A 141,655-nucleotide genomic window follows, 5' to 3' on the forward strand; every position below is an offset into this window, starting at 1 on the left:
TCTTTCTTTTTCCCCCAAAACAGCATTTTCCACAAACCTAGATAAAGTGCTCGGGTTCCTCCTTCCTAGCAGGGAAGCCCCTTTGATTTATTTAGAAGACATCGTTCTGGGCGTCCCAGGTGGGAAGCAGCCTGTCAGCAGCTCATTTTGTAGCACTTAATACAAATCTACACAGCAAAGAGCTCTGCGTGGTAAAGTGACATACAGCTGCCTGGAGAAATGCTTAGTGATCCTCAGACTGAATGTGGCACCAATTAATTATAGCAGCGCTACACCTGCACCCCCTCAGTGCACACCCTTCTATACTAATGCAAAAGCACAGCATTGTTAAAGCAGAAATCAGCAAAGTTCAGGGAGGGCCGGTAAAGCAAATTAAAAAACATGGCAATCTGTGTTAAACTCCAGTAAATCCTGTGACGCAGTCATGCAGCCTTTACAATAGCTGTTCTGTGTCAAATCAATTAGTCTAAACATATCCTCTCCGCTGCAGAGGGGATTGTAACGGTGCCCAGCGCTGTGAGCTTAATAGCCAGTACAGAAAGGCAAGGGCGTGCAAGGTAATGAACTCAACCACTGTTTCTATCTTTATGAAACGCGACATTCATGGGCAGTTAATCTGGTGCTGCACCTCCATCCGAAAAAACAGAAATACCGACCCCCTCCCCCCCGGTGGTTGTGCTGGGATGAAATAGAATAAAATAAAATAAATACATCCGCAACCATTGGGCAATTAGGGCATTCCCAGCAATGACAACACTGTGGTTTTGAAATGGTAGCCCGCTGCCTGTCTGGCACTGCAGTGTGTATTAGTTCATGCCATTGTGACACCAAAATGTTCTCATTCTACCAATGGCAGCCCCACCCTATTGCAGCTGCCGAGTCATCATTGCTCCTCCGTACAGAACCAGCGCAGTGATAGAGCAGCTCCTTTGGGGTGGCATTCTTCACATGCTGGCTGCATCGCGCTGATTTCATGCTGCGTTCGGGAGCCAGAAATACCATGGGACTTTGGAATCTGGTTTCCAGGTTCAAATCTATGCTGGAGGATTGGGTGGGGCAGGATTCAGAATCCAAGGAATGGTGATATGTTTGGAATTTCTCATAAAAAGCATTAGAGGCGTTCCATGAAAGGAATCTGACAAAGCCATTTCAGATGGCTGTATCACATCAATATCAGGCTCTGCTACACTGTATATTAGAGGAGCTTATGCAAGGCAAGAGGCAACGTCATTCGAAGGTTCAGAAAGCATCCCTCCCGCACAGCCCGACCAGAGAGGCTAATGGTGCGTCTGTAATGATGTAGCAGCACTAACGAGGCATTGTTTAAAGGCTCGGTCGATGTTCATGATTTTACCAGGTCAGTGCGCTGTATTGTTATAATGTGGAGGCACAGATGTTCACAGAGGAGGCTGTGCACCCAAGCAAAGGGATCAGACAGATTCGTTTAGGAGTCAAAGAGCTAATGAGATTAGGGCTGCATGTATAGAAGGAACCCCACTTCCCCTTTACATGTCCTTCTTCCCGCTGCTGCTGCTCGTCCATGCAGGGCGAGAAATTGGGTTAATAAAATAATTAGCTTGTTCGCTTTGTGTGTGTGTGTGTGTGTGTGTGTGTGTGTGTGTGTGTGTGTGTGATTGGAGAGGGCTCAGGTGGCTGATGAATAATAATATTAGTGCAGACTCCCTGGTTGATCGCACATGTGTTTTATTCAAAAGGGCTCTTACAATAAAATAAGAAACAAAACTAACAGAAATATCCCAATCCAGATTTTGACCTACCTTAAATATAATGTTTCTCTACACACGCTGTCTTTATACAGTTTCTTGAATGGATGGATGTTTGTCTGTTTCTAATAAAGCCTGTGACTCTTAGAACTTGTGAACGACCTGTTAGTTTGATATGAAAATCTGTACACACCTTAATTTATATAAGCACAACAGCAGACTGTTCCAGCAAAGCGTTCCCCCCAAAACACAGAAGGTTTCCCCAAAAGTGTACAGTTAACAGCTTTTAAAAATGGAAATCAAAATACATCAGTAAATGTATTTTGGACTGAAACAGCAGGGATGCAAATAGTGAGACTCTCCTTGCAGAGCAGTTTGAGCCACTCCTGGTTTTACAAGCAGACACATGATAGAAATCACATGGCTCAAGCGTGTCACATTTAGGACTGGTCAAAGCTACTATGCTAAGCCTAACCAGACCAGAATATAATCAAACTGCTATGCACATGAAGTACTACTAGAATAGCAAGTCCCTGGTACTGTCTATTTCGTATCTAGAGAACGTTATGGCGAGCTAGTCTAGACCACATCCTCACAGTGCTCAAGTAAAGGATGTGGTCTAGTTACCCTAAATATCCAGCCCTGCTCCTACGTGAAGATTACTCCCCTACGATGTGGCTTGCTGTCACCTCTTCTTGCAGCTACAGAAGGTGAAGTATGAGAAACGCGGCCCTGCAGTTTGTGGTGCAAGGCCTCTTCCTGCTCCACGCGGCCGCTGGCTGTCATCTCTCCCTGCGCACGATGTGCAGTATGCGAATGTCCTCGCTGCGGTACTCCTCGTCCTGCTTCTCAAGTGGGATCTCTGCAACGGCAAAGTCCCTCTGCAGCAGCTGTGCAGGGAGGAAACAGCGGGGGGCGTCAGGAGAGGCAATCCGCAGAAAAAATAAAATAGAAACAAAACAGACTCTTTTTTCACTTTTTTGTGAAAGGTAGATTAGTGGGTGTATTAGATTGCCAACCTGAAGCCTTTACCTAGATGCACATGCTGGCAAATGTATCTACATCCCTATCTATTGACATACAGTGCTGTTTAACCTGACAATACGAAAGCAAACTTTAGATTATCATGCAGGTCCAGTTCACTATTTGAAATGTTCCACGATACCTTCACACTTGATGTCAGAACCTGGGAACCTATCTAGGGTGTCTTGCTGGATCACGCACAGGGTGGGTTCCAATCTGGTGAGCTCAAGATAAATTCTCAATATCTAGACCAGTTTGAAATGTCAAAATCCTGAGATAACCTTGTGATCTTGAAAAAAACACAATCCCCCACCCCCACCACTGAACTATAAATGGCCCAGCCTGAGAATTATCTGCCTTGCCTGTCCAGAAGAGGGCGCTGAACTCTGATGAGGTGAACAATGCCCAGGCCCACTCGGCACATCCAGGATTGAAACTAGTGAGCTGACTGTCTGGAAAGCCTTCGACTCATTGAGTCAATCCATGATTCCTCAGTGCAAAAACAACGCACCAGGGGCGGGACTCACCTCAAAGAACAGCTGCTCCACCTGGGGGTTGTTGCCCATGGTCCTCTGCTCGTAGCAGCAGATAATGCAGGTCTCCGCACTGGCCAGCTCTCTCAGGGTCTTCACAAGAGGATCCAGAGACTGAGGAGACAGGGAAAGGCAAGCTCAGCTACAGCTCCACACGGCAGCCCTGCTCACTGCTGCTCGGGCTGCAGTTTCAAAAAATAAGTCAGCAACATACACCCCCACCCCCAATTCCCACTGTTGTGAATACAAACTCAGGGCCAGCAGTATGAAGAAAGAGTAGATTTCTACATTACTATGACCCACGGTATGTACATGTAAAAATATGGACGGATAAAAGTACGGGTTCCTCCATATATCCCAACACTCTGGTACGCACAGTCGTGTGCTGCTGAGGAATGCGCTTCCCAAGTTACCTCACAATCCCATAAGCAGTTCTCTAGATATGTGTACATCTTTAAAGTGTTGCATTCATATGTACGGGCGCAGTGATAAAAAACAAACAAACAAGGGTAACACTTTAAAACAAGTGTCTGTTCGTGATTATTTCAGGGTATTAAGGGAAATGTTATGAAGTCATGCTTGCGACTTTTGAATTCAATACGAATTGGTGTGTCTGTAATGATGTAAGGAAATCATGTGTTAGTTACTTTGGAATTACAGACACTTATTTTAAAGTGTTACCAAAACAAGCAAAGACAAGTCAGAGCAGTGAAAAAAAAAAAACACAACAAATCGACTCTTTGTAATGCATGTTGTCTATGAATCTGGCCTCTAGCCATTGCACAGAGGAGGAATAATGGCTGTTTGTAAGACTGGGATGCTTCCAGTGAGATACAGTACCACGCTCAAAACACTGGGGCACACATTGAGAACAAAGCCACAGGGCCAGTCTGTGAAAATGCAGCATTTGTTACACTGATAATAAATCAGATATCAAGCTAAGCCTTTCATAGCCCTTGACTTCCACAGCAATGGAGAGCTCCAATTCACACAACTTCCAGCATCAAACAATCTTGAGCTTGCCATTGCCTCCATACTGGGACATCTTATCCAATTGTAACCTGTTAATTGTGTTTCTGAAGCACAGTGTATCCAGAGGGTTCTGGTGTTATGCATGCTAGCATCCCAGTACGCTCAAACTGCTTGTCTTGCTGCGAAGGAAGATCCAGGGGTTCCAGGAGAAGCACAAGCATACAGACAACTCTATTTCATTTTTCTAATTCATTTTTATTTTAACACTTTCTTGGTCCAACACTGTTTTTACCCTTGAATATCTACATGTATATTGATAGTATAGTCATATGTTTTACTGGGGCTGAGTGACAGTCTACTAAAGTCACATGTGGAGTCCCTTTAGAAAGGTTTACCATGGCAGGCAGTTGTTTTATTAAATGGTTGTTTTTCCAATCACAAGAGAGAAAACACATCTTTACCTGCTCGTAGTAAATGCAATCTGCCATGAGAATGTAATCAGGTGAAGGCAGAAACTCACTCCCGTCTTCCCCCCTTCGTGCAAAGGAACAGAGAGAGAAGCATTTCAGGATTGTTTTATTTCGCTACCTTCTACAATTAGACAGACGTTCCAAGACATCTCTGCACGTTAGATTGAACTTGTAGCCGTCATACTGGAAGAGGAGCTGTCTTCAGTTCCTGTGAGGCACAGGGGCTATTTTAATGATTTAAACACTAGCTGACTTAAATACCACCGCTTTTTAATTCTCTAGCACCTGCTGGAGTGATCACTGACTCACTTATTAGCGAGTTGCACACAATAAAAATACAGTGGAACAAGATTCACAATATTCCTTCCTCTGAACTCACAGCTGTGGATATTGCTTCTTATCTATACTGTGTTCTGGTATTTCAGACAACACCATTTTAGATAACCTGTTGCTTTTACAGTATGCATGGATTTGTCAAGAGAAAGAGATCAAATAAAACAAACAAGCAAGCAAACAAAATGAGTTTAAGTGCTGTACAAACCATTTTAGTACCTTGGCTTGGATCGACCCAGTGACCAGGTGCTGATTCTCTTTAATATTCACTTCCATTAAACTCTGCAGGTCCTCCAAATCAGTCACTGTGACACAGGCCCTGGGGGAAGAAAAAAAGGCCAAGCCTTTATCAAAAATCATTGGATTACATTACAGATCGCGCTCTCCTGGTTAACTGCAGATTTGCTGTTCAGTAAAGTTTGCAGTCCCCGCTCGCTGGCTAGTTTGCGAGACCTTGTGATTTTAACCAGCCAAGAAAGCCGAAACATCCGATCACCTCATCCCCTACTGGAAGCGCGTTTTAATCAATATTGTGCACCTTCTGCAACGAATTACATTTTTTAATGGGAGGTTATAGCACCACCCAGTGGCCACCAACAGTGTTGTAGTAGAACGTTTTCATTTTTACTGTCATGATGATACATTCAATTGTGTTTTGCAATTATTCTGAGTGGTTCTTAGAGGCATTTTCAAAATATTGTTTTATATTTTCAGTAACGTTAATGCAATTTTACCCGAGTTCAGGATCGCTTCCTCCGATTCTCTTTCACCACACTAACACGTCTTGTGATGTCGAATCGAATGCTTGTTTGCACTGCTGGCATTCCGCAGTGCCTGTCAAATCTACGATCTAGCCCGCGTTACACGTGTCTATGGTGAAACTATACACAACCTGGGCATGTTGCACATGATTCAGTGCGTTTCTCGAAACTTCAATGAGACACTATATTTGAGAGTACAGTAACTGCAGTAGAACAATATTTTATTTTCACATGCTTTTTCTTTTTATGATCGTTTTATATGAATGTGAAAATGTTACAATGTATATATATATACAGAAATTTCTTGGGATTAATTTAGCCCGTTGACTGAGTCTCACCCTAATGTCGCTGCCATGAGACCCACCACTCCCGTCCCCGAGCCCAATTCCCAAACTCTCTTGTTCACCCATTTATAAACTCCGGTGCTGTGCTCGACAAACTGCTCCGTTTCCAGGTATTTTGACAACACGATGGCCGCGTCCCACACCACGCAGCCCACGTCGCCTTTGCTGCATTGCTTGATGCGCAGCGGGGAGCCCGCTCGCCTCTCCACTTCTCGGGTGAAATATTCACCTCCCGACTCTCCCACTACCGGCGCCTCCATCTTGAGTCTAACAAAACACAAGTACTGAGGAGGGAGGACAGCAGCTCTGCAGAAACGTGATGTCAATTATGGAGACTATTTGCCAGTAGGCGGCGCTGTGTACTGCCTGTTCCTTTCAGAGAAACAAAAATTATCGCGCCGTTCTGTTGTTAGCATTATGAACACATATATAAATAATTTTAAAAAAAAAACCAAACAGAGAAAGCAAAATAAACAATTTAACTTACTTATTAAATGTGATATCTGCTGTGTTTACTTCTGTTTTTTTTTAACTTTATCAAAAGGAGAAACACACCTGTTATCAGGCCCGCTAGGCAGACCATATCAACTACAGTATTTTACATCTTTTTTTCTATTCTTACCTTCTGGTAACATTATTTTCATTTTGAAGTAGCTCCGCAGCTGAAAGCATACCGGTAATTAATATATATGGTTGTTTTTTTGTTTTTTTTTAAATTATGAACGCTCTCGTGAGTGTAACGGTTTTTTTGAAGTATCTCCCATGCTCGCGCCGCGGAGGCGGGGTGTTGCTCGCGCCGCGGAGGCGGGGTGTTGCGCGCGTCTTTGTCGGGTGAGGTTGAACGGATCACTCTTCTGCAGATCTTCATTCTTCTCTTTTTTCACTCACTCTCTCACTCACATTCTCGCTGTAAAGATGTTTCGTAGCGCTACTGAGGAGACGACAGGTGGCAGCTCAGTGTCCGGCCGCTGCTCCCCGTCTCCGGTAACGCCTGCCCCGGTTGCTCTGCCACAGACGCCGCGGACTGGGTCCTGGAGCTCCGGCTCCGGCTCCGGATCCGGCTCTTTCCGAGCCGCAAGCACTGGCAGCGGTCCGGCCACCTCCTCAGGGGCCCGCACATCAGGGGCCGCCGTCGGCAGAGCTAGCGCCAAAGCAGGGTCCAGAGGCGGTGAGTATAATTGATATTGTTATATTGACATTACATCAGGGGAGCCTACATTAATACCGTGGTGAAGAGATTATTATTATTATTATTATTATTATTATTATTATTAATAAGGCCTATATTAACATAAAAAGTACAGTCATCATACTATTATTTACGGTACATTATATTATTATTATTATTATTATTATTATTATTATTATTATTATTATTATGTGGATGCAGTTGCCACAGCGGTACCAGAATTTGCCTTTATTGGCAGCGACCAAAAAACCTGGTGATACCCAGATTCATAGTTGGTAAATTAGTGGTGTACAAACAATATATGCACAAACTATAAACTATGACACTTAAAAAATAAAAAAGTATCTCTTACAAAAGTATATTTTTGGTTTAAAAAACATATAGTTGAATGTTTGTCATTTAATTTATAAAGTTTCAGTTAGTATATGAAGACTACCCTGGGGCTGCTGTGTGTTTGTGTTCAGATAGTTTCAGTTAGTATATGAAGACTACCCTGGGGCTGCTGTGTGTTTGTATTCAGATTCCTGCCATGGAGACCGGAGCTCCAATACGGGATGGGCGAGTGTGCCGAGTTTCACCCCGGGCACCAGCAGCTCCTCAGTGTGGGGCTGCGGGACCCCTCGACTCAAGAGGACCCCTGTCTCAGCCGGCCATGGGGTGACAGCCACCTACCGAGCACGCACACCCCAGACTGAGCACACAGGTACAAAACACAGAGGCCTTCAACTAGCTAAATATGTGTTCTTAACCCAAGCTAGGGCTCTCTCGCGGACTGAACAAGGGAAGGGTAGGGTACTGGTGAAACAGGGTGGAGGCTGGGTGCGAACCTGCAAGAGAGCGTCCTGATCACTGTGCAAAAGAGCCGGGTTCGACAGGCCATCACACGACACTGCCAGCTTCAACCTGCCCACTCCTCCAGTCACTGCCTCTCTCTCTGCCCTGCAGTTGTGAGTAGGGTTTCCCTTTCCAGTGATCAGCTCAAGCTGCTCTTATGTGTGCCGTTCCCCAGGTATACAGAGACCTTTGCCCAGCTGCAGCTGCCTTGCAGCATTTACTACTGACTGAGCTGTTATCAGTTATTATGTGGAATAACTTTCTGTGTATCTTGAGAACACTTCATTTGCTTCCCTAATAAGGTCTTAAATACCACTTATCCAATTTCCATTAAACCATTCGTTGCCATTTCTGCTTCTGTACTATTCAGTGCATACTGTACTGTTGAGAAAAGTCATGGTTGTCACCTTTTTTGCCAACTGCTAGGTGGCGGGGGTATGTGTTACTGACACACAGTTTAGAATGGCAGTTTCAAGCTGCTTGTTGTGTGGTGTCTCCTGTGCAGTGACCACCTCCTCCTCTGTGTCATCGGCCACGGTTGCCTCGGTAATTGTGGCGGTGGTGGAGGGCCGTGGCCTGGCCCGGGGTGAGATCGGCATTGCCAGCATTGACCTCAGGTGTCCCGAGTTAATACTGTCCCAGTTCCCAGACACAGGAACATACGCCAAGGTAAAACAAACAAACAAACAAACATTTTACTAACATAGTCTTTTTTCAGCACTGTCAAAGTAACCAGCGCCGTACAGCTGAGTCTGATAGATTAAACTTTTAACCCTTTTGTGTAAACTGTCGTTTACATTTTAAACTCTCGTACCTGTTTGCAATGGGAAAGTAGACTTGATTTAATATAGTATAGTCCTTATAGTTTATATTTTGTGTTTATATTTTACTGTTGCATTTATTTCAAATTTCAAATAGATTTTCACATACAGTCGATATATGATCACATTCTATTGCCAAGACGCTATAAATGGTTAAACAAGGCAAGATCATCATATAACAGTACTTTTTAGATAAATAGTTTGCAAACTACTAACCCATACGAATTTGTATTTCTGTTTATCTTTTAAACCTTTACAACCTTGCCAGTGATGTCTGTGTTTGTGCAGGTTGTGACGAAGCTCCACATCCTAACCCCTTTGGAAATATTAATGCCGGACACAGCCAGCGATAAGGGCAAAGGGACGAAGCTGTTCGGTCTGATTACAGAGAACTTCAGGGTAAGAAAACGGAAACTGGAGTGAGAAATCTCAGAGTGGTCTTTACAGACAGGTGCTCCTTCTGTGCAGTCTTTACTACAGGTTTGACAATGTCCCCTTCAGTCACGGTGTGTATCATTGTGCCACATTAAGTTTCCTATCTGTGTATCTATTTTATAACGCATATACCGGTATGTTTTTTTTCAAGGTTTTGGCAGGGCAACTTCTTGAACTCCATCGAGTTCACACAAACTGTTATAAAATCTCAAATAAAAACATTTAAAAATCGCACCCGAAGGGGATATAAAAGCACTGCACAGGCGAGTTCATGTCCGTGGCTGCTCAAGTTTATCTGTGTCATGCTTCAGGAGCAATCTATGTTTATCACTATCTTAAAAACACGCAATTACACATTCTAAGCCAATCATAAGAAATTAAGTCGAGTAGACAAATGTTTTGGCTCCTGCCTTGATCAATGTTAGGGTGCTGTAGTGTGCTGTTCATAGTGAGCTGTTCATTGTTGTCCTGTAAGGGAGCTGAAAATGTTTTCATGCAACTGCATGAATATACAGAAAGCCTGTGTATCTGTTGTATTTTTTTTGTATCTCTTTTTTCTCAGAACGTGGCTTTCACTGCAGTACAGAGAAAGTACTTCAATGAGCGAAAGGGGCTGGAATACATTCAGCAGCTGTGCGCTCCAGAGTTCAGCACTGTGCTCATGGAGGTCCAGGCTAAGTATGTATCGCTGTACGCTGACAGAGTGCCAGGGGCTCCTACAAAGCCTGTTTAAAGAGTCGTCCCGTTTCGGTGGATTCACCCGTTGGTGCAGAATCTTTGATAACTACTGTATTCACTTTTTATTTTTTTAGATACTATTGTCTGGCTGCTGCGGCAGCTCTGCTGAAGTACTTTGAGTTTATCCAAAACTCTGTTTACGCCCCCAAATCCCTGAAAGTGAGTTTCCGAGGCAGCGAGCAGACAGCCATGATAGACTCCACCTCCGCCAAGAACCTGGAGCTGGTGCTGAACAACAGAGACCCCAGGTAACAAAACTCCTGGGGGGATAATTTAATGGTGCAGACAGTGGCTGATCTAAATACTGTCGTTCTTTAACTCTATATTGATACAGCTGTGTCCCCACCCCACTCCCCCAGCTTAATTTATTGGTCTTATTAACATTGCTACATGCTAAAAATGCAGTGAGGTTCACTGGAGAAAAAAAAAAAGAGTTTTATACTGTAGATTGTAGGGTGACTGTATAAAGATTCGCCACTGTTAAGACTATTAAAATACAGCAAACACTTTTTTTCTCATTAGTTATTTAAAGATTTTTTTTTTTTAAAATCAAATAAACACTTACTGTACCCAGCCCAATTTAGTAAACGCTTAACCAATGTCAAGAAAAAAACGTGTAATATACAGCATACAGTATGACTGCCAGTGTACATCAGTGTAACAGGCGTGGATGCTTCCTTGCAGGAGCGACCACACGCTGCTGGGTGTGCTGAACTACACCAAGACCCCCGGAGGCAGCCGCAGACTGCGCTCCAACGTGCTGGAGCCACTGCTGGACACCGACACCATCAACACGCGGCTGGACTCCGTGCAGGAGCTGCTGCAGGACGAGGAGCTGTTCTTCGGCTTAAAGGGGGGTGAGGAGGGGACAGGGCAGGGGTCTGTATAGGGTCCTTGTTCAAAATACTGACCCTAATGCATTGATTGTTTCCCTCTGTCTGTCATGTCTGTCTGTCATCGCATTAACTGCGTTGAATTTGTATCTGCTAGCCTTCTAATACGTTTGCATTTGAGTCTAATGTGATTCATTTCGGTTCCTAATAGCGAGATTATGAGAACCCACTGGGTCAATGATCTATTCTGTCCCAATGGTTCTTAATTGTTTCCTTCCTAGCTGGGCCTCCCTTTATAATAATGTGTCCTAATAAGCCTGGTCTACCAAGAGATAGGATGTAGTCTCTTGAGCTGGACTGAGTAATGACAATGTCTTGCCCTTGGATATGGTATAGCTGCTAAGTTTGCTTTTCTTTACCTGTTTGAATGTGATTGTAGCGACATCTGCTGGAAGCCTGTGTGTTGAGCTTTACTGTTCTGGCAACTGATATTGCAATTTCATCAAAAAAAAAAAAAAAAAAAAAGTTTTTTGGTTACTTCCTTTTTCTTATTTTTGTGAAATATTTCAGATCTCTTGTTAGTCCTTTGAACAGAACATTTGCTCCTGCTCTATCTGAGGTTTAAAAAAAAACAACATGAGAAGATTTACCGATTATATCTCCTGGACAAGGTGCCTGAACGCAGATGTATAAAACAGACATGTGCTGACTGGCGAGTAGGAGCAGAGCAGACTCTTTTTATGCTGGCTGCCTGTGTGTTAACAGTGTTCTCTCTGTTCTTTTTTAGCAATTGCACGCTTTCTGGATATTGACCAGCTGCTCTCAGTCCTGGTACAGATCCCCAAGCAGGAAACGGTACCCACACCCATCTCCCATATCTGTTTATCAATCGTCCCCATACTTTTTTGTCTACATATACTACAATATCAGTCTGCAGTTTCGAGTGGAGTTATCCTAAGAGTTAAAGTTCTGATTACCACTCCTTTGAGTTTGTCCCTCATAACTGAGTAGGGTGGACAGAGGAAGAGAGAGAGGGGGTGTGAATGAATTTGTTGCGCTTACAGTTTTTTTTTTTTTGTCTTTCTATTGAAGGTTCAGTTGGCTGAAGCAAAGATAATGCACGTGATTAACCTGAAACACACTCTGGAGCTGGTGGCGCCTTTAAAGGTCTGTAATCTCTTCCAGAGTGGTCTCTCTCCTGAGTCATTATCGGATTAATGGGCCCCCCGAGTGACTCACCTGGTACAGGCATGACTGCGTGCTGTGCAGGGTGAACTGCACGGTTTCTGACCTTCATTGGCTCTTGCGCTGCCATTGGTTAGGGAGGCAACATCTCTATGGACTGTTTCTCCACATCTTGCTACAGCAGACCCTGCTGGCCTTTTCCTTTGTCCTCCAGGTGCAGATGCTAGCTGACACCCGCCGTCGAGCTCTTGGGTGTAAAGAGGCTTGGTTGTAGGATAGGATGACGCCCACTGACCTTCAGATCTCCTCAGCTTTTGTGGAAAGACATTTTTTCTTACTTATGTATTTCATACCAGGCATTTACTATATTAATGTGAAGGCCGTGTGCGTGTGGGTAAATGTGAAGCAGACAGTACCACTGCGGATAGGGAGGTAGGGTTGTGTGTGTGAGAGTATATCACTGTCAGGACTAATAGTCACATGTTTTTGATTGTTAGGCTGTGCTGAAGAACTGTCAGACTCCTCTGCTGAAAGCGTACTGCAGCTCCCTAGAAGATAACAGGTAATTCAGTGCAGCAACAACACTGACAGGCAGGAATTAAAGCATAGTGTCAAAAAAAAAAGATCTCTGGTTGAGTGTAGTGTGGCACCCCCTGCATTAAAACAAAAAGATTTGTATTATTATTGTGCAATTTCAACCTAAAATATCATGCAACAGTTTACAAGAAAAGCAATGGCATTTCTGCTCTATTAATGGATTTTATCATTTATAGTACAGAGGCATCCTCCTCATACCCTTTATTGATTTTAATGCAACTTGATATCATCATTTATAAATCACTCTGGTGCATGCAATAACTTACCGTTCATGATTTGTATTGGAAATCCCACTCTCCCTGTAAATGGCTTGCGGTACTGATGAGGATAAATGCAATTCCCTTTAAAACCCACCAGGAGACAGACTTGTCAGCAGTGAGACTATCGTCCAGCGGTTTAATAAAAAAGGAAGGTCTGGTTCACCACTGTCATCCCTGTCTTCTGCACGTTTATTCAGGTTTGATATCATCCTAGAGCAGATAAAAACCGTGATCAACGATGACACCAGCTACACAAAGGGGAGCCTGAACATGCGGACGCAGAAATGTTACGCAGTGCGGCCCAACATCAACGAGTTCCTGGACATTGCTCGCCGCGCCTACACTGAGATTGTAGATGACATTGCGGGTGCGTTCTGCTGTATTGTTACATCTTCACACACACACACAGCATACTGCGTCTGGGGTCTGTTCAATTGATCTCAACAGCACCTGATATACAGAAATGCTGTCATTGTTTGGCAAATGAAAACAGAACAACTTTGTGTGTGCCATGATTGTGAAAACCACACATTTTACAATGCATGCAAGTCTATTTGGAAGTGTATTTTTTGCCTGTAAAAAGTATTTAATGATTAAACTATGGTGGTATTTGGATCAGCTGCAGCTTGGATCGCTTTGCATGTTAGTTTGTTGTTAAGGTTCAGGACGATGTTTAACGATGCTTATTTACCATCAATTAATCGCTGGCATCATCATCGCTGAAAATGCCGATCTTGGGATTGTAAAACTACTGTATTAAATAAACTCCAAGCCAACCAGATTTAGCAATGAGCGTGTGAAGCAGAGAGTTGTATGAATGAATGCAGACAATGCAGACTGAATATTGACAGGGATGGTCACACAGTTGGGAGAGAAGTTTGACCTGCCTCTGCGGACCAGTTTCAGCACAGCTCGCGGGTTCTTTATCCAGATGAAGACGGATGGGGTGGTCTTACCTGACGGGCAGCTTCCATCGGATTTCATGAAGGTAACCCCACTCTCCTCCTCAGGTGTGTCCTGCAGTGGAAATGCTTTATTCACAAAGCTTTAACCCTCCAGAACATGGGGGAAGTCGCTGAGCCATCAACTCCACAGTGGTCATTGTAATCAGTTTGTAACCCCCCCACACACATTATGTCCCCTTTTGGTCTCTTTTTGTTTAAAAGAGTCACGTCCCGCCACCTCCCCCAATCACCACCAAGTGGGTCTGAGGCTAACTGTTTTTAAACTTTTTCCATACTGTGTAATCAAGTGTTTCATCTGTAGCATACTTCATATTTATCAAATTAATACCATACATTACAAAGTCTGTGTCGTGGGTGTTTGTCCTGAACTGGTGAATTACTCAAAGGAGAAAAACACCCAATTTACAAAACATGAAATAAGCAAGGGCTTGTTAATATACAGTATAGAGATAGATAGATGGATAGATGGATAGATAGATAGATAGATAGATAGATAGATATGTTAAGTTGTTTATTTGTTTTGTAACATTGAAGGGTATTGTTGTTCTCTCTTGGATGGAAGTCTTGAAGCACAGTGAGTGGGTAACTTCCCTTTCTGCCTGGGCCTGCTGTCTTTGTTTATTGGGCTGCTGTTCAGACTGTTGGTGCAGAATGCGGATACCTGTGGGGCTGGCTCAGCTCCCTCTTTCCAGTGCTTCCCTTTAGGAGATACAAACTAGAAACAAGCACATCATCCCAATCATGCACGCATGCATTCATTCATGCTCAGTTTGAACACCGTACACGTTCAGTACTCACAACCTGTCTCCCCATTGCAGGTCACCAAATGCAGGAATAACTACAGCTTCACTACCGCGGACATGATTAAAATGAACGACAGATGTGAAGAGGCTTTGAGTGAGATTTTCCACATGTCCTACGTGTAAGGGTTGTCCTGTGATGACACGAGTCAATACCACACAGCTGTATTATGTGAAATCAATTGCACTCTTCCAGTGGCCACAGGCATTTACAGCAGAATTCTGCAGGATCCACACACTGAAAAAAATGCTTTTTTTTTTTTTTTGTTATGTCTTGGTAATAAAAATCAAGTCACTTATTACAGCAGTAACTTTTTTTAGCAGTAAAAAAAAATTTAATTACATTTTCAGAAAACACAGCATGAGTAAGCAGTGCAGGAGCAATAATAATTTAGATGATGATGTGTTATTAGAATCAAACACAATGCGCCGTATTCATTCATCTTAATTAAACTGGAGCACTAAGAGGCGCATTTATACTGTTGCTTTTTTTGTACTGTAAAATAATGCAAAACTGTGTTAATGGTTTACTTACTGTCCTGTCCTGTCTGTACGCTTAGCCTGGTCATGATGACGGGAAGCCTTGACATGAAGGTTCAGCGTCATGCGAAATGGCCAGGTAGAAAGCCCTGGCCACCCCTTTAATGAGCCTGTGTGTTGGGCTTGCTGCTTCCTGCTCCTGAAGTGCCTCCCCTCTGTTCACAGGGTGGTGTGTCAGCTGCTCAGCTCCATCCACGAGCACGTGCACTGCCTGTACAAGCTGTCCGACGCTGTGTCCATGCTAGACATGCTGCTCTCCCTGGCAAACGCCTGCACCGTCTCCGATTACGGCAAGTACAGCACAGGGGCAGGCAAGATCAGAACTGCCCCGGGACTAATTACAGCCCTAGAACTGTAGTTAGAACTACACAAGTGAACATTGTATTATGTGTATTCTGAGATCTGTAGCCGTTACATTCATAGCAAAGCATCTGCTCTGGGCTGGTGGGCTGTTTTTAACAGATTTCCTCGAAAATTAATGCCTGACTGAAATGTTATCCAAGTTAGAACACTGCACAAATGGATTTAATCATTGTTTTCTTATGTCTTTTAATAATAATAATAATAATAATAATAATAATAATAATCATCATCATCACAGTAGTAACACTCAGTTCAATTAGCTTTTTATCAGGAAGGAAATGATGAGTTCAGTTAAAGGTTCATAAAAGTAAGAATGAACAATGCTGAAATAACACTTCTCTCTACAGGTTTCCTTGGAAATGAATTTCACTAGAAGTATTTGTTTTTAGGCAGATGAGACAGAGTTGTGATGTTGGTGTTCATGGCAGATTGGGGGAGGTATTCTGCAGAGCTAACTGTAAACTGTAATTGACTGGAAGGCTGACAACAGTATTTAAGAGTTGTCTTGGGAACCGCCTAATTCACTGCCTGGGAAATGTGCTTTTGTTTTAGGAGTCTGATAATAGTGCAGACATGTTGAGGTCTTTTTCTCCACCAGAATGAGACTGGAAACAGGTCTAACACCCAGAGACGTCGACTTCTTTTAAACCATATAGTAAAAAATGGTCAGGTTTAGTTTTTCAGTCCTTGAGGGTCATTCTACTGCAGGTTCTATAATGAAATAATTGCATATAGTAAAAATCAAGTTACTTTGTAAAGTAGTAACTTTTTAACAGTAAGGAAGAGTTCAGTTAAATTAAATGTTCAGAAAATACAGTGTTAGTAACAAATGCAGGACGTGTCTTTCTGTGACAGAGGGTAAATGGGAATGCCTTACAAGGTGTGTTTGATGTTTGATCATTTCTCTTTGGAACACCGACACACAGAGGAAAAGTTTCCAAGCAAGTTTTTAAGTTTCAGGAGACCGGTATTATTAAAACCCAACCCTGTGCATATTACTGCAACAGACCCCAGTGTCGTCTTGTTTTGTTCATGATCTGCCTGTGTGTACTTCGGTTTTAATGCGAGCTGTGCTGTTTTTTTGTTTTTTTTTCCAGTTCGCCCCGAATTCACTGACACGTTGGCCATCAAGCAGGGCAGACACCCCATCCTGGAGAGGATCTCGGGGCAGCAGCCCATCTCCAACAGCAGCTACATCTCCGAGGGGAGCAACTTCATCCTCATCACAGGGCCCAACATGAGTGGCAAGTCCACCTACCTCAAACAGGTGGCGCTGTGTCAGGTCATGGCTCAGATAGGTAGGCAGCATTCGCACTGAATTTGAGCAATCAGACACCCTCCCCTGCGAAATCAGCTCTGAACTGATCCCACTTCTCATCACAGCATGGATAAGGCTTGCCCGAGCCTGTGGGTTTGCTATTTAGGAGTTGTTCATGCATATGCTATAGGGGAGGGACAGTTTATTGAACGGGGGCCTGATTGCTCAAACTCTTGGCTCCTGATCAATTGAATGGGTGCAGGGTTTGTGTGAGTTTCTAACTCTTATGCCATTGCATTCAAGGTAACTTTTACACTTTCCCCTGAAAGACTGTCCTCTCCTTTCCTAGGGTCTTTTGTACCTGCAGAGTACGCCTCTTTTCGAATCGCAGACCAGATTTTCACCAGGATTGGGGTGGATGATGACTTTGAAACAAACTCCTCGACTTTCATGGTGGAAATGAAAGAGGTATACTGTGTTTCTCTGTCAAATATATTACCTTTTAAAAAAAATCACGTGGCATGGAGACTGTATTAGGACAGGCAGTCTAGCCCCATTTGCTGAAAATGCCTGGCAGAGTTCAGAACCTCACAAGATTCTCACTGAAATCTTGTGTTCATATTCATCAGTCCTAGTTGTTGCATAGGTGGGTGTTTAGTGGAGACTGTAAAATTTGCACCACATTTTCTGTTAAGAAACCATTTGGGTGCAAGCATTAGCCACATTCTTAGTCGTTTAATTATTATTTTGTTAAGTAAACAGGTCTTTATTTCATTCTGATTTTTTTTTTTTTCTTCAGCAAAACTTTTTTTTCTTTGCCTTTGTCTTTTGTCCTCTCCTAGATAAGCTACATCATCCACAACGCGAGTGACCGGTCTCTCATCATTATAGACGAGCTGGGGAGAGGCACCAGCGCTGAGGAGGGGATTGGCATTTGTCATGCAGTCTGTGAATTTCTGCTCAATTTCAGGGTATAGTCTGCACCTACATTTACAGACTGAGCTAGGGGCTTATGAAATTGTGAACAGTCATTGTTCAGTTTTCCTTGTTTTTACCATTGTTAATTTATACGGTACGTTTACCATGCTTTTATTTAACCATGCATTCTTATCCATGCTTGCCTAAGCTTCACTGCATGTGGAATGCAGTAAAATCTTTAACAAATATCCACACTAACTGACCCAGCTCGTAAACTGCAGTTAAGCAATTCTAAATGATGGTTGTAAATAGAAATATAGCTGGGATGGTGATGGGGGTTCGGGAGGATAGATAGATTGCCTGCAGTCACCAGCACACTGGCTCCCAGGAACCTGTGAACGCTCTGAGCTGTTGGCTCTTTGCCCACAGGCCTTCACGCTGTTTGCCACACACTTCCTGGAGCTGTGCCAGCTGGAGGCACTGTACCCCAACGTGGAGAACCACCACATGGGGGTGACGCTGACGCGCAGCGCCAGCAGCAACGCGGAGAAGGTCACCTACACATACCTGCTGAGCAGAGGCCGCTCCGAGGAGAAGAACTACGGTGAGATCAGGCAACATCTACCTGTCTGTCTGTCTGTGTGCCTTATCTATTGGTCTGGCAGTCTTATATTGTATATACATGTCTATTTATTTGTCTGCCTGTCAATCTGTATGTTCTGTATGTTTACCTCAATCTAGCCATCTGTCAGTGAGTGACTCTTATCTGTCTACAGTCTCTATCTATATCCCCCTGTCTGTATCTAATTCTGTAACCTCTTTTTATGGTCGTGCTGTGTTTTGTGGGAGACTGATTTACTGGTCTGTTTGAATGGCAGGGCTGAGGGCTGCAGAGATTACTTCCCTTCCACCTTCTATAATACAGGAAGCAAAGGAAATCACCTCTCAGATCAACAAGCAGCTCTGGGTAGGTGCAGCCTTGATAACCCACTGACAGGAGTTCCTGAGAATCATTCTGCTTTCTGTACTTTTCCTATCCTGCTAATTTACCGGCAACTACCAATTCCACTGTTTCCAGCAAGTTACTGCAGGAGCCCTGTTCTCATCACGCTTCCTCTCTCCCTCTTATTCCCTCCCTCTTTACCATTTCACCACATTCTTTCTCTCTGATTCAACCCCACCCTGACTTTCACTTCTCTTTCTCTACTACTTACCTCCCTCCCATCTCCCCTCTCCCTCTCATCCACTCTCTGTGTCTGTAAGAGAATCTAACAATTGAACCACAGAGGTATCACCTCTCCACTTAACCCTTCGTTCTTCCCTCTTTCTCTATGTTCCTCTCTCCCTCGCTCTTATCTCCCCTCTCTGTCTGCAGGAAAAGCAGCAAAGCGACCTGGAGATTCTGCATCACAGGGCAGTGTAACACCGGTCCTCCTGATCTCTCCCTTCCCATTCTCTCTCTCCCTCCCTCCCTCCCTCCCTCCCTCATTCTCTCTCTGTTCCACTCTCCTTCCCTTCTTCCCTCTCTACCTCACTCTCATCCCCTCTCTGTGTCTCTGCAGGAGAAGCAGCAGAGTGACCCCGAGGCTCTGAAGCACAGGGCTGTGTACCACCTGGCCACGCGGCTCCTTCAGGCAGCCAGGAACTCGCGGCTGGACCCCGACAGCCTGCGCATCTACCTGAAGGGGCTTAAGAAGCGCTACCAGGCCGAGCTGCGGGCTGCCGAGGGCCCCGTGCCCACGAACACGGAGGACTGAACTGCTGCTCAGCATCGCCTCTCTAAAACTATAACCTCCGATAGCGCAGGCCGTCAGGGGGCAGTAATGTGGAACCACAGGCACTGACCTACTTCCACCACACCAGAAATAACTTACCTGTTTTTGCAAAGTTCCGTCCCGTTTCGAACATACCAAAAAAAAGTTATTGGTCTGTGTTTTTACGTACACTTTATTTGTGTTTTTATTTTTCCAGTCTGAGTTTATTATTGTCTTTGTATGATTCTTTTTTTTTGGGGTGTGATAATAAAAGCAGTTTGAGAGTTTAATATTGAAAAGACTCGCATAGCCTCACATTTCAGGAAAGAAGGCTTTCGGGTGTTGGTGACAGATCAGCTAATTGGCAACCTAGTAATGAATGAATGTAAGTATTAATACATCTCTCAATAGTGTGACCGCCCCCCTTAATAAGACTACGCTAACCCGCGCGTTATTTGCATAGCCCCGCCCACCGTTTAACGAGCCCCTCCTTTCATAGCGCCGCCCCGCCCCCGTGAAGCCGAATGAGAGAGTAGAGCAGAAACAGCGATAGAGACAGGCCGGGAGCGGCTGGCAGGAATCGCAGTCATATCGACGCTGATAGAAACAGGGACGCACCGCTCCACTAGCACAGTCACACTCTCAGGTACGTGCCGTCGCAGCTTTTTTGGCTTTAGCGGGTTTGTTAAAAGGGGAGGAAAGTCGGCGCTAAAGCCGCAGTGCCCGTCCCATCGGCCTTGCCCAGAGATCTGTCCGTGTCACAGCGGGGTTGTGATTTCAGAAGAGGCAGCGGCTTGGCCTCTTCCCGAGTAACAGGCCTAGGGTCGCTGTGGGTTTGCTGGGCGTATTCGACACCGGGGCTTTGCGGCTTTGTGTTCGGTGAAATAAGTAGGTGTGCTAGTAGTACAGCCTGGCGGTAGGCAGGCTGAGGTTGTGCTTCGTGTATTTAGCCTTTATTTCATTGTCACAACAGTGCCAGTCCGGGCAAAGTGCATTGCCGGGTCAGTCCCGTTGTGGATGTGGGTTTTAACCCCGGCAGCCTCTGTGTACGTGACCTGCCGCAGCACTGCTGGGCTCTGGGGTCGTGTTGTCACGCTAGGTCCGGTCTGGGGAGGGGGGGGGCCTTGTTTTATTTTGGGGAATGGGAGGGTACACGTATTTACATCGCAGCTTCTGCTACCCTGAACATTGTAATTCCCACGTTGGGATAAGTACGTAGTTGTGTCATTTGGGTGTAACACACACAACAGTTAAAGGACAGTTAGATGCAAGCGGGGGTTTCTCTTTTGTGCTGGCGCTGTTGGTATAGCTCCAGTAATGGTACTGATTCTCAGTCTTGGTTATAATAATATCCAGGAGTTTTTAATGTCACGATTAGTAATCTTGCGCGATCTATATATAGAACACCATGATGCAATGGCTTCAGCGTCAAGTGAAATATCATTTTTTCCCTCCTCCCATCTCGTTCTTGCTGTCTTGGGCTACGACTGTGTATTTAAAACAAATACAAATAAATTAATGAAGACTCCAAAAACGTAATTTCAGAATCTTTTTCACAAAGCTCATGCCCAGCACTGTGGCCCTGTCGTACCGGGAAAGGGAGCACTTGGTTCCGAGCTTTTGTAGGAATGAGCTTGGAGGAGGAGGAGGGCGTTTCTTCTGCATACTGCCGGGTGACACACGTTAGTTATTATGGAGGTTATCCTTTAGTTCCCTATGCATACACATGTAGTGTGTTACACAGCGTGCCATGTGCCGGCAGCAGATCAGGAATCTCCATCCTGTATAAATAGCGTGTTACTTGGGAGGGCCTCTCGTCCCACACCGGAGGAGACATGGCAAGCGCTAATGCTGTATCTACAGTTGGAACAAGCGCATTCCTTGTATTTATTTTCTTGTGAATCGGTAAATGTTTGCTGTACTGTGTAGTTAAGTGAAGTTACTGTGCTGTGCAGGTTCACAAGGAGATGCGTGGCAGATTAGTGGAGAGTAAACTATTGAGCTTCAGTGAAAGCTAGAATTTAAAAGCTATTAAATATGCTTTTTTTTGCATCATTTTAACAATCTAAAGAAAAACACGTCATGCCTTATAAAGAGTTAACAAAATGCCTTGTTCTGGCATGTTCGGAGTCCCCTCTCTGATATAATATCCAGTGTGGATCCCCAGTTCTTGTAATACCTACAGCCTGCAGCTCAGTTTTGTTTTGCTTCACAAGGATTCTGCAGATTACCTTTTATTTCGGGTGGAATTGAAGCAGTGAAAATAACATGGAGACGCAGATCTGCAGCAGCACACAGCTACACTTGCAGGCAGTGGTATTTGGAGAAACTTACCCTGCCTCTCGCCTTCCTGGTTAGTGAATCACAGAGACTAAATGAATGACAGACAGGCTCTCCTGGTGGAACCTCTCCAGAGTCGAGCAGTTGCATGCAAATTCCAGGCGTTGAAATAAGACTTCTATTGCATAACAGTTTCAGCCATGCCAGGTTTTACTATGACCTTGATTAGCCACAGTGTAGAAGTAGCAAGCTCAAGTTTGTCTTATTATTAAACTCATAGTAAAACAAGGAATGGATCAAACTGCTATGGTAACGGGAGTCTTTATTTCCATCCCTGAAATCTAAAACGTATTTAAACATAGTTGATTTAGATTATTGGTATTATTTAAGTGATGCAATTGCTCATATTTCCTTTCATTCTTGTCTTGTGCAAGTCTGTGGGAAGCAGTGCCTTCATGCCTGTGTACGTGTTGATTAGGAACAAGTAAAGGGGAAGGAAAGATCTCCACCCCCCTATTCATAATTCTGCGAATACAGAGTGGCCTGGATGAGCACTTGTGAAAAAGAAAATGTGGGTTTTACTTTCGTGTATAGAAGTGTAAATCCATGAGAGTAACGGGTCTCGTTGTAAAGGCGTGTGAGCCTGAAGGGGATCAGATACTGCCCCTTGTGTCAAACCGTGAGTGGTGCTGGGGCATCCCGGGAGAGGCAGTAAATCTGTATTAAACAGGCTGAGCATTACAATCTTCTACTGCGTGAACTACCGTTAAGGTTTTCAGTATGAAAGTACACAGCAGCTCATTGTAGAGCTTCCCTGGCTTGGTAGCACTATTCTTAGTCTGCCTTGCAGTACATAAGGGATTATTGATAATCAGGGTGTGGCCACTTATATTTTACTATATTTACCATCCCTGTAAAATGAACTCTGATACAAACTCCTGGCAGGAGATCAACGACTAAGCTCACAATTGGCAATAGAGATCTGTGACGCCTGGAAATCGAAGAAAACACATTATATTGTGAATTTCTAACAATCCGTTTTCAATGGGAACACCCTCAGGTTAACTACCCTGGTGGCAGTGCAGTGCTGCTGCTCTGTAATGGCCTGGTTCATAGCACATTCGCCAGGCACTCGGGCACACACAGACGGGGGTTAGGGATGTCGGGGCAGATCAAGCCCAGCTCACTGTCTGGCATGTGAATTGTGTAATAAAACCCCCATTGTGTTGAGATCCCGTATTGGAGACTCCTGCAGCTATAGCAGTAGTGCCACGACTCGCTCTGTGAGCTCCACCCTTCCTTCAGTATTGTAACTGGCCTGCCCTCAGCCAATATCTCTTGTCATACACATTCTTTATCGTGGGAGTATCCCAAGTAAACAGTGGGTGAAATACAATGGATTACACCCTTTTGCTCCAGTGGATGTGATTGCAGGCTCTTTTAAAGACAGATTGCTTCCTCTCGCTAATGGTGCTGCCCACACTGTACAGGGCTTTACCATGCGCATGGTTGCATGGAACAGGCTGACATACTGTATTGAGGGTAACTGAGACTTGTGGTGTTAAAGACTGAATAGTTCATATTTGGTACACAGCTTAATTATACAATTTGCTCATTTGGGTTCCTTTTATTATCTGTGTCAGCTAGTAAAAATTAATTTTTACCAGCACCTTGTTTTAACCTCTGGCCATATCAATGAAACAGACCACACGCACGCTTCGAGATGGTCTTTACAGTTAGTACACAGCTGCTTTCTATTCTTTACAGTTGGTACACAGCTGCTTTCTATTCTTTACAGTTGGTACACAGCTGCTTTCTATTCTTTACAGTTGGTACACAGCTGCTTTCTCTTTACAGTTGGTACACAGCTGCTTTCTATTCTTTACAGTTGGTACACAGCTGCTTTCTATTCTTTACAGTTGGTACACAGCTGCTTTCTCTTTACAGTTGGTACACAGCTGCTTTCTATTCTTTACAGTTGGTACACAGCTGCTTTCTCTTTACAGTTGGTACACAGCTGCTTTCTCTTTACAGTTGGTACACAGCTGCTTTCTCTTTACAGTTCCATTCAGTGTTTTCCAGGGACAATTGATAAGTCAACCACATTGTTTTAATCACTGGCCATTTCATGATTGCATATTATTTCATCAGACATGACAAATCAGTACAACTATTACATACCTTTCTATATTATAGCATAGATTCAGTACAATGCTGAAAATACCAGAGAGCGTGCTAAGGGGACATTTCCAGACAATCCTAGGGTACCTGTTGCCAGTGGTGTAGATTTATAGGAGCAGCACCATGGATGGAACTCAGACTCCTATTGCACAGCAGTTTCACCCATTCCACGTTTTACTACGAGTTTGATTAGCCACAGTGTGTATAGGTAACAAGTGCAGGTATTTCTTATTATACTCCCTAGTAAAACCAGCAATGGATCAGACTGCTGTGGGAGTCGTATTTCCATCTTTGGCATTGTTGATGTGGCGGCACAGTACTGCAACCAAATAATTATACATTTATAATGAACAAAAGATGAAAGTTATAGGTCAAGGTTAATATCTGTGTCTGACTTTGAATCTGATTAGAGATTGGATTAGCTGTGTGTTTGCTGAGAAAATTGCTAAGGTAGCAGCAGCTTATTGCTGAAGAGAACGTTCCTGTCGGCTGCAAAGAATTACAGCTAAAAGAAAATCTCCAGGTCCTGACCAAATCCAATCTAAATTTCAGCATCATCAGATTTCTACTCCTGCTTTTGGCCTGTGTCTGTGACAAATTCCTCTGGTCCACCGGGCCAGCAGACAGCAGATCCCTGTTGCGTCGCTGGCCTCACTGTTTACTCTGCGAAGCGCCTGTTGCTACAGTATGTCAAACTCTCTGTAAACTTCTGGAATTACCTTTTTTGGCGTCAGATATTTAACATTATGATGCAACGCCCGCTGCTCAAGCCATTGGTGGCTTTGCTGTTGTGTTTCAATGCCAGCAGCACTGCCGTCGTTCACACATGGAAGTGGAGGGCTTTTAAATACTATTTGAATGTTGTTACGAACAGGCGTTCATTTGGTAACAAGTAGTGGATTGAACGTTTGACCTTCCTTTTCTTTGAAAACAACAGTGACCAATATTCAATTATTTTCACTTTCCTAACTTTGTGCCTTTCCGCCTGACCCTGTCCGGTGATTTCTGTTCACATAAATGTGAAAATGTGAATGCATGTTGTTCCCCCTGGCTACGGCAGTCCAAGAGGAGAACCTGCTGTGTTGCAAAGTTGATCCTTTTGAACCCGGGTCAAAGTCAGCGTTGCGACATCACAACAGTGCAAAGGCCAAGTGTTGCTGTCTGGAAAACAAAGTTGAATTTAACAACTCCAACGTTAACCACAAATTAATGCTAGACGGTCGGCCAGATGGCGTAAATGAATAAAAATAATCTTGGTAACTTTGTTTCAGTTTGAATCTTGTGGGGTTGCCTTGTCGAGACAACTCTGTTTCCCAACCCGATGGGAAAGACTTCAATGTCACAATGTTTCATGTGGAGGAATATTTTCAGTAGCAGTAGTCATTTTCAGTAGCATACAAAGGCTGTAAAGAGAGTGCTTTTCATTGCCAGTATTTGGCCTCTGTACGCCAGTGTGCAGTAAAAATGCCCCGAGTGACCAGAACATAATCTTCCAATCAGCTTTACAAACACTCCAATGCAGACGGTAGTTGCCTCTGACTGGTATTCGGATGTAAACGTGAGGGAAGGACCGCCTTTTCTTTTTTGAAATCAACACGTTAATGAATGGGTTTTATTGAATGCCTGCCTTTTCTTTCTTTTTTTTAAAAATACTTCTTAAAGGCAATTCAGAGCACGAGTTTCTGCACACCCCTAAACCACTATACAGACATCAGTAGAATAAATAACATGCTGCTGATGTCTTTGCTGAACTCAGTCAGACCTGAAGTAATGCGAGTTCAGACATAATGAAGTAAAACAGGACTTCAAAAACCCTGATGCTGTTGAAAGCTGACGCAGCGTAAAACTATTCCCAGATGTATTATTAGGGTAATCTTTCTAATCTCCAGCTCTTTCAGGGGCAGTAGCAGCTCGCTTGTGACCCAGGAAAGGATTTCAGGTCAGATCTACGAGCAGGTGGCAGAAAGTCCTTGGTCCTTTTCCACTTGCAGGATTAATTGGTATACACCGTAACCAGCTGCTTAATAATTCGGAACATGCCTGGAATGACGTCCTGGGCTGGAATTCAGTGCTTTAATGGCCACTGCTCTTCAGTGCTGGAAAGTGAGCTGGAAAGTTTATAGGCAAGCCAGCAAACAAACAAGCGAGTGAGATGGATCAGCAGAAGAATGTGCCCAGCCAGACCCCGTCCCCAACACCTGTGTGAACGACGCATGTTGTGAACAAGCAGTCAGCGAGCGGCAAAGAGTTTGCAGGAGCGTGTCCTGTTCGGTATGGAAGGTATTTTAGCTGCAGGGCAGAGGTGGCAAGCTGAGATTGCTGTGTTCAGCAGATAGCCTAATTGGTTCAGTGCACTGAGGTGTGGAAAGGGAGAGGGAGGGAGGGAGGACCCTGCTCTAATGCCACTGCATGCTTTCTCTATAGGCACCACTCTTGTATTTAAAAATCACTGGAATAGCCACCCCTTTATTTATTTTTTCATATGGTAAGATCCTGATGTTAAATTAACAGTAGTACGCATTTGTAATGCAATTCACTGGATTGGTTCTTCACATAGTGGTCTGCTGCTTGCAGTGGCAAATCTGTATAACAGCAGCGTCTGGCTGTCTATGGTAGTTTAAATGTGTACGCATTCAGGACCTGGACTGATCCGACACCTGGTTTTAGGGTCCTCTCTTCAGAGTGAACATGAACCTTGAATTTTTACCAAGATCTGAAACTGTTCTCATGGATGATGACTCCTAGCCTCCTATCATTCTTTCAGATCGTGAACTGGATTTTACTGCATTACCTATTTAATTACAGGGATGGAAATAAGACTCCCATTGCATAGCCGTTTGTTCCATTCCTGGTTTTATTATAACACACCTGAGCTTGTTACTGTACCTGTACACTGGCTAATCAAGCAAGTATTAAAACCTGGACTGGGTAATCCTGCTGTGCAATAGGAGTCTTAATTTCCATCCTTGAAGCAGTATACTGTCCGTCTTGGAGAAAGGTGACTTCAAGAGAAGGAAAAAAGTATCTGGAAGCCCTTAGCTGTGTTGCATTTTGCCAAGAAGCTGTGATTTGTCAGCATGTGTAACTACTGGTGAGAGAAACTGGCATTATCACTGTAACTGGTTAAACATGTATTTACACTTTCAAGGGAACAAACACAAAATATACTAACTAGGGCAGAGGTTGTCGACTCTTGTCCTCGAATACGTACCCCTGCAGCCCAGGTGTGTTTTCTTGGGAGCAGTTCCTTCCAGCCCTGCCTGAAGAGGCTTAGCATAGCTGTTGGATTGGGACCCCCTCAAGCCAACTGTGTAAGACTGGATGATCCGGGATTGTGCCAGTAAAGCATTCAGAGCAGTCTTGCTAAGTCTGCTCCTTGCAGCACCGAGTCCATATACACTAGAGTGTATGCCGTGACCTTTATCACCTAGGAGACTTCCCCTGCCCTCTCTCCAGTTATTCTGTCCACGCTAACTCAGATAACAGTGTAGTGTTGGGAAGGCTGTATCTGATTGGTCGCAGCAGTGCCACTTAGGAATTTTAGTTTATAGTTTAAATGTTTGAACCTTTACAACCCAGTGTGCTGATTCAGACCCCCTTTAAAGACTGGCTTGCTGGGAGGGAGGGAGCAGAGAGGTTGGGTGTGCCTCACATCTTGTTTTCAGCTGGCAGCTGTCTGGGCTAATTGGTGTGCTTCAGTCAGTCCAGGCGAGGAGGCAGCCAGCGGGCTGTTTTTTGGGATGATGCACAATTATCTGAGGCACTGGTGTGAGGAAGCCTGCAGGGCCAGAGCTGATCAGACAGCATGTTCTCTCACCTTCTTCTCTCCCACACAGCTGTGTGGAGTGAGCTCAGATCCTGAAAGAAGAGCTTAGAAGAACAACACTGCTTTAGTATGCAAGTACAGTTAAACCTGTATTAAAGACCACTGAAGGATCTTACAGTGTCCACTAGGGTGAACCCGAGCGTATGCAGCCAACACAGACCATAGCAGAAATGTGCTTATAATCTCGCAGTGGGGTGCTGAAAGAATCTCTTATAAGAATGCAGCTTCCGTATGAAAGTGCAGTCATTGCGTGTGTGGAGTCATACGCGAGTCGTCTGCACTTCATTGCAGGCAGTCTTTAATACAAGCCTGCATTAAACCCTGCCTGCTGTGAAGGACTCTGCAGTGATCACTTGAGGAATCCCAGGGTATCGTCTACAACAGGGCTGATCTAATCCGGTCCTCAAGGTCCGGAGTCCTCCAGCTTTTATAGGTGTCATTAAGTAATTGACTGGAAGCAGATTAAACTGGTTCAGTGAAGTCTGCTTCCAGAGTGCCAGCGGAACAAAGAACCGGGGGGCTCTGGACCACGAGGACTGGAGTTGCGCACCCCTCGTCTGCAGCCTGAACCTCAGTGCGACCATTGCAGGAGTGTCCTTATGACTGTTTGTGGGCTGGTTTGCATGTTAAATAACCTATTTTATGCTGTGTTTATTAGAAGTTTGGATTTGTACATTTATTTGATTAATCTCCTGAAAAAACCCCACTTCTCCAGTTTGGTTCTGTTTTGTGTGGTGGTCCATTGTCACAAAATTCGAGTCGATTCGTGTGTTGTGCAGTAAGAAGTGGCTTTCTGTTGCTTCCTCCTCGCAGGGCGGTTCATTGCATAAGTCTTGCATAAACAGGAAGACACACAGGTAAGGCGGAGTTTTTCCATTCCCTGGGCAGTAGGATTATCCAAGACTCTGTGACAGGAAGGGCAGACTTGAAAACAAGGCAGACATTTAGTGACACCCAGTCTTCCTTGAAGAGTCGGAAAGGCACTTTTGTATTTAGGCTTAGTTATTATAAACGTGCAGTTATGGGAAAAGTTTATTATTTTGTGCGATATCCCATAGTTATGTTCAGTAAACAAAATGATTATGCATTGTGTTAGTTATTTTTAGTGTTTGCACAAATGTGCCTGGGTCCTATAGGAATCTGTAGTCTTCCACACACCCAGACCTAGAGGGGCATTAGTATATGTGACCTGAAGAGCAGTTCAACAAGGGGGTCTTTTTCAAATCGATCCACACGTATTTAGTACACATCCACTTTGAACATCTAAACCTCTTGAGCTTAACATTTGCATTTCTCAAAAAATGAATATTTGACGTATTTCTTGCGACTGTCCCGTCCTGTGTCTCTGTGAGGTTCCGGGTGGACCTGTATAGCTGACCTCTCTTTGGCTTCTGTCCCCTGCCCAGATCATGATGGAGCTGTATGATTCTCAGTACCTGCTCATCCTGGCCCCCTCCCTGGTCATCGTGATCATGTTCCTCTTCTTCTGGCTCTTCATGAAGGAGACCTCCTACGACGAGGTGCTGGCGCGGCAGAAACGCGACCACAAGCCTCAACCGGTGCGCCCCGAGAGCCGCAAGAAGAACGAGAAAAAGAAAAGCAAGAAGAAGGAGAGCGGGGGGGGCGTGCTGGGCGATGTGGCCAACGGGCAGGAGTCTGACTCGGAGCACCGGGACTTCGATTTGAATGACGGCGTGCCAGAGGAAGAGGACCAGGCCAGCTCCATCGTTATCGCCCCTGCCAGCAACGAAGCACCCGCGGGGCTCCGCGACAGGAAGAGGCGGGACAGGAAGCAGCAGCAGCAGCAGCAGCAGCAGCAGTCCAGGGCGGGCCAGGATGAGTCTGCCAGGGAGGTGAACGGGTCGAAACCGGCGCCCAAGAAGGAGACAATCCCTTTGAGCAAGCAACCCACCCCGCCCTCCGACGCTGCCTCAGGGAAGAAGAAATCCATGCAGAAGAAACAGAAGATCGAAGGAGGTAAGGCAGTGCAGAGCAGTAAGAACAAATTCACTCATTTTGTTAAATATAGGACTTTTGCAGTAACCTATCTAATTTAAGAGCGGGGCAAACCTCTGATTTGTATATCGCTGGACTAGTAATAGGAATAGCTATAGAAATTTAAACAAATGCAAAAATATTTTCATTTACCTGATGAACAAACCTGTTATTGAAGTCTATTAATTGAGTTGGGTAGCTTGGTTAAAGTGCTCTCTGTCTCTCTGTATCTGTGTTGCAGATGATTTCCTTACAGAAACCAAACCGGAGTCGGTCTGTGTGCCCACTAGGAAGGAGGTCCCGCTTCTGTCTCTTGATGCCAAACTGCTGGAGAGCTCCGCTGCCAGGAAGAAGTCGGCACCAAAGAAACAGAAACCCGAGCCAGGTACTCTCTGAACAGAACCACGCGCTGCACTGAGCTAAACTCTCAAACAGAAACCCGAGCCAGGTACTCTCTGAACAGAACCACGCGCTGCACTGAGCTAAACTCTCAAACAGAAACCCGAGCCAGGTACTCTCTGAACAGAACCACGCACTGCACTGAGCTAAACTCTCAAACAGAAACCCGAGCCAGGTACTCTCTGAACAGAACCACGCGCTGCACTGAGCTAAACTCTCAAACAGAAACCCGAGCCAGGTACTCTCTGAACAGAACCACGCGCTCAACTGAGCTAAACTCTCAAACAGAAACCCGAGCCAGGTACTCTCTGAACAGAACCACGCGCTCAACTGAGCTAAACTCTCAAACAGAAACCCGAGCCAGGTACTCTCTGAACAGAACCACGCGCTGCACTGAGCTAAACTCTCAAACAGAAACCCGAGCCAGGTACTCTCTGAACAGAACCACGCGCTGCACTGAGCTAAACTCTCAAACAGAAACCCGAGCCAGGTACTCTCTGAACAGAACCACGCGCTGCACTGAGCTAAACTCTCAAAGCTAAAGTACAAAGTACAATATTATTCCACCCTACTCTGATTAGAAATAGTGCAGGGAATTGTGTTCAGTAAGTGCAGCATTCATAACTTCACTGCATCAGACAAAAAAATGTTGTTTATATTACTCAAAGGTGATAAAAACCAGTCCCTTATTTTTCTGTGTTGGACAGCGTGCTGTATTCAGAAGAGCTTGTTGCACAGGGTAGCACTTTCCTGAAAGCCACTGCGGTCACTAAACCTGTGAAGTGGAACCCGTGCCGAGCCCTGAGCTGACAGTCTGTGTGTGTGTGTCGTGTTTCTCGCAGGTCTGGGGCATGAACCGCTGACCCAGGCCCCGGTTTACATCCCACCGATGGACAACGACCCTGCCACGGCCGTCCCAGAGAAGAAGAGCGTGGACACAGCCACGAAAACCAACGCAAAGAAGCTCAAGAACGAGACTGACAAAGGTGAGGAAGGTCCAGCGGTCCACCAGGGTTATTTTTGAATATCGCAGTTGTCTTGCAGGAATTATAAACATGACGAGTTTCAAGCTCAGATATTTTTTTTTTAATAACGCTCCCAGGGTGCTGAGCCAAGCCCCCCCGGTGACGTGTTTGACTTGTTTTGTGTTTCCAGAAAACTCGGAGGTGAAGTTCAAAGAATACCTGTCGATCTTGAAGAGCCTGACTCGGGAGGAGACTGTCAACGTGGCTGCCGTGCTGATAGAGAGGAACCCGGCCGTGCTGGACAGCTGGCAGAGAGTGAGTTACAAAAACTTGAGGGTTAGTGGTGCTGGCAGAGAGTGAGTTACACAAACTTGGGGGGGAGAAGAAGCTAGGTTAGCAAGCTCAGGCGTGTCTCATTATAGTAAAACCAGGAACGGATCAAACTGCTAAACAATGGGAGCCTTATTTCCATCCCTTCGGTGGCTGCTGTCCTGTGATTTTGGTCATACAGGAGACTAGTTATTGTCATCGGTGTGATACAGAAGGATGCAAGACGCTGCGAGAACCTCTAGCAGTTGAGATTGAAACATGAATGGCTACAAATGTGGATTCTTTTCACGATTAAGCATCTCTCCTATTGAAACCCTGCCCTTGCCTGTGTTCTTGCAGCAGAGCGGAAAGGCAGACACCACTATGCAGCAGCTCCAGGAACGAGAGCGACTCCTCTGTACCATCAAAGAGGAGGCCTCCATCGCCAAGGAGAAGGTCAAGCAGCTCTCCCAGGTACCTTACAACCCTGGAAACGCCAGCACTACCCCCCTAATTATCTTAATACAATTCCAGCCTCTAATACACTAGTACACCCTGACCCCTAGCCTCAATACAGTACCAGCATTTCACTTTCCAGTAAACCCTAACTCTTAACCTCAATACAGTACCACCCTCCTTTTATATTCATTCCAGTGCAAGGCACTGCATATTGTAGCTATTGCAGTGCGGCTTGCTGTTTCAGCCTGGTAATGCCCCCTGTGCTGCAGTGAGTTTAACCTGAAATGCAGGTCTAGCAGGTTTTATTATTATTATTATTATTATTAGAATTTATTATTATTATTATTATTATTATTATTATTATTATTATTATTATTATTATTATTATTAGAATTATTATTATTATTAATGTGTAATGGGGTGTCTGTTGATTGCTCTAAGCTGCCATGATCAGGTTCAGGGAGACTCCTGGATCTCTCTCTAATCTCTATGATGACTTGGGTGAGGGAATGTAATGCCTGGTATTCCTCCTGCCTGTTGTTTCTGATCCGTCTCCACTCTGTTAAGCAGAATGCCAGGGTTTGGAGTGGCTGGGTGGGGCTCAGGCTGGGGAGTCCAGGAATGCCATTGAATGCCATAGGGGTTGAGTTGATTGACGTTTACAATATTTTGTATGTAACTTGTGATCCTAGTTGAAGATGACGGGGAAACTGCACTCTTCATGGTATTCACTCTGACCCATTGTCAGCCATGGTTTGTGAGCCTGCAGGGAGCTGTAAACCTCTGCACACATCGGGTACCTTCCAGCTTCACCTGTGTGCCTCTCTAGTTCCCATAGAGGTGGAAGTGTTGGCTGTGGGAGGGTTTTTAATCTGGGGCTTTTTTCCCTTAACGGTTTCTTTATCGTTCGCAGGAGCTGCTGGTTGAGAAGCAGAAAGGGAGCTTGGCAGAGTCCCTGTTAAGGGAGCAGCTAGGAGCCATGGAAAAGGAGCTGAGTGTCCTGCAGGGCAAAGCCCAGGGCAACTACCAGGAGAACCAGGCTGTGCAGATCAAGGTACGAGGTTCAGTTTGGGTAAGGATTCTTCAATTCCATGAATGCACGCATTGGCTGTGACCCCCACTCTGCTCGGGGTGTCTCACGTTTTTCTGTGCTCAGTTTCAGCAGCTGGAGGGTCAGATTGCACGGTTGCAGCAGGAGAACGGGATCCTGAGGGACGCAGTGAGTTCCGCCACCAACCAGATGGAGAGCAAGTGAGTCCATTCTCCCTCTGCAGTAATAAGAGACTAGATTACAGAGAGAAAATTTGTTGGCTTCCTTGGTGGAGGCAGCCGTAGAGACGTGCATGAGTTTTGTGTGTATCTAGGCTATGTGTGTCATGACTGGTACAATAGAGGAGGGAGAGGGATCGGTGAGGTCATACCCAACATGGCTTTCACTACACTGACATCCTCGTGTTTTCAGGCAGTCCTCGGAGCTCAACAAGCTGCGCTCGGATTACGGGAGAGTAATGGCGGAGCTGGCTGAGAAGAGCAGCAAGCTGCAGCAGGAAGACGCGCTGAGGAAGAACGTGGAGGTCACCTACAAACAGACTGTCAGCCAGCTCGAGGTACAGGAGGGGTGGAGAGCAGAGAGCGGTGTTAGGGGCTGCAGAGGGGTTCAAGCTCAGAGGAAGAACGTGGAGGTCACCTACAGACGCAACGGGAGGGGGAGTATATGTGGATTATAATTGGAAGGATTAAGAGTAAAAGCTGGTTCATGCTTCAAATGTACGACCATGGCTTAGGGCGGTTTTTCTAGTCTATAGTGACTGTCTGTCGGTTCAAGGGAAACTGGTTGAATTTTTCTCAACTCCAGCTAGCCGGTCACATCTCACGACCGTCTCCTGGTGGTTGCAAAACTGAACTATGAACCGGCCTTCACTATGATGGGAATGTGTTAGAGGCTGCAGCAAGGCTGCTTTTCAGATTGTGTTACTGGCTGCAGCTTGACGATGTGCAAACAAAGTAATGGAGTGCTGAGTCTGACTGTGTGACGGGGAAACAGGTGCTGGGGGCAGGACTTTGTTTTTTGTATGGGTTCTGTGACTAAGATGGAAGAATGTCATGGTACCCTGATTGAACCAATCGTTCCCCTCTCCCTGGCAGGGTCAGCTTCAGCAGGCAGAGCGAAGGTGGGAAGATCTCCAGGGATTCCTGCGCAGTGTGACGGCTGAACACGAGAAACTGCAGGCCTCCAATCAGGGTGCTTTTAAATATGTATTACACCTGCGACATGGCTCCAAACAAGCAAGGGGTGCTCAGAGATGTGTGTGAAATCTGGTCTTGTGACCACAGGGAGACTACCTTGCGACGTGATCGACTAGAGTTGAGAATAATTCAGCTCTGGCTAACAGTCTCCCTTGGGTCACCGTTGGCGCACAGTCGAACGACTTGAATGTGTTATGCATTCAGGGATGGAAATAAGACTCCCATTGCATAGCAGTTTGATCCATTCCCTGTTTTACTATGAGTTTAATAAGACACACCTGGGCTTGCTACCTATACACTGTGGCTAATCAAGCTCGTAGTAAATGGGTGAAACTGCTCTGCAATAAGAGTCTTATTTCAGTCCCTGTTACTGTACATCCCAAAACCCTGTAATAACAATTCCTGACAACTCTGAAAACTCTAATTGTATATTATTACTACTTCTATAGTGATGCGGTATTATTATTATTATTATTATTATTATTATTATTATTATTATTATTATTATTATTATTATTATTATTATTATTATTATTATTCTTTATCAAATGGGAGGGGGTGTACTGTAGCCCAGGCTGTCCTGGTAGGAGGCTATAGTCACTGCAGGCTGTATAACACCCTGTCTGGGGAGGCTGGGGCTGCAGTGTGGAATAAACTTGCTCGGGTTCCCTTGCAGAGCTGCAGAACAAGCTGCTTGCGGTGGAGTCTGAGCTGGGCAGCAAGAACAAGGAGGTCCAGACCCTGCACAGCAGCCTGACCGACACCATGGTGTCCAAGGAGCAGGTGGAGCAGAAGATGATGCAGCTCCTGGAGGCTTCCCAGCACAGCCGGGTCGATGACACGGTGCAGGTATGAGAGCTCGCCACAGACCAGACCCTCCCAGGCTGTTTGAGAGCTCGCTAGAGACCAGACCCTCCCAGGCTGTTTGAGAGCTCGCTAGAGACCAGACCCTCCCAGGCTGTTTGAGAGCTTGCCACAGACCAGACCCTCCCAAGCTGTTTGAAGTTGACAGGGCCTTTGTTTGATTTTAAAATGTAGTACGATAAGACGAATTGCTCTCTTTTAGATCATCATTCAGCTTATCAGTTTGACTTCGGCATTTTTAGATGTACTTTAACATGTAGTAGTTCTTCCAGCGTTTCACTTTTTATTTATTTATTTTTTTCTCTTCAGGACCTGTTGAATAAGAACACATCTTTGACTGATCATATTGAAACACTGCAGGCACAGATGGCCTCTCAGGTACAGCCATGGCAGACATTTACACCTACCGTTTCACAGGTGGTTTTGTTGTTTACGTTGTGGGATCGTGATCTCTTCCAGACCGTGCAAGTTGTAATGACATATTTACATATTTTCCATTTAAAAGAACATGAATGTGTTTAGAGAATATCGTGTAACGGTCTGATCTCCAACCCACGGGCGGTCAGAGCAGCAGCCCACGGGTGGTTTATTAAAACAATTTAACCCTGAAGTGAACCTTAGTGTGTCTGATGCAAAGAAATATCCGATGCATCGATTACAGCAGTATCTGGGTCGGCTGTATAGATTTTAAATGTGTAACACAAAGGTGGTATTAGAGTTCTGTGACAGGTTAAGGATTGTAGACTGCAGATGAAATCAACAGCATTCCTTATTGGCACAAGACAAGGTCTTGAGCTTTCCAGATTCGGGCTGGCTGTGGGAATGTGGTGAAAGACATGACCGTGCAGCTTGCATGGCTGAGCTCATCTCAGAGTCACTGGAGCAGTTTAGACTTGAGTGTGTCTGCAGCTGGACGCGAGGGATAGACTGCTGGCAGAAAACCAGACTTTATACGAGCTGTGTGTTTACAGAGCCAAGTGAAAGTTACCTGCAATTTCCTCATACTTAAGAAGGGTTAGGCAAATTAAAATGAAATATTTCCATGTTCCTTTGACGTGTTTTTTTTGTTGTAATTACAGTTTAAGTGATTTGATTGTTTGTTTGCGTGACCATAGGGAGATTGAACTCCTGTTTTGTTTTATTGTTCCAGTATGAGGCTGCTCTGTCACCACGTCACACTAAACCTGGGGAATGCGACTCTGTTTGTGTCACAGTAATAATCAGATGTGTTGAATTAAAGAAATAAAAACCTGTTCTGTAGTGTGGAAGGTGATTTACTGTGTTCAGACGTCTGCATATCCCCATCATGACCCAGCGTGGTCATGTTATCTGTACTTGCTGCTCGCCCAACTCCGTTCCCTGTAATCACACCCACAATGCATCTCCTCTGGTGGGAGGTGGGGTTAGATGTCCGTCTCCAAAAGCCCAAACCTGAAAGGTGCAGAGCTGGAATATACATACAAGGGATCATCCCAGTGTGCAAGGAGTCTCGTTGCTCTGTGTTGAGCTGCTTCTCTGTTTCTTTCAGACTTCGACGGCATCGCTAGTGGAGGAGCTCCAGAAAAGGTGGGTTTCAGGTTCTCTTAATAAGCCCTTTAGTTGGGGGTGTAACCATTCACTGCGTATCGCTGAATCGTGATCCTCTCTTTACATGATGTATCGTTATAGAGGTACAGTATGCATTGGGATACAAGAACAAAAGCACAACGTAGCTCAGTTAGTGGTTCTTGAATGAAGAATAAGTGTGTTTTTTATAATTGGTACCCTCCAAAATAGTCATGCGATAAGTGATCATTTGATCTTCTAATGCACCATACAAGTAGCCAGTCTGCACTGTCACATGTATCATGAAACATATCCTGTCATATCATGCATGTCGCAATATGTACCGTGTCCTGACATTAGTCTATTACACCCCCTGACTATTAAAAAATGAGAGAGAACCTGTAGGGACTGGTTATAAAAAAAAAAAAAAAAAAAACTTTGTAAATGAAGTGTCCTACATGTTTTTGTAATTTAAGAAAATAAAAGATGACATTGGATAATTGTACATAGAAGGATAAAATATATTGAATGGATGAATAGTAGGCTAGATGCCTATTGCAGGATGCCATCAGTTAAGGAATTCAACATGCTCTTTATAGGAAGACGGAGCGTCTGGGTGCTGGGGTTAAACCTTACAAGAAGCAGAACAAATAGAAGTAGATTAGTGAGCCCCACAAATCAGTTTTGAGAAGGAAAGAAAAGTATGCAGCGAATATGATGTAGGGGGTATGATTCGGGTTCAGACAGCCCTGGGTTGCAGTAAAGCACGGTGCATTGCACAGTGTGACACTGCAGCAGATTGTGGGTAACTGCTCTCTGCTGGTAGGACAGTGCACTGCACAGTGTGACACTGCAGCAGATTGTGGGTAACTGCTCTCTGCTGGTAGGACAGTGCATTGCACAGTGTGGCACTGCAGCAGATTGTGGGTAACTGCTCTCTGCTGGTAGGACAGTGCACTGCGGTGCTGAAGACTAATGCTGTGCTCTTGTTCCCACCAGGCTGGCAGAGAAGGAGGCTCAGAGGAATGCGCTGGAGGAATGTCTGAAAGTGGAGAGGAGTAGCTGGGCCAGCCGCGAGGCACAACTGCAGGTACAGCCCCTTTGTCTGACTCTGGTACAGCGACACATTGAGAGACGTGGGGAAGAAACATACTGAGAGTGCCTCTTGAAGCAGAAATCAGTCTGCGTGACACACCCATTCAGGGCAGAGAATAGCTCACAGGAGAGCTCTCTGTCTGTGTCTCTCTCTCTCTCTCTCTCTGACTCTGTCTCTCTCTCACTCTGATCTTTTATGGGGATGTATAATTACAGCATCATTTGCTGGTTCACAACTTCACTGATGAAATGTGTTCATTGTATTAAAGCTCGGATCAGTTTGCAGGCTGTGCCACTCCTATTTCCCCTTTTCATTCGGGGTCTCATTATAGCTGTGTGTTTCCAGGCGCTGCACAGCGAGAGCATGACACTAAAGGCTGAGGTTCAGAAACTGCAGGCTCAGAACTCTGAACAGGTCAGATTCATTCATGCATTCGTTGGTTAATGCATTTTACATATTCTTAATATTGCCGGTTTGCTATTTCCACTCTCACTTGACTGACGATCTGTTTCCTGTATTCATTCCAGCAGGCAGCCTCACAGCTCATCTTGGAGCAGATGCACAAAAGGTAACCATTGTCCTTGTGTCTGTTTACTGTGCAGCTGATACCATGCAGTGCAATAGCAAGAGCACCCCAACGCCCTTATTTTGCAGTCTATTAGGCATGATCTTATCCTGCAGACATTGAATACAAGGGCATCTGGTTGAAAGGTTTTGTCTAGTGGTGTTACCAAAGTTCATCATGGCAGGACTGCATGTCTTCTGATTGAGGGCTTCTCTAATCCTGCACACTCCCCATCAAACCAACCAATTGAAGTGCATGTAAACACACCTAAAAAAAACATGCATTAATTGTGTCGGTGTGTGCTGGTTTAAATAAAAGCACGTTTCATTATTCTGAATTTTTGATTTTGTGTGATGGCTGTGAAGCCTCTAATGCTGGAAGGCCTGTTTGGGTAGTTGAGCAGGTCTTTCATTTGAGTCTTCATTCCAGTTAAAGTTCACATGTAGGGTGGTGGTGAGGGGGATGCTCGCATGCATTCACAAAACAAAACTGGAGTGGGTGAAACTGCTGTGCAGAATGAGTCTTATTCCCATCGCTGTAGATGAAGCACGGTGCTTTAGCATTGGATCCCCACATGCTGTAGTCGCAGTGAAAACGGTTTCTTTCACCCCTCACAGCAGCTGTTTTTTTGTTTTTTTTTTTGCAGTGCACAGGAAAAGGAGGAGAAGATTGTAACCGTGGAGAGTCTTCTGGAAGCTGGACTCATCGAGGTAGCCAATAAAGAGGACCAGCTGAAGGTACTGACACTGCCTTCAGATAGGGAGTGCTGTAGACTAGAATCTGGAGTGGGACGCTTGGAAACTGGAAGCTATGAACTTCTCCCAACCCCGGTTGGAACAGTTTTCAGAAATGCTAGCTTCTTAGTCAAAGTTTTGTTCATAGACCCAAACTTTAAATGTACAGAAAAATCTGTATTTTAATTTTTCACTTTTTATAGTGAATGCTGCCTTAAGGAATCAACTGTTTTAGTTTTAGTTTTGTTTTTATCTTAGTTTTGCTGTCATTCTGTGTGATTTTCATATTTAATAACACAGTTTACAGGTACAAAAAGCAGCCACAGGCTTTAATTAAAACCTGTAATCACACCCCCGGGTCTGCCTCAGTATTGCAACACAGGCTTCTGTAACATGAACCCCTCCCTCTGCTCCTTCTCACCCAGGCCCTAAGGGTGGAGAACGAAGCTCTGAGACAGGAAGTGCACTGTTTGCAGCTCCAAAACGCAGAACAGGTAACTCCCTCCTCCTCTTCATTCTCGCTATAGAGGGTTACAAAGCAAAGTGCCTTCAGGCCTTTTCTAATCTTCTTTATTTTTCTAGACTTCTTCAGAGGCAACTGTAGAAGAACTACAGAGAGAGTAAGTGTTTTTTCAATCTTTTTTTTTCTTCCATACTTTTTACAAGGTCCTATGTGTGTGTGTGTCTGTGTGCGTGTGTACCCAGTAAGTTATACAGCAAGCAGGACTCCAGGGATGGAAATAAGACTCCTATTCTATAACTATTGTATTGTTTGATCCATTCCAGATTTCAATACAAGCTTGATTATCCACAATCTCAGGTGTGTCTTATTAAACTCGCAGTAAAACCAGGAATGAATCAAACTGATATTCCGAGGGAGTCTCATTTCCATCCCTGAGACCTCGTTGCTTATTTACCTTGCAAGTCCTCTGCGTGTGCACAGCCGCATGTAATCTCTCGCTCACTCACTCCTGCACAGGTTGTGTGTATACCCACTGTATTACAGGCAGGCCACTAGAAGGATGATGATAGCACTGCTGGCAGTCTGTTATTATCTTGTCTCATGTATCTCTAAAGATCCACAGCAGCGTGAGCCCCTTCTGCACGCACACATGCCAGTGAACTGGCTGATTTGGGTATTTTTTTATTTCTCTCTCCCAATTAGGATTTTAGAAAAGGATGGGAGATTGAAGTTCTTGGAGGATATGCTGCAGGCAGAGCTGGAGAAAGTATCAGGCAAAGAGAAGATGATCCAGGTACTGAACCCCAGTGACAGGGTCCCAGACAGGGGCTCCCCCTCCAGTCCTGCATCCAGATGCTGCTGCAGCTCAGCCTGAACGTGCTTCGCTGCTCTGCTCTGCTCTGCTCGGGCACGGAAGTTGCCAACAGGCAGTGTTGATTTTGTCCAGATTTGTTCATTGGTTTCTTCGCTGTTTTTTGCAAGTACTATTTAACCCCCAAAAACCAGACTAGGGCATTTTATATTACGATATCTATTTGTATAGTGGCTGTAATGCAGTTTATTTGCACATGGGGGGTGCAGTGGTTCCCTCCAGTGTACTGAAGAATCGTGACAATCGTTAACCCCCCCAAAAAATGAAAATCCATTAAGTACAGTTACCACGGGGACAGATGAACAAATCCGACTTGCTGAACACAACAGAGCTCTGCAGCAGTCCTAGGCCTACCACTCCCCTGACTCCAGGAAAAGGAAGTGTTGTACTTTCACTTCTTGATTCTAACAGCTTCATACCAGCACTGTGTGGCAGTAATGGAAGGTGTGTGTGTGTGTGTGTTCACTATAGTCTTTAGGTCCGTGGCCACGGCAGGACTGGAATGAAACAGCAGGTGGAGCACTCTTTCCTTGCATGGAGTCTAGGGGAGAACCCTGCAGTGCTATGCTTCTTTTGCCTCAACACCTCCCTGCTTTTCCTTCCTTGCTCAGAACTGTCTCCCAGCCTCCCCCCGCCCCCCCTGTTTCCATGGTCAGTCACTTGTGTTATATTATTGTATTGTCACGATGTTGCCATACACTATACCTGTCAGTGTTTAATACACGGCCAGCTTGCCGTTACTTTCCTTTGCCTTGTCTGTCTGTCATTGCGAATTCCTCTCCAACGCATGTCTTTCTGTCTGAAGGCTCTGGAGCTGCAGAGTGAGTCTCTGAAGGAGGAGGTGGAGGCAGCCAGACATCGTGAAGCTGAGCAGGTAAAGAGAAGGCTGTTGGGCTAATCCTGGTCTACGGATCCATTGCTTGCGTTTGTTTTACCCCTGAGAGCGCTCTTCTCCAATATAACACACCTGTTTGTGTTTGCAGGTTTCCACAAGAAGCCAGTTTCAGGAACTCCAGATACTGTGAGTACACACTGCTACTGACTGGAGCCAGTGTACAGCAGGGGCTTGAGTGTTCAAGCCCACTGGACCATAATAACCAGAGTACTTTCTGTGCTGCAGTCCCCCTTTCCCATTGCATGTAGGTTTGCGACGCCCCCACACACAGTATTATCAGACTGTCGAGCTGCAGTGCAATGTGGCACAGCTACTGGCTGCAGTGATTACTTCTTTTATTACCTTGATATTGGTAGGGTTCAGGGCAGTGCTTGTAGTTTCTGTTCATAAAGTTGGTAGCTGTTTTTTAAATTGCTTCTGCACTGCTGAATGTAACGTTTCTGAATCTAGAATAGGTGCCTTTCTTTGCGATCTACACGTTTCACTACTGTGTGATAAATCATAATCCAAGACTACCTAGCTGTATTTCATTTGAAGTATGCAATCATTTTTTTTGGGCTGTTTTGCAGGCTGCAGGCAAAGGGTGAGCAGGTGCAGGCGCTGGAGCGAGCTGCAGAGGAGAGAGGCAGAGAGGCTGCAGACAGAGAGCAGCAGCTGCAGGTAGGCACCCTGTCCACCGTGATCAATATGTGTGTGTGTACATCCATCCATCCATCCATCCATCCATCCATCTCTGTGTACATATGACCTCTCTTCTCCCCTCTCCTTTGCCGTATTGCTCAGGTGCTGAGGGAGGAAAGCTCATCGCTTCGGGTGCAGCTGCTGGAGGAACAGCAGAGGGTGCAGGAGCAGCAGGTATGTTTTTTGTTGCTTTGTTTTTTCCACACAGAAAACCCCTTTTTCCGTTTATTTTGAAAGAGTAGGGTTGCCTGTTAAACAATGCATTAAAGGATCATTTCTTGAGCTTGGATGCAGCTTGGCTCGTTACCCTTCCGGCTGGTTTCACAGACTCTGTTTGGACTCATCTTGGATTACCTTGGCTGATGAGCTAGTCCAAGATGAGTGCTGATCAAAGAGCCTGTGAAACCAGACACATGTGGCTAATCCAAGTTAGTAGTAAAACCTGGAATGGGTGAAGCTGCTGTGCGATCATTAAGGTTCTGTTATAATCTTGGTTTCATTTCTCTGGTAGAATCAGGTCCAGATGGCGGCTCCAAGCCAGGAACTGTTATCTTCGTGAGTATCATGTTCTAGTGTATTCATGACCTACACTACTTCAATGCACTGTCAAATGTTTTACATTTCTTAAAAAGCAAACAAATGCCCCCTTTATTTATTTATTTATTTATTTATTTATTTATTTATTTATTTATATTTAAAGCCATGTTTAAATCTCCACCAGCAGTGTATGCTTTTATTCATTTTTTCATCTAATATTTAATAACCGTGTTGTGCAGCTCAGCTGCTTCTCCCTGTGTTGCTCTGTAATGAGACTTGAGAAGGGGTTGGTCTTGGTCTGTGTCTCCCAGCTCTTGTTGTTTAAGTGCCCTGTTTCTCTGCTTCTTGCTCCTCCAGGCTGATGGAGAAGGAGAAGCAGGTCGCTGAGTTGCAGAGTGAGCTGGGGGCGCTGAGGGAGGCAGTGGAGCTGCACAGGAAGAAAAACAATGTGAGTGAGATGGAGAGGGGAAGCACCTGACAGCACCGTGCTGCTCGCGAGCCGTTTAAACACAGGCCAGGAGAACGGGACCCGGGCTACAGCAGGGTGGGAGTAAGACTCCCATTGCACAGCGCTTTGATCCACTCCTGGCTTCATAAAACACACCTGCGCTTGTTACCTGTACACTGGGGTTGATCAAGCTCGTAGTAAAACCTGGATTGGGTGAAACTGCTCTGCAATAGGAGTCGACTTTCCATTCCTGATGCAGGGTGCTGTGTTTCCACTGGACCGGCGATGCTGTGCTCTAACCAGCTCTCGCAGGGCAGTCCACAGTTAAATTGCAACTTGGTTTTTATGTGATCTTCCCAGGAGGTTTCATTTTTAAAAGACTTAAAACTGTTAAATGATTGTACTTGTATTTGATTTAAAATACATGTGTTAATATTACACATTTAAATGATATTACGAAAGCAGCTTTTTTTTTTACATAAACACGTTAATTTTGAAATTGGAGACATTGTGCTTCAGGCGTTTTATTACAGCTTGATTTCATTTCTGGAACGATTTACAGTGAAAACGTGTTCACTTTCAGAAGATGTGTTATTTGGAAGGGTGTGGTGGATTTTATTTATTTATTTTTAAAAGCCAGAAAATATGATACATCAAAGAGTGTTCTCATGTACTGCTTTTTGAGAAGATTTTAAAAGACAGCGTCCGAGCTCAAACTTGCTCAAAGTGAGCAGCATGGAGACTGGGGCATCCTGCTTGTTTTTATGACGCGTGTTCCAGGGCAGGTTTAGTGCCAACTGGTTTAAAAAAAGACTGCCTGTTACTTACAATTGTAAGTGTAGCAAGCGAGCTATCCTCTTCACATGTGATTGATGTTGGCTGCTGTAAGAGGTGGCCTTACTACACTTTATACGTTAAGTTTTGTTCGTCATAATTAAAAGTATAATACATAGCATACGGTTTTATGAAAATGCACACACTCTTTCCCCACCTCCACCCCTCTCCCATGTGGCTCCCTTGTCTTGTACATTGTGGAAGTTTGTTCGTCTTCAGGCCTGCATGCTGCTTTTTTCAACATTTCTTTCATTTATAAAAGTGTACATGAGGTCATGCTGACACATGTATCGGGACAGACCCGTGTGGGAATGTAGCCCCTCTAGAAACTGAGAAGGGGCTTTTTTAAAAGTGGGGTTCCTGTGGTCCTGAGAGGGGATCAGGGAGGGAGCGGGTAAGCGCTGCACAAACTGATTATTCCGATTTAAGGTCTCCACAGAAATCAGGTGCTGACAATCAGGCGAGGGTCATTGGTGTTGGTTTGAGCTCATTTACCATTCAACGTGAAACAGAACAAAAGGCTTGTGTGGATCGCTGTTCTGCACAGAGTCCTTAAAGCAGCAATCCTCTCAATCCCAAGCAGCTGTTTCTTCACTCGTTTCACGTGGAATGGTGAATTGGCCCGATCCATGCCAGTGACCCTCACCTGATTTCTGTGGAGAGCTCAGTCCCAATAATCGGTTTGTGTGGCACTAGAGGGGTTGTGTGCGTGTTTTTCTTATTTTTTTTTTTTTTCTGGCTGAACTGAATTGATATCTCTCTAAAACTGACTAGGAGCTTCGTGAGAAAAACTGGAGCGCAATGGAAGCTCTTTCAGCCACCGAGTCTGTGCTGCAGGGGAAACTCAACAAGACAGCCAAGGTTCGAACCCCACATTCAGTCTCTGTGTTACATTAGAGTGAAATCTGCAGCTTTTAAGTAAAAAATGAAAAAAGCACCTCCTACTAAACACTGCATCCTCATTTCTGTTTGATATCCTGTAAACTAACACAGCATAAAACCCTGACTGAGGATCTAGTCAGCAGTAGCTCTGCTGATTTTAACCCTGATAAATCTCATAAGTTTTATGTAAAAGCAATACAGTGCACTGCAAGAAGGGTACTGCTGCACTCTGACTATAAACACCTTCCAGACACAGTATTATTTTGTTTGTCTGAAGCAGCAGCAGCAGTTTGTGTTCCTTCAGGTCCACGCATTGCAGTCCACTCTGCATCTCTTAATGTGTCCTCTGTGGGGAGGACAGGTGAAAAACATTTTAGCAATTAACTCACACACTCCTGTAATATGAGAAAGTAGCTGGCTAAGTGACCAGAGCAATGGCATAGCTGTAGTTTCATTACAAATTAGACTCTTCCATTTTAAAAATGACACTTGCTAGCTAATCTGTTTCACAATCTCATTCCTTCGTTCTCGGGGGTTGGGTGGGGCTGCGCCTGTTCAGAGTTGCATCAAACATGTAATCTCTTGTAAACAAAAGGAGAGATTCTATGCAGATTTTTTTTCTCTCTTTTTAAAATGTTTGGGGATGTCAGCCAGAAATGTGTGTGCGGTTAGTGACTTGCCCCTGATTTCACTTTAGGTTTCATTAGACGGACCACGCCATGTAATTCCTCCTGCTCCCCCTCCACTCTTCCCCTCTCACCCCCTCCTCAATCCGCATGCTCCTTTGTTGCGTCTGCATCTTGTTTTGTGATGTCCGTTTGATTTTGTCTTCCAAGGTGTTTATTTTTTTTGTCCTACAATCTGAAGTTTGTACATCAATACTCTATATAATAAATAGTTGAGGGTCATTGGTGTTGATCGGGCTGATTTTACCATTCAAAGCGAAACAGGTGAAGAAACAGCTGCTTGGGATTGCTTTTCTTATGACTGTGGAGAACAGCGATCCACACAAACCCCAGCAGCTGTTTCTTCTCTTGTTTCACTCGGAATGGTAAATCAGCCCGATCGACACCGGTGACTCTCATCTGTGGAGCGCTTATCCAAATAATTGTTTTGTGCATTTGTTTATATATATATATATATATATATATATATATATATATATCTCTATCCTCCCAACTTTACTGTTCCCACTGGATTAAAACGCATCTCCTCCTATTCCTTTGCAAAACAATCTAATCCTCTTAGCTTTTTTTTGTGATTTTTAGAAGATTTCCTGCACCCTTCAGCACTACTTAGAAAGTGATGCATGCAACACAGCCAGCAGAGGGTTACTGAGCAGAGTGGCTGCACCTTGTTCCAATAATCTCTTGATTTGCTCAGAAGCTGCAGCGCATGTAAAACTGGTCTCTTCAGTAGAGGCTGTTATACTTGTTTCATTTGTGTGTATTACAGGTACCCAAGAAGTTCATCCATAACTTAAAAAAAAAAAAAACATTTTACAGCACTTGGGAATAACCCCGGTTTGCATCAAATGCATCTGTGGTTTTCCGAAGATTACTCCTAGAAATACGTTGTCGATGCACTCGCCAGTGCTGGGAAATGCTCTAAAATCTCCAGTGCTGGGAAATGCTCCAAGATGTCCAGTGCTGGGAAATGCTCTAAGATATGCAATGTAGATTATCCCGTGATTTGCAGTGTGCTCTGTGTGCCTGATGAGAGGCTGTCCTGTTTCCACAGGAGGGTCAGAAGGCGCTGGCCTCGATGGAGATGCAGACACGAGAGGCACTTCACAGACTGTTCCCCAGCCTGCCCCTGCCACACAAACAGGTGACTGGCACCTCCCTTCCCTCACGCACGTGGACTGCAGTGCCTGTGAAGAGAGCGATGTCAAATACAAAATCAGAACCAAACTTGTTCTCAACCTTATGAACACAGAGACCACGTAGTTCTGCATGCATGATAGCCTCATATGGGGACGGAAACAAAACCCTCTTCTGGTCTTTAATGGGGGAAAAATGGAAGATGCAAATGCATCATAGCCTGTATGAGGATGCCATGTTTCCCCACGTAAAAACGTGGAAGAATTTTGTGACCAGACCAGTTTATTTTTTAAAGCTATTTTCAATATCTCATGTGTAAAAGGGTTAAAAAATAAAGTAGTATTGATTGGATTATTATTATTATTATTTATTATTATTATTTTTTTTTTCTGCAGAACCATCAGGAGTGGCTGCAGGAGTTTGAAACAGCTGCGAAGGAGACTCTGGCATCAAAACCTGAAGACTCAAAGGTATGCAGTCCAGCAGTATTCTCGTTTTGTCATGGAGCTGGTGTTGGTGGTGGTGGTTTTATTTAGTGTGTCTTATTAATGATGTTGTTACCCAGCTGCTGGAGGAGAAGCTGAGGGAATCGGAGGAGCTCCACAGGATTATGCAGAAGGACTGCGAGACGTACAAGAAAGTGCTGGCAGAGACGGTAAGGGCAGCGTTTAAATACGGATTCAGACGCTACAAGGTGGTACAAACAGCGGTGGGTTTGTTAATCAGCAGGTTCACTAATTAAAGCAGTCTTAAGATCTGCTGCTGTTGAGTTCAGTGGCTCACCTAGTGAAGTGACCACGGTGTGGAGAGCAGGGTTAGCCACACAGTCGGGAGCTTGCCGATTTGAATCGTGGTTGCGCCACGTTGCTCCGCTAGGGGCCGCGCAGGCAGTGCTGTTGTGGACTTTGTGCTCTCATCCCGAGGGTTAGTGAGTGATATCGTCTTTGGGGGTGGGGGGAGAGTTTGCCTCATCGTGCTGCAGAGACTCTCCATCAGAGTTCGGACGCCCTCGTATCTGGTGCTGTTCAGGGTCTTGGGGTGCAAAGAGATAACCAGGTGTGTGACTGTGTGCTGTCCCGTGTCCACAGGAGGGGATCCTGCAGAGACTGCAGAGCAGCGTGGAGCAGGAGGAGTCCCGCTGGAGAGTGAAGCTGGAGGTGTCGCAGAGCGAGCTGAGACAGGTGAGAGCAGTTCATTGGATGTGCTTGCTTTGGATTTTTTTAGTTCTGCTTCTATCTTGTCAGGATCCCCTTTTACAACAAGATGCGTATCCAGAGTGTGGTTCTGTATCCTGGTTAGGGTTGGGGTTCTGTATCCTGGTTAGGGTTGGGGTTCTGTATCCTGGTTAGGGTTGGGGTTCTGTATCCTGGTTAGGGATAGGGTTCTGTATCCTGGTTAGGGTTGGGGTTCTGTATCCTGGTTAGGGTTGGGGTTCTGTATCCTGGTTAAGGTTCTGTATTCTGGTTAGGGTTCTGAATCCTGTTTAGGGTTGGGGTTCTGTATCCTGGTTAGGGTATTTACATGTGAAACCTGCACCTCTTGTTTCAGATGCATTTGAAGGTGACGGGGCTGGAGAAGGAGGTGGAGAGGCTGTGTGCAGACAGCAGGGAGCTGGAGATTGTGAGTGGAGCAGACTCGCCGCTGCAGGTTTTATTTCTGAGGGGAAGGGGATGTTCCCAGGTCTCGAGTCCCCCTGTAATGTGGGCCTGTTTCTGGTTTTTTTCAGCTGAGGCAGGAGAGGCAGCATCTTGAGTTTCAGTTGGAGAAGGCAGAACAAGAGAGTGCCACCTATGTTTCGGAGGTCAGAGAGGTGAGTTTCCAAGCTGCTCCCGTCTGTTTTAGGTGTGTTGGTAATTGCCCTCACAGAATTTTTTCTTCTTTACTGCAAAGACCAAAAGCGTTTCTTTTATAACTGTGTGTGTGTGTTTTTTTAATTGAACAATTCCATTCAAACTAAGTTTTTTTCGTACCCCTGTTCTCTTACTGCAGCACAGAGGCGGGCGCCTCCCTGAGCTGGCATCTAAACCCAGGTTTTAAACTTTATTTCAGCTGAAAGATCTGTTGACTGAATTGCAGAGCAAACTTGATGGTTCTTACTCTGAAGCAGTCAGACAGAATGAAGAGCTGAACTTGGTAAGACTGCTGTGCTGTAGACACCCTGGGGACCCCGCGCTAGGTAGAGGAGCCACACTACACTCTCACTAACGCAGCGCACAGAGTCACAGCAGGGCTGGCCAGACAGTACTTGTACCATTTGGGGGAGTTCCAGCCCGGTCTTAAATATTGAGTTTCGGTCTGCGTTGCTTTGCCGTGCACGTTGTGCTCACGTCCAGTCTGTAGTATGCTGGGTAGGCTGTGCAAATAAAGGGGAAAAAATAATATGGCACAGATTGATGTCCTGATTTTAGCACACTCTGGGTACCTGATATGGCCAGCCCTGACAAAGTACTCACACCAGAACTAACAGCCGCATTGAATTTACTTTCCCTTTTTTTAATAACGCTGTCTGCCTGCAAAGTGATACTGATTTCATAGATCCATCAGCACTGCTTTCCAGTCACGACACACATGTTGGGATCAGTATCTCAATAGCGATTATTCTTCCTAACCAACCAGGTCCACCTGCGCTAAAGCTTGCATCCCAGACAGAAAAACGTTAGCATTAGACTGTTTTATCCTTGTGTATTAGCTTCTAGGTAGATTGGACAGTGGATTCATTAGTCACGTGCTGTATTTGTAAGACAGCAGGTTTAAATCCTGCACTCTGATACGCTGGCTCCACCCCTCTGCCCTCAGTAGAACAGCTGTGCAGCTTGCAGCTCACGCTTCCCTGCTCTGTTACTGGAGCTCGGTGTAATGCTGCGTTCCTGTCTGCTTGAACTGCAGGTGTGTACAGCCCTGTCTGCAGGTGTGACCCCTTTAAGGTAATAAGACTGAGCTCTGCAGCCTCTAGTTAAACACAAAACATCTCCAACATGCGAAAACCGATTTCAAACTGTTGATATTTGAGGTAGCTTGTGATTTGTACAAGTCACCAAAAACTCTTAAAGGAATTGCAGCCTTATGTACAGGTGTCCATTATTACTAATATTGTGTACCTCCGCACAGCCACACTCTATTAATCAAGCCCATGTCTATTGTTATTACCGTTACTGTAGTTAGTTGAATCAATTGCATTGTATTCATAAAATATATTTAAAACCATAGTTTTTGCAATAAGAACCACTCTGGGTGATTTGCAAACGCCATAAAGAAAAGAAAAAAACAAACTGCAATGGCATTTGAAGCTGTAATTTGCACTGCATTCCTATCCCTTGCTGTTCAGCTTTATTGAATCAGCCTCTTTCTGTGATCAAGCTGAACACGCTCACATTCCAAGGTTTTCACAGCCTTTCAGATCCGCAGTGCACAGTCACTGCCCGATCCTGAAAGAAAAGCCCAGGGTTTGCAGCAGTGGGAAGCTGTTGCACAAACACTTTTAATTACAAGAATAAAAAAGGTCACTTGCCTTCCCTTTTAGTCTTCAGTCCTAAATCTGTGTTGAATTGGAATGAAGCCCCAGGCTGAATTTCTCACACGATTGCCCTCGGGCAGCGTAGAGAGCCTCCGTGCTGCTCAGCGCTTCATTTACTCCAGCCTTTGAGAAATGGATCTCGTGGTGCAGCAGCAGAGAGACGGCTTCGTTTCTGGGGTCCTGGGGGATTCATTGCAGCCTGCTAATGCTGTGCTGAGGTGTGTGCTGCTTCACAGTCCAAACTGGGTGTTAATTTGGGGGCGCTGGCTTTTACCCCTTTAATCCCCAGTTTTTGGTTGTGGGTCGAGTCAAGTATTCTCAGTGATTCCCATTGCATAGCAGGTTGATCCATTCCTGGTTTTACTATGAGTTTAACAAGACACAACTGAGCTTGTTACCTGTACACACTGTGGCGCATAAAGCTGCTAGTAAAACCTGGAATGGGTGAAAATGCTGTGCAGTAGGAGTCTTGTTTCCATCCCTTTGTTCACCCTCGCTACTAACCCGGCTACACTTTGTCTTCCTGCTCTGTGGTTCCTGTGTTTATTCCCTGTGCTCTTTCATATCCCTCCCAGTGGTTGCTGTAGTATGTTAATTGCCGTGACTTCTCGTCTGTTTGTTTCAGTTGAAAACCCAGCTGAAAGAGACGCTTTCCAAGCTGGAAGCGGAGGAGAGGGAGCGGCACAAAGTGGCAGGTGATCTGCACAAGGTGAGCACCTTCTTCAAACCTGGACCCTAACCCCACCAACCCCTACCCCACCCCTTCAAACGTGGACTCTAACCCCACCAACCCCTACCCCACCCCTTCAAACGTGGACCCTAACCCCACCAACCCCTACCCCACCCCTTCAAACGTGGACCCTAACCCCACCCCTACCCTACCCCTTCAAACCTGGACCCTACCCTACCCCACCCCTTCTTCAAACGTGGACCCTAACCCCACCCCTTCAAACCTGGACCCTAACCCCACCCCTGCCCCACCCCTTCAAACCTGGAGAGAACACAAGGACTTGTTTTTTTGTTTCATCCCGCTTGCCCTGGAGCCTTACTGAACACGAGGGCTGCTTTAATAGTTCAGAATTTTAAACAAGTGTTAAATGTTTGCATAACAGGAAGCGTACTGTGTAAGCCAATTTTTTTCATTCAATGTGTGTCCGTGCCATATACAATTTAAAGGCTATAAACAGTCACCATATACAAAAAAAAGTGACAGAGGGCTTTTTATGATGTAACAAACATTCTCAATATGTTAATGTAAACGTCTAAACCTGTTTTAGTTTAAACTGAATTGGAAACTAACACCCCTTGTATAGAATCTGTTCCAGGGGTGGAAGTAAGACTCCTATTGCATGGTAGTTTCATTCATCCCAGGTGTTAATACAACCACAGTGGGAACAAGCTCAGGGGAGTAGTCTTAAACGCACAGTAAAACCAGGAGGGGATCAAACTGCTATGCAATGGGAGTCGTATTTGCATCCCTGTGTTAGATCGGGTTCGTATTAATAAATGCACATGTATATGAACACTGGGCTCCCTTATCACAGGCACAGCAGGGTCTGGACCTGATCCAGGCAGAGATCCTCAAAGAGACGGGCCAGGCGAGCCTGATTGAGAACAGCACCCTCGCCACGGAGAGGGTAAGTGCCCAGCGCACCCCGGCACGCTCTCGCTCACACCACTCTGCTGCTGCAATCCCAGATACAGAGCGTCAGACAGACAGGCACCCCGGCACGCTCTCGCTCACACCACTCTGCTGCTGCAATCCCAGATACAGAGCGTCAGACAGACAGGCACCCCGGCACGCTCTCGCTCACACCACTCTGCTGCTGCAATCCCAGATACAGAGCGTCAGACAGACAGGCACCCCGGCACGCTCTCGCTCACACCACTCTGCTGCTGCAATCCCAGATACAGAGCGTCAGACAGACAGGCACCCCGGCACGCTCTCGCTCACACCACTCTGCTGCTGCAATCCCAGATACAGAGCGTCAGACAGACAGGCACCCCGGCACGCTCTCGCTCACACCACTCTGCTGCTGCAATCCCAGATACAGAGCGTCAGACAGACAGGCACCCCGGCACGCTCTCGCTCACACCACTCTGCTGCTGCAATCCCAGATACAGAGCGTCAGACAGACAGGCACCCCGGCACGCTCTCGCTCACACCACTCTGCTGCTGCAATCCCAGATACAGAGCGTCAGACAGACAGGCACCCCGGCACGCTCTCGCTCACACCACTCTGCTGCTGCAATCCCAGATACAGAGCGTCAGACAGACAGGCACCCCGGCACGCTCTCGCTCACACCACTCTGCTGCTGCAATCCCAGATACAGAGCGTCAGACAGACAGGCACCCCGGCACGCTCTCGCTCACACCACTCTGCTGCTGCAATCCCAGATACAGAGCGTCAGACTGGGGGGTCTGTCTAGTCTCATTCTGAGAGCTACTGCCTTACGTGTGTGTTGGGAATGGTGTCTCAAACATTTATTATTAAAAAGATCTGTTTTAAAAACACACCCTGATGATTAGTATCAATCCCAGACTACCTTACCTAAAGTAAAATTAGGTAGTCCAAGGTTAGTGCTAATCTGGGGCTGTGAAACCAGCCATACGTGGGGTTTTACTTATCTAAAGAGTGGGCTCGGGAGGGCTATTGGAGCTCTCTCCAGGGTTAACGTGTTGGAGTCTGATGATTCGAGGATGAGTGATGCTCAGATCTCCCTTTCCCTCTCCCTCTCCCTCTCTCTCTCTGATATAGGAGGAGACGGACCGCAAGATGATGATGGCAGCCGGGCTCAACCAGACAGTGATGGAGCTGCAGCAGCTCCTGCAGAGTGTCAAGCAGCAGCTCAGCAAGGGGCACGAGGGGGTGAGAGAGGGGGTACGAGAGGGTAGGAGACGAGAGAGAGTGGGGTACGAGAGGGTAGGAGACGAGAGAGAGGGGGGTACGAGAGGGTAGGAGACGAGAGAGAGGGGGGTACGAGAGGGTAGGAGACGAGAGAGAGGGGGGTACGAGAGGGTAGGAGACGAGAGAGAGGGGGGTACGAGAGGGTAGGAGACGAGAGAGGGGTACGAGAGGGTAGGAGACGAGAGAGGGGTACGAGAGGGTAGGAGACGAGAGAGGGTACAAGAGGGTAGGAGACGAGAGAGAGGGGGGTACGAGCGGGTAAGATGAAAGGGAGGGAAACAAGGGAGGACAAGAAGAGAGTGGTGCAAGGGGTCAGGGACAGGACTAGAAAGGGGAAAGAGTGGACTAGTGTTGAGTGGACAAGAAGGATGCTCTCCAATCTAGCAGGAAAAAGCGTGTCTTGCAACCAAAACTGCAATCCAGCGTTGGCTCACATGCTCAGCATGAAAATTGAGACTTGAAATTGAGACTTAAACCACCTGCAAGAAAGGGTTTAAGGTGGATGTACATCCAGGACCGTGGGAAGGAAATGGTGATCGCGTAGACTTGCACCTCACTCTGTCAAACTCTTTGTAGGTCAGGGCAGCTGTACAAAATGGTCTCTTGCTTTTTTTTTTTTTTTTTATAAAGCTGATTTTGTTTCAATTCTCTTTCAGAACGACGACAAACCCAACACAGCAGACATATAAACAGCCATTGACACAACCACCTGCCGAATTGAGCCTTACTTCAGTGTCACCTTCCTCTCTCTGTCGCCTTCCTCCTCCTCCTCCCTGATTTTAGTCATGAACACTGAACAGATTGTTCCGTCTCCACACCCCTCTCTCCTTCTCTCTGTCTCCAGGGCTCAGCTACTGATACACACAAGGCGGCTTCAGAGTTTAGTTTTATAGCAATCAGCTGTTTCCTTTTTTAAAACGACCTCTTTGGGTTTATACACTATTTTTTGCACCCTTTTTCTGAACAGAATGGGTCTGTGGGTCTGTCTGTCGGGTCCCCTGGGTTCTGAAAGCCCGGCTCTGCTGGGTTTTATGCAGAGACGGTTTCAGGATTTTTCTTGTGCTGGCAGTTTGGTCCCACCTTGACCAGGAGCTCTGATAGCGAGGCAGTGGCACTGGAATCCAACGCAGTCCAGGCACACAGTCATGAGGTGCCTGAAGGTACACAGGCAGAGGAGTGTTTGATTATTGGGGTGTGTGGGGCTGGGGGTGGAGAAGGGTCAGTCTTTACTCTCCAGTCAACACTCTGTTTTATTGTTGCTAATTTAATGAATACTGATCAATTTTAATAAAAGGGATGCTTGGTAATCTGGTCGTCTTGTGGTTCTGTGTGTGTGGTGTTTTTGTTTGTTTGTTTGTTTGTTTTTGTTAAATGTATTTATTTATTCACTACACTGAAAATGGAACAGGAGCAGAAGAGCAGGGCTGGTCTTTCCTGTCTTTTGTGAATGCTAAAGTCCCTCCCAAAGCCACAAGGGGGAGCCTGTGGTCTCTCTTAGATTGTAAAAAGATGCAGAATACAATACGAGTGATCTCTATTATTTTAGTGAAGCCGAGAGAGAGAGAGAAGGCGCTTGACGCTGTTAATCTCTCTGCGAGTGTGCGGAGGTGGATGAATGGATAAGCGACAACCTGTTGCGTTAGTTCAATTTGTCCCGGTACGAGGAAATTCAATCCTCGATTTACAAGCAATTAATTTCCTCCAAATCACGAAAAATGGGGCCTAAGTGGTGCGCACAGGAAACTGTTATAGTCCAGTGGTTAAAGAAAAGGGCTTGTAACCAGGAGGTCCCCGGTTCAAATCCCACCTCACCACTGACTCATTGTGTGACCCTGAGCAAGTCACTTAACCTCCTTGTGCTCCGTCTTTCGGGTGAGACGTAGTTGTAAGTGACTCTGCAGCTGATGCATAGTTCACGCACCCTAGTCTCTGTAAGCCGACTTGGATAAATGCGTCTGCTAAATAAACAAATAATAATAATAATAATAATATTGCAGGAAGAGAGATTTGAGACGAAGGCCCGCTGAACAGCAGCTGTGTTCCAGTGTGATTATGGTTGCAACAATGAAATCCCTGCTGAATTTAAACCGTTCCGAGTGTGATTCAGCGCAGATCCTGAGTGACTGAATGCGTTAAATACTCTTGCACAGCCTAATCATCCTCGCGTGGAGGTATAGCGAATCTCACCGCAGCGCCTTAATGGGAGGAAAGTGGAACCAGTTACTGGCATGACGGGTTTGCAGATCTTTTTTTTAACGGTATAAAATTCCAGCTGCTGACAGAGCCCACAATACCAGCCCCCGCTGACCCTCGCATTTAGAAACGTCCTGCTGCCCGTGCTGCAGAACACGGCTTTCCTTTCTTGCAATGAAGTTGCGAGATCAGCGGAAAGTCGGACCGCCACCAGCTCAGCACATTCCTGACGCTCACAGCCACGACACGAGGCTTTTTCGTTTCCACGAATTGTCCCGACGCCACGCTGATATTTGATCTGCACGGTATCCGCGTCGCTGTCTGCTATTACACGCTGGAGAGCTGTTGCTGCTGCATCCATTGTTTGTTTGCTAACAGTCGATCCTTGTATCACGCGCTTTCTATTCGAGACAAATTGCAGTTTTATACGTTTTAAGAATTCTGTATTTTCTGTCTGCCGTGTTACTGCAATGGGAACTGTAATGTCCCTCCATGTTTTAGGATGGGGGTAGCTTTTTCATCCTAGATATTAAAATACTGATGCCTAGGAATGCGTGTTGTGGTCGATGCAGCTCGCTTAATCACTGCGTGATTTTTTTTTTTATTATTATTTTGGTTTAGGTCAGTATTCAAATGGGAGGTTCCATTGAAATGTATTATTATTTTTTTCCCGTGGAGAATGATCTGAATCTTGAAAGTACAGTAAATTAAAACCCGTTAATTTCTCAGAATGATGACGTGTGCGCTCGGGTTTCTGTCCATTGCTGTTGGTTAGCTTGATTTTTTTAAAGCTTTTTTTTTTTTTTTTTTTTTTTTTTTTGTGAAGTTGTGTGCAGTATCCTCCACTCCTGTAACAGGAATTGAACTGGAGCTCTCTTCTCCTCCTCCCAGGAGCTCACTTCTCCTCTTCTCCCTGGAGCTCACTTCTTCTCCTCCTCCCAGGAGCTCACTTCTCCTCTTCTCCCTGGAGCTCACTTCTTCTCTTCTCCCTGGAGCTCTCTTCTTCTCTTCTCCCTGGAACTCACTTCTCTCCTCCCTGGAGCTCTCTTCTCATCTCCACCCTGGAGCTGTCTCCTTCTCTTCTCCCTGGAGCTCACTTCTCAGTTTCTTAACAGATGCAGTTGAAACGCTGACATCTCCCACCTGGTGAGCTTGAGGCAGTCCACCAGGGAGCAGTAGACTGTCGACATGCACTGCGGAGCACCTGGCCAGAAAAAAATAAGTTGGTTGGGTGGTGGTATTGGAGGGTGCCCAGAGAGAGAAAGAATTTCAGCGTGCTGTCGCAGGTCAGGATGGACCCTACAGTAAGAAGTGAAGGGGGAGTGTTCTGACCACCACCAGGCCTGACTCCTCTTCCGTGCCCGGCTTCACTCGGCACTGCACGCAGTCTGGTGGGTTTATATTTTGCTGGCTTGTCCCAGATCCCAGACCCCTGGTGTTCTCCGTTCCCATGGCAGCGTGGGGAGTCACGCGGCCGGATCGCTGACATTCCTGGGACTGGTTCAATGAGGACGATTGTTCGGCGGACTCTGTTTAATCTCGGAGCGTGTGACCAGCCTGGGGGGGGAATTAAAATAGGCTCTGCCCAGCAACACAGTGGGGAATTAAGAAGAGGGTTGTGTCATTGGCCTCCAATGTTAAACTGGAAGGCTGCTGTTCTGTCTGTTCTGGTATTCATCATCACTGCTGAGTGAATACCATACCAGTCTGTTGAAATGAGAGGTTTGACTTGATGATAACTGGTCCCCTTCTCAAACTCAAAATAACCCTGAGCAGACCAGGGCAAGGTTATATTAAACTGGAATTAATTCAAAGGAATCTGTTGGGAATTGAAGGAACTAAGAGGCTGATTTGCAACACCTTAACTGTAGACCTACCTGGCAAAGGAGGGAGGGGGGGAGGGGGCTGCCCTATAGTGCCACACTCCAACCCTCTGTGCATTGGGGCTCACAGAGAGCTCAGAGGTGGCGTGCTTTAGAAAGGAAACTACACGATGAGGAGGAGAGCAGTGAAAATGTAAGTGACGCTAACAGAAGAGCAGGAGGTCTGGATTTTTAAAATGTTTGAAAGCACTCAATACTGAGCCCCAAACCAGGGTAGTGCTTTTACTGGTCTCTTTCTCTCTCTCCGCAGCGTGCACAGCTCCTGTACCTCTCATGCACACACAGAGAGGCTCGCAGTGTGCACAGCTCCTGTACCCCTCATGCACACACAGAGAGGCCCGCAGTGTGCTCAGCTCCTGTACCCCTCATGCACACACACAGGCCCGCAGTGTGCACAGCTCCTGTACCCCTCATGCACACACAGAGAGGCTCGCAGTGTGCACAGCTCCTGTACCCCTCATGCACACACAGAGGCTCGCAGCGTGCACAGCTCCTGTACCCCTCATGCACACACAGAGAGGCTTGCAGTGTGCACAGCTCCTGTACCCCTCACACACACACACACAGAGAGGCTCGCAGTGTGCACAGCTCCTGTACCCCTCACACACACACAGAGAGGCTCGCAGTGTGCACAGCTCCTGTACCTCTCATGCACACACAGAGAGAGGCTCGCAGTGTGCACAGCTCCTGTACCCCTCATGCACACACAGAGAGGCTCGCAGTGTGCACAGCTCCTGTACCCCTCATGCACACACAGAGAGGCTCGCAGTGTGCACAGCTCCTGTACCCCTCATGCACACACAGAGAGGCTCGCAGTGTGCACAGCTCCTGTACCCCTCATGCACACGCAGAGAGGCTCGCAGTGTGCACAGCTCCTGTACCCCTCACGCACACACAGAGACCTGCAGCATGCACAGCTCCTGTACTCCTGTCCCTCACGCACACACAGAGGGGCCCGCACTGTGCACTGCGCAGCTGCAATGTGTCAGTGTGCCAGGCAGCACCGGCTCCACAATGGACAGTTATATCGGCAGCAAGAAAACTCTATTGTTCTCATTGAGAGGGCAGCAGTACAGAGAATCAAAGACCCCTGTGTGTGTGTGTGTGTGTGTGCGTGTGCGTGCGTGCGTGAGCGTCTCTGTGTGTGCGTCTGTGTGTGTGTGTGCGTGCGTGTGTGTGTGTGTGCGTGCGTGCGTGCGTGCGTGCGTCTCTGTGTGTGTGTGTGCGTGCGTGTGTGTGCGCACAATCTTGTAATCATGTTACTTGCCATCAGCATCTGTCTTGTCTGTCTCACACATAAGAAGCAAACGGAGGTGTTGATTACATGGCTGTAGTTTTGTAGAGCCTCCTTGCTGGCTTTCGCGTTGTTTTAAAGCACTTTCAATTTTTAACAGCGTTGTAATAGACGCTCTCTATTAGATCATTGGGGGGGGGGGGGGTAACTTCAGTAAAATCGGAGCAAAACTATTGAGGGGTTTTTCAAATACACTAGCGCCTTGCAGGAGGAGATTCAAAGAAAGGAGATTAAGAGAATATAAGAGCCTTCCTATCATACTGTACCAGCACAGAGCAGAGGGAGGCTGTCCAGAGAGTATAAGAGCCTCCCTATCTCTCTATACCAGCACAGCGGGAGGCTGTCCAGAGAGTATAAGAGCTTCCCTATCTCTCTCTATACCAGCACAGAGCAGAGGGAGGCTGTTCAGAGAGTATAAGAGCTTCCCTATCTCTCTATACCAGCACAGAGCAGAGGGAGGCTGTCCAGAGAGTATAAGAGCCTCCCTATCTCTCTATACCAGCACAGAGCAGAGGGAGGCTGTTCAGAGAGTATAAGAGCCTCCCTATCTCTCTCTATACCAGCACAGAGCAGAGGGAGGCTGTTCAGAGAGTATAAGAGCCTCCCTATCTCTATATCAGCACAGAGCAGAGGGAGGCTGTTCAGAGAGTATAAGAGCCTTCCTATCTCTATATCAGCACAGAGCAGAGGGAGGCTGTTCAGAGAGTATAAGAGCCTCCCTATCTCTCTATACCAGCACAGAGCAGAGGGAGGCTGTTCAGAGAGTATAAGATTATTCTCGAGGTGGAGGAATGGCATTCTTTGTATTTCTAATATAACCCAGTTAATAAAAGGATTATTGCACTGATATCCAAGTAATACCTGTTGATCTTTTTTTTTTTTATAATACAACTCTGAGCCATAGCAGTTCTGGAATTATGATACTGTCTCCTTGACAACCGGCTGAATCACCATAGCAACCAGCTGGGTGGATCTCCTGGAATGAGTTTGCGGGCTCTCTCTCTCTCTTCTTGTAAAGCCTCTTTCTTGATGAGTCGAGAGAGGGTTATGGAGCAAGGGAGGTGATGAGTCTCTCTCCCCCACATCCATCCTGCTAACTTCACAGGCTTGCTGCATCAGCAATTAACTTAGAGAGCGTGCTCTAGAACAGACCCATGTGGTACTATACAAACCTAGCGGACTCGCTGCCTAACTCATTTATTAATGAACAGTAATGTTAATATTAATGCTGTTGTCAATACTGCCTCTATTACTACTAATACCAATGTTTAAGAATGTGCCAGGGTAGTGTCCAGCAGGCTGTGGCTGTGCGGGGAGCCTCGGTGTTGGGGGGAGCAGTCAGTGAGCACGGGGAGGGCAGGATGTGTCGTTCTGTTCACTTTTGAACTGCAGTGCTCGCTAATGAAAAGCAACACTGTTCATTACTGTTCATTGTTCCGAACTGTGGCCACAGAGACAATGCAGCTCTGAGGGCGAGGGGACAGGCTGTGACACAGAGAGGGAGAGGGAGCACTGGAAAGTGTGTGTGTGGGGGAGGGGGGCGCACATTCTATACTGTACACACCAGAGCCCCAGTGTCAGACTGATCTACACTGCACACACCAGAGCCCCAGTGTCAGACTGATCTACACTGCACACACCAGAGCCCCAGTGTCAGACTGATCTACACTGCACACACCAGAGCCCCAGTGTCAGACTGATCTACACTATATGCATTTGACCCTCCCTCAGCTCCCAGTAGCTTGCCCCCTGTCATTCCCAGCGCCTCCAGTCCTGTGTGTTTGTGTCTCCTGCCCAGCTCAGCCCTGTAATTAGCCTCATTTACTGCGCTCTGCTAATCAATTAGACAGCCTCAGTGCTAATTAAATTAGATTACTGAGGCTCTGCGCTTCACTCTGAACTGGGAATCTGCGAGTCAGACGGAGGAAAATACAAACCAATCACATGCATGCGCGCACACACACACACACACACAGATGGATACAGACACATAGACAGGCCCACACACAGATATAGAGAGAGAGGGGGAAAGAGAGAAGGGACAGGAAGGAACTGTGAGAGTGGGCTGGAGGGCGGGAGGGACAGGCACTTAAAAGAGATCACTCTCTGTTGCACACACTTCATGTTTACATTCCTACAGAAGCAAACCGCTGGCGATGCAAGCAGAGCCGATGACTCGGTTTGCTGTCAGTAGCGGAGTGGTTTGTTTGCCTGGGAGATATGCAGCTGTAAAACACGCAGAGACACACAAGGCTGGGCTCCCCTGCGCTTCGGACAAACTTCTGTTCCAGTGTTTGTTTAAGGCTTGATTTAGGTTCTTCCCATGCAGCTCCTGAGAAGCAGCACCTGCACTCAATTAGGATGTTCTGGATACAGGACTGGCGCTGATCCCCTTCCTGGGCTGGGCGTGCTCTTCAAGAGAAAGGATGAAGACATTCAACAGAGGAATCCTTTCAACAGACACACCCAGTGCTGGAGGAGCGGTGCTGGTTCAGAGCAGGCAGGGCAGAGTTAAACCTGAGAAAAGTACCATTGCAAAAGCGTAGCAAAGTGTAGTACAGCATAGCAAATGCATGATAAAGCATAGGGAGAGTTTTATATATAAAACATGGCAAACTGTGGTAAACTTGTAAATGCATAATATAACCATGGGAAAAGCATGGGAACACTGCAAAAACACAGAGTGCACATTTAGTATGGTGAACTTTTATAAGGAAAGCGGCGCTCTGTGTTCATTTGTCGAAAACCTCACAGAACCCTAATCATGTTCAGGCATATATCATGACATTTATTCATTTAATAACCCTCACAGCACCGCAGCTGAACCCCAAACCCTCACAGCACTGCAGCTGAACCCCTAACCCTCACAGCACCCACTAGACCACACTGCCTCCCTCCCCCTCCCAGTCCCTCTGCTCTCATCACTAGACCACACTGCCTCCTTCCTCCCTCTCTCTCTTGTGCGCTCCCCATGCCTCTCTGCCACTCCTCTCCCTTCATCTCTTCTCCCTCTCTGCCGCTCCTCTCCCTTCATCTCTTCTCCCTCTCTCTCTCGCTCCCCATGCCTCTGTCCCGCTCCTCTCCCTTCATCTCTTCTCCTCTCTCTCTCGCTCCCCATGCCTCTGTCCCGCTCCTCTCCCTTCATCTCTTCTCCTCTCACTCTTGCTCCCCATGACTCTCTCCCACTCCTCTCCCTTCATCTCTTCTCCCTCTCTCTCGCTCCCCATGACTATCTCCCACTCCTCTCCCTTAATCTCTTCTCCCTCTCTCTCTCGCTCCCCATGCCTCTCTCCCGCTCCTCTCCCTTCATCTCTTCTCCTCTCTCTCTCTCGCTCCCCATGCCTCTCTCCTGCTCCTCTCCCTTCATCTCTTCTCCTCTCTCTTCCCCGGTGGTGTTTGAGTCTGCAGTATGCTTAGCTGGCATTCCACAGACATGTGTCTGCCCCCTCTCTTGGATTAGTGTTTAATGTGTTGCTGCTTTCATCCTTCCTAATGGTATCAATAATAATACATCCCACATGAGTCTGAGGCCACATGTGTCTCGGGGGCAGGGGGATCACATTCCACATTCAACAAGTTGCCAACAGATTAGCAGAGAAGTACAGAGCTGTGTAGTGAGAAGTACAGAGCTGTGCAGTGAGAAGTACAGAGCTGTGTAGTGAGAAGTACAGAGCTGTGTAGTGAGAAGTACAGAGCTGTGCAGTGAGAAGTACAGAGCTGTGCAGTGAGAAGTACAGAGCTGTGCAGTGAGAAGTACAGAGCTGTGCAGTGAGAAGTACAGAGCTGTGCAGTGAGAAGTACAGAGCTGCTGTGAGAAGTACAGAGCTGTGTAGTGAGAAGTACAGAGCTGTGTAGTGAGAAGTACAGAGCTGTGTAGTGAGAAGTACAGAGCTGTGTAGTGAGAAGTACAGAGCTGTGTAGTGAGAAGTACAGAGCTGTGCAGTGAGAAGTACAGAGCTGTGTAGTGAGAAGTACAGAGCTGTGTAGTGAGAAGTACAGAGCTGTGTAGTGAGAAGTACAGAGCTGCTGTGAGAAGTACAGAGCTGTGCAGTGAGAAGTACAGAGGTCTGTAGTGAGAAGTACAGAGCTGTGCAGTGAGAAGTACAGAGCTGTGCAGTGAGAAGTACAGAGCTGTGCAGTGAGAAGTACAGAGCTGCTGTGAGAAGTACAGAGCTGTGTAGTGAGAAGTACAGAGCTGTGTAGTGAGAAGTACAGAGCTGTGTAGTGAGAAGTACAGAGCTGCTGTGAGAAGTACAGAGCTGTGCAGTGAGAAGTACAGAGGTCTGTAGTGAGAAGTACAGAGCTGTGTAGTGAGAAGTACAGAGCTGCTGTGAGAAGTACAGAGGTCTGTAGTGAGAAGTACAGAGCTGTGTAGTGAGAAGTACAGAGCTGTGCAGTGAGAAGTACAGAGCTGTGTAGTGAGAAGTACAGAGCTGTGCAGTGAGAAGTACAGAGCTGTGTAGTGAGAAGTACAGAGCTGTGCAGTGAGAAGTACAGAGCTGTGCAGTGAGAAGTACAGAGCTCTGTAGTGAGAAGTACAGAGCTGCTGTGAGAAGTACAGAGCTGTGCAGTGAGGAGTACAGAGCTGTGCAGTGAGAAGTACAGAGCTGTGTAAGTTGTCTTGTGTTTTAGAATGGCTACCTGGATTGTGATCCCAGCATGCAGCACTAATCTATGTAATCATGAAAAGGGAAAATGCTTTTTCTTTGAGTAATTAAATCCTTTACTCCAGTCTTTAATACACTCCTATTTTTAAAGTCTCAACACAGCCCCAGTACTTTGTGTTCTGATTCCCCTCCCAGCAGTTTCGTGGGTCTGGTATGTGTGACCTGTGTTTGCCCGGGACACCCCGCTGTTATCTCTGGGAGGGGGCTCCCCCGGGTCCCCTTTGCTGAATGTTTGGTATTTACAAATGAAATCTCCATGGAAACCAGACAGGAGTGCTCCCAACATCCCAGCAACGGAACTCAACAAACCCCAGAGTACTGCAGCCGCCCCCCCAGCATGAACCTTCACCCCAATAAACTGAGAGGACAGGGGACACAGAGCAGCTAACCAGCTCCAGCACTGAAGATAGCTGAGGAGAGTGAGTGTGAGTGTAAGGGAATGGGAGAGAGGCAGTGTGGGCTACAGCTCAGAGCTGGGGGGCAGTGTAGAGTCTGGCTACCTGTCTTTCATTAGTTGTGCTTTTCTTGAGTTTGTGTTTGCAGAGCTGTGATCTCCCCGCCTCCCCCTCCAGCTGGCTCACACAGTTGCTTTACATTAGACACAGAGGCCCCAGAGGTTTTATAACAGTGTTGAGAAGCATTCCACACAGCCTAGAGGAAACCTGCACACCTCGCTGTGAAGAGAATGCAGTTGCTTTTGTCGAGAGGCTGGGTGTTTACAGCATTCACTTTCACTTTGTAACTCTAGAGCCATTACCACACAGCATGGTTGCAGGAGATCTGTATTTGTTGTGTTAATCAAGGTACTAATGATAAAAGATGTGAAGATTACATGCTGTTTATTTGACATTATCACCAGAGTCTTAAAAACTCATGTCCCAAACTGCATGTAGGATCCTACTTGTAACACAAGTCAGTTTAACAGGGCGGAGGCTGGGCTCGAACCGGCGACCCCACACACTGCGAGTGAGCACCTTAACCACTGTGCAAAAGAGCCGGGCTCGTTTGCATTTGTGGTGTTAGAGCTTTGAGCTTCATGTAACGTCCCTGACAGGGAACAGAATCTGTACTGGAAGCGCATCACACAACACTGCAGTTACATCTGTCTTACCTGAGGTATCGCCAGGGAGCCCAAGGTTAGTGCTAATCGGACGACAGTGTTCGGGCTTCTCCAAGTCAAAGGGAAAACAAAGTCAACAAAAAGAACAACGGTTCAATGGGGCCGGGGGCTGGCGAGAATGCTCTTGTGATAATGAGAGGTAAGACAGTGTGGCTGCTAGACCCGTACCCATCAACAGCATTTCAGAGGAGTGTGGAGCAGATCTCACAGCTCTGTGCAGTGATTGTGTCTCCCGCTGCTCTCCGCTCGCAGTGTAAATATCATTCTATTGAGAGCAGCCAGTCTGGGATCACAGGAACACGCTCAGGTGACGAGGTGCTATTAGGGGGAGCAGCGAAGTGATAAATGATCTGATGTAACACAATCCGTGGGAATAGGGGAAGAGACTGTGTGTGTAACACACTTCTTCCTGTGAGACTGGAGACCAAAGTGTGTGTGTGTGTGAGCGCGTGTGTTTGTTTCTGTGTTTGAGTCAGTGTCTATCTGTGTATGTCTGTGTGTGTATAGTGTCTGTGCTTGTTTGTCTGTCTGAGTGTGTGTGTGTGTTTGTGTGTGTACTGTTCCTCACTTTCCTAGAAAATCTGCTTTGATAAAGAACAAAACTAAAAGTGCTAACGAGTTATGTTTTCCTCCACTTAGAGCTGTGTGTGTGTGTGTGTGTGTGTGTGTGTGTGTGTGTGTGTGTGTGTGTGTGGCGGGTTTGTGTGCCAATGGGGGTCAATGCACTGTCTTCAGAAAGCAAGCAAGATGTTTGTGTGTCTGCAAACCCAGAGATGAATTTCCCTTTAAGAACCGTGCTAGCATCACAGTTACAACACAAAATCAAAATCCCACACAGAGAAAATGCAACTTCAGCAACCGGGATAAAATCCCAGGTTCTCCGTTACCACCATACCCCTCAGCCATGCAATGAAGCACGGTGGCACTGCTGAGTGGGACAGTGTGACGAGGGCTTGCACAGGCTGTGGCTGTGGGGCTCTGCCCTCTGGGACAGTGCGATGCACGGTCAGGCAGTGGTTAAGCATGGGGAATCAGGAGTCAGTGACCTTGCTGACAGCTCACAGCTTAACAGTGAAAACACTGTGCTGCAGCTTGGTGTGAACAGGATCTGTACATCAGGGCAATGCTGCTTTGAGAGCCTCTACAAATCATTGCATTCAGACTCTGTCAGACTGCGTCGGTGAGGTCAGTGCCGGACGGACAGTAGTCTTTAACAATGAATCTACCCTAACCCTAATCTAGTTCTCCCTGCCTGTGTCCCTGGGCTCCCTGTCACTGAACACACGGTTCCCTTGAGAGAGGCCGTGATGATCACACTCACACAGGCAGCCAGGGTCACCGCTTGGGGCACGTCACCCTCATTGCTTCACAGGCAATCAGCTCTGGAGATTGAAATTGACTGGCTGATAAATTAGCAGCCAGGGGCTGCTTCTGGGATGAATGTCAAACCAGGGATAATCGGAGAGTGTGTGCGTGAGAGAGATGGGGAGAGAGAAAGAGAGAGAGAGAGGGGGGAAGGGAGGATAGAGGGAGAGGGGGGAAGGGATGATAGAGAAGGAGAGAGAGAGAGAGGGGAAGGGATGATAGAGAAGGAGAGAGAGAGAGAGGGGAAGGGATGATAGAGAGGGAGAGAGAGAGAGGGGGGAGGGAGGATAGAGAGGCAGAGACAGAGAGAGAGGGACATGCCAAGGAAGGTTCTACAGTAATGATGTAAACTGGTGATATTTAGATGCACAGCTGTTTACATCAATTGAATAAACCCTTCTAACTCAGGAATGCATATACATAAATACAGCTCTATACAGTATAGAAGCTGTGTCTGGGCTCCCTGGTTATATATAGCCCTGTCACAGAGCTGCGGCCCGTGCCAGCCGCCCCGAGGTTTATTCGGGGGTGTTGTTTGGTGGAGCTGGGACAGCCGGCAGCTTTGTGCCTCCACATCAAGTCTGCCCAGAGAGAGAGAGAGAGAGAGAGGGAGAGAGAGGCTTGTTGCTACAGTGATCAGCACTAACTGTCCTACTCAGCACTAACAGCAGCAATTCACAGCATTGTCTGTGTGGGTGTGGGTTTTAAACTTAGTTCTATTTAAAGGGGTACGCACAGTGCTTGCTCCTTCAGTCTCTGATCTGCTTTTACTCATCTCCAGTTAAATCAGAGAGTATTAGTGATATTAAAAAGCTGTTTGATTTGAGTTTGTGTCTGTTTAAATATTTTCAATAAGTTTTCAGATATAGTGAATCTGGTAATGATTCAGCAGCGTGGTTGTGCAGAATGTCAATAGCAGTCCCACACTGCCATGGCACTGCATGTGACTGCCTGGGACACCCGATTAAACAGAGGTGCGAGAAACGCGATTCAATCATACTGATGCAATGAGGATTGGAGGTGATTTTCCTAAAGGAACCACTTTATTCTTTGGATTTGCATAACGTTTTATTATTTGTCTGTGTTTCTTATCCCATGCTAAGCGTTTGTATGTTCCTGTCAGTTGTTCATGTTGTAACAACAGGCAGGCTGGTTTGAGATCAGTTCATTGCGGCTACAAGCCTTGTGCCAAAGGTGCCCCGTCTGACCCTTTTTACTTGCAGTTTAGAAGATGTTTTACAGGAAAAACATGTCTGGTGATAGAATACATTGAAAACAGGTAATCTGTCAACAAATCTGTACGGAAACTTTCGTCATGTTTTCTTTTTTTTTTTTTAATATTTAAAAACTGTACAAGATTAGCCCCAGAATGGAGACTGGACTTCAGCATGACTAGCTGTCTTGTGAGGCACTTCCCACAGAACACAGGAGCAGAACGGCCCAATGACAGCCAAGGTAATGAAAACTCCCCTCCAGCCACACCCACATGGTCAGACCCTCCTCAGGGCTGAGGGAGGGTGGGGCCTCGTCTTCAAAGGCCCCACCCCTCATGCTGTGGTTTGTGAGTTGCACAGCTGCTGCCACACCCCTCTATGGAACCCCAGTTTGAGAAGTTTAGTATAGTGTATGACAGTACCTAGGACTTCTGTTCATCTGTGTTTTAAAAAGTACACTCCTAGGGTTTTGATGTGTGGAGGCACCCATAGAACTGCATCTTAGTCACAAGTCAGCACTAACCACAAGCCCTCACTGCATCCCAGTCCATCTGCTTAAATCACTTGGCCACACTGCCTCCCAGTCTCTCTTCCTTGCCACTAGATCACATGTAAAATATAACACTGCCCCTTTAAGAATCTCCACTCACTCTCTGTTTACATAACAGTGGGGGGCCATCCCAATACCGCGGAGGAGACACAGTAGGTAATTCCCAAAATTCACACTCTCGGTTGTATTGTAAGCCTACACATACACTCAAATGCATATTATATATAGCTTAATTGTATAATAACCTGATTGTGGTATTTATTTTATTTTTATTAGAAAGGTGTGTTTTGGAGTCTGCTTGTGGTCCCCCCCCCCGCCTCACGGCGTGTGAGCAGTTGGTACAGTCCGCCCCCGACTTCGTATTGTTTGTGTGTCTCGCGGCTCCAGAGCTGACTGAACCGCCGACGGGAGCGGAGCTCGTGCGTGGCGCGATTGTCTGCTTAAAACAAAGTGAGAAAAAGAGACGTAAGAAAGTAAACGAACAAATAATAAATTAAAAAAAAGAAAGAACTAGCGGATACCACGTCGAAAAAGAGCAGTCTGGATGGGGTTTACCGTCTCCCCCGTTTGAAGGGTTTCCTCGCCGAGTTTCCAGAGCACGGAAGGTGGCTGCGTTGTGATCGCGTTGTTGACCGGACTCGCGAATGTTTTCTCCCAGTCAGGAGGAGCACTGTGCCCCGAACAAGGACCCTGTGACCTACGGGCAGCTCGTCGTGCTGGGGTGAGTAGCGAATGCGGGTCAGGCTGATCACACGCCAGCCGGACCCTGTGTGACCTACGGGCAGCTCGTCGTGCTGGGGTGAGTAGCGAATGCGGGTCAGGCTGATCACACGCCAGCCGGACCCTGTGTGACCTACGGGCAGCTCGTCGTGCTGGGGTGAGTAGCGAATGCGGGTCAGGCTGATCACACGCCAGCCGGACCCTGTGTGACCTACGGGCAGCTCGTCGTGCTGGGGTGAGTAGCGAATGCGGGTCAGGCTGATCACACGCCAGCCGGACCCTGTGTGACCTACGGGCAGCTCGTCGTGCTGGGGTGAGTAGCGAATGCGGGTCAGGCTGATCACACGCCAGCCGGACCCTGGACCTGTGGCCGCGACTCAACAGGAATTATTAACTCGCTATCAAAACGATCGGAACTGTATTTCTTATTTATTTATTTTTTGGAATGTTTACCCCCAACAACTTTATAAAACTACTTGGCGTCTAAGCGTTTGAGTTTGTTTTGCGTTTAGTTAAACAGAATTGTTTTTGTTTACAAGTCGAATGCAGATATCCCTGTAGCGTGTGTGTGTGTTTTAAGTGATCGCTATAACGAGGTTTAAATCTAACAAAGGAGTGGGTCTCGGGGGGTGTTTCATAAACTACATGTACATGTACGATACAGCAGTTAGCATTGAGAATTGCCGTGTTTGTGAGCTGATATAGCGGGGCACGCATCGTGGGTCGAGTCGAGTTTCGGCCCACCAGCGAGGGGAATGCGATTGGGGGATGGGGGGTCTGTCTGCCCGGGTTAGGAGAGAGAGAGAGATGCAGAGGCCGAGGGAAACGGGGATGGCGAAGTCTCCGCGGCTGTAATGTGTTTTAGTCGCGGATGGCGTGTCTGCGTTTGCTTTGTTTGTTTTTTTTACTATCACGGCGTTGGTAAATCGGATCGCTGTTTATGTATCTGCACTGTGTTCGTTATTTTACATCTTGTTTTGCAACTTCCGCTGGAACGTGGCGACGGGTTAAATGGAAACATTCTCTGGCTGGAGTTCAGATAAACTGATATGAAGCGACGTGTGGAAGGATTGCAATTACATTGAAGCGATGTTTCCCTCTCCCCGTGATGCACGATCAGCGTTGCCAGACTATCACCGTCCACAGCACAAACATCCTGTATTTACCAATTCATTACAGCGAATTGCGCCCCGGTTTAGCGACTACGCTCACTTTCTGCTGGTTAAGCTTCAGAAGCGTGCGATCTCTCCATTGTTACTCGTTCCCAGTATTAACACGCTATGCATACACACAACTCGTTAGGTGAGCATTTTCTAATAAAACAGCACACCTCTGTATAGTGATATTCCACTCAACCTAAGAAGGGATTATGTTTAGTGACTCATTTTTAATAAATATTTCACATTCTCCACTCAGCGACACGGATAGGTAAAAGAAACGCCTGTGATTTTGATTTGTCAGATTTCCAGTTTCGGCAAGACCCGGTCGGTTTCTGAAGTTGTGGTGTATTTCATTTCCGCCCAAATTGTAAGAGTTTTTCCTGTCTTGAAATGATTACATGCATTCTACATAAACAATATAACATGTAACCTGGTCTTATGCTCGGCGCACATATATATATATATATATATATATATATATATATATATAATTAATTAATTAATTTAATAAATAAATAAGGAACTCGGCGTTTTGTTGTTAACGTAGTCTTCTTGCATAATCCGGAGGAAATGCTCGGTCTCCATGTCTAGATTTTCGGATGCTGGGGGTGTTCTATTCAGTAAATACTCACTTGAGGTATTCGGATAACAGATTCCGCTCCGAAGGGTGATGATTCACGTCACAGTCCGGACCGTGGCGTACACGGTGATTCAGGGACTGCGCAGGCTGTCGTCGCTGCGCTGCAGTCTTTACAGTGTACCGTGTAGGACGCTAACGAGGCTGTGTGGAGCAAGTGTCATTGTCAAACTGCTTCAGAAAGCTTCATTTCTAATAGAATTAGGCGTGTATTCAACACAGCATTGCTAAACTGTGTGTGTGAGGAACACCTACTAAAAAAATAAATACAGCAAGTGAAGCCATTCTACAAGCGAGGGGTCAGCGCTGCTGTGTTGTGCTGTATTGTAATATAGCAGGCAGTGTTACAGGATGGAAATAGACTCCCATTGAATTGCAGCTTGATCCAGTCCTGCTTTTACTATAGGTTTAATACCCCAGCTTGTAACTATACACTGGGGCTAATCAAGCGCATAGTAAAATCTGGAATGGGTGAAATTGCTGTGCAATTGGAGTCTTATTTCCATTTTTTTGTTTGTTTTGTAAAAGCAACTAATAGGCTAATTTTAAAGTAGCTTGAATAAAAAAAAAAATCTGTTATTGGGCAGTTTGAGCTGAGCATGTTTTTGAATTGAGTGGAAAAGAATAAGAAAGCTGGATCTGGATTATTTCTGAAATGAAGGAAGGTATTGACTAGCGGAGGTGCTGGATCTCAGCCTCTGTCCATTGTCCTTTTCACTGCAGTCTGGATCTCGGCCTCTGTCCATTGTCCTTTTCACCACAGCCTGGATCTCAGCCTCTGTCCATTGTCCTTTTCACCGCAGCCTGTCAAAAACCTATTCATTGTTCATTGTTGGTCATTTCACAACGGGCTCCCTGTGCGGCCAGTGGGTTTGTCAAACGTTGCGTTGCTCGTTTTTAATTTCATTGCTCTCTGCACGTTTTTTTAATTAAAAGCAGCATTTTAACCAAGTGCAGCTCTAGTGCCTGGACTGCGAGTTGAATGTGGATGCTCCTGGCTCTTGTACAGTATATGAATCTCGTGTCTGTGTTCTGGAAGCGAGTTTGATGTGGGAAAGCGTTTCACTGCTGCGTTGGTCTTAACCCAGCTGAGGTAGAAGTGCAGACCTGAAGCCACTTCTAATTGTAATGACCGTTACAGCAGAATTGTTTACTGACCTGTACTTGGTTACAATGCTCTATTGTTCAGTTAGTTACAATTATGCTGCAGTAATTACAATTATATTTACATTACACTAAAAACTACCCACATAAACATGTTCACTGTGTTTATTCTGAATAACCAAGCAGTCATCCCAGGTACAAATGCAGACCCGTGCTAACGTGCTATAGGGAGTATTAGAGTGGCTGGTCGGCTCTCCACTGTGGCTGCAGCGTTCTCTATTCACTAGAGTCTGTTAGTCACACCTCTTGAGTGGCTGTGATGGAGAGTCTGGGCTCTGCTATTCTACAAGTTATTTTAACGAGGAGGGGAAGCTGTCCAGTTCAACAGTGTCACCAATAGCTGTTAAACACTAGTGCTGAATCGAGAAATGCTGTGTAGTGTTGGATATGATTCAGATTGGGATCCTGCTCCAAGGGTATTGCTTCATTCGGTGCCTCAGTGTGTGTTGCTTTGCGCGCACCGCTGCAGTGATGTCATCGCCGCTGCAGTGACGTCATCACCGCCCTGTGCCGTCTGGCAGACTCAGGTGAAGGAGTCCAGAGCTGGATTGCTGGATTGAAACCTTATGCTTCTGGCTCCTGTTCTAGGGAGGAGAGTAAGACTCCTGTTGCACAGCAGTTTCACCCATTCCAGGTTTTGCTATGAGTTTGATTAGCCACAGTGTCTAAGTAACAAGCTTAGTTGTGTCTTAATAAACTTATAGTAAAACCAGGAATGGATCAAACTGCTTTTACAATGGGTGTCTTATTTCCATCCCAGCATTCCCACCTGGACCCAGGCAGGGAGTGTTCTGGCTGGCTGGGGTACAGCACAGGCATTGTAAAGATGGTTAAAAACTGAAATGTTAAAAGCTCCCTCAGGTAGGTAGAGCGGTGTAGCAGGCAGATAACTGATGAGAGGTGTGCTTCTCTACCGCAGATGAACCGCATCAGCCTCAGGGAAGAGCAGCCGGCACCTGTGGTTTAAATGACATGACAGGAGCGCCACAGACTCTGTGAACACCTTTCCTGGCAGGGAACATACAAATACCGTGCAACCTCTTTATTTCACAATCCGACTTGCGCACACACAAAAAAACTAATTACGAGGCTATTTAAACAGAGAATTGCAGTCATGAAGGGCCCTCAGACAGGGAAACCTAGCCGATGTACAGTTTACATGACTTCTTGAATTTCACCTTTTTCCTTCTGTATTCTTTTTGTTGAGCTGAACAATGCACAGTTCAGTTTTCTAATTAAAAAGAGAACTCTTTTTACCTGTATTTGTGAGTATACATGAGACCAGGACCGCAAAGTATTTCCTGTGAGGCTCCAGCGTGATTTTCATACAGCATGTGTTAACATGATGGCAAATGCAGGGTGATTCTGAAAGAAATCCTGTCTGAGTTTCACAGGCAGACAGCCATGTGGAACAGGAATGCAGCCTCACAAAGTGCTTCGGTCTACCTGGATACTCTTCATAGAGGATCTCTGTGTCTCTCTCTCTCTCGCCTCTGTCTCGCTCTCTCTCTCCACCAACACTGCCCATGAACTGCGTTTGTGAACACCAAGTCCTCATGTTCGTCAACACTGCAGTGTATGCGTGCCTGTGTGCAACGACCATCTCAGTGTAAAAACGGAAACATACTAATTCATGTTCAGTGATGCGCAGTGCTCCCGTTTGATATTTAGCAGTTCAGTGTGATTTACGAGTTGGGTTGATTCGAGGTGGGCAGTGCTGACAGTAAAAGTCCTTTTATTTTCCTGTAGGAGGACCCTTTACTAATGTCTTCAGTGTTTCACTTTGATGTGCAAGTCAGATAGAGAAAGAAAGCTGGAGCTCTGTATTCCTGTGATGAGTTGTTTGTGACTCTCCCTGTGTGTGTAATTCTGTATATCTGTACACAGACAGCGTGCCATACAGCCAGCGCTGGAAGTCCTGATAATGATGGATATTGTGACATTAACATATGAATACTTACCCAGCTACACGGGGAATGGGCTCCAATATCAAATCTCGCTAATGGAGATTAGTCAATGATCGCAATTTCCCTAAAGTCTTCTCATCTTCTTTTATAATGCCTGGTAATGAGACTAAAAGAGAATCTATTGGCACTATGTTCCAGACAGAAGGGAGCATTAACCCTTTCTTCTGTCATCAGAGAGACTCCCAGCTTCTGACAGTGGTCTGCTTTAACGTCCTTGCTGACTGCGTTCTTGTTAATTGCAGTGAGCCGCTGTTGTAAATTGGATTTGTTTAACTAGCTGTCTTGCCAGGACTTGCTTGTTTGTGAAGGGGGTGTGCTTGTCTCAACAGTGTTCATTTTCCTTGAATAATGAAAGCTGTAATGGAAACCAGTCTCCCGTAACCAGACTATGAAGTGTCTCTGAACACAGCAAGAAAAGTAATTAAAGACCTGCCAGAATAGATCGATCCGTCGCATCCATGATCCAGTATTCATCATTAAAAGGTTAACGTGTTATCGCAGCCAGATGTCTTCCCTGTGGTGTTGTCGCCTGTTCATTACATTGCTATTTTCCCTGTAGCTGCATGAACTCCCTAATATAAAGACTGCACACTCATTTCATGCTACGAGGCAGAGTAAGCAGATTTAGCAAGGGCCTGATGGACTATACCTAAACAAGGGGAGTGCTGAGCCCCAGGACCGGGTGCATTGTGAGGCTGGTGCGAGTTTCGAACCCTGGCTGAGCACTTCAAGGTGGCTGCTGTGTCCCTGCTTTTCTCCCCTCCTGCAGTTTCCCTGGCTGGAATACTGAAAACAACACGGAATCAGACAGAGTAAAATATAATACGCATGCATGTTGCTGTCAAGGTGGACTGTACGTGACTTAACCAAATTAATGAATTCTCAAATGGGCAAGATATCATGACGAGCACGGTGTACTAGAATATTCGGAGCAGTGCGTCTCCTCTCCTCTCGCGCTCTCTCTCTCTCTGGCTCTATTTCTTTTCCCTCGACAGTGACAACATAAGCTGCAGTAGATGAGTTGTGTAGATTACTAGCCTGGTGGTGTCTGAAACAGCGAGACTCTCCTGCACTGTGGCTTTCTGCAGGAGCCTGGCTGAAGCAATAGCTAGCTAGCTAGCTAGGTGTCTGTCTCTGTCTGCCTGACTGAGCCGACGTCTCTCACGTGTTTGTTTTTAACCCCTTTGTATGTGAAACCCCTCCTCTGCCTGATACCTGCAGCACCCTCCCCCCAAAATGATTTCAGTAATGCGTTACACTGGTCCACTAATGCATAGCGCCATTAATCTATTTGCAGTGAAAGAAAGCAGCAGTAGGCATGTTCAGTTCTGGCCACACAACTGGAGATGAATGGGCTGACAGAGTGCTTACCACCAGCATTCATCATGAACAATTCATCTGGGTCAATCTGACCCAAGTGCCCTAAACTCAGGGAGGAGGGTAATGATGCTGCTACTGCTCAAATAAACCACATGAGCTGGAGAGAGGAAGGAGCTGTGTGTGCATCGCAAAGAGATGTGGAGCTTCACGTGGTGAACGTGTCTGACGTTCTCTTCTGCTGTGGGGAATGAGCTACACAAAAAAGTAATAAAATTGAGTGTCATTTTGAAGACTGAATTATTTAAGCCATCGATGCCGGTTGAGCAAGCCTCCCTCCGTGGTCCTCTTGAGCAGGTTGTAAAATGACCTGCTCGTCTGTAGCTGAAATAGCTGAAACTTGTTATGTAATGGGAGGCTTGACTATTATCCCACATGGCTTTTGAACTAAGCGGCTTTGTAAGCACACAATAGCAATGCATTCATGGGGGAAAATAAAGTTTAAAAACCAAACTAACAATAAGCGCTTTGTGCAGGGTTTTGAGTGGCAGCTGTGAAGCTCCTCTGTAGAGAGCTGAGACTCCCACACCCTGCTTCAAGGGTGTTCCACTGAAAGGAACACGATGAGTGGCACTGCGGTGCAGCAGGGCTCAGCCAGTCCACCTGTTAGGAAGGGAGCAGGCAGTCTGACACTGAGACGCCTTTAAAGTGCTGCTGACTGCCAGCACAAAGCTGTCGCATCCCAAGCTGGAGAGAGAGGTTCGCAGTATGCTGGCTATGATTGGAATGTGCTGTAAACCTCTGTTCCCTCAGTTTAAGAGAGAGAATGCATGTGACGTGTGCCCCTTGCGTTGCAGAAGTGAGGTTCTGCGCTGGATTGCAGGGGTCTGTCTGTGGCTGGTAGGTCTGCCCTCCCTGTTTGTATATACTGTACATACAAGCTGCGGCTGCTGCTCAAAATAGCAAAGCCTTTCTCTTGTGTTCAGATTAGCCGGGGTAATGGAGATGCGAATCCTGGTATTTTTACCTGATTAACAGAATGGAAAAGCTGATCCTGGTATTCCACTATCCAGTGAACTCAGCCCTGCGTGTGAGCAGAGCAGCAGGCTCTGATCCACATGCATGTGTACTGGAACGTGTGTGTCGAACCCGGGTCGCAGTCTACATATCTATCAATGTATTGATGTGTGTGTGTGTGTCTCTATCTCTATCTCTATCACAAACAAAAAAAACTAAAGCACTGCCTGTTTAAACAGACGCTCTAATTGCCACTCGAGGCTGTTTTATAATAAAAAGATGTGCTTTTAACAGAACATCAAGAGGCACTTTAATCCCAGTGATCAGGGCCTGTTTGCATTTCAAAGAGTGTTCATCATCGAGATTCGTCCCCAGAGTCACTTAAACATTCATCAGCCTGGGCTGCCAGCGAGAGAGATGGGGGAGCGAGGGGGCTTGGGAGCCTTCTGTGTGCAGTGAATGGTGCTTCTAGGATTCGGGCTTCCCCATTTAAAACGTTTGTAAATGCGTACGCTCTCTTTAGTGACTGCACAGTCTCTATTGCTTGAATACCTGGCACCTGGAAACTCGTTTTCAATACTGTACCTAAACAAGGGGAGTGCTGAGCCCCAGGACTGGGTGCATCGTGACGCTGGTGTGAGTTTCGAACCCTGTCTGAGCACTTAACGGTGGCGTCTGTGTCCCTGCTTTTCTCCTCTCCTGTGCTAATAAGTAATACGCCAGTATGTAGGTAGGCTCGTCTGCAGTGAAGTTCAAGTGTGACGGCCACTGCGTTACTCACGTACTGATTTCCACTTCCTGCTGTGTGCCGATTTCTCAAAGAAGCACAACCCAGGGGCCAACATGCGCTTTGAAAAAGCGAAACTATCTTACAAAAATGTGTTAACTGTACCCCCCATTTAATGAGCAATACAGAATGTATAAAATAGTCAACTATTTCTCAGGGAGTTCAACAGCGTATTATTATGGTTATGATTAGCAGTAGCATTATTATTTGTAGTGTTATTGTTACAAAGCTCTCTGTGTGTCCTCGCTGGTAGCATGGTGTTTTTTCGTTGACTGTTCCAGCTAGACTCTGCTATTCCTCGAGCCTGTTCGCAGGGTCTGGGCGCCAGCTGATGGAGAGGGTGTGTGGGTTGATCCCAGTCCCCTCCTAACGGGAGGCACTCTGCAGAGTTTGTGTAGCTGGAGCTCCAGATTCCTGAGCAGGTGTGCTGTGGGGTCCAGTTTCAGTGCAGCTGCATCTCACTCTGCACCTGTTGAAACATTCGGATCGAGTGATCCTCAGAATTCAGGGGCCTGGTGTTGATCGGGCTAAATCGCCATTCCAAGTGAAACGAGCGAAGAAACAGCTGCTTGGGTTTGTGAGGAGTGCTGCTTTTCAGCCTCTGTGGTGATCAGCAATCCACGCTAACCCCAGCAGCTGTTTCTTCAGTGGTCTCTCTCGGAATGGTAAATTAGCCCAGTCAGCCCCAATGGCCCTCGTCTGTGGAGAGCTCGATCCCATTGATTGAATGAGGGGTTTGTGACGCTCTATTGGTGGGTAAACCAGTCAGCACCACACGTGTGTAAAATAAACAAGAGCGCCGCTCACACTGTGGGGTAATGCAGGATAACAAGAGCGCCGCTCACACTGCGGGGTAATGCAGGATAACAAGAGCGCCGCTCACACTGTGGGGTAATGCAGGATAACAAGAGCGCCGCTCACACTGTGGGGTAATGCAGGATAACAAGAGCGCCGCTCACACTGTGGGGTAATGCAGGATAACAAGAGCGCCGCTCACACTGTGGGGTAATGCAGGATAACAAGAGCGCCGCTCACACTGTGGGGTAATGCAGGATAACAAGAGCGCCGCTCACACTGTGGGGTAATGCAGGATAACAAGAGCGCCGCTCACACTGTGGGGTAATGCAGGATAACAAGAGCGCCGCTCACACTGTGGGGTAATGCAGGATAACAAGAGCGCCGCTCACACTGTGGGGTAATGCAGGATAACAAGAGCGCCGCTCACACTGTGGGGTAATGCAGCAGTGCAGGATATCGTTGTCCGTTGCCGATTTTGCAAGATCTTGTATTGTTTTCAGAAAGCACAAGGCTCTGTTTAATAAACCTCCCCCAACGCCGCCTCCTCTTCCTCTGTTGCATTGTGGTTCTCCACTCGCCAGCTTTACTACCTACTGGGAATGTGCAAGAATGACGAGGATCCAGGCAAACAAGATGTACGAAGTCCTGACCTCCCAAGCCGCTGCTCACTCCTTTAATACTGCAATGCGTTGCTGTGTGTGTGTGTTGGGTTTGGGTGATGGGGACAGGTGACCTCTTTCTCGGTCATTACCTCCGTCTTTTCGCTTTGATCCCTCTGTGTGTGTGTGTTTTTTTTTTTGTTTGTTTTACTCCTGTTCCTATTCCCTCCTCTCCGCCTCTCATGATCTCGTTCTCCTGATTGTTTTTCCAGCTGCTTTCTCTCATTGTCTGCCTGTTTTTTTTTCTGTTCCACGTTCCCCAGTTGTCTTCCCACTCTCTTCCTGTATTCCTCCACTCCTGATTCCCTCTCTTCATGGCTTCTTTCCCTTTGTCTTAACCCACGTTTCTCCCCCTGCCTCTCCCATTGATTGCCTCTCTTCTCCTAACCCCTCTACTCCTGTCTTTCTCTGTGTGGCTTCAGTTTGTTTTCCTCCTATCTCATCCCATCTATTTCCTTTTCTCCAATGTCTTTTACCCTCTTCCTCAGCCTGTCCCCCCCCCCTGCAAAGCGTCTCTCCCCCTCTTATTTCCCTCTTTCCTTTGTTGCTACATTCTTTCCTATCTCCCCACCCCCAGGTTTATCATTTCTCATTCTTTATTTCTGTCGCCTGTACGTTTCTCTTTCCTATCCTCTCAATCCCTTTGTTTCCCTATGCTAGCCCCAGAGGTCGGGATGTCAGATGGGATGGATGGATGGATGGAGGGAGGGGGGTGGCTTTGAATCCCAGCTGTGCAGGACAGCTGGTGAGTTTGGATTTATGGTCCACAGCCCCGGGACCTTAATTGCCCAATCAGGCTGGTCTGTTTCACGAAGGATGAAATAGAATTAAGATGACAAAAGAATAATTGGGAGCTCATCAACAAATATTTCTTCATTTAAATGTTAGTCTGTGAAACTGTTTGAAGAGGCAAAATAACCCTGTCTCTATTTGCCATAAGTCTTCTGCTTTTCATTTGCACACAGACATATACATTGAACACGCCTCAAACACGAGCTACAGTAATGCTGTGTGTAGCAGGTAAAGACACAGCTAGTGGCTGCTATTAAAATGATGACTCGGTGAGTGTTTCTATAATCGCTTTTAACATTCACAGAGTAGAGGGACCGCACTCCGAGTCCAGAAATGAGTTTGATCATTTCAGCTTTAAAAAAACAAGACCGCGCCCGTCCAAACGAAAACATTTTTATTTTGACTACGCACTTCCAATTGTTGAGGAGCGCTCTGCCTTTTTGTGATTTCAGAAATCGTTTCAGAGGGTGAGCACCACCGTGTTATTTGTTAAATGCAAAGTTGCTGCTGAGTGATGATTTGATTGTGTGTTTTTGTTGCTCCCTCGTTGTGTTTTGTTTGTTGCTGCTGAGTTATGATTTGATTGTGTGTTTTTGTTGCTCCCTCGTTGTGTTTTGTTTGTTGCTGCTGAGTTATGATTTGATTGTGTGTTTTTGTTGCTCCCTCGTTGTGTTTTGTTTGTTGCTGCTGAGTTATGATTTGATTGTGTGTTTTTGTTGCTCCCTCGTTGTGTTTTGTTTGTTGCTGCTGAGTTATGATTTGATTGTGTGTTTTTGTTGCTCCCTCGCTGTGTTTTGTTTGTTGCTGCTGAGTTATGATTTGATTGTGTGTTTTTGTTGCTCCCTCGTTGTGTTTTGTTTGTTGCTGCTGAGTTATGATTTGATTGTGTGTTTTTGTTGCTCCCTCGTTGTGTTTTGTTTGTTGCTGCTGAGTTATGATTTGATTGTGTGTTTTGTTGTTCCTCCCTCGTTGTGTTTTGTTTGTTGCTGCTGAGTTATGATTTGATTGTGTGTTTTTGTTGCTCCCTCGTTGTGTTTTGTTTGTTGCTGCTGAGTTATGATTTGATTGTGTGTTTCTGTTCCTCCCTCGTTTTGTTTGTTGCTGCTGAGTTATGATTTGATTGTGTGTTTTGTTGTTCCTCCCTCGTTGTGTTTTGTTTGTTGCTGCTGAGTTATGATTTGATTGTGTGTTTTTGTTGTTCCTCCCTCGTTGTGTTTTGTTTGTTGCTGCTGAGTTATGATTTGATTGTGTGTTTTTGTTGCTCCCTCGTTGTGTTTTGTTTGTTGCTGCTGAGTTATGATTTGATTGTGTGTTTTTGTTGCTCCCTCGTTGTGTTTTGTTTGTTGCTGCTGAGTTATGATTTGATTGTGTGTTTTTGTTGCTCCCTCGTTGTGTTTTGTTTGTTGCTGCTGAGTTATGATTTGATTGTGTGTTTTTGTTGCTCCCTCGTTGTGTTTTGTTTGTTGCTGCTGAGTTATGATTTGATTGTGTGTTTTTGTTGCTCCCTCGTTGTGTTTTGTTTGTTGCTGCTGAGTTATGATTTGATTGTGTGTTTTTGTTCCTCCCTCGTTGTGTTTTGTTTGTTGCTGCTGAGTTATGATTTGATTGTGTGTTTTTGTTGCTCCCTCGTTGTGTTTTGTTTGTTGCTGCGGAGTTATGATTTGATTGTGTGTTTTTGTTGTTCCTCCCTCGTTGTGTTTTGTTTGTTGCTGCTGAGTTATGATTTGATTGTGTGTTTTTGTTGCTCCCTCGTTGTGTTTTGTTTGTTGCTGCTGAGTTATGATTTGATTGTGTGTTTTTGTTGCTCCCTCGTTGTGTTTTGTTTGTTGCTGCTGAGTTATGATTTGATTGTGTGTTTTTGTTGTTCCTCCCTCGTTGTGTTTTGTTTGTTGCTGCTGAGTTATGATTTGATTGTGTGTTTTTGTTGTTCCTCCCTCGTTGTGTTTTGTTTGTTGCTGCTGAGTTATGATTTGATTGTGTGTTTTTGTTGCTCCCTCGTTGTGTTTTGTTTGTTGCTGCTGAGTTATGATTTGATTGTGTGTTTTTGTTGTTCCTCCCTCGTTGTGTTTTGTTTGTTGCTGCTGAGTTATGATTTGATTGTGTGTTTTTGTTGCTCCCTCGTTGTGTTTTGTTTGTTGCTGCTGAGTTATGATTTGATTGTGTGTTTTGTTGTTCCTCCCTCGTTGTGTTTTGTTTGCTGTGGTGGTGTGAGCCTCTTGCCAGGTCGACGTTGGAAATGAGAATTTGTTCTCCTCTGGATAAAGGTTTTTGTTTGATTGATACTAGAGGTTCCTCCTGAGAGCAGTTTTCATTGAAGTTAGCATGCAAGGTACTTGTTATAAGAGACGTGGTTGGGCAGCCCGAGCCTCGTCCACACTGCACAGGATGAGCGCTCTTGTACAACACTGGAATATATTAAACCTCTAACAGCAGACCTTTCATCTGTTCTGTTGGTGGCTCTGCGTACAGAAGAGTCTCTATCTATCCCTGTTAAAGTGTGTAAATCCTTGCCTCTCTATTTCACTGACACACGCAGCCTCACTAAAAAAAAAACAAAAAAAAAAAAACCTGTGGGTGAGGAGGCTGTTGTGCAGCAGGGGGCGCCCATGGACCGCTGCTGGGAAGTGGGGGGGTGTGGGTAGCATGGGACAGATGGCAGGACAGACACAGGACACCAGCTGAGCTACACACGGAGCACAGCGGGGACACTCGCTCTCACAGAGCTGCACAGACAAAAGGAAAGACACGGCGATCAGTGATGTGAACTGCCAGCGTAACTCAATAGAGACGGGGCTGAGTTGGATTAGGACTTGTTTCTCACATTTTTTTAGAATAAATTTAAGTGGAAATAACCCATCGCAAAGTGTTTTTATAAGATGATCGATATTTGAGTTGTATTGCTTGTTGCAGCAGGGCCATAACTATTATAAACATGAATTAAACGTGATTTACTGTACAGACCTCAAGGGAGCTGAATCTGCAAAAAAAAAAAAGTGAAATATTACTATAGTCCTGTAACCCTGCCCCCCTCTCTCTCTCGCAGGTACAGTGGGTCAGCGCAGTGCAGCTCCGCTCCAGTGTGTGATTGTGTTACTGCAGTGATCATCCTGTAACCCTGCCTGTCTCGCTCTCTCTCGCAGGTACAACGGGTCCCTCCCGAATGGAGACCGCGGCCGCAGGAAGAGTCGGTTCTCGCTCTACAAGAGAGCCAAGGCCAACGGGGTGAAACCCAGCACTGTGCACGTCATCAACACACCCCAGGCCAGCAAGGTAACCCTCCCAGCACTGTGCACGTCCTCAACATACCCCAGACCAGCAAGGTAACCCTCCCAGCACTGTGCACGTCCTCAACATACCCCAGACCAGCAAGGCAACCCTCCCAGCACTGTGCACGTCCTCAACACACCCCAGGCCAGCAAGGTAACCCTCCCAGCACTGTGCACATCCTCAACACACCCCAGACCAGCAAGGTAACCCTCCCAGCACTGTGCACTTCCTCAACATACCCCAGACCAGCAAGGTAACCCTCCCAGCACTGTGCACGTCATCAACACACCCCAGACCCCAGGCCAGCAAGGTAACCCTCCCAGCACTGTGCACGTCCTCAACACACCCCAGGCCAGCAAGGTAACCCTCCCAGCACTGTGCATGTCCTCAACACACCCCAGACCCCAGACCAGCAAGGTAACCCTCCCAGCACTGTGCGGGCATATAGGACCATTTCATCCACACAAAGAAACCCCTAACTGATTTTAAACTACTTTTGGGTTATTTTTTTTTTAATGCAGATGTATTTTCTTCATCCCCTATTGTAATTGTAAGTGTACACTTCATTAGAGTCAATGCAAGGTCTCTATAAAGATGCAAGACTGTGTGTGTGTGTGTGTGTGTGTGTGTGTGTGTTCAGCTCTGGGTAGCAGTACCTGGTTCAGTCCAGGCTTCCCTCGCTCCCAGATCCTCCTCTTCTCCTGTGTGTGTGTGTGTGTGTGTGTGTGTTCAGCTCTGGGTAGCAGTACCTGGTTCAGTCCAGGCTTCCCTCGCTCCCAGATCCTCCTCTTCTCCTGTGTGTGCTGTGGATTGCCAGTCCGCTGCGCTCCCTGTTGGTGAGTGTGTGTTCAGGATTAGTGCCAGGTGCACATGGTTCAAGGCAGCTCCCTGTCCGTCTCTGGGATTTCCTAAAAGAAAGGAGAGAGATTCACTCGCTATCTAGCTTGCAGGCAAATGCAGGATTATTATTATTATGATTATTATTTCAGATATATTCATTTACACAGATTCTTACAACTGGAAGACATTAGGCTTATGTTCTTAACCCAGTAAAGACTGTATTCTGGTCAATTGTTGCCTTCGCTGTTTGTTTCTTACTTTTTTTATTTTTTTTAATCCCAAACATGTGCAAACTCTGTGCTCTGGAATCTCTAATAGCCTTATTATTCTATTTTTGTTTGTGGGTGGTGGTTTTGTGATATGTTGTGTGTTTCATAATAAGCCGGACTCACATTTTTTCGCCTCACGCATGTGCTTCTCATCCTTCTTGCTTTCTTGACCCGATTTGGACAGTTTTCTTGTACTGTTTGTTTCTGTGCTGGAATGTATTTGGTCACGTTGCCTGCCAGCAGACAGCCCTTTACAGCAAGATGTTTTATATCAAGTAGTCTGCTACTCTGAGTAGCTTGGCAATCCTGCAAACAAACATCATGCTGTTTACTTCAAAGAAAGAGGTGCTGGTGAAGCTTGCTTTAAAAAAAAAAAAAAAAATCCTCTTCCCTCTCTCGATCCATACTGTCGCTCTCCCCCCCCGTCCCTCGGCTCTAATCACTACCCTGTGATTAGTGTGTGCCTGGTCTCTGTGTAGGAGGTGGCTGTGAGTTAGTGCTGTGTGTTGAAGGGTGCCACGCTGTTGGAAGAGGAGGAGGAGGAGGAGGACGTGGGTAATTGCTGAGTGAGAAAGGAGATGCCAGCCCCCTCACTCACTCCTCTACTGCCAGCCAAGCCATTTGTATGTGTTTTGGTCTGGATTGGTGATCACAAAGGGTAACGCGTGTCTCTGGGATCTCTTGATGTGTGCAGAGTAGACCGGACCTTGATTACCCGTCTCCTCTGAAAGACAGCTGCTCCTACTGCTCTGTGAACACCGTGTTTGTGCTGCTGCTTCGTACCGAGTGTGTGATTTTTAGAAGAGGACACACAGAGAAGATCACATTCGAGTACAGGGTAGAGGAAATCCATCGTGAAACTAGCTGAGCATCACCATTAGGGGCTGGGGGTATATGCAGCCTGTCTGTCTGTGTGCATCAGTCGGTCTCTGTCTTTGACACTTTCACATGTTTCTAGAGAGCTGCTTATCTGGTTTTGTGTTGAAACTCAGCTCTAACCACTAGACCACACTGCCTCTGCCCCCACATTTTCTTCTTTTTTTCTGTGAAATGATTGTTTTGTTTTGATACAGCAGTTGAAGTTGTTGTAACTGGTTTGCTGTCTCTCTCTGTGTTGAAGCGAGGGGCTGGCTGTCTGGCTGCTCCCTCATGTCTCCTCACCGCTCTGTGCCGCACTGTAGCCCCCTCTTGCTGAAGGGCTGTAATTAGAGTGAAAGGCTGATAGTAGAGGATCTCTGGCAAGCTGGTGAACCTCTCTGTCTGTCTCTGTCTCTGTCTCTCCCACTCTGTCTCCCTGGACTGTGTGTGTGGGGGGGGGGGTATTTAATGATTCACTGCACATTGATGAATCGTGATACTTTCTTTACATGAATATCGTGTCGTGATAGAGGTGTGTAATCGATTTGTCTCGTGATACAAGAACAAAATAATTGATCCATTCCTGGTTTTACTGTGAGCTTAATGACACACCTGAGCTTGTTACCTATACATTTTGGCTAATCATGCTTGTAGTAAAAGCTGGAATGGGTGAAACTGCTGTGCAACAGGAGTCTTATTTCCATCCCTAGATACTGCTTCTGTGTACCAGTCCTATAACTTAATTTGTCCCCACAAATTGTCAAAAGTACGATTTTTGCGATTCCCAACTACACCCTACCCAGAAATTTGTATAAATTTCATTTATTCTATTTTAAACATGATAGATTGTCAGAGTGAGGGTGTGAACTGACAGCCTGGATAGACCGAGGCTCTGAGCTTGGAGGAGCGGTCTGGGTTACTGATGAGCGGTGTGATCCGTGGCTCCGACTGTTCCACCTCGCGGGCTGCGCTGCCTGGAAGATGAAGTTTGTTTGCAAACGCCTGTCTGCTTTGATGTGTACCTGTCAACCCCCCCCTGTGTGGGGGACAAACGGCTTCACAGCGGGGGGAGGATGGAGTGAGTGTGTGAGATCACGAGGCAGCCAGCCTGTCAGGCAGTGTGAAGGGAAGCTGTGCTTGAGGCTGCTTGCTTGTTTAGTTTTGTCAGTTGGAGCAGCACCCCTCCTCCTCCTCTCTGACTCTGGCACTGTGAATGTGCGCTAGTCTCAGGGAGGTCTTGGATGTGTTTGACAGCGTCGCCAGTCCTGAAGCAGCAGAAATCCATTAAAGACAAGCGGACGGTACCGACGCTGTGCGAGTGACAAATCGGACTGATGCATGATAGTCTTTCTCCAGATGGTTCCGCGAGGTCTGACCCAGCATCGGATTACTAAACCTGCATTAAACGAGGTTTCCCAGCAACAGTATAGTCTACCAGCGCTGTGAATCAAACAGAATTGCTCTCAGCCCTGGAGTGTTGAATAAGGGTTTCTGATTTCAATCCCACAACCCTGCTGAATCGTGACAGTACTGACCGTGTGGAAGACACAGGGTACGGGTTCACTGGGGGAGGAAAAAAAAACAAAAAAACCTTTGATTTTTTTTCCGTTGCTCCGCTGTGTCTTGTTTGCAATGTTGCTGATTGAATACTGAAGAGCCCCCCCCCCCTCCGCACCGCCCTCGCTGCTTGCTGCTTGCTGCTTGCTTCCACGGCTCCCTTTCATCTCTCTAATAGAGGCAGGCGACCTGCAATTCTGCTTCCTGTTCTCTCTTTAATCTTTCGCTTGATCCTGTTTAGAGGGAGTCTACCTGTGATCCTGATAGAGAGAGAACGAGACGTGAAACTGAGCGATGCTGAGCTCTCGTGTGTGTGTGTGTGTGTGTGTGTGTGAACCTGAGGTGTGTTGTGGTGTATCATATTTAATTACAAATCTGTTTATCACCAGTGTAGAACTCATTTAAACACCTCCCCCCTGAATCTCAGTAGGGGGTTTCTGGCAAAATGGCAACGAACACGTTACAACTCACAGCCCACATCAGCACCACTACAGAGAGTCCTGTCTTTATGTAACTACAGCGTGCGTCTCTGCTTCCCACACACTCGGCACGGCACAACCATCTGCTCAGGAACCAGTAACTGCAGGCCCTGTAAGAGAGAGAGACTCCTTTGTGTCTCTGTCTCAATTGCAAAGTCATCTGTCAAACAATGAATTCATCAGGTTTTAAAATGATGTGTGCTCACCTGGACGTCTCTCCGATGTGGTGTGTGTGTGTGTGGGGCTTTTTTTTTCTTTCAATTTATTTAAGAGTTAACACTTTTTAATTAATTGATCTTACGGTTTTATTTTAATAGTACATTGTTAAACTATATATAATATGTAACATCCGTCATGTTTTACGCACACCGCTGTTTTATACAGTTTGTAAGTGTGAATTATATACAGCAGGGAATATCAGCAGGATACTAAAAGTGAGTTTGTACATTTGAGTCCTGAAATAAAATAAATAATACCTTGGTAGGACTGGATTTACTGTGTTAATACCCAGGCGGGACTGGATTTACTGTGTTAATACCCAGGCAGGACTGGATTTACTGTGTTAATACCCAGGCGGGACTGGATTTACTGTGTTAATACCCAGGCAGGACTGGATTTACTGTGTTAATACCCAGGCGGGACTGGATTTGCTAGAAGCACGTTCAGCTGTGCAACCCCCTCCCCCCCCCCCCCCCCTTAGAAATAAATAAATACTAACAATGAGCTCAGAGTGTCAGTGTTACATTGATGTGTTTGTCTGTGGTCTCTGGTGGGGAGTCTGTATTGGAGACTGGAGCATGCTGTATGACAGTGTGAGGGTGCATCATCATTAACACAGAGACTCTGCGAGGACAGCTGGGCCCAACTGTGACCCCCGCCCCCCCCCCCCCCCTCCAGCAAACAAACACACAACCATCTGCCACTATTACCCCCATCCCCCAAATACCCTGCCCCCAAACTGTAGATCTGTACCCTAATTACACTGCGCTGCACTGGGATCCCAACACGCTACTGCCCGTCCATCTTCCATCGCAAGCCAGAGAAGGGGGAGAGTGCGTGTGATTTTTTTATTTATTTATTTTTTAAATGTATTTTTCTTCACACCCATTGGCTGTTCCCCGGCCCCTCCTGCTGCTGTGCTTTTACATTGTTGCACACAGCAGGGCTCTAAACTCTTCACAGCCAGTCCAGAGGAGCTACCTCACCTGCTTATGGTCTTGTGTGGTTATTTCCTTTGACACAGGTTTGAAGGGCAAGCATATAGGAACGAGACTCCTTCGGTCTATATGAGACCTGTGTATACCAGACACTTTGACTCCTCTCTGTAAGCATATAGGAATGAGACCTGTGTATACCAGACGCTTTGACTCCTCTCTGTAAGCATATAGGAATGAGACCTGTGTATACCAGACGCTTTGACTCCTCACTGTAAGCATATAGGACCTGTGTATACCAGACGCTTTGACTCCTCTCTGTAAGCACGTAGAAACGAGATGTTGTTTTGACTCCTCCCTTCTCTTGTGTTTCAGGCGGTGAACTGCAAGGGGCAGCACAGCGTCTCGTACACGCTGTCTCGCAATCAGACGGTGGTGGTGGAGTACTGTCACGACAAGGAGACGGACATGTTCCAGGTACGGGGGCCGGGGGGCAGCGTCCGCAGGAACGGGTCAAGGCTGTCGCAGTGTTGGTGCTTTGTGAAGTTTAGTGTAACCTGCTTTTTTATCAAAGTCATGGTAGTTTTATTGTAATTTTCTCTTCTTCCTGCAAAGTGTTTGAATCCTTCACAGCCACTAGAACGCCGACGGGCCCGTCTGCTTTCCTTCTCAAAGTCTTCTTATTGTAGCTATTATTAAACCATCAGCAGGCACAGCGTCTCTGTCAGAGACAGGGAGAGGAATCTGTAAGGCAGGTGCCCACAGGCAGTCTGTTATTGTAGCTATTATTAAACCATCGGCAGGCACAGCGTCTCTGTCAGAGACAGGGAGAGGAATCTGTAAGGCAGGTGCCCACAGGCAGTCTGTTAGCAGACTCGTGAACAGGTTCTAGGAATCTAATAAATGCTTTGGGGATCTGTAAAGTGAGCTACAAAGTGAGAAATGATGCGAATGAAGCAAGGTGGTAGAACACGGTACCTTCTCAAGCTGAAGCATACCAGCGACACTGCATACCACTCGCACTGGGGTGTGAAGCAGTAGCATACCTAATGTGACATACTGTTAGTTTGCTACCAGGGATGGAGATAAGACTCCTATTGCATTGCACGTCTTTGCTGGAGAAGCTACCCTTCACTATCACCCACAGTAATAAACTCAACTATTAATAATAAACTATTTTTTTCTCCTCTCTCTCTCTCTCTCTCTCTCTCTCTCTCTCTCTCTCTCTCTCTCTCTCTCTCTCTCTCTCTCTCTCTCTCTCTCTCTCTCTCTCTCTCTCTCTCTCTCTCTCTCTCTCTCTCTCTCTCTCAGATTGGCAGGTCGACTGAGAGCCCGATTGACTTTGTTGTGACAGACACGGTGTCGGGGGGGGCGGGGGGCGAGGAGACCCCCGTCACTCAGAGCACAATCTCGCGGTTCGCGTGCCGTGTGGTGTGTGAGCGCAGCCCCCCCTACACTGCCAGGATCTACGCAGCGGGGTTCGACACGTCCAGGAACATCTTCCTCGGGGTGAGTGTGATTGTGTGGAGAGGATAGAGTGAGGGGGATCAGCAGACAGGAACATCTTCTTCCTCGGGGTCTGTGTGATTGTGTGGAGAGGATAGAGTGAGGGGGATCAGCAGACAGGAACATCTTCCTCGGGGTGAGTGCGATTGTGTGGAGAGGATAGAGTGAGGGGGATCAGCAGACAGGAACATCTTCCTCGGGGTGAGTGCGATTGTGTGGAGAGCTTGTTAACTAAACTCTGTGGCTAATCAAGCTCATAGTAAAACCTGGACTGGGTGAAAGTGCTGTGCAATAGGATTCCCATCCCTGTTGAGTGTTCCTGTGTGTACAGGGTGGGTTTGTTTGCTTGCTTTTGATGCTGACCTCTGTTTGACCCCTCGCAGGAGAAGGCTGCCAAGTGGAAGAATCCGGACGGTCACATGGACGGGTTGACTACCAATGGGGTGCTGGTGATGCACCCGAGGGGCGGGTTCACTGAGGAGTCCAAGCCGGGGGTGTGGCGAGAGATCTCTGTGTGTGGAGACGTGCACACCCTGCGAGAGACGCGGTCCGCACAGACACGGGGCAAACTGGTGAGACTGGGAGGGGGATGTGTACACCCTGCGAGAGACGCGGTCCGCACAGACACGGGGCAAACTGAGACTGGGAGGGGGATGTGTATTCACTTCTAGAGACTGGGGTCTGGAACTCCCCAGTTAAACCAGTAACCTGCATTGGAACCACAAGCTAAGAATATAGCTGAGAACTGGGCTTTGTTTTACAACAAAACCAAACCTTATAACACTCAATAAAAAAGCAGACAAACGTTTTGACCAGAGCTTTATTGTGCTGCAGTGTCCTCCATATACACTGATAAAGCATCTAGCCCAAACGTTTGTCAATGTGGCTTGCTTTCTTACAGATTTGATCCTTCTAAAACCCAGAGGACAGGATTGTGCACCCCAGCTGAGCTGTATATCCACTGCGTCTCCTCCTATCCCTCTCTGAGCTGTATATCCACTGCGTCTCCTCCTATCCCTCTCCGAGCTGTATATCCACTGCGTCTCCTCCTATCCCTCTCCGAGCTGTATATCCACTGCGTCTCCTCCTATCCCTCTCTGAGCTGTGTAGCCACTGCGTCTCCTCCTATCCCTCTCTGAGCTGTGTAGCCACTGCGTCTCCTCCTATCCCTCTCTGAGCTGTGTAGCCACTGCGTCTCCTCCTATCCCTCTCTGAGCTGTGTAGCCACTGCGTCTCCTCCTATCCCTCTCTGAGCTGTGTAGCCACTGCGTCTCCTCCTATCCCTCTCTGAGCTGTGTAGCCACTGCGTCTCCTCCTATCCCTCTCTGAGCTGTGTAGCCACTGCGTCTCCTCCTATCCCTCTCTGAGCTGTGTAGCCACTGCGTCTCCTCCTATCCCTCTCTGAGCTGTGTAGCCACTGCGTCTCCTCCTATCCCTCTCTGAGCTGTGTAGCCACTGCGTCTCCTCCTATCCCTCTCTGAGCTGTGTAGCCACTGCGTCTCCTCCTATCCCTCTCTGAGCTGTGTAGCCACTGCGTCTCCTCCTATCCCTCTCTGAGCTGTGTAGCCACTGCGTCTCCTCCTAACCCTCTCTGAGCTGTGTAGCCACTGCGTCTCCTCCTAACCCTCTCTGTGCTGCTGCCCCCTGCAGGTGGAGAGCGAGAGCAATGTGCTGCAGGACGGCTCGCTGGTGGACCTCTGTGGGGCCACGCTGCTGTGGCGCACGGCGGACGGGCTCTTCCACACGCCCACGCTGAAGCACATCGAGGCTCTGCGGCAGGAGATGAACGCGGCCCGGCCGCAGTGCCCCGTGGGGCTCAACACCCTGGCCTTCCCCAGCATGCAGCGCAGCCGCGACCTGACCGCGCTCGAGGACAAGCAGCCCTGGGTCTACCTCTCCTGCGGCCACGTGCACGGCTACCACAACTGGGGCCACCGCTCCGAGAGGGAGCCCAACGCCCTGCGGGAGTGCCCCATGTGCCGGACTGTGGGCCCCTACGTGCCGCTGTGGCTCGGCTCTGAGCCTGCCTTCTACGTGGACTCTGGGGCCCCGACCCACGTCTTCGTGCCCTGCGGCCACGTGTGCTCGGAGAAGTCCGCCAAGTACTGGTCCGAAATCCCCCTGCCCCACGGCACGCACGCCTTCCACGCAGCTTGCCCCTTCTGCGCCACACAGCTGGGGACCACGCAGGGCTGCGCGAAGCTCATCTTCCAGGGACCCATTGACTGAGGAGGGGGGGAGCAGTACTGTGATGCTCCAGCTCCTCCGGATCATGTTTATACTGGTGCGGTGCGGTGCGGGGAGGGGGGGGGGAGCAGTACTGTGACGCTCCAGCTCCTCCTGATCTTGTTTATATTGTGGGAGGAGGGATTGATCAGGGTGACGTCAGTTGCTGCAGTGCTGGTTACGAAGCAACCCTTCACACAGCCTGACCCACTTTTTTTTTTTTTTGCTGTTATTATCCTGGATGTAGCCGGTCAGAGTTGTTTTTTTAAATTATTTTGTATTATCCTGGATGAACTTGCGGCAGATCTGAGTTGTTGATGCAACTAGGTAGCAAATAGGATCTTCAAATTGTTTTGTCTTTTAATCTGTTTGAGATTTGCTATCCACCCCTTGTGTATCTCCACTGAAGCCACTGGGGGTGAATGAGTGGGGCGGGGCGGGGCGGGTGGATGATGCCTAAATGGCAAAAACAAAATTGTGGTCCTTGTAGCCAGTGTGTCCAACTGTAATGAGCAACGTGGCGTCACCTCTGATTGAGTGAGTTTTTTCAAGTTTGGGTTTGGAGGGGTGGGGGGGCGGGAAGCTGGGACAGACTAAACCCACCCGGGACCTGGAAACTGATTTGAATGAGAGAAGCGTCTCCTGTTTTTACTGTATAAACTGTAACCCAACACCCCTGAGCTGCTTCTGTGTGGAGTTTCTTAAAATAAGACTCCCGCTGCAGAGCAGTTTGATCCACTTCTGGATTAAGAAGCCATCAGGACCAGTGTTGGGCACCAGCCTATAGTCACATCTAGAGCACTGTGCCATCTACTGGACATGCAGGGTACTTCAGTGTCTGGAATTGCATTATTTATGAAAAGCAGGTTCCTTGACCTGTGGCTTCAGTCTGTCCCTGGGAACGAGGGTCATTTTTACAGGAGCACATTCATATTTAACGGAGGAAGGGGGCAGGGCACGGGAGTGGGATGGGGAGGGTTTACAAACAAGAAATTTCTTAATTGTTTAAAAATTTCACTGGACTGATTCTTCTAATGAGTATTTTACTACACTGAGGCCCTTGTACAGTTTTATAATTTAAATGAAGTTTAATATATTATCTCGTGTACGCCTGGGTGGGTGTGTGTGGGTGTGTATATGGATAGATGGCTTGTGTACAGGGTGGCTGTGAAGTCACTAAGACTGCTTTGCTCTGCTGCTGTGGGAAACCCTTCACTCCAGAGGAACCTGAGGGTCAGTAGACCAGTACTGGACTCTCCATGCCTGCTTGGGAATCTCCTTCTCAATGCTCCTCCTGATTCCGATCTTACAATACAGGCGCGTGGAGGCGAGGCATTACATAAGCACAGAGCTTGTGACGTCTTGACTGGATCCAATCTTTAGAAGCTGGAATGATGATGCATGCCATTGCAGGAGCGGTGCAGAGCAGGGCAGTGTCTCTCAGAGCCTCCCCTGAGCTGGAGCTGCAGACACACACATGCGCTGGGTGATCGTACTCGAGGTGCAGAGCAGGACAGTGTCTCTCAGAGCCTCCCCTGAGCTGGAGCTGCAGACACACACACGCTCAGGCTAGCCTGTTAAACTCTCACTGCTGATTTTCATTTCTGGCTTCCATCTGCAAGCTGTTGGGGTGTTTTTGTTTTTTGTTTTTTTCTTTAACGCTCCGTCTCCCTTCAGGGACAAAAGAAAGGCTTGTGGCTAAATCGCGTCTCTTATTTTTTTAAATTTGTGGGATAGTGCTGAGCTGTTTTGACCTTTTTTTATGAGCATGGAAAACATGAACAGCCTGGCTCTCCTCGGAGTCTCTTCTCGATCTAATCAGACCAGTTGCTTTTCAGATTTGACTGTGAGCGAAACGTGGCTGTCCTGGTGTGGGTGTCAGGGACTGACTGGTTCAGCTCACAGTGAGACCTGCGCTTCCAGGGGGAGCCTTAGTTCCATGGTGGTAGATAATTGTGGTGGGGCACTTAGCCTGGGGCAATGCTTGAGGACCAGGGGCAGCGGTATTTCCAGAAGTACGTTAAAAGTAAAAAAAATATATATATATATAAAAATTCTGTTCATGCACGAGACCCATGAAACTGACCAGACTTGGTTAGTTCTGAGAATGAACTGGAAAGTGTGTAATCTGCAGCGCCCCTGTGCTTGTGTCCCCTTTTAAGTTTATTTTAAGTGGCCCTTTTTTATTTAATTTGAATTTTTTTTTTTTTTTTTTTTAAAAGCATAGTTTATCATAAAAAGGAGTCCTTCGTAACATAAATGATCACTGGTGCTAAATTTAGAAGTACTGATTTATACTGAAACTTTTATAGCGGCTCCCTGGTCTGCTTCAGAAGAGCTTTGCTCTGGTTCGAGGGCTCTGCTCCGGCGTGCTTGCTCTGGTTCGAGGGCTCTGCTCCGGCGTGCTTGCTCTGGTTCGAGGGCTCTGCTCCGGCGTGCTTGCTCTGGTTCGAGGGCTCTGCTCCGGCGTGCTTGCTCTGGTTCGAGGGCTCTGCTCCGGCGTGCTTGCTCTGGTTCGAGGGCTCTGCTCCGGCGTGCTTGCTCTGGTTCGAGGGCTCTGCTCCGGCGTGCTTGCTCTGGTTCGAGGGCTCTGCTCCGGCGTGCTTGCTCTGGTTCGAGGGCTCTGCTCCGGCGTGCTTGCTCTGGTTCGAGGGCTCTGCTCCGGCGTGCTTGCTCTGGTTCGAGGGCTCTGCTCCGGCGTGCTTGCTCTGGTTCGAGGGCTCTGCTCCGGCGTGCTTGCTCTGGTTCGAGGGCTCTGCTCCGGCGTGCTTGCTCTGGTTCGAGGGCTCTGCTTTTTTTTTTTTTCTGTCCTGAACACTCCTCTGTCCAGGAGCTCTGAAGCTGGTTTGTACTTTAACCTTTGTACGAGTGCTGGTGCACTCCAGAAAGCTTACTTTACTAAATAAAAACAACCAAATCAAACCTGCATTCATGTGTAGCTACTGAGAGAGAGTGAGAGAGTGAGTGAGTGGGTGCTGGAGCTCGGAATGAGACACACAGACAGACAGGGCTGGGGCGCCCCTCTGTGACACTGAGAGGTACTGAATGAGCCTCCTGTGGTAATCGGCAGTACTGCAGATTAGATTTCCTTGCTCGTTCTGTGAAACAAATGGGGCTGGGTGTGTCTCCAGGTATGTACATCTGTGAGACTGACAGAGCTATAGTGCCTTCCTGTGGTATTGTACAGTACTGCAATGCTTCAGCTCAATGGGTTCTGTACTGGGATCTTCTGTGGAACAGACTTTGGCTCCCTCTCGTGACAGTGAGCGGTACTACCGTCTGGAGACTGAATAATAAAGCCCGTAGTCTCTCATTTTTATATTATTTTTTTTTTCTAAAGACAATTTAATCACACTACAGCTTCATTTTTTTTTATAAAACATCTGAAAACCGGACTCACCGTACCAAAATCATCCCTAGGCTTTCTAAATGCCCCTGTAACCGTGTTCTGCCAAATATTTCGTGTTACTGTTATCATAACTCCTTTATAAATCCCTTCTCATTCGGCTTGTAGCGGAAGAGGTTGTTTTTTAATGGTGGGAGGTCCTGTAAACTGTACATGCATTTGGGTGCACATTTGCAGGTAAAGCAGTTTTTAATGTTGGACTGAAAAGTCGTTCTGCTTTTCACGTTGTCTCAGTGTGGAAACCTGTGAGTCTGCGTCGTTGTTGTTCTGCTTGATAACCACAAGAGGGAGCCCGCGCACCACATCTCAATTATGACTTTAGAAGAGGAGGAAACAGTTTTGCAAGCAGCGAACACAGAAGCAATCTATTCAATTTATTTTATTTTTTTATTTTTATTTTTTTATATAAAAAAAAAAGCTTTATAAACTTTATAAATGGCTATAATGAAATTGCTTACTGGTTCAAGCGTAAGCCATGAGGCATTCCATGAAAATACAACGCTGACGTGTGAAAAATAAACCAAAACGAAATCTGACCCAAAATGAGGTAGAAATAATAATTAATGAAGTGGACATAAACGAGGATATATGATTCTGTAAACGTAATATTATTATTAAGCTCCAAACACTGGTCCTGCGCGAGATGGCACGATTTCGCTTCTGTGAAGGTTTATTGCAGCGAGCCTCGAACGTGTCAAGATCACGCCACGTCACTCGTGAACTCAAGCAGTCGTTCAAGAGCGACTGGAGTACGGAGGTGTTCGGGGGAAGCACTAACGTTGCCCTAATAAATAGCATGCTGTGTTTGAACTGCATTCCCGACTAGCCTCATATATATATCCTACATATACACGAACTACCTCAGCTGCAGGCCCGCTGCATTTCCATATTCAACACCGTGGAGAGAGCGCGGGGTGTTAGTGCAGCGAGGCGCGTCTCTGCAGAGTCCAGGCAGCGTTGCTAGTGGTTCGGCGTCTTGTCTGCCCCTGGCAGGGGCGCAGCGGAGAGCCAGCGCAGTAATTAAACCCCGATGATGGCTGTTTTGCTATCGATTAACTTCTCAATGTGACCCCTGTGAACAGGGCTGGGGGCCCCGCTGGCGCGATGCCACAGGTGTCTGCGGGCTGCGAGCCGCGCTATCAATGGGACACCTCAGCAGACGCGCTATAATCGCGCTAATTTCCTCGGTCACACTGCAAGCTTCTGAGGGAAATGATATGCAGATCACAGTCTGTAAATAAGAGATAGTTGCATTTTTTCCTTAAATATAAGAAAACAAATCTTAAAAATAGAAAACGCACATACACAACAATCGCATGCGTGTCCTCGTTTTTATTTTAATTCAGTCAATTTGGCAGTAATTTTAATCTTCCGGCAAATTAAACTGGCGGGGGATCGTGGCGAGCGTTGGATGCCTGTTATGAATTCACAGACATATCTATCTTGTACAATTAGTCACTGTTTGCCGCCTGAAAATGTCTCATTCATTATCCCCAGTCGTTACTGAAGTTTCGCTTGCCTCCGTTTTAGTTTGAAATGCTTTGTGTCAGAGGTCGCCGGTTTTTTTGGTCCGATATCAAACCGAGCTCCGCCAGCGACATTAAAGGTTTCTCGGAGTCTGTTTGAATTCCTCCCTCCTTCTCCCCTCTCCTTGATTTCAACAGCAGCGGGGTCCTCCGCAGTTTATAATGCCTTTCATGGTGTAATTGATCATTTTTCAAGCAGTTATAGAAACACGCTCTGCACACAGCGCTATGAATATTAAATGCTGCATTTGATTTCATGCTCTGTGTTAAATTGAACGCGTCTTTCACTGTAGGCCCCTATAGCCTTCTCGTGCAGGCAGCTGCTTTCCACATGTAATCAAATTAAAAACGCATTTGTATTTGGTTTATTAGTTTACCCCGAATCATCAAAGCTCAGGACCGGCTTGCTTTATTTAAATGACACATTCCACATAGTTCTGGTTTGTGTTGTTCAAATGTTTTTTTTTTTCTTTTATTTCTGTATCTTTCAACCCTGCTGTTCAGCATCACTCCTATATCATCACGATGTTGCTAATATGTAAGCTTCTCTTTTTCATGTGCTATTAGATGTGTTCAGAACCATTCTCTGCTGTTGGTTCAGCTCAGATCATTCCTAAACCATCACATTATATCAGTGTTACTTTACTTGTAATAAGCTTTGCGTTGAACTCTTCCACGTACTGTATGTACAGGGCATAAGGGCGTCCCACCAAGGGGGGGTCTCGCCCCTCTCTCGCTCCGTTCACGTGCTTCAAACTGGGCTCCAAAACTTTTTGTTTCCCAGCTTGTCATCTTAATCCTGCTCCGTGTTCCTGGGAGCGAAGATCTCCTCTGATAGGAGCAGGCGGGCTGAGTCCTGTTCACAGTAAATACCCCCGGACAGTGTTCACTGAGCTGGGCTGCTGTTTGTTTTTCTTGAGAAAGGTAGTGCATTGTGAGCGGCTGGTGATACGTGTCTGCAGACGTCTTACCACAGCCCAGCTTCATCTGGGAATGAATAACAACAACAGTACAAAAAACACACTCTCTTACTCAGAGCCTATACCATCACTACCTCTCTCTCTTCCTCTCCCTCACTCCCTCCCTCTCTTCCTCTCCCTCACTCTCTCTTCCTCCCCTCACTCCCTCCCTCTCTCTCTCTCTCTTCCTCCCCTCACTCCCTCCGTCTCTCTCTCTTCCTCCCCTCTCTCTCTTCCTCTCCCTCCCTCCCTCCCTCTCTCTCTTCCTCTCCCTCACTCTCTCTTCCTCCCCTCACTCCCTCCCTCTCTCTCTTCCTCTCCCTCCCTCCCTCTCTCTTCCTCTCCCTCCCTCCCTCTCCCTCCCTCCCTCTCTCTTCCTCTCCCTCCCTCTATCTTTGTCTCTCTCTCATCTCTATTTCTCTTTCTTTCCCATATCCCCCTCCTCTTTGCTCATCCTCCTGTTCCTCACCCTCCTTATCTCCCTCTATCTGCCCCCCTCTGCAGTGACATTCTCAGCGCGACCAGGAGCCACATTACTTTAATTATGGAGTAATTGCAGAGTGTTGTGTTAATTCAATCTTGATCAGTTTAAGTGAGTGAATTGATTGCTCCCATTTGTAAGGCAGGCTGCTGCAATGGAAGCAATGAGGCTCTTTCTCTTGTGTGTGCTTGCATGCACATGCATGTGTGATCTTGTGTGTGCTTGCATGCACATGCATGTGTGATCTTGTGTGTGCTTGCATGCACATGCATGTGTGATCTTGTGTGTGCTTGCATGCATGTGCACGTGTGATTGAGTCTGAATCCCTATAGACTACCATTGAGTCTGAATCCCTATAGACTACCATTGAGTCTGAATCTGCATAGACTACCATTGAGTCTGAATCTGCATAGACTACCATTGAGTCTGGATCCCTATAGACTACCATTGAGCCTGAATCCCTATAGACTACCATTGAGCCTGAATCCCTATAGACTACCATTGAGTCTGAATCCCTATAGACTGCCATTGAGTCTGAATCCCTATAGACTACCATTGAGTCTGAATCTGCATAGACCACCATTGAGTCTGAATCCCTATAGACTGCCATTGAGTCTGAATGAAGCCTCTGTGCGATCACTCTTTTGCGAGTCATACTGCAGTTTATTCCCACATTGACACACACTCACAGACACACACACACACACGCACACCTTCTCTCCCCTCAGTTCAGAGTTAGTGGTTCCCCATCCTCTCCCTTTCCCTGTGCGGGCTGTCAGTCAGTCTGGATAATGAATGTAATGCCACAGCACTTACAGCACTCTGTTTGCTAACAGCCCCTGCGCCATATGGAAACCACGGCTTTGGTCCATTTGGGTAAGGCCCGTCCTTGGACAAGCCCCAGCTCTAAAATAAAAACTCTCTCTTAATTTGCTGAGCGCCGAGGGTCCTGTAATCCGCATCAGCGGGAGGGATTGAGAGACCGCTAATGCAGACCTGGCGCATATAAACCCCCTCGCTGTGCATTAACTGGGGAAGCTGCTGGATCACTTCCAGAACGTGACTCCCACACCCTCTGCTCGCACAGGGCCCCTCCCAGCAGGGGTGGGTCAGACAGGACGCTTCCACGCCTGCTCTCTGTTCCAGCCCAGAAACACAATCATTCCTGCTGAAAACAACGGACCAGCATTGAATCCTTTAAAAACAGTTAGAAAAGGTTTTTCAGAGTCATTTGTATTGGTTACAGTGTTGTTTGAAATGTGTGCCTTCACCTTTAAATGGCAGCTTTTAATTCGTGCACGTTTGGGTTTCGACGGTTAGGGTTAGGATCCCCTATATTGACACGGGGGTTGAGCTTCATGTAGGGGATACAGGGAGTGAGAATGAGCGCAAGACTAAACAGCTGCACTTTTAAAGATGTCACAGCACTAACGACTGCAGAGCAAGACCAGCTTTTACCTTTTTGCTTGTGTTGAAGTGGCAATCCGGGGAGCATCACCGCTAGCAGACTGGCGGCAGCACTGAGCCGAGAGCGCCTCTATTCAGAAAGCGGTTTCAAACCCATGGGATATACCATGTGCGATCCAACCCGGGGGGGGGGGAGGGGGACAGGCACACTATATCCAAACGCACATTACAACTAAGAGCATTCACCAAAAACGTTATCTCAAACAGAGTGATTAATATAAAGAACACCCTCTATCCTTTATTTACATATCGCATTTTCTCGAGACGACATAACAGTAAACATTTTGACATCCACTCCCTGAAACGTGAATGGAAGAGTCAGTCCAGGAAGTGGAACTGATATATTTTCTCGCCGTGTTTATTTTAGCAGTTATCCGCTGAACTTTAATCAACGCTTTCAATTTAATTGTGCATCGGTATAACCGTGTTTCAGATCTTAAACGCTAATACCTTTATCTTACTGCTCGGGGCGTGTATCCCTACTGAGAGCTTCTAGCTGTGCCAGTAGTAACACTGAAATGTGAATATTTCATACTTTTATTACAAAATGCAATGTAATTATATTAAAGGTTGCGAGTTACACAGCGGTACTGTCCCAGCATTACCTCTATAGCTCTCACTCTGCATAGCATTAGCACTTGGTACTGCGCTCTTCGTTATTTCCATGCGCAGTAGCACAGCGGTTGCGGCTGGTGGCACGGTGTCGGCGCGGAGCTCGCGGGATGCTTGGCTGCTCACCTGCGCTTCTTTCGCCTGCGTCACGGCGCTTTACCTGCCCGGGGTGCAGCGGTCCGTGGCGGGCGGAGACTCAGGTACCGGTACACGGTTACTCACCTCTCTTACATTATTTACAAACGCGTACTTCTTTCCGTCACAGTGTGATAAAAACAAAGGCAGAATCGTTTTTAAGGGTTCCGCGGTCATTTTACAACAAGAGGGCGAATCACGGACCGGGCGCTTTGTATGAGTAAGGCTTACATATTAGTGAACCCTGTTTACTGATATAGTCACGTTAATGAGTAGGACATATGCTTTTGTCCCTCTAAACGTCACAGGGAGTATGAATGAACCCTTAGGGACCCGAGGTACTTTCAAATGTGTGTGTGTTTAAAAAGTTTCGTTTGTGTAACCAGGAGGACCCCCCCCCCCCCCCCGTGCTGGAGATCGCTTCGGTTTGAGGCGGAGCGTGTCTCTCCGGTCCCTCTCCACTCTCCTGTGTTTGAAGTGCTGTGTGATTAGCATACACGAAGCAGCGCTATACCGACACGTTGAAGCAACTTTGACAACGCGCAGATAAAGCTGACACAAAGCCAAGATTATGCTAATAGGGATTCTTCAAACTGAGAAGGAAGTGGCGGAGACATCGCTGTGAATGATCACATTCAGCACTGAGAAAAAAAAAATATATATATATATATATATATAGCCAGCTTCCCCGCTGAAAGAAAGGATTAAATATGTCATTAACCTTTTTCCTGTTTAACGAAAGGAAGTCTTTGTTGTAGCAGCTCCTCGGTGAAGCATTGAGCATCGCAGCCTGTGCAACACTGATAAGCTTCCCCACAGTCGGCCTTGGGGAGTCTTTCCAGAAGCAGTTTTTTGCTGGAATAGTCAGTAACCATGGGAAATACGAATCTAAGCAGATGCAGCACTATAGACCTGTACAGAGCAAGCACAGTGTGTTATTGAGGGGCAGCAGTGTGGAGTAGTGGTTAGGGCTCTGGACTCTTGACCGGAGGGTTGTTGGTTCAATCCCCAGTGGGGGACACTGCTGCTGTACCCTTGAGCAAGGTACTTTACCTAGATTGCTCCAGTAAAAACCCAACTGTATAAATGGGTAATTGTATGTAAACATAATGTGATATCTTGTAACAATTGTAAGTCGCCCTGGATAAGGGCGTCTGCTAAGAAATAAATAATAATAATAATAAAGTAAGAAATCCAATACCAGGACATGAGGACAGCAAGGAGACTCAAATACAATACCAGGACATGAGGACAGCAAGGAGACGCGAATACAATACCAGGACATGAGGACAGCAAGGAGACTCGAATCCAATACCAGGACATGAGGACAGCAAGGAGACTCGAATACAATACCAGGATATGACATCTCTTCTCATCCCTGTCTCTCTCTATCTCTCTCTCTCTCTCTCTCTCTCTCTCTCTCTCTCTCTCTCTCTCTCTCTCTCTCTCTTCATGCCTCTCCGGTGTCCTTGCTGCAGTTCTGGGACTCTGGGAGAGTGGGTGTGTTTCGGGGGGAGGGGTCCGCACTGAGGGGATCTGGGGAGTGAGGAGAGATGAAGGCGGCGAGCGAGGCTCTTAGGATGTGTCACGCTGGGAAGATTTGCAGGTTTTGATCCAGGCAAATTAATGCAAAATCCCAGAGCAAGTATTTGGATTGGGAAAACTTTAGAGGGGCCTCATCTCTTAACAGTAATTATTGGGTTTACATTCATTTCACTCTCTTCTTTTTTATTTTTCCACAGGAGAGCTGATCACTGCTGCCTGCGAGCTTGGGGTGAGAATTAGCCGTATTGTTTAATAAATTCACTCATTAACTGTTATAAGCATTAAGGAAGTTTAATTAACCATGGGCTGAAAGCAGATTAATTTACTTTCTGTTTTTTTTTCTTTTTTCCCATACACTTATTTTATTAAGTTGCAAGTGCAGAATGCTATAATTTGCAACACGTTTTTTTAAATCCAATTAAAGTCAATGGTAAGGCGATGGCTTTTGTAGGCTTTGCCTTATGTACGCTATAGGCTTATTTTAACACCCCTCCCTCCCACTCTCCCTCCCCCTCCCTTTGTGTGTGTGTGTGTGTGTGTGTGTGTGTGTGTGCGTGCGCGCGCCTGTGTGTAAGCCAGGAAGAATTAACTAAATCGGGTTAACAGTTCTAATAAGTTTTATTATTTAATAAAGTTTATTACGCCTCTGTGATCCATTTAGGGAGGCTGTGCCGATGTCAGTGTGCCAGTAATCCAGTAGTTAGTGAAGCAGTCTGTGTGGCCTGCCTGCCTCCCTCCCTGCCTGCCTCCCTGCCTCCCTCCCTCCCTGCCTGCCTGCCTCCCTCCCTCCCTGCTTGCCTGCCTGCCTCCCTCCCTCCCTGCCTGCCTGCCTCCATCCCTCCCTCCCTGCCTGTCTCCCTCCCTCCCTGCCTGCCTGTCTGTCTCCCTGCCTGCCTGCCTCCCTCCCTCCCTCCCTGCCTGCCTAACTCCCTCCCTGCCAGCTTCCCTCCCTCCCTCCCTCCCTCCATCCCTGCCTGCCTGCCTGCCTAACTCCCTCCCTCCCTGCCTCCCTCTCCCTGCCTGCCTGTCTGCCTCCCTGCCTGCCTGCCTCCCTTGTTACCTCTACACACACCGTGGCTAATCAAGCTCCTAGTAAATCCTGGAGTGGTTGGACCTGCTATGCAGTAGGAGTCTTATTTCCATCCCAGTGGTTGAGTTGACAGTCCTGGATGTCCCTCCCTTTACCCCTCTCCAGGTTGCTCACCCCCCCGGGTACCCCCTCTTCACTCTCCTCGCTCGTCTGGCTCTGGATCTGCTTCCCTTCGGACTGCCAGCCTACCGCGTCAACCTTCTGAACGGGCTGCTGGGGGCGATAGCGAGCGCCTCGCTGTGCTTCACTGTCTGCAGGTAGGAGCTTCCTCGACCCTCCCTCCTCGCTGCCTCAGCTGCATCGTCTGTAGTCGAGGTATTCAAATAATCCATTGTGTGGCCAGCATCGTGGAGTCACCATGTAGGTACAGCTACAGGCCTCTGGTTAATCTTTGCAACCTAATCGTCCAAACTCCTCGTTCACCGAGTCATACAGAACTCTCCAACCCAGACTGCTTCCCCTTTGCGTGAGCCTCGTGCCCGCTCCTCACTGGAAGTGAGAATTTGTTCTCAATGGACTCCGCTCCCAGCTCCCCTCGGGTAGGAGGTGTTTAATAATGGGTGCGTTCGGAGAGGCCGGGTGGTGACTGCTGATTCGGAATCCCTGCTAACCTGGAAGTTCTTTATCCTGTTAGCTTTGCGGTGACCCTGGTTTAGCTGGGGGGCAAAGGGGGCACTCTGTGGTTTGCGTGTGTGTTTTGAGGGGAGGGGGAAGCAAGCGCTGGAATTGAAATTGAGGGATTATTATTGTGGGTTGTGGGATAGATTGAAGGTGTTTCAGAGAGAGAATAAATTTTTTTCTGTAAGAAAACAGCTGTGGAATTAAAATGCAGTGGAGTCAAAACAGCATTATTGACGTGTTTGTTTATTTGTTCATTTATTTATTTAACTAGTCAGCTGGGAGGGATTTGAAAAGAGTTTGATATGAATGATATATTGTCTGCTAACGTAACCACTCTCTGGAAAAGTTTCATTTAAATACAGTTCTTTAAAGAATGCAAGCCTTGTGAAATGTACTCCAGTAGTTTCGGTGTTTTCAAAGCTGGCTGCCTTTGCCACTTGCATGCTGTGTTCTCTCTGCACTCCCCCCAGCTCCTGGTGTTTCCCTGGGCTGGGATTGTGTATTTGTCGAGGGTCCTGACAGGAAGCTCTTGTAAATAAATTGTTGTATCTTGGTGGTGCACTCGGAGTGTGCTCCCTGTATTAACAATTTGAATTAACGAGTAACATATAGGCTTGGTTCAGTGTTTCTCAGCTGAAGGAGAATTGAATTGCAGTATGGCTGGCTTTCACTTTCACAGTTTCCATGTTCCAAGCTGCATGCCAAGTTACTGGCAGGGAAAGTCAAGCTCAGATCCTAGCTCTTCATAATCGCATGTGTGCCAGTGAGAATCAGGTTGAGAATGCATGGTGTGTGTGTGTGTGTGTGTGTGTGTGTGTGTGTGTGTGTTTGCCTGCCTGTGTGTGCGTTTGCCTGCCTGTGTGTGCGTGTGTCCGCTTTCCCAGCTGCTCCTCACGCTGACCTCTGCACCTTGACCTTCACTCTGCGCGCGACGGCCCGTATCCTGTTAACCTCTGAGTGACCCTGATTTAAAGGGATTACCGCAAGAGATACAAGAACCGGCCTGAGACTCAATTTCCATGAACTATCAGACACATGGATCCGTTTTATTACAATAACCTGGTGAGTAAGCCAGGTTAACCCTGTGTGCGTGTGTGTGCCTGTGTGAGGGGGTCCGGGCTGGATTGGCTACAGAGCACTAAATCCCTGAGCATCAAGCGTTTGTGTGTGCTGTAAAATACCTGCAGTAAGTGGACGTCACGCAGGCGATACCCCTTCTGGAGGTTTTTGTGCTTGCTAGTGTCAGTGTTGAGGAGGTCTGCTTGTTTGTCTTTGACGTCCGTTGTTCTTTCTCTGTCTGTCTGTCTGTCTGTCTTTCCACGTGGCTGAATCAGACGATTATTTCGGGGTGATCGTGCTTGCGTAGTTTTGCCCCTCCATTCTTTAGCACAAGTTATTGAATAATAAAAGAACAGTGCTGTCTGTTTGTCTTCCATTTCTACATGCGCGTCGGGTTGATGTAGGGTTGATATTGGGTTAGCAGCGTGGCAGAGGGTTCAAGTCACTGACATGACCACAGCCTGATGTAAGAATTGAACAGCAACAAGACGGCTAAGCTCTGCAGCTCACAGGGAAATAAGTGAGCACTAATGCATGGGATACATGGTACAAGTGGACAGTGTGCATACAGTGTAGGGGATTAAAATAACTGGGAAAAACACCTCCTGAAATACGGAGAAATCTGAAGTTTATTCAACAACAACAACAACTGTCCACTTTAATCTAAACATGTACTTTTCCATTCAATCCAAGGAAAGGCGTTTTTTTTTTTTTTTTTTTTTTTAAAGTACTGGAGTGCCCCTTTTAGTGTCAGCAGGAGGCTGCATGTTAGCCGGCCGGACAGTCACACCCTCAAAGCTGTTAAGTACAGGTTTACACAGGGTTTCGTTTTTTAATCTAGGTTTTCCAAATTAAAAAAACAAGCACACACACAGTATAAATTGAAGATTTATGTCGTTATCCCGCTGAGACTGAGATCCGGGGCCAGCAGTTGAGTGCGAGGCGAGGCTGAGAGTCGGGTTCAAATCCCAAATGAGTTCAACTCTGTCCAGCAGAGCAACAGACACCTTCACTGTGTAAAAGTGAACCCATGTCTATCCTGGAAGCTCACAAAGAAAACTGAGACTGCAAAAGACTTTGTGTTCCTACTTTCAGACGAAACTCCTTTGTAGTTTTATGAATGGTTTCACAGACCCCCGTTGGCACTAATCTTGGACTATCTAATGTAGACGAGTGCTAACCAAGGGTCTGTGAAACCAACCCATCATTTCTTTTTTTTTAACTCTTAATCAGAACTGTGACTCTCTTTCCTAACTCGCCTCTCCCCCTCTCCCATCTCTCTCTCTGCAGTGCAGTCAGTGTGCCGTGGCAGCGTTAGGGATGAGGCATTGCATTGCTATTTTATTATTATTATTATTATTATTATTATTATTATTATTGGTAGTACTGTAACTTGCATGTGTAAGTTGTAGCTTATGACGGTGAAACTAAATAAATGAATATATGTATTTTTTTTCTGAAATGCCTCTTGTCAATATAGGGTTTAAATATCTTTCCTACATGGAACAGTGTACAGGATTCAGAGCTGGTGACCTTGAGAGATCCATTTAAATCATTAAATATCTGTGTGTGTTTGGTTAGTAGTGAGTGAATGGGTGTGCAAGCCTGATCACACACACGGACACGCACACACACACATACACACACACACACACACACACACACACACACACACACACACACACACACACACACACTCTCTGCTTGACTGAAACCAAAAAGACTACGCGCCCAACATGCAGTATGACCAATGCTAGCCTTAGGAGAAATCCTTCTAATGCCTTGTAACAGACGCTTAATTAAAATGTTATTTGCTCATTACTGGATCAGAAAGTGTCAGAGTACTGTCAGAGTTAACATGCTCCTGCCCGGAGGGCGTTCACTTGTCTCCCCACAGTGGCGACTGCGAGTACTGCATCTGCTTTTAGTTATCTCAGCCGTTTTCAGCCAGTTTTGCCATCATGCTGTACCTGGCTGAGGTGTGTCAGCGTTTACTCTGTGTGTTGCAATTCGATGTATCGAACGAGCGACAGTGAGAAGTAACCATGTATTTCAACGCACTTCCTGAATGTGTCTCTTGCTGCGCTAAATTTAAAAACAATTTAAAAAATCAATATTAAAACGCAACATTTATCTCGTGACTGTAAATGTAGAACAGTTATGTGACCTGTTTTTTTTATTGTTTGTTTATTGATTAAATTCGTACCTGCAACTTAGCCAGAGCCCTGCCTCTTCATTCCCCTCATTCCCCTAATCCCCTCCCTCGGCAAATTGAGGGTTAAATAAACACTTTCACTTTACAAACTGAACAAAACGCCCGCCCGCACGAGACAAGCACACAGGTAAAAACAGACAACGCGAGACAAGCACACAGGTAAAAACAGACAACACGAGACAAGCACACAGGTAAAAACAGACCACACGAGACAAGCACACAGGTAAAAACAGACCGCACGAGACAAGCACACAGGTAAAAACAGACAACACGAGACAAGCACACAGGTAAAAACAGACAACACGAGACAAGCACACAGGTAAAAACAGACAACGCGAGACAAGCACACAGGTAAAAACAGACCGCACGAGACAAGCACGCAGGTAAAAACAGACAACACGAGACAAGCACACAGGTAAAAACAGACCACACGAGACAAGCACACAGGTAAAAACAGACCACACGAGACAAGCACACAGGTAAAAACAGACCGCACGAGACAAGCACACAGGTAAAAACAGACAACACGAGACAAGCACACAGGTAAAAACAGACAACACGAGACAAGCACACAGGTAAAAACAGACAACACGAGACAAGCACACAGGTAAAAACAGACCGCACAAGAGACAAGCACACAGGTAAAAACAGACCGCACAAGAGACAAGCACACAGGTAAAAACAGACCGCACGAGACAAGCACACAGGTAAAAACAGACCGCACGAGACAAGCACACAGGTAAAAACAGACCGCACGAGACAAGCACACAGGTAAAAACAGACCGCACGAGACAAGCACACAGGTAAAAACAGACCGCACGAGACAAGCACACAGGTAAAAACAGACCGCACGAGACAAGCACACAGGTAAAAACAGACCGCACGAGACAAGCACACAGGTAAAAACAGACCGCACGAGACAAGCACACAGGTAAAAACAGACCGCACGAGACAAGCACACAGGTAAAAACAGACAACACGAGACAAGCACACAGGTAAAAACAGACAGCACGAGACAAGCACACAGGTACCTCTCTGTGCAAAAAGCGGAGAGCACTTATTTAAAAGGGATACGGTGCTAATGTTGCTGGCGCTAATAAGATTAGATAGGAAAATGTATTTGAAATTCTTGGTTTGCATTTCTTTATAGTGGGGCCAGTGATGTTGTTTCTAAGGCACGAGACTGCATTGGAAACGCTGGCTGCTCATTTAAGGGGGGTGGGGGGGTGGTGTAGCTCATCTTTTTCAGTGTTGCTGATGGTAAGAGAATGCATTGGAAACGCTGGCTGCTCTCTGGTGGGTCAGCGCAGTGCTGGCATGTCTGTTCTAAGGTATTCTCTGGAGTCTCTCTTGATTGATTGGTAGTGTTTCTGCAGCAGTGTGTAAGGGCTGGAGACGCAGTGTCTATTAATCTGCGTGGTGTCAGGGCCGGCTCTCCTTATTGAAATGTGTATCTGTCTGCTATTGTGAGATGAGTAAACTGTGTCGCGCAGATCATTGGGATTTGTCATGTCCCTGTCAGTCTGTCAAGATAGTGCAGATAGGAGGGCTGCAGATTAGACTGGGAGACCGCCAGCAATTCATTCATAACAGGGAGCCCTTTACACTGGACAATCAATGAAGTGGTCCAGACACTGCATTGTTAGATCTCTATATATGTTTATTTCAGAGCAAGTTTTAGTATAGAATATTATATAGGGTGCTGTAGACTCTGACCTTGAGTGGGTGAAGCTTGTATCTTATAGTTAAATGAGAACAATTAAACAGTTTAGCTCATTCTAATGTGACGTCATTTCCATCTGATGCAAAGAAAGTTCAGACGGCTGCATCACACCTGCATTAGGGTCTTCTATAGACCATCGAAAACCAAGCAAGCAAACAGCTAGAGTGGTTTTAAATCTGTGGTGGATTCGAGCTGTCAGAGCTTGTGGAGCTTCGGGTTAATCACAGTGCGGCGGGGATGAGGGGCTACGAATCGGGGGGCTCACCTGTCCTGCACCCCTACACCCAACCCCCTGACTGACAACTAAATCTGAGAGGACATTTCTATAAACCCGTACAGCCCTCCCTCGCTCCCTCGCTCACTCGCTGTTCCTCTCCAAGAAAAGAAGAAGAAGAAATAAAGTCAGGTCTTTTTTTTTATCTTTTTCCTCTTTTTCCTGATTTCATGCGCTTTCCCCAGAAAGCTCCATTGTTCCCTTTCCCTAAGTCTCATCAGGCCCTTTGTGGTGGAATATCACAGCGGCAGCCAGGGAGCTGGGAACGTATAAATGGTATCATGCCTGTGATTAATAGCGGTGCTTATGAGTCAGGTCTGATAACAGCCTCTGCTCTCCACTCAATTTCAGATACCGCTAATGGAATCTGTCTTCTGCAATTGTAATGTGAGAGCGCCTAATTTGCTATGGAGCTTGGAGCTGTCACCAGCAGGGGATTGCAGGGTCATAAGGGACCTGGCAGCCGTTTGGCCTGCAGCTTGTATCTGCAGCTTTGAATAGAGCAGCTCTCTGCCTGTCAGGTAGCTGATAGGCTGATGAAGACTCTAAGCCACTTTGCACAATGGTGTGCAGGACCGTGCAGGCTGACTTTTCTAATTGTGTCGGCTGCTCAGATTTCAGAGCCAGTGCGCTGGTGTGCCAGGAGTTTATTTCTTTTTTTTTTCTTCTTCATACTCCTCTCCTCGCTTCTTACTCTCTCTCTTTCTTTTCTCTGTGTCTTTTTTTCTTTTCTCCCCCTCCCTTTCCTCTCTCTCTCTCTCCCTCTCTCTATCTCTCCGGTTCTATATTAAGTATAATAAGCAGGCTGGGGTTTTAAGCCTCAATTACAGAAACGATAGCGTAATAAAAAAATGATGAAAAAAATTAAACCTTGGTGGAAACGTTTCCATTCCTCAATGTGTTTCTCTGTGATTTTAATGCGGTACGGTGATGCCTTGAAGTATCGCCAATCTAGGGGCTATTTTTGTGATCTTAATACCGCCCTAAAATTTCTAAAGCTGAACTGTCGTGGACTTCATCTTGCTGTTTTTATGTACTGTATGTGTGTCATGTCTGTCTGTTTCTGTGTCAGTTTCTGTGTGTCATGTCGTGTTGTCGTGTCTGTCTATCTGTCCGTCTGTTTCTATGTCAGTTTCTGTGTGTCTGTCTGTCTGTCTGTCTGTCTCTCCTCTTTTTCCCTGCACTCTTCAGCTCTCCTGCAGTGCTGGAGATGGTCTTGATGTTTGATCACCCTTGTTGATTACATGTAATCAGAATCCATGTGTATCCCTTGGAGGGTTCGAGTTTCCTCGCTCCCTCTCCCCCTCTCTCTCTGCAGGCTCTCAGGCAATGCAGTGGCCTCACTCCCTCTCCCTCTCCCCCTCTCTCTCTGCAGGCTCTCAGGCAGTGCAGTAGCCTCACTCCCTCTCCCTCTCCCCCTCTCTCTCTGCAGGCTCTCAGGCAGTGCAGTAGCCTCACTCCCTCTCCCTCTCCCCCTCTCTCTCTGCAGGCTCTCAGGCAGTGCAGTAGCCTCACTCCCTCTCCCTCTCCCCCTCTCTCTCTGCAGGCTCTCAGGCAGTGCAGTAGCCTCACTCCCTCTCCCTCTCCCCCTCTCTCTCTGCAGGCTCTCAGGCAGTGCAGTAGCCTCACTCCCTCTCCCTCTCCCCCTCTCTCTCTGCAGGCTCTCAGGCAGTGCAGTAGCCTCACTCCCTCTCCCTCTCCCCCTCTCTCTCTGCAGGCTCTCAGGCAGTGCAGTAGCCTCACTCCCTCTCCCTCTCCCCCTCTCTCTCTGCAGGCTCTCAGGCAGTGCAGTAGCCTCACTCCCTCTCCCTCTCCCCCTCTCTCTCTGCAGGCTCTCTGGCAGTGCAGTAGCCTCACTCCCTCTCCCTCTCCCCCCTCTCTCTCTGCAGGCTCTCAGGCAGTGCAGTAGCCTCACTCCCTCTCCCTCTCCCCCTCTCTCTCTGCAGGCTCTCAGGCAGTGCAGTAGCTGGTGTCTTTGCTGCTGGTAGTTTTGCAGTGTCTCGGCTGGCTTGGCACTGGTCGATGGCTGCTGAGGTTTTCTCTCTGAACAACGTGTTCATCGGGCTGCTCCTGTGCCTCAGCGCCTGCTTCCACACCGCGGGTTCAGCCCAGCAGAGAGACAAGGTACTGTCCACCCGCTCCCACCTCCCACCTCCCCTCTCCACGCTCTCTCTCCCTCCCTCCCTCCCTCCTTTCTCACTCACCCTGTTTCCCTCTTTCTGTCTCTCCTGTCAGTTTGGTTGCTGGGGAGCGCTGTGCTGTGGTCTCAGTCTGTGTAATCAGCACACCGTGGTCCTGTACGTGCTCTGCATCGCCCCCTGGGTGCTGGGAGGACTCAGGACTCACAAGGTAAACGATACAACAGTATCATTGCAGAGAGGCTACACCGTGGCAGAAAGAGAGGGGAGACAGATACACACAGGGGCGAGTTATTGGTGTGTGTGCTCATAAATTCAGGGAAAGAAATGAGACTCCCATTGCACAGCAGTTTGATCCATTCCTGCTTTTACTATGAGTTTAATAAGACACACCTGTGCTTGTCACCAATACACTATGGCTAATCAAGCTGGTAGTAAAACCTGGAGTGGGTGAAATTGCTGTGCAAAAGGAATCTTATTCCCATCCCTGCACGTTGATTTTTTTTGTAGTTATCCCACGAAGAACCATTGTGATTTCTTTGTAAATAAGCAGCATGTCAAAACATGAAACTATTGGTGTATCGCACAGTAAAGTATGTTCCCATCTCTTTAATGTTTTTAGTTATTGCAATGTGTTGGATAGGTGCAGTGTAGGAGACTGCACTCATTGAAGTGCTATTAAGTCCTGTTTAATGGCTTTGACTGTCTTATTGTGTGACATCCCCCATAGGAACTCTCTTTGCCTATCGTGGGGCGGCTGGGGACTTGTTTCCTGGTCGGTTTCCTGCCCTACCTTTACCTGCCGCTCTCCTCCTTCCTGAACCGAGCGCGCTGGAGCTGGGGGGACCAGAGCAGCCTGGGGGGGCTCCTGAAGCACCTGCTCCGGATCGAGTACGGGACCTTCAGCCTGGTAACAAACACCGTGTCCCCCTCTCCACCACTCCATCCCTCCATCCGACTCCTCCCCACCCCTCTCCCTCCCTCTCTCCACTCCATCCTACTCCTCTCCTCTCCCTCCCTCTCTCCACTCCTCCCTCAAGCACCTGCTCCTTCATTCCCCCTTCTACCATATACCCCTCTCTCTACTCCACCCCTTCTCTTCCCTCTCTTCTCTGCCTCTCTCTATCTTTCTCTTCCTCTCTCTAACCTCTTACCCCTTTCTTCTCTCTACCCCATCTCCTCTTTTACCCTCCATCTCTCTCTCCCAGTCCAGCGGTGGGGATTTGAATCCTAGTTTGAGTTCCTGTCCTGCAGGGATGGAAATAAAGATCCCATTGCACAGCAGTTTGATCCATTCCTGGTTTTACTATGAGATTAATAAGACACACCTGACACACCTGTGGCTAATCAAGCTCATAGTAAAACCTGGAATTGGTGAAACTGCTGTGCAATAGGAGTCTTATTGCCATCCCTGCTCTGTGTGTTTTTACTGCAGGATGGAGGGAGGGGGTGTAGCTAACTTTGTGTGTGACGAGTTTTGCTTTATGTGTTGATTGTTCTTGCGGACAGGCCAAGTCGGAGACTGGGACAGGGATGGCTCAAATGTTGAGGTTAGTCCTGCCTGTCTCTCTGCCTGCCTGCCTGCCTGTCTGTCTGTCTGTCTCTCTGCCTGCCTGCCTGCCTGTCTGTCTGTCTGCCTGTCTGTCTCTCTGCCTGCCTGCCTGTCTGTCTGTCTGTCTGTCTCTCTGCCTGCCTGCCTGCCTGTCTGTCTGTCTGTCTCTCTGCCTGCCTGCCTGTCTGTCTGTCTCTCTGCCTGTCTGCCTGTCTGTCTGTCTGTCTGTCTGTCTGTCTCTCCGCCTGCCTGCCTGCCTGTCTGTCTGTCTGTCTGTCTGTCTGTCTGTCTGTCTCTCTGCCTGCCTGCCTGCCTGTCTGTCTGTCTGTCTGTCTCTCTGCCTGCCTGCCTGCCTGTCTGTCTGTCTGTCTGTCTCTCTGCCTGCCTGCCTGCCTGCCTGTCGCCCTGAACACTCACACTGGGCTGCTGTAATCACCAGTCTCTGCACTGCATTCCTTCTCCTCTTTTGCATTGATCAACAAGCCAAACGAAACTCCTCACCCTGCCCTGCTGCCTCCTGTTTCAGAGCCCAGCTGACTCACTGCCTGTCGGACCTCTCCGCTCCAGTTCTGGTTCTGTCCGGGGCCGCCCTGCTTCTGAACCCCTTAAACAGGTACTGATACACAGAAAAAAAAAGTCCTCTGTTCACAGCTTTATCTAGAGAGGTACAGCACAGACACAGAGATACATGTTACCTGATCAAGCTCATAGTAAAACCTGGAATGGGTGAAACAGCTATGCAATAGGAGTCTTCTTTCCGTCCCTGCTCTGCTGTGTGTACAGGAGTCGTGGCTCCTCCGTGCTGGTCTGGCTGTTGGCTGCGATGGTGACCCTGTACTCTCTGTTCTTCGCGTGGAGAGCGAACCTGGATATCAGCAAGCCCCTGTTCCTGAGAGTGGTGAGCATTGATCATCCTTTCACACGCACTCACATTCCACCAAAATGAACCTTCAAGCAAATGATCAGTTTAAACATTTAGCAGCTGTAAACTAAGCTCAAGCACAGGAACATTTAACAGGGATGGCAAAGTCCCATTTGGGGTAAGAATTTCTTTTATTCCAACCCGTCCCTAACAGTTCAGTGTCGATTTCCATTGCACTTCAGGGGTCTGTGGTCAGTATTTGATGTTGTTGATTGCTGAATCGTTGTAGTCCTTTAAGACCCGACTTGATGAAGTTTGGAGATCAGTCAGCTACCAGGAACCAGGACGAGCGGCGATGGAGCGAGCGGCGGGCCTGTCGCTCGTAAACGCGCTTGTGTTTGTGCGTTCCTGACTGCCCCCTGGCGTGTGTCCCGTGTCACTGCAGGTGGAGCGGTTCTGGGTGCAGGGCGACGCGGTGCTGTGTGTGCTGGCTGGACTGGGTCTGTCCTCGCTGTGCTGTGAGCTGGACAGACGGCTGGGCAGAGGGGGGGTGTGGAGGGCAGTGGGCTGGATCTTCACAGCAGGATTCATCGCCAGCCAGGCTCACCGTCACTCCAGGTACTGTACAGCACATTCATTCATTCATTCATTTGAAATATTGAGCATTTATAGTATCTGCTCTTGTTGGGTGGAGTGTTAAATCCTCCGGTAACTACATAACAGGGATGGAAACAAGACTCCCGCTGCAGAGCAGTTAGATCCATTCCTGTTTTTACTATGAGTTTAATAAGACACACCTGAGCTTGTTACCTACACACTGTGGCTAATCAAGCTCTAAGTAAAACCTGGAGTGGATGAAACTGCTGTGCAACAGGAGTCTTCTTTCCATCTCTGTGAAGGGAGAGATCTGTGTATTAACACAGCCACTGGAATGTATGATTCTGCAAAGGCTGTAAATTTGCTTTTAATATACTGTATTAAACATTTAAACCGTTGCTTACATTTTCAATGTAAAATGTCATTGAGTACTTATGGTGTTTTATTTATATTTGTACGTTTACAAATCTGACCTAAATGTTCACATCAATTGCAGTGATTTACAATGCAATAATATACCAGGAACAAATACACTCTGAGCAAAACCAAAAAGCAGGATTGTGATTCAAACTGTACGCTTCCAGTTAAACGTTTAGTTAAGTGTAACCCCGTTTAGGATTTCACCGTTTAAACCTTTGCAGCCGTATGCAACAGTCTCTGACTCTGAACTGAAAGGAAAGCACACAGAGGTTTGCCCGATCTGTTTGCTGGTTGGATCAGCGGTGCTGAGTACTGAGTGAAGCTCTTTATTCTCCGATTCTCAGCTCCCAGTCTCTTCCTGTATAAAAGCACCGCTCTGGAATAATTAGATAGTTAATGCATGATTTGTAACGGGGGCGATCAGAGTGAACAGATTACACTAACAAGCCACTTATAAACACACATCAGAGAGACCCTTTGATCAGGTATGCAACCTGGCCTAGCCTGTCACTTCACGTTGCACTCGTTGACAGAGTTATTAGAAAGTCTAATGGGACTGTCATCGTGGGGGGGGGGGCCTCTGTGCTGACAGGACACCGAGAGGGGGGGGGGAATCAAACACATACAGAGACACACACAGAGATCTATACAGACACACACACACACACAGATATACACAGAGATACACACACATATATACACAGAGACACACATACACAGACACACACAGATATATACAGACACATAGAGACACACACACAGATTTACACAGAGATACACATACACAGACACACACACACTGACACAGAGAGTCACAGAGACACACACACAGGTCTCAAATGTGCAATTTTGAAAGAAACACATGTTATCGCACACATGTATTATAATTTTTAAAACAAGATATATGAGGCCTATGCAGCTAATGGATGTGCAAAATGAAATGGAATGATTTTGTGAGCAACACTAGAGAAGAAAGTAAGCCCACAGCCCTGTACTCCTGCGCCTGTGTGTCTGTATCTGTGCCAGGCTGTTGGATCAGAGTGAGAACTTCGTTGTGGACAGGTTTGCTCGGAACATTCTGAACTCCATTCCCAATGGATCCATCGTCCTGACGAGAGGGGACCTGCCAGGGAACTCTCTGCGCTACCTGCACTACTGTGAGTGGCTGAGAGGGGACCTGAGCCTAGTGGAGCAGGAGGTGAATGTGTGTGTGTTCGTATCTGTCTGTCTCTCTGTCTTTGTGTGTGTGTGTGTGCGTATCTGTCTGTCTGTCTGTCTCTGTGTGTGTGTGTGTGCGTATCTGTCTGTCTCTGTGTGTGTCAGTGTGTGTGTGTGCGTATCTGTCTATCTGTCTCTCTGACTCTGTGTGTGTGTGTCTGTCTGTCTGTCTGTGTGTGTCAGTGTGTGTGTGTGTGCGTATCTATCTGTCTGTCTGTCTCTCTGACTGTGTGTGTCTGTCTGTCTGTCTGTGTGTGTCAGTGTGTGTGTGTGTGCGTATCTGTCTGTCTCTCTGTCTCTGTGTGTGTGTGTCAGTGTGTGTGTCTTTGTGAGTCTCTGCCTGTTCTGCTGTTGAGGGCAAAACTGGCCTCTGATTGGTTTTCCCGGTGTCCTTTCCCTAGATGATGACCTATGATTGGTACGTTTCCAAGCTGGGCCGGCACCTCCCTGGAGTCCGGTTCCCGGGGAGGCTGTGGGACCTGGTGCTGTCAGACCAAACCTTCAACCTGCAGAGGTTCCTGTCGGAGAACGCAGGGTGAGTGCAGGGCCGACCAGGCATCAATAAATCATTGTGCAGTACCATAGGCATGCTGACAGTGCCTGTGTGCGGTGGGTGTGCTTGCAGGAGGGAGGTCTTCGCTTGCATCGGGCTGCCTGAGGGGGACCGGTCCTGGGAGAGGGGCTTCTCTCTGTGGCCCTGGGGGGTCTGTGAGAAGCTGGTCCCCTCTGGAACCCCCTTCTACCCTGCGGAGTGGGTCAGACTGACCCGGAATATGTACAACTGGACTGAGCCTTACAACAGGTACAGCGTCGCACACGCACACACTCAGTCACACGCAAGTGCACACACACACACACGCTCACTCGGTGTGTTCTCTCTTAGCTTCCAGCCGGGATCCTGGGAGGAGGTAGCCAATGAAGAAATGTGGCAGTCCAGGTGAGCTTCCTCTTACAATCCCATCATTAAAACTCGTATTGTTGTTCTTGTTATCACCATGGCTGCGGTTCCTCATGCAGGATGAAGACTGCGTTCTTCCTGTTTGACCTGGCGGAGAAGCAGAGCGGCAGTGCGGAGGTACAGGTGCAGCTCTACCAGCTCTCTTACACTGTGAGTGTGAACATCTCCTACAGCAATACCACACCTACAGCAATACCACACCCACAGCAATGCCACACCCGCAGCAATACCACACCCGCAGCAATACCACACCCGCAGCAATACCACACCCGCAGCAATGCCACACACGCAGCAATACCACACCCACAGCAATGCCACACCCGCAGCAATGCCACACACGCAGCAATACCACACCCGCAGCAATGCCACACCCGCAGCAATGCCACACCCGCAGCAATGCCACACCCGCAGCAATACCACACCCGCATCAATACCACACCCGCATCAATACCACACCCGCATCAATGCCACACCCGCAGCAATGCCACACCCGCAGCAATACCACACCCGCAGCAATGCCACACCCGCAGCAATGCCACACCCGCAGCAATGCCACACCCGCAGCAATACCACACCCGCAGCAATACCACACCCACATCACTGTGCACTTCACATGAGTACCGCTGATTGCTGTACCATTACAATCTCTCTCTCCCCTCTCTCCCGGTCAGGTCTACCAGGAGCTGGTGGGCAGGGAGGGAGAGGTGGAGGGGGAGAGGCATCCCGCGAACTGGCACAAGAACCTGGCTCTGGCGAGCGAGAGGCTGCTGCGTGCGGGCGGGGGGGGCGTGGACTCCGAGCGGCTCCTATCCTCCAGCCAGCTCCACTTCAGCCTGTACCTGCAGAGGGAGCCAGGAGACCCCCAGGCTGAGGCCATCCGCCAGGCCGTGCATCAACTGGCCAGGGAGAGAGAGAGGCTTCAGCAGCAGTAGACTGGAGGACACAGAGACACAGAGACACCAAGGAGTTCAATGTTCTTCTGCACTGCTGGGGTTACCCCTTCCTTTACAGTGATCCTCTGTACACCTGTTACTTAGTTACTTAGTTAGTTTTTTTGTTGCCATTGGCAGTTCTGTTCTGTTGCCAAAAATGTTCCTCTCCATTCAAGACTTCGAAGTTTAACCCGGATCAGTTCTGCGTTTTTATAAATGAATAAATGAGATGCTCACAGAGCCGTTGTCTTTTCGCCCTGCTGGTATTGTCTGTGATTTGGTTCAAACGAGACGAGGCTTCTGGCATCTTTCTTAATCTCAGTTAAGCAGCTGTAGGAAAAACTTGAGCCCATTTGTGGGACAGACTCCTGGAGGATCGGGGTACAATCCCTCCAGAGTGGGGTACAATCCCTCCAGAGTGGGGTACAATCCCTCCAGAGTGGGGTACAATCCCTCCAGAGTGGGGTACAATCCCTCCAGAGTGGGGTACAATCCCTCCAGAGCGTGAACAGGGAAATATCACTGCATAAAGAGGCGCTGTATTTTTATTCAATTGAATCCCCCTACCACCTCGATCAAGCGCTCCCTGGTCATGAGATCACATACTGGAAGGATCTCGTCTTTAACGGTCGAACGGAACATCCCGCAGATTCAATTCCATGGTGACGTTTGAAAACAGTCCCACCGCCGTTCTGTGGGGTTCATTTCTGCGCCTCTTGAGCAGACCCCTGCCATCCACTTACTCACGAGTTCAGACCAGCACACGAGGCAGTCGCTTGCTGTCCCAGAAAGCAGCTCTCCGGGGTGCCGGGTTTGGGCAGAGTGGCAGGGATTAAGAGAGCCGGTGACTGATTAATCCAGGGAGCAGGTTGGAAATGACTCGCTCAGCACCGGCACTCCCGCAGCTCGCGCTGTCGCCTCTGTCTCACTCCCCGGCCTTTTAAACGTCTCAGACTGAAGGATCTGCTGTTTTCAAGTCTTCCCTTAATCCCTTCCGGCTGGGAATTAAGAGAAAAATAAAATCGCAGGGCTGGCCATTTGAAAGACCCCCTGGATTGTGAGTTAAACCCTCTCTGATCCCCACCCTTAACATGCACTGAACACACGCTGAGCACACAGTTCATCTATGCAGAAAGGAACCAGCAAAGCAAGTTGCTTGCTCACATAGAATACCCTTGACTTGTTATTATTTACTTAGTCGTAACTCAAAAGCACACTTGCAGATTGTTACAGCAAAGCACCCCCCCAAAAAAAATCAGTAAAAAGGCCCCCCCCCCCTGCCCACAGATTGTTGACAGATCTAGAGAACGAATCATTTGCAAGTGCAGAACTGCCCTCCATTTTTCATTTCTGTAGGAGTGAATAGTGAATGGTTTATTGAAAGCCCCAGCAGCACAGCCAGCTCTCACAAAGCTGGAGACCTGAGCCCACACAGCGGAGTGTGCAGGACTGTGAGGAGCTGGTTTCGGAGCAGTGAGCTGTGCAGGGGGCAGCGTGCAAAGACAATTCAGCAGGGTCTAGTTTGTCTCATCACTCAGCAGCTTCAATTCCAGCAGCAACAGCAGATTAAGACAGTGAGGTATCACTTGCACACTGGCCTCGCTCACACTCTCCCTCCCTGGCAATGAAAGGAACAAACTTGTCCTTGTCTGACAGAGCTCTCGATTTCCTTTCCTTTATTCTGCCGTCAAAGAGCAGCGGGCAGACCTCTCTGTGAGGGAAGGTAAAGGGGGAGGGGGGATCAGGTATGAAGGAAACGTGTTTCTGAAGAAATGTTTCTTCGGATTTATTAGAGCAAGAGTGCACACACGTGGCCGTGTCTTTACCAGAGGAGACCCTCGGGACCTCTACCACTCCAGTCCAGGGTCTAGTAAGCACTCTAAAATGGTTTGTTTCTCAGTTTTCTTACTTGAGTGTGGAATTTTGTTACTTGAGTGTGGAGCAGTTCTGTGCATTGATATCCAGTCTAAACGAATAAACTGGGCAAGGATTGCAGAACGATGGCTGCCATTCCAAAGGAATTTCACCCAGAACTTCAATAAAACTCTTTAGTCCTGCTGACTTAGAAGTTTTACCTTCTAACACTGCAAGGCCTGCTGTCTGTTGCTGCTTCCCTCTCCCTCCCTCCCTCTCTCTGCACACACTCCAAATCTCCCTCCCTCCCTCAGTCACACACTCCGACCCCTTCCCTCGCTCTCTCTGTAACGCATGCCGACTCTCCCTCCCTCCCTCTCTCTGTCACACACTCTGACTCTCCCTCCCTGCCTCCCTCCCTCTCTGTCACACACTCCGACTCCCTCTCCCTGTCTCCCTCCCTCTCTGTCACTCACTCGGACCCCCTCCCTCTATCTCTGTCACAGACTCTGACTCCTCCCTCCCTCTCTCTGTCACACACTCTGACTCTCCCTCCCTCCCTCCCTCCCTGTCACACACTCCGACTCTCCCTCCCTCTGTCACACACTCCGACTCTCCCTCTGTCACACGCTCCGACTCCCTCTCTCCCTCCCTCTCTGTCACACACTCCAACTCCTTCCCTCTCTGTCACACACTCCGACTCTCCCTCCCTCTGTCACACATTCCGACTCTCTCTCTCAGTCACACACTCCGACCCCCTCCCTCCCGCTCTCTCCGATGCCCACCACATGCCTTGGAAACAGGTTTTCTTTTTTGGGATGTGTAGAATTGCCGTGACCAGCGAGACAGGCAGCGGGCCACGGCTCAGCTGGAATGCATGCAGAGCATCAGCTGATAAGGACTTAAAGCTGAGCTGAGAGAGAAGAAAGTGGGAGAGATACAGAGAGGGTATGAATGGGATCTGAAGACAGCGCTGTAAACACAGGAAAGAGCATAGCGAAGGAGAAGAGAGAAAAGCCTTTCGGGGGCGGGGGGCGCCAGCCTGCTGCCTCTTTGCATCTAATTTACATACCCGGCCGTATCGCCCAATCGGATTGGGAGCAAAGCCCAGGACTTAGGATGGGAATAAAGAGACAAAAAAAGAAATGCCTTTGCTGCTCTCATCCCTCTCCGATAATACCTCTTGTGTTTTTCTATTCTCTTCCTCTTCTTTCTATAAGTAAATGCTGTCCAAAGTGCCAGTGGAAAGCGACACCTCTGCGTGCTGTGAGTCGCAGATAGACACAACGAGGGAAAGGCTGAAAAGACGGCTTTAGCTTCTCAGGTTCAATCTCTTGTTGTAAGAAGGGAGGAGAGAGAGAGAGACACACCACACACACACACACACACAGAGGTTGCCATGAATATTTAATTGCCTTGCATTTCCTCACATGTTTGTGTTTCAAGAAAACTCACTAGTAACTTTCAAACCTGTAGAGATTCCTCTCATCCAAGTATCAGCACACCCCCTACCGACCACGTTTTCAAATCCCTTTTCTGTTGTGAGCTCTACCAACATCATATTCATTTTTAGATTGACTTTTTCCATTGTTACGTAAACAAGGATTTTACTGTAGATGCAGACTAGCATACCTGCTGGACAGAGTCAGACATTTAGAAAGAAAACGTGTAGGCTGTGTGGTCCAGTGGTTAAAGAAAATGGCTTGTAACCAGGAGGTCCCCAGTTCAAATCCCACCTCAGCCACTGACTCATTGTGTGACCCTGAGCAAGTCACTTAACCTCCTTGTGCTCCGTCTTTCGGATGAGACGTAGTTGTAAGTGACTCTGCAGCTGATGCACAGTTCACACACCCTAGTCTCAAATAAACAAATAATAATAAAACAAAACAGTCACAAGGCTTGGTGCCTGACTGCACAGTCAAATTTCCATTGAGTTTTAAAACAGTCAAGATTTACAGATCATGTTGGATTCCAGAACAGCCAGCTTCCAGATTTTAGACGTAGACGGTACCAATCCACCAGGTTCGGTAGTGATTTGGGTCAGGACCACAAAATGATGCCGGACTGCACATTGCTTCTAAATTGTTCTGCGGGACCATTGACTCCAGTCACAAGGCTCATGTAAACCAGCATCGCTGGCTGGCTAGTTTGATCTCTAACTCAAGAAAATGGTTACAAATGGCTGAAAAGGGTTGAGCTATTCATGGCTGTATCTGAGTGTGTGGGGAGTGGGGTCAGGGGTCAGGGGTCGGGGGGTCCAGTCTCTCTCCAGACGCTCTGCGCTGATAAAGAGATCCTCACCCCTCAGGTCACTCTACCTAGGCCTCTCGGAGACCCAACGGTGCAAACCACCTCCCAATAATCCCCCACACAAAGGAGGGGCTTACTTTCAATCCCTGCGATCCATTCTATTATCACTGGCATTAATATTATTATGATGATGAACTCTATCAGCGCTCTTGAACCCACACAATAAATCCAGAACAATGGGAAGGACGGGGGCTGCTTTATCAGTAAGGGTTGAACGCAAAGAGCCAGATAGAAAACAGAACTAAAAATACACTGCTTCAGTGGCGCTGCTCTCCAGCGTCAATTATTTTAGCATCTTGACTCGTTTGTACCAAGAAACCCCACCCAGTGTCCAGACGCTCCCCTGTAAGTAGAGTCGTGTTGTGAAGACAGCCCTGGTGTCAATCCTTCTTTCTAACACTGAGGGTGCATTATTGATTTTTTTTGGGGGGTGGGGTGGGGGGGTCACTCACACTCAGGGCCTCGATCTCAGAGCACTTTGTTCTACAGGGTTAATATTCTTATAAAATCAATCCGAAGTTTGTCGGAATAACCCCGAATTCAATCTGCAATTATTTGTTTCTTTATTATTTGTTTATTTAGCAGACACCTTTATCCAAGGCGACTGACAGAGACTAGGGTGTGTGAACTATGCATCAGCTGCAGAGTCACTTACAACTACGTCTCACCCGAAAGACGGAGCACAAGGAGGTTAAGTGACTTCCTCAAGGTCACACAACGAGTCAGTGAGTGAGCCGGGGTTTGAACCAGGGACCTCCTGGTTTCAAGCCCCTTAGAGTCTGAGATAAGTTTGGAGAAGGTTTGCGATGATTCAAGGCAGTTATCATTGTTCCCCATTTACAGTGTGGCAGACAGACGCCATCAGTACATAAGGACCCTACAAATGAAGCGCTGCTGTGGGCATTTTAAATACAGTAGAACCTGGAACTCTTATTTTGTTTGGGTTCTATAAAGAATCATTCTTAACCATGAGGGTTCTAGAACCACTCTCGTATACTAAACCACAGAGGGTTCCCCATGCTGGGTTCCAGCTGCACCATTACGTTTCCGTGATTAGAGTTATATGCCATGTCACAAAGAGACAGTAAACCAGGGACTGAAGGTTCCAATTTAGGGGGTGTAATTTGAAACAAATGCCCTTAGGATAACAAAAAAAAAAAAAAAGTTTGAGCCATTCTAGCCAAATTAGACACACCTGAGCCTTGTGACCGCTGGTGTGTCTGAAGCTCAGGTGTGAGTAATTATTAGGCTCTGCATGTAAGACTAATAGTGTCTCAAACTGCTCTGCAATGGGGCTCCTGAGTCCAGCATACAGAGACAAAGCTTCCTTTGATACACTGGAAGGTTCTATTTGCAGGGGTTGGGGGTTGGAGTTGGGGCTGAGGTTGAGGTTGGGGTTGGGGTTGGGGTTGGGGTTGGGGTTGGGGTTGGGGGTTGAGGTTGAGGTTGGGGTTGGTTGGGGGTTGGGGTTGAGGTTGGGGTTGAGGTTGGGGTTGGGGGTTGAGGTTGAGGTTGGGGTTGGGCTCCACTAAATAATTATATTTTATTGTAAAACCAAACATTGTTAGCGTATAAGAGAAGACGGAGAGCATTTTCTCTGGCTTTCGTCTTGCAAGCTTTGTCGTGGAAAGCTAAGTACCATAAGGAGATAAGGACTTCACATATAAAAGGTTTTAAGAAAAAAGAGAGAAACACATAGAAACAGCACAGCATCAAAATCCTGCGGACACGCGCCTCATCTGCTTTGACTGTTAGATTTTTTACAATAAATGAGTTCACTTTATTATTATTTCCTTGCCAGTCGGTAGTCTATCGTGCATGAGACGATGCTTAAGCAAAATCTGTAGCTTTGATTGGCTGAGAGCGGCTTCATGATTAACAATGGGCTTTACGTCCACCTCTCTGTGCTCCATTACCAGGCTGTTTATTAATCAGTCCCAGTGCTTGTTGGAGGACACGTGTTCAAATCCATTCGTTCTAAAGCTTTGTGTCTGCAGGGGAGGATCTGGGGTGTTATTATTATTAATGGTGATGATAATAACAGCAATGGTATTGCAAGAGGAAGCTCACCTAGCCACAGTTCTTCATTGGCTACCTCCTGGCTGGAAGCTCAGAGAGAACATACAGGGTGTCTCTGGTCTATGGAGTGGGCAGGACTGATCACAGACACGTCACCAGTGGAGGCTGCACTAGGGGGCGCTGTGGTTCAGTGTCAGTGGGAGGGCTGCTTGTTTTCAGCAAGGATGGCAAACAAAAATCTTTCTCGACTGCTGAACTTTCACACAACGGGTAAGAACGGAAGAACACGAGCATTTACAAACATAAGGAGGCCATTCAGCCCATCGATGCTCGTTCCTAGTAGCTGATTGATCAAAATGACAAGCAGGGTCTTAAAGGATCCCAGCGATTTAGCAGTAACAACATAGCTAGGTTACCCTAGGTGGCTCATTCCATAACCTCACCTTCACAAGTCTGCGTGAAGAAGTGTCTCCTAGCCTCTGTCCTAAGTCTGCCTCCACGTAGTCTTCCAGCTGTGTCCTCTGCTCCAGGTTTCTGTGCTGCACTTAAAGTATCGGTCAGGGTTAACTATGTCCGCTCCTTTCAAGTTTGCAGTCAAATCCACCCTAATCATTCTTTCATCTAGGCTAAATAGATTTAGTTTCTTCAAACAATCTTCATAGTAGTTTCTCTGCTTGATGAAAATAAAGTTAAAAAAGATGAAAACTAAAATTTAAAAATAGTTTTGCACAAAACAGCCAGAAAATATATTGGAATGTCGGACAGAATCACTTTTTTAATTAGTTTTACGAGGAATCTGTGCTTTTAAGATTGGATCCTAATATTGGAACTGGGTATTCTGAATCCTCTGTGTTACATACATGTTCTTGTGTGACTGGTCTGTGTTACATGCATGTCCTTGTGTGACCGGTCTGTGTTACATGAATGTCCTTGTGTGACCGGTCTGTGTTACATGCATGTCCTTGTGTGACCGGTCTGTGTTACATGCATGTTCTTGTGTGACCGGTCTGTGTTGCATGCATGTTCTTGTGCGACCGGTCTGTGTTACATGCATGTTCTTGTGCGACCGGTCTGTGTTACATGTATGTTCTTGTGTGACCGGTCTGTGTTGCATGCATGTTCTTGTGCGACCGGTCTGTGTTACATGCATGTTCTTGTGCGACCGGTCTGTGTTGCATGTATGTTCTTGTGCGACCGGTCTGTGTTACATGTATGTTCTTGTGTGACCGGTCTGTGTTGCATGCATGTTCTTGTGCGATCGGTCTGTGTTACATGCATGTTCTTGTGCGACCGGTCTGTGTTACATGCATGTTCTTGTGTGCACGGTTGAGGTTCGTTCTTCCCCAGTGAGAGCAGGGTAAGAAGACCCTCTTTTTAGGACATTGAGAGAGAAGCGGGGGTGTTTCTCAGAGCCGCGGATGAACTCTTTGTGATTAAGTTTCTCTTGATGATTTGCATTCAAGGCACCCCGGTGTCAGTAATGGAAGGGCATGATTCCGTTTGGAAGGATATGAACACTGATGAAGCCGCGGTGCCGTGGGGGATTAGAGCCATTTCCACCTCAGATACGACCGGCAACACACAGGCCGGGCCGGAGCAATCCATTACCACACAGGAGATTACTCTCCCAAATTACTTTTCACACCTCAGACCCCCCCCCGCCCCATCACTGAGACAGGGGGCAGCCGTGGGACAGCCCGGGGGAGAGCGGAACGAATAGAACGAGGGAGAGAGGGCATGCACGTAAAAAAGCCTGAGGACGAGGGAGAGAAGGAAGAGGAAGCACAAGAGATAATCAAAGAGGGAGGAAGAGGGAGTCGCATCAAGCTCACAGGTTGTCAGTCAGTAGCGTAGTCAGACCCCCCAAATAGAAGGACCCCCCCCCCCCCCGCCTCCCCTCCCAATTCTTAAGTTTGTTGTGGGTCATTTACCCACCTTTGCTAATGAGACAGGGTCACGGACACTTGTCAAAAATGATCACACAGCGATCTCAGTGCAAGACCACACATTAAACGATTAAAAGCTAAACTAGGAGGGACTAACAGAGGGCTGACACTGCACTGGGGGAGTCTGGTGACCTTGTCTTAAAATCCCTTTATAATTCCTGTTAACTGTGTGGACTGCCAGCATCGAGGCCGTGCAAGGTGAAAAAGACTGTTACTGGCACACACTGCCTAGAACACAACGCTGCACTACAGCAGCTACAGTCAGCAACACCAAACATGAAGCAGGGTTACATAACTGATAACTATAGCAGCTAGACTAGAACACAGTGTTCGGTATAGATAACTATAGCAGCTAGACTAGAACACAGTGTTCAGTATAGATAACTATAGCAGCTAGACTAGAACACCGTGTGTGAGATTGCTAACTAGCAGTTATACAATAACATTGTATCTGGGATTGTTAGCTTTTTCAGCTAGACTAGAACACAATATTTGGGATAGCAGCTACACTATGAGGAGTGATATTGATAACTATAGCAGCTACACTATGAGGAGTGATATTGATAACTATAGCAGCTACACTATGAGGAGTGATATTGATAACTATAGCAGCTGCACTATGAGGAGTGATATTGATAACTATAGCAGCTACACTATGAGGAGTGATATTGATAACTATAGCAGCTACACTATGAGGAGTGATATTGATAACTATAGCAGCTACACTATGAGGAGTGATATTGATAACTATAGCAGCTGCACTATGAGGAGTGATATTGATAACTATAGCAGCTACACTATGAGGAGTGATATTGATAACTATAGCAGCTGCACTATGAGGAGTGATATTGATAACTATAGCAGCTACACTATGAGGAGTGATATTGATAACTATAGGAGCTGCACTATGAGGAGTGATATTGATAACTATAGCAGCTACACTATGAGGAGTGATATTGATAACTATAGCAGCTACACTATGAGGAGTGATATTGATAACTATAGCAGCTACACTATGAGGAGTGATATTGATAACTATAGCAGCTACACTATGAGGAGTGATATTGATAACTATAGCAGCTGCACTATGAGGAGTGATATTGATAACTATAGCAGCTACACTATGAGGAGTGATATTGATAACTATAGCAGCTGCACTATGAGGAGTGATATTGATAACTATAGCAGCTACACTATGAGGAGTGATATTGATAACTATAGCAGCTACACTATGAGGAGTGATATTGATAACTATAGCAGCTACACTATGAGGAGTGATATTGATAACTATAGCAGCTACACTATGAGGAGTGATATTGATAACTATAGCAGCTACACTATGAGGAGTGATATTGATAACTATAGCAGCTGCACTATGAGGAGTGATATTGATAACTATAGCAGCTACACTATGAGGAGTGATATTGATAACTATAGCAGCTACACTATGAGGAGTGATATTGATAACTATAGCAGCTACACTATGAGGAGTGATTGGTACTGATAACTATACTGACCTCCCTGTCCCTCTTGGAATAAATGATTGTTTAAAATCTCGCCAGGAAGTATATTCATTTTAGAAGAAAAAAAAATCAACAAAATAGCACAGGATTGAAAACGCTGCACGGTAGGTCGCAGTGTCACGATGAAACACTGCGCGTCTGTTCACTTCTTCCTCCAACCTGAAGCCGCACTGTAATTAAGTAAAGCCGGTGTCTGGGGCCGGTCAGCAGTTTGTAGCCCCCCACAGCGGGGCCACCGGGATTAACTGAAAATCCAGCTCAGCACGGCCATGGCAGATGGGCACCCTGCACCGATAAACCAGGGGAGCAAGGGCTAGTGTGCAAGGTGCAGGAAGCAGGGTGTGAGGTGTAGGGTGTAGGGTGTAGGGTATAAGGTGCAGGGTGCAGGGAGCTGGATGTAGGGAGCAGAGTGTCTGCGTGTATCTGTGTGTGTGCGTCTGCCTGTGTAAGCGGCTTTCTCTCTGTGTGTGCGTGTGGGTTAGCTCTGAGGTGTAATGCATGATTAGGGGATTATAAGAAGTCGCTTCTTTTCATTTCTGAGAGAAACAATTATTAAGATTCTTGTGTCTAATCCAGGATAAACATGGCTTTTCAAGAACCACGACAAGAGTGTACCCCCCCGCCCCCCCACCTAAACCGGGAGCGATGAACTGCTAAACTGGAGACACAGCTGGACGCACCGGCACGGACACACAGGGGGGTCATGGCACTGCAAAGATTGCCGTCTCTGCAGCCTCTTGTTTGCAGGGTTGTCCTGGAGGGAAGAGGGCTGACATGCAGTATTAGCGCTGTGCAGAACACAAGCCCTGCTCTTCTGGGCTAATGCTTTTATGTTAATGAATGTCGAGTCTGTAATCTCTTTTATTTGTTTCCATAGCCTCCCGACTCTAGCTGGTTGTAGACCCGCAGTCGCTGCCCCCAGCAGAACCCCTGTGCTGTGTGAGACTGGCTCCCCAGACACAGTCTAATACTCCCTCAGCTGTGTTCAGTCCCGGCTTCTTCAACTGCAATATATTCACTTGCCAGTGTTTTATTCTTCAATTTGAAATATGCAGATATCTTCAAAAGTGTCTGCTGCTTCCTGGTAATGAATCACTTCCTGTGTAGCAGTTCAGAACACAAATGGCGAAGCTGCATCAGACCCTGTGACCTACAGCAACAGTAGCAGGATGCATTGAGGATGCTGAACGGTCGTTCCTGTGACCTACAGCAACAGTAGCAGGATGCATTGAGGATGCTGAACGGTCGTTCCTGTGACCTACAGCAACAGTAGCAGGATGCATTGAGGATGCTGAACGGTCGTTCCTGTGACCTACAGCAACAGTAGCCGGATGCATTGAGGATGCTGAACGGTCGTTCCTGTGACCTACAGCAACAGTAGCAGGATGCATTGAGGATGCTGAACGGTCGTTCCTGTGACCTACAGCAACAGTAGCAGGATGCATTGAGGATGCTGAACGGTCGTTCCTGTGACCTACAGCAACAGTAGCAGGATGCATTGAGGATGCTGAACGGTCGTTCCTGTGACCTACAGCAACAGTAGCAGGATGCATTGAGGATGCTGAACGGTCGTTCCTGTGACCTACAGCAACAGTAGCAGGATGCATTGAGGATGCTGAACGGTCGTTCCTGTGACCTACAGCAACAGTAGCCGGATGCATTGAGGATGCTGAACGGTCGTTCCTGTGACCTACAGCAACAGTAGCAGGATGCATTGAGGATGCTGAACGGTCGTTCCTGTGACCTACAGCAACAGTAGCAGGATGCATTGAGGATGCTGAACGGTCGTTCCTGTGACCTACAGCAACAGTAGCAGGATGCATTGAGGATGCTGAACGATCGTTCCTGTGACCTACAGCAACAGTAGCAGGATGCATTGAGGATGCTGAACGGTCGTTCCTGTGACCTACAGCAACAGTAGCAGGATGCATTGAGGATGCTGAACGGTCGTTCCTGTGACCTACAGCAACAGTAGCCGGATGCATTGAGGATGCTGAACGGTCGTTCCTGTGACCTACAGCAACAGTAGCAGGATGCATTGAGGATGCTGAACGGTCGTTCCTGTGACCTACAGCAACAGTAGCAGGATGCATTGAGGATGCTGAACGGTCGTTCCTGGGTACAGGTTTTCTTCTCCGCAGGAGGATGTCCCAGTGGTTTATGTAAGGACATCGAATGAAAACCGTACTCCACGAACGATCATCCAGTATTCTGTTCATTTTTAAAATAAATAGCAATCAAATGTGTACAGTTTTTTTAAAAATATTAAATCTATGAATCCAGGGATTATTTTAGCTGGCAGATCTTTACTGTCGTTGTCAGCAGACTCTGCTTCGACGCAGATTCATTTCCAACCCTGTTCATGGCAGCTTCACAACCCTCTTTTTAGAGAAGCCAGGCGCAGGCAGATCAGTAGATGGCATTTCTTGACTAAACTCGGGAGTCTCGTCCACTCATGTTATTCCACTTGTGTTATTCCACTCATGTTATCCCACTCCATTATTTTATACCACAAGCTAGGTATACCCACGCTTGTGGTATAAAGTGGTTTATCTGCAGCGTTGCCTCTGAATATCCTGAAGAAACATTTGTCAAGAACCAAAAGATTCTCAGCAAGATAAAAGGGGACCAGTTGAAACGTTAATGTAGCCAACAAGAGACAAGGAAGTGGATTTTAAACAAAGTCTTCATGAGACCTGTGCTGGGGTTTGCACAACAAGGCTCATTTAGGGGTGGTGTGCTAAAGGTCAAAAGCCCACTATTATTCACTAGGTCGCTGGTCGACTGCATGACATCACAGAGGTCAAACACATGACCTTGTGACAGAAGTGTGTTTGTTAGGGTGCCGCATGCAAATGCTGGCAATCTGTTCAGAGAAGGAGATGAAACAAAGTTAATCCAATAACATTTTAAAAGGGGGCAGCATGTGAGAATGTGAGAGTGGAGTGTGTAGACTAGTGCTCATTATTATTAATGTGCTGGTAATGACAGCGCTGCAGAGCTGAGAGTGGAGTGTGTAGACTAGTGCTCATTATTATTAATGTGCTGGTAATGACAGCGCTGCAGAGCTGAGAGTGGAGTGTGTAGACTAGTGCTCATTATTATTAATGTGCTGGTAATGACAGCGCTGCAGAGCTGAGAGTGGAGTGTGTAGACTAGTGCTCATTATTATTAATGTGCTGGTAATGACAGTGCTGCAGAGCTGAGAGTGGAGTGTGTAGACTAGTGCTCATTATTATTAATGTGCTGGTAATGACAGCGCTGCAGAGCTGAGAGTGGAGTGTGTAGACTAGTGCTCATTATTATTAATGTGCTGGTAATGACAGCGCTGCAGAGCTGAGAGTGGAGTGTGTACACTAGTGCTCATTATTATTAATGTGCTGGTAATGACAGCGCTGCAGAGCTGAGAGTGGAGTGTGTTTTACTCTCTGTCACTCTGCATGGTGATCCTTTAACATGACAGACTGTGACACAGACCACTCAGAGGAGCATCTCTCTGGTGCTCTGTCTGAAGCCGTTTTGTGCGTCGCTCACCTGACCACTGAACCCGTCACTCACAGAGGAGATTTGGTAAGAGAGCTGTCATCCACTGCATGGAGTGAGAGAGGGAGAGGAGAGAGAGAGGGGGAGGGAACAGAGGAAAGGTAGGGTTAGATTCCCTACTGTGTTCAGTTTGAGATTTAATCTTTTATGCAGGACTTTGTCAAAAGCTTTCTGGAAATCTAAATACTGTAAACCATGTCATAAGCTTTGCAATTATCCATTGTCGATGTTGCATCCTCCAAAAAAATCAAGCAGGTTAGTTAGAGACGATCTCCCTTTCCTAAAACCATAAGACCATGCTGACTGGCTGACTGTTTAAAACACTGAGTAAACCAGCAGACGATCCTCGCATCTGTGCTTATTGTTTTTATGAGTTGCTCCCCCTCCCAGCCTCAGCCCCCCCGCCCTGACTAATGCTCTAAATTGAGATCGGAGGCTAAACTCTGCACTCTGCTGGGATTAACCTGCAGAATTTAATTAGTGGAGGCTGTCATCCCCTGGCCTTAACATTTCAATCTAGCAATCCACCATTCTTATTAATATAGCCATCGACAAGCAAGCTGGTGGGGAGATCCTCAGACTGATTCATTCTGCAGCTCTGATGGAGAAATGGACAGAGAACACATGTTCCCCTTTTTATCTCACAATCTCACACATCAGAAAAATGTGAAGTATTGAAAACAGCAGATTAATGAAGAGTCCTTATACAGGAAAATATATCCACTGTCAACATGGTGAATTAAACAACTTAGTGGGAGAGCTCTGTATAGCTAGAGACAGGCAGATGGATAGGATAGACAGATACACAGATAGATAGAGGGGCAGATTGCATGGCTGGAGTGGGGCTGGTGGTCGATGGATTTGGAGGGGGGCTGGCTGCAGCCCCCTCATCCCATGTTTTTGGGTAGATGCATGTCGCACTGTCTGCTGAAACAGTAATCACAGTTCCAGCCCAGCCTGCCACTCAATAATTGCCTACCGTCTCTCTGTAATCCCACTCCTAAATCCTGCTCTAATCCATCAGGGACCAGGCTCTGTGCTTCTTGCTGTGGAGTGTGCCACACCGCTGGCTGCCTCCTTGCTGCTCTTAGCCTCCATGTCACAGATATAGCATCAGATGGCATCATGTACTCTGTGCTTTTATTTATTTGTTATGTGAGTCTGATTTCCCAGATCCCAAAGTCCTCCTTTGAGATGCAGAATTTAACATCTCTAGCGCTGAATAACTTCACTTCCTATTCAACGCTTCTGAGTCAATATTATTATTATTATTATTATTATAGTTTTGTTTTTTTAAGCGGATCTCATTTTTGAATCTGTCTTGCATTTGTTCCAATCCAACGACAGGACGAGCAGGCGAAACTCGCTGTTCCAGATCACCTCAAAGAGTAGCTTAGAGCAGATGCAGAATAAGATAACTCCTAAACGTGCATGGCGTGGCGTGTTTAAATAATCTGTACTGTACTCTATTACAGTCCCAGTGTATTGTCAGTCTATTTATGCAGCCAGATCGATGCCTTTTCCTGTGTTCGGGTTTTGTGACGTGTCAGACAGTGATATAAAGAGAGAGCATTGCACATTTTGAACCTCTGAAGGGACACCAGGAATTCAGCGCTTGTTCAGACTTGTTCAGTTTCTTCTTAAAATACATTTGAGAGAGACTCGAGTATCATGAGGAGGCGTCCGAATCCAACCTGTCAGGACATTTAAACCCTGTTTTGTGCATCTCATTGCAAAAATAAGCAAGTCAGCATCATTTTATTTATGGGACACATGTCCCTTGTACCTTAAAGGGTTAAATACTGAAAGGGTGGTATTTTTATGTGGTCCCATTTGACCATGTTTTCTGGGGGGGGGGTTCAGTATTTCACTGTGGGGTTTTCTTTGTGCACCCCCACAACCCCACGCTTAACCACGGCTACACTGTACTGTACACGAGCGGCTTGTCGCGTGCCCCCCTCTCCCTCCCTGTGAAAGCACAGCTGAAGTTTCCGTTGATGTGGGGGATACCTCTCCAAGCCTCTTGCCAGGTTTGTTTTGTGGAGCCCTCCTCACAATCACCACGGCACTCTTCACTGTTCTTCTCCCACTGCGTATTATTCCAGAGGTACAATGCTATTCTAGAGAGCCTCTAATTAGGAGAGTGGGTCTTAACGAGCTCTGCCCCGTCTCATTAGCGAGAGTAGCGTCAGTCTTCACTGACCAGAGGGGGAGGGGGAGCAGTCTGTCCAGTTAGCATGCGTGTGCCTCGACTTCATACAATACAAAGGGACTGCTTTTGTTTTTTGCTTCCATTTTTTATTTAAAAATAAATAAAAAGGAGATCTTGTGAAATTGGGTTATGTTTCTGTTATACTGTTAAAATAAAAAGACTTATCAATTGTTTTCACTGAAATATACAGCACTGCCCCGGGATTCCACTGGAATATACAGCACTGCCCCGGGATTTCACTGGAATATACAGCACTGCCCCGGGATTTCACTGAAATATACAGCACTGCCCCGGGATTTCACTGGAATATACAGCACTGCCCCGGGATTTCACTGGAATATACAGCACTGCCCCGGGATTTCACTGGAATATACAGCACTGCCCCGGGATTTCACTGAAATATACAGCACTGCCCCTCGTTGGCAGTAAATTGCCAAAAACTATATTTTCCAGTCCAAGGGCTCTTCACCTAAATGTACTGTGTTTGATATTTCTCGTTTTCTCACTTAGCTGTTGAGCTCTTGTTTTGTAAAATGAACAGGTGTTTAAAATAAAAAGAACAGGCGTGAATGGCAAAGTGGAGTAAATGCTTTGTGAATATGCCACTTACTCCCATCTTTCCAAACTGCTGCTCAAAGACTTTTATGAAAACAACCATGAAACTATATTTATTTAGATCATCTTTAAATATATTTGAATACTAAAAAATAAGTCTGTTGAAGACCAGGCAAATTCTCAGGAAGGAATACAAAAATTCATTTTTGGAGCAGTGTGGAGTAGTGGTGGCTCTGGACTCTTGACCAGAGGGTTGTGGATTCAATCCCAGCTGGGGGACACTGCTGCTGTACCCTTGAGCAAGGTACTTTACCTAGATTGCTCCAGTAAAACCCAAACTGTATAAATGGATAATTGTATGTAAAAATAATGTGTAAAATATAATGTAATTGTATGTAAAAATAATGTGATATCTTGTAACAATTGTATGTTGCCCTGGATAAGGGCATCTGCTAAGAAATATATATATATTTCCTCTATTAAAATGTTGTCTCCCTCATTACTACTCTCTTCATGTCAGCTGCTGTTCCTCCTGTCACATTCTTTACTCTTTGTTTTTATAGGAATCACAAAACAAATGCTTGTGTTTTTGTTTGTGAAAGTAGGCCAAACAACTGCTGCTAAACAAGCAGAGAGTTTTGAGGTCAGTGTAGCGCGAGCGAGGGGAGCAGGATGAGAGATCAGTGAGACACTGGCACACTGACAGACTGCTGCACCCACCCCCCTTCTAAAACAAGGGATACAGTTCTCAACCTGTTGCAGAAGGTGGCTAGGAATGAACACATTCACAGATTGCCTTGGTCCAGGGCATCTAGTGCCTGTTTTACCCCACTGTGCCAACTCAGCCCCATTGTTGTCTTGCTAAATATCCTTGTTTCCCTGAATGGATATCCGTCGCTCAGCTGTCTTCAAACGCATGCAAGGGATTTTAACCAGCAATCTGTCCCAGGCGCACCATGCTTTACCCTCCCACCCGTTCATTCTTGGTTTCCTCTGCCCATTCTCTTCCTTCCTTTGTTGCAGGTGATACAATCCCCCCTGACCCTCACAGAGTTCCCTCCTGTACCTGCAGCCTGGCCTGTCTCTTCAAAGCCATGTTCCTGTGTGAGCAAACCGACACACAGTGCACACAGTGTTAGTACAGAGCCAAAGGGATACCCCTCCAGAAAGATCAACCCCATCTCTTAAACGAGGAACCCTAATCATCCGAATGCAAAGGCACATCAATTCAAACCTGGAATGTAAGGATGAAGGCACCACAATACAACTACAGTGTAACAAATGCAAATTACATTACAGAGCGACAGGAGGGCTGATCACATGACATCACTGGCATAGCACCTGCATGTGCGAATCAGGATCAACACGACCCCTCTGTCGAGAGCTATCAACACGCGGAGTCCCTGCACGCTCCCACACACACACACACACACACACGCTCCCAGGCAGCTTTACCCTCTATTGTGTTCCCTGTCCTGTCTAAATTCCCTCTTTGTTTTGGGCTAATGACCAGGCACACGAGCGGCCGTGTCCCGAGCAGGTGGGCTGATCTGGGGCGGGGAGGAGGGGGGTCAGTCTCGTAACCAGCGCCCCATTCTCCACTCCCTCTTCCTCCCCATCTGCTCGAGCCAGGGAGATACAGAGAGACACAGAGACACAGGGATTCAGAGAAGCTCCCTGTCTCCGACTACGCGAGGCTGCAGGCTCTCCATCTGCCTTCCCTGCTTCACATGCCACAACAAGCGTCGCTTCACACACACACACACACACACACGGGCACACACACACACAGACACACACACATACACACAGGCACGCACACACACGGACACACACAGAGACACACACGGGCACACACACACACAGACACACACACACACACACACGGGCACACACACACGGGCACACACACAAGCACACACACACAGATACACACACGCACACACACTGTGCTGGACAGAGCCACTCAGCATATTGCATGTCACATGCCCCATACACTCACACTATCTGTTTTTTAAATATTAGTAGTATTAGTATTTTTTATTAGTATTATTATTTAGTGTTTATTACCAACACCAATTGTGCATGCGAAGGCTCCACGTTTCCCTGGAGATGTGTGTGCAGTGCTGAGTGGAGTGTGATCAGGTGTGTTCCCCCTCTCTCTCCCTCTCCACTTCTCGCTTCCTCCTTTCCTCTGAGTGTCCTCAGGTGCATGCCCTCCGTTGCTCCCTCTCTGAAGTTGAAGAGCTCAGCTTCTCCTGAAAAGACTGAGATGAGCCCCTTTCATCTGACCAGGGCCTGGCGAGCAAGTGTCAATAACACAGCGTCTTCTCTGACTGAAGCACACTCTGAACCAGAGCTTACAGCTGCAGACCACACTGCCCTCCCAGCCCCTTAGATATACTCTCTACAACGACTAGACCACACTGCCCCCTCCCAGTCCCTTAGATATACTCTATACAACGACTAGACCACACTGCCCCCTCCCAGTCCCTTAGATATACTCTATACAACGACTAGACCACACTGCCCCCTCCCAGTCCCTTAGATATACTCTATACAACGACTAGACCACACTGCCCCATCCCAATTCTGCATTTTTAAGCTCGACAAAAAATGATTCAGGACTGAAAGGGTTAAAAACACATGTATAAATTCTGCATGATTTACAATCCGGCCACCTATGACTGCCCTGGTGTGCTGTTAGTGGACTCCTCACCTTCATTCACTCCTCCTCTCCTCGTTGTCTTTCTCCTTCTCCTTCTCAAACAGTCTCTAAGAAAGAAGAACCTGCGCAGCTGAGGGAGTTACCGTTGCCCTTCGAGGGGGTCCCTCGGCTGTAATCTGCCGGCCTCACCTAATTAATTTCTTTTCCCCAGTCCGGTCTGACGAGTAAGTCTTGTTTGCAGGAGATTAAGAGCCACAGCCACTTCATTAGCAAGGTGTAAATTATCGGAGAGACCTCTCCATGCACCTGCCTAATTGGGCTAATCAAGAGGCTCCGTGGGCCTCGCCGCAGAGAGAACTCTCTCCGCTCCCTCTAGGCTTTCGAAACACACCACTTAGGAAGAGGAGAAGAAAGAAAACACGAGAGGGCTGTAATTAAACCCGAATGCTCGCAGCCTCTCCGTTTCTCTGGTTTTTTTGCACTCCTCATTACTACTGATTACAATCTGGCAACTAAATCTACTGCACAACTGAGAGCACCTTTAAAGTCCATGGGGCAGCTGTGAATGTTATTTTTTGTTTTCTGTAACAAGTGCAGAAACCTAGAAAGTTTGAATCGAAGAAGTTGCATGTTATTTTTTTTTCACTGTTGGTTATTTTTAAGTCTTTTTTTTTAAAGGGAATGTCTATTCTGATTATGAGATACATGATTTGTTTGCATTGTTTATAGAAGTCTATGGTGGTCTGTTGGCTACATAACTAAAAGGTAAACGTGCCCCCAGCCTTTAACCCCCCTGTATGTTCAGAGTTCACTACGTCTCTTATGATTCGGGTCATACTGACACGGTGCAACTTCAAACAGCCTGGAATTGATAACATATTTTTATTTGCAAAGCTTTACTCTTTTATGTTAAATATTAGAAATGAATGTAAACTCTCCTTATAATAAACTCCAAGATATATTGAATTACACATAGCATTACACAAGCATTGCATTACACAGAAACCAGCACTGTGTTGCACCTTCAGATTTGCAGAAGGGAATGAATGAAGCTGAGCAAAGTGCAGAACTTCAAGCATGTAAAAAACACCTTCACAAAGTGCTCATAATAACGATGACACAATCATTTTCAATAACATTTCTTTATTCATGTCCCAGTGAATGTGGATATATACATAAATAAGGACATGAAGTGCTGTAGTACTTGTGACAAAACAAAACATATCAGTTTTATCAGTGCTTTGGATCTGTAACACAATGTACAGTATGCAAGCCTATCAAGAGTAACTCAGTGGAGGCACTCCTCTCAACATGATGGCGCTCTTTCCACTCTGCACCAAGGACACACCTGCCTTCCAAGGGGCTCACTCCCACGATTGGATTTTCCACTGCTGGTGCTATGAACAGATCCATGCTGATGCTGTATCAGGAATGCGACTAACAGAACGTCTAGCAGGTCCAGGAACCATTGTGATGACACTGGAATAGGAGAGCCTACCTCGATTCATGCGTGGAGACCCTGCCCAAGTTATCTTTCCATCTTCTGACTTGAATGCTTCATCCGCATGAGAAGCAACGGGCTGCTGGGGACAGTCTGATTTTCCACATCTTCTCTTTCATGATGAAGGAGAAACCACGACAGAGTCAGTGTGCGCCTCTTCACACTCATCAGAGGAAGCTTCATGGGAACCAGGAGCAGCATCATTACTGTCTTCAGTTTGTGACACTTCCTCTTCCACTTCACTGTCTCTGTCCAGCTCTGAGACAAATGGATTTGTCTGACAGTCACTCGCAACGGCTCATTTCTGAACCTCTTTATCAGAGAGATGCTGAGAAAATGAGCCTCTAGTAACCTCTGCCTTAGAGAGATTTGTAGAAATCTTGTTTATAAACATCTCTCCAGACAGGTGCAGCCATTTCTAAAACATCATCATCATCATCATCATCATCATCATCATAAAAGAAATGTCTCAAAGCTCTTATTGTCTATTGGTAAGTTCGTGACCCCAACCTAGGAAAAGTCATAAAATATACTAAGGGGAAAAATAACATTATCCGGTCTTCAAAAGTAAAACATCATACAGATAAAAACAGGGAATGTAGGGCCTTGTGCATTCTGTAGTTTTGAACGCTGGAGACCCCCAGGGCTGGAGAATATCTCAATGCACAGCTGGAGTTACATCCTGCTCACCAGCCGATTGAAGATGTTAGGTAATTACTATTCTCGAGATTATTATTCCAATTGCCCCAGCTCCTAATTGCTGCAGATGTATGTAGTTTGACAACAAGACGAAAATCTGATCGTTATTGCCTTCAGTGCAATATCAGTCTTTGTCAGTTTTCTGAGCTGTAGTGCAGTGTTGTTCTAAATATAGATGCCATATCTAACCTCCATCTGCTGCAAGTAAGCGAGCATGTAAGCTGTAGTGCAAGTTCAGGTATTAGGGAGTTGGGTTTCCCATGCACCCAGGCACCCATGTATTCATGCACCCATGCACCCATGCACCCAGGCACCCATGCACTCCTGCACCCATGGACCCATGCACCCATGCACCTACAACAAGCCTTGCAAATGAACTGGACTGCCAACGACTGCTCTGCTGAAATATAAAAACTGAAGGCTGCGTGGATGAATTTAACAAACTGGACACCAGATGGCATTGGACACGCTGTGTGACACAATGCACTGTAAAAACAACCCCACTAAACATTGAAAGGATCCCTATTGCTGCAGAAAAAGCAACACAGACGAGGCAATAACAATAACCGAGACAGTAACACAGGTCTGTACAGGTCTGTGAATTTGTAGGAAATTGCAGTGCTGTGTACAAGTGTTTCAAAGATGCTAAGTGCTGGAATACAGAGACGTTATAATCCCAAATACCCCAGCAACAATAGCCACTTCGTCATTTTGTTTGGAGAATTAACCCCAACTCGTTCATTATCCGTAATAAAGTATTAAGTGCTAAACCACCTTCATGTGTAAATTGTTTGCAGGACATGTCTGTCAGTGCGTAATTGTATCAGGAAAGGGTTAGGGTTAGGAAGGATTAGGGTTATCAAGCATAAAGATTTACACACATTTTCTCTCTCTCTCACACCTTCATCTCCATTGCAAGGTGGTGTCCTCACTCTCTCTCTCACACCTTCATCTCCATTGCAAGGTGGTGTCCTCACTCTCTCTCTCACACCTTCATCTCCATTGCAAGGTGGTGTCCTCACTCTCTCACACCTTCATCTCCATTGCAAGGTGGTGTCCTCACTCTCTCTCTCACACCTTCATCTCCATTGCAAGGTGGTGTCCTCACTCTCTCACACCTTCATCTCCATTGCAAGGTGGTGTCCTCACTCTCTCTCTCACACCTTCATCTCCATTGCAAGGTGGTGTCCTCACTCTCTCTCTCACACCTTCATCTCCATTGCAAGGTGGTGTCCTCACTCTCTCACACCTTCATCTCCATTGCAAGGTGGTGTCCTCACTCTCTCTCTCACACCTTCATCTCCATTGCAAGGTGGTGTCCTCACTCTCTCACACCTTCATCCCCATTGCAAGGTGGTGTCCTCACTCTCTCACACCTTCATCTCCATTGCAAGGTGGTGTCCTCACTCTCTCTCTCACACCTTCATCTCCATTGCAAGGTGGTGTCCTCACTCTCTCTCTCACACCTTCATCTCCATTGCAAGGTGGTGTCCTCACTCTCTCTCACACCTTCATCTCCATTGCAAGGTGGTGTCCTCACTCTCTCTCTCACACCTTCATCTCCATTGCAAGGTGGTGTCCTCACTCTCTCACACCTTCATCTCCATTGCAAGGTGGTGTCCTCACTCTCTCACACCTTCATCTCCATTGCAAGGTGGTGTCCTCACTCTCTTTCACACACACTCACAGCACCCGGCATTTTCCTTATACATAAAAAAAAGAAATCTGTAACCCTGACGCCCCTGAAGACACGAGGGGGGCATTAGAGGTATCCGGTACTCAGTGCCGTTTGATAGGATAATAATAATCACTCATCTGTGCCGTCTGAGACACGCTAAACTCCGGGCGCTTGTGCATACAGAGTGGGTCATCATATCGCCATTAGTGGCATGTAATCCGCTAGCAAAGCATTTCCATTGCGATGTAAGTAGTTTTTTAGAGAGGTAGAGGGCGGTCCTGCCTGCTCGTCTCCCCGGCCCATGTACTCTGTAATCCCCGAGTTTATGACGTGATCAGGAGCACGGATCAAACGCGCAGGGGGGCCGGGCCGAAATGTGCTGGACGCTGAGCTAATTAGGTATTCACTTTTCTAAAGAGACTCAATACTAAAATGTCATTTGATTTTAACATATGTTAAAAACCGATAATCGGCTCACGGCTTTGTATTCCAGTACAGAATATTGGTCTTTTATATTTTAAGTGTAGGCTAATGTATCTGTAAGAGCCAAGGGCAGCAGTGTGGAGTAGTGGTTAGGGCTCTGGACTCTTGACTGGAGGGTTGTGGGTTCAATCCCTGGTAGGGGACACTGCTGCTGTACCCTTGAGCAAGGTACTTTACCTAAATTGCTCCAGTAAAACCCAACTGTATAAATGGGTAATTGTATGTAAAAATAATGTGATATCTCGTAACAATTGTAAGTCGCCCTGGATAAGGGCGTCTGCTAAGAAATAAATAATAATAAAAAATAAATAAGTAAATAAATACATGTGCAACACAATACAGGGATGGGAATGAGACTCCCATTGCATCAATTCATATCACACAAGCAACACAATACAGGGATGGGAATGAGACTCCCATTGCATAGCAGTTTCATGCACTTCTGGTTTTCCTATGAGTTTAATAAGACACACCCGAGCTTGTTAGCTGGGTAAAACTGCAAAGCAATAGGAGTCCAGTCGTGTACATGTCACCGGTTCTGAGAAACCCAGCTCAAGACACACTGTGTGACTCACCGGGTCCTTGCTTGAACCCTTTAAGGTACAGGGACATATGTGTGTCCCACAAATAAAACCGTGCTGACTTTCTGATTTTTGCCACGAGGTCAACAAAGCAGTGGTTAAATGTACTGCCAGATTTGATCTGGTGAGTTACTCCCAGGTGTATTTTAAGATCGACCGCTCAGTTCCTCGAGTAGATTCAGGGTGAAGCGCTTCAATGCAACACGTTGTATTACAATGCGGCAGAAAGCAGGGCCGTGTTACCTCTGCATCTCTTACTGCATCAGTGACAGACTCGCGAGAGGGTTACAGGCTGGATAAGTGATCATGAAATAGAGAAAGAACAGCATTATCAATACGATATGTCCTGAAAGCAGAGGCTGTGAAAGAATGCGATTCCAATTCGAATTATTAGTCTTAGTGTTATTCTGATGACGATGACCTCACAGCCTCTGCGGGTAACAGCAGATCGACTTTACTGTACAATGGAGATGTTAGGGTCTCTTCCCGTTTCATTTCATCACACCCCGAAGTTGTCAAGCTGCCGGCGCTATAATCACATTCGGATCTCCGCTAAGCCCCTGGATTTGTGGGAGCAGTCGGAGAAATTAAAATCGCATGCTTTTTAGTGCGCTTAAGCCAATCCCTTTAGACGTTTAAATCTGTTATTATGGGTACAAAAAACCCTTTTCATTTAATCTTTGACAAGATTATCAAATGTATTGACGATGCCACAAACCTAAATAAGTAATACAGGAGACATAGGATATAGGGCGAGCTTAGACAGGCTAACACAACACAATGGTACTGGAGGAGCCAGCACCTATTATTATTATTATTATTATTATTATTATTATTATTATTATTATTATTATTATTATTATTATTATTATATATTATTTATTTATTTATTTATTTATTTATTTATTAGTAGACGCCCTTATCCAGAGCGACTAGTCGTAAACAAAAAATACATTTCAAGAATCACAGTACAAATATATTCACTGTGAACTAATTATCTTAGTGAAAACAATGACCCTTTTTACACATTTGATAATAATGCTCAGGTTTATTTCAAAGGTTGCATCAGTGAACATGGTTTGGATTTCAAGACAAGGAGGGATATTGTATTAAATGTCAGATTTCACATGCAATGCCAAGCAAAGCAGACAAATCAAACACAATTTGCGTCAATGCATGTTCTTATCTCGCAGCCATACTCCCATTAAACAATGATATTCATACAGCTCTCTCTCTCTCTCTCTCTATCTATATATATATATATATATATATATATATATATATATATATATATATATATATATATATATATATATAGTGTAGACGTGTTGTTCATTATGCAGTGGTATTCCAATGGGGTACAGTCAGTAAAGACCTGTCCTGCTTTGTTGCGTCCCAGCTCGTTGTGTTCCGCGGTCTCCGGGTGCACAATGCCTCCCCCTCTGACAAGTGGCCTTTGCGTCCTCGAGTCTGCCTGGTTTCCATAAACGAGGGGCGCTCAAAGAATAGACCGCGCTCAAGCAGGGCCACTTGAACCTCGGCGCCGATTGTTGAACGAAGAGAGGGGGTTACTTTAGCGTCTGCTCTGCCCATATGTTCCTTAGCTCGACGAGGGCTTAATTAAACCTAAAAGATTCTCGCTGTAGGAATGCGTCTCCAGGTCGCTGCCCGTGCCCCTCGACAATGCCCCGGCTAACCTCTGTGCAATCTTAGTACACAAAAGTCAAGGGAGATGTTTCATTGTGAGTGGCGCCAATATGCAATGGCTTTGGGTAGCCCAGTTGTATCAGTGCTTGGCTGGTTGTCGTGTCTTTGTGCCCGAGAGGGTTCTTAAAAGCTTTCTTATAACGTCCCTTATAAG

At 46.7% G+C, this 141,655-nt stretch overlaps 5 protein-coding genes across 5 annotated transcripts; 4 read left to right on the top strand and 1 right to left on the bottom strand.

Annotated features, from left to right (window-relative positions):
• Positions 1-1,687: 1,687 nt before the first annotated feature.
• Positions 1,688-6,480, bottom strand: LOC117416496 (protein N-lysine methyltransferase METTL21D-like). Its single transcript, XM_058990611.1, has 5 exons — positions 6,155-6,480; positions 5,264-5,374; positions 4,714-4,786; positions 3,275-3,394; positions 1,688-2,614 (listed from the first exon to the last, which is right to left on the bottom strand). The coding sequence occupies exons 1-5, from the start codon at positions 6,418-6,420 to the stop codon at positions 2,507-2,509; spliced, it is 678 nt and encodes a 225-aa protein (XP_058846594.1). The 5' UTR covers positions 6,421-6,480; the 3' UTR covers positions 1,688-2,506.
• A 317-nt stretch (positions 6,481-6,797) lies between these two features.
• Positions 6,798-28,794, top strand: LOC117421889 (mutS protein homolog 4). Its single transcript, XM_058990553.1, has 21 exons — positions 6,798-7,328; positions 7,870-8,052; positions 8,689-8,852; positions 9,293-9,403; positions 10,002-10,117; positions 10,252-10,425; positions 10,862-11,034; positions 11,798-11,865; positions 12,103-12,177; positions 12,693-12,757; positions 13,250-13,419; positions 13,904-14,040; positions 14,836-14,939; positions 15,523-15,647; positions 16,818-17,018; positions 17,328-17,446; positions 17,821-17,949; positions 18,326-18,500; positions 18,775-18,863; positions 19,459-20,296; positions 28,751-28,794. The coding sequence occupies exons 1-20, from the start codon at positions 6,923-6,925 to the stop codon at positions 19,651-19,653; spliced, it is 2,979 nt and encodes a 992-aa protein (XP_058846536.1). The 5' UTR covers positions 6,798-6,922; the 3' UTR covers positions 19,654-20,296; positions 28,751-28,794.
• Positions 28,795-30,746: 1,952 nt separating this feature from the next.
• On the top strand, positions 30,747-54,279 carry LOC117421959 (kinectin-like). Its single transcript, XM_058990552.1, has 36 exons — positions 30,747-30,821; positions 31,174-31,317; positions 31,487-31,611; positions 31,966-32,079; positions 32,978-33,136; positions 33,221-33,315; positions 33,527-33,671; positions 34,210-34,306; positions 34,988-35,160; positions 35,485-35,553; positions 36,704-36,741; positions 37,720-37,810; positions 38,162-38,230; positions 38,344-38,384; positions 39,028-39,118; positions 39,541-39,609; positions 39,698-39,735; positions 40,281-40,371; positions 41,255-41,323; positions 41,433-41,470; positions 41,914-42,004; positions 42,128-42,199; positions 42,537-42,580; positions 42,920-43,010; positions 44,619-44,705; positions 46,467-46,556; positions 46,945-47,019; positions 47,115-47,204; positions 47,638-47,730; positions 48,098-48,169; positions 48,276-48,359; positions 48,599-48,682; positions 50,689-50,772; positions 51,608-51,700; positions 52,823-52,933; positions 53,629-54,279. Exons 2-36 carry the CDS (start codon positions 31,221-31,223, stop codon positions 53,659-53,661), a joined length of 3,003 nt encoding a protein of 1,000 aa, XP_058846535.1. The 5' UTR covers positions 30,747-30,821; positions 31,174-31,220; the 3' UTR covers positions 53,662-54,279.
• A 13,351-nt stretch (positions 54,280-67,630) lies between these two features.
• Positions 67,631-93,354, top strand: LOC131698523 (E3 ubiquitin-protein ligase pellino homolog 2). Its single transcript, XM_058990593.1, has 6 exons — positions 67,631-67,979; positions 81,417-81,546; positions 87,076-87,177; positions 88,012-88,209; positions 88,590-88,778; positions 89,857-93,354. Exons 1-6 carry the CDS (start codon positions 67,903-67,905, stop codon positions 90,433-90,435), a joined length of 1,275 nt encoding a protein of 424 aa, XP_058846576.1. The 5' UTR covers positions 67,631-67,902; the 3' UTR covers positions 90,436-93,354.
• A 5,111-nt stretch (positions 93,355-98,465) lies between these two features.
• Positions 98,466-116,476, top strand: LOC117421969 (transmembrane protein 260-like). The gene is made up of 16 exons (XM_058990574.1): positions 98,466-99,083; positions 100,761-100,792; positions 101,759-101,910; positions 109,492-109,669; positions 109,781-109,894; positions 110,414-110,593; positions 111,193-111,233; positions 111,762-111,848; positions 112,019-112,133; positions 112,543-112,715; positions 114,141-114,312; positions 114,734-114,867; positions 114,958-115,134; positions 115,216-115,269; positions 115,350-115,440; positions 115,962-116,476. Exons 1-16 carry the CDS (start codon positions 98,936-98,938, stop codon positions 116,220-116,222), a joined length of 2,109 nt encoding a protein of 702 aa, XP_058846557.1. The 5' UTR covers positions 98,466-98,935; the 3' UTR covers positions 116,223-116,476.
• The last annotated feature ends 25,179 nt before the right edge of the window (positions 116,477-141,655 follow it).

Source organism: Acipenser ruthenus, chromosome 18 (genome assembly GCF_902713425.1).
Source record: "Acipenser ruthenus chromosome 18, fAciRut3.2 maternal haplotype, whole genome shotgun sequence".
NCBI lineage: Eukaryota > Metazoa > Chordata > Actinopteri > Acipenseriformes > Acipenseridae > Acipenser > Acipenser ruthenus.

Excerpts from the sequence above, each read along its gene's own strand:
- LOC117421969 (XM_058990574.1), top strand. The coding sequence starts at position 98,936 with ATGCGCAGTAGCACAGCGGTTGCGGCTGGTGGCACGGTGTCGGCGCGG. Across the intron at positions 109,670-109,780 it reads CAGCCCAGCAGAGAGACAAG|TTTGGTTGCTGGGGAGCGCT; the intron begins GTACTGTCCACC and ends CTCTCCTGTCAG. Across the intron at positions 112,716-114,140 it reads CAGGCTCACCGTCACTCCAG|GCTGTTGGATCAGAGTGAGA; the intron begins GTACTGTACAGC and ends TATCTGTGCCAG.
- LOC117421889 (XM_058990553.1), top strand. The coding sequence starts at position 6,923 with ATGCTCGCGCCGCGGAGGCGGGGTGTTGCTCGCGCCGCGGAGGCGGGG. Across the intron at positions 12,758-13,249 it reads AGCTCCCTAGAAGATAACAG|GTTTGATATCATCCTAGAGC; the intron begins GTAATTCAGTGC and ends ACGTTTATTCAG. Across the intron at positions 17,950-18,325 it reads AATTTCTGCTCAATTTCAGG|GCCTTCACGCTGTTTGCCAC; the intron begins GTATAGTCTGCA and ends CTTTGCCCACAG.
- LOC117416496 (XM_058990611.1), bottom strand. The coding sequence starts at position 6,420 with ATGGAGGCGCCGGTAGTGGGAGAGTCGGGAGGTGAATATTTCACCCGA. Across the intron at positions 5,375-6,154 it reads CTCATGGCAGCGACATTAGG|GGCCTGTGTCACAGTGACTG; the intron begins GTGAGACTCAGT and ends TTCTTCCCCCAG. Across the intron at positions 3,395-4,713 it reads ATTGCATTTACTACGAGCAG|TCTCTGGATCCTCTTGTGAA; the intron begins GTAAAGATGTGT and ends CTGTCTCCTCAG.
- LOC131698523 (XM_058990593.1), top strand. The coding sequence starts at position 67,903 with ATGTTTTCTCCCAGTCAGGAGGAGCACTGTGCCCCGAACAAGGACCCT. Across the intron at positions 67,980-81,416 it reads GGGCAGCTCGTCGTGCTGGG|GTACAACGGGTCCCTCCCGA; the intron begins GTGAGTAGCGAA and ends TCTCTCTCGCAG. Across the intron at positions 88,210-88,589 it reads CCAGGAACATCTTCCTCGGG|GAGAAGGCTGCCAAGTGGAA; the intron begins GTGAGTGTGATT and ends GACCCCTCGCAG.
- LOC117421959 (XM_058990552.1), top strand. The coding sequence starts at position 31,221 with ATGGACAACGACCCTGCCACGGCCGTCCCAGAGAAGAAGAGCGTGGAC. Across the intron at positions 35,161-35,484 it reads GGGTCGATGACACGGTGCAG|GACCTGTTGAATAAGAACAC; the intron begins GTATGAGAGCTC and ends TTTTCTCTTCAG. Across the intron at positions 36,742-37,719 it reads GTGGAGGAGCTCCAGAAAAG|GCTGGCAGAGAAGGAGGCTC; the intron begins GTGGGTTTCAGG and ends TGTTCCCACCAG.